This window comes from Coffea arabica, chromosome 3e, assembly GCF_036785885.1.
Source record: "Coffea arabica cultivar ET-39 chromosome 3e, Coffea Arabica ET-39 HiFi, whole genome shotgun sequence".
Taxonomy (NCBI): Eukaryota; Viridiplantae; Streptophyta; class Magnoliopsida; order Gentianales; family Rubiaceae; genus Coffea; species Coffea arabica.
In genome coordinates, this window is record NC_092315.1 from 6538530 (window position 1) to 6682708 (window position 144179).

General features: G+C 33.8%; 6 protein-coding genes, 2 long non-coding RNA genes and 2 pseudogenes across 11 annotated transcripts; 8 read left to right on the forward strand and 2 right to left on the reverse strand.

Annotated features, from left to right (window-relative positions):
- Positions 1-16355: 16355 nt before the first annotated feature.
- On the reverse strand, positions 16356-19962 carry LOC113737103 (uncharacterized). Its single transcript, XR_011842436.1, has 3 exons — positions 19688-19962; positions 18507-18615; positions 16356-16883 (listed from the first exon to the last, which is right to left on the reverse strand). It is a non-coding gene; the product is annotated as an uncharacterized lncRNA (long non-coding RNA).
- Positions 19963-21629: 1667 nt separating this feature from the next.
- LOC113736277 (3-ketoacyl-CoA thiolase 2, peroxisomal-like) lies at positions 21630-26211 on the forward strand. The gene is made up of 14 exons (XM_027263170.2): positions 21630-21902; positions 22971-23047; positions 23139-23223; positions 23323-23449; positions 23538-23636; positions 23734-23801; positions 23898-24005; positions 24094-24171; positions 24286-24418; positions 24499-24595; positions 24990-25113; positions 25219-25327; positions 25656-25739; positions 25846-26211. Exons 1-14 carry the CDS (start codon positions 21807-21809, stop codon positions 25953-25955), a joined length of 1395 nt encoding a protein of 464 aa, XP_027118971.1. The 5' UTR covers positions 21630-21806; the 3' UTR covers positions 25956-26211.
- A 2913-nt stretch (positions 26212-29124) lies between these two features.
- Positions 29125-38717, reverse strand: LOC113736279 (uncharacterized). Of its 4 annotated transcripts, none has more exons than XR_003459672.2 (10): positions 38555-38659; positions 36499-37403; positions 34671-35376; positions 34505-34585; positions 32947-33147; positions 31765-31850; positions 30224-30323; positions 29897-29995; positions 29638-29791; positions 29125-29408 (listed from the first exon to the last, which is right to left on the reverse strand). XR_003459672.2 is itself a non-coding variant. In XM_027263172.2 (10 exons), exons 1-10 carry the CDS (start codon positions 38609-38611, stop codon positions 29729-29731), a joined length of 2202 nt encoding a protein of 733 aa, XP_027118973.1. In that variant the 5' UTR covers positions 38612-38659; the 3' UTR covers positions 29125-29728. The 4 variants fall into 4 exon arrangements, 3 of the variants coding, with proteins under 3 accessions (XP_027118973.1, XP_071940697.1, XP_027118972.1); XM_027263172.2 differs by having other exon boundaries at positions 29125-29791; positions 36499-36790; positions 36887-37403; XM_072084596.1 differs by having other exon boundaries at positions 29125-29791; positions 38592-38717.
- A 3312-nt stretch (positions 38718-42029) lies between these two features.
- LOC113736280 (dihydroxy-acid dehydratase, chloroplastic) lies at positions 42030-50338 on the forward strand. The gene is made up of 14 exons (XM_027263173.2): positions 42030-42704; positions 44235-44306; positions 44894-44941; positions 45628-45782; positions 45896-46090; positions 46160-46271; positions 46357-46426; positions 46632-46690; positions 46851-46974; positions 47081-47151; positions 48353-48454; positions 48684-48764; positions 49845-50003; positions 50101-50338. Exons 1-14 carry the CDS (start codon positions 42159-42161, stop codon positions 50149-50151), a joined length of 1845 nt encoding a protein of 614 aa, XP_027118974.1. The 5' UTR covers positions 42030-42158; the 3' UTR covers positions 50152-50338.
- A 15046-nt stretch (positions 50339-65384) lies between these two features.
- LOC113736283 (chalcone synthase 2) lies at positions 65385-68269 on the forward strand. The gene is made up of 2 exons (XM_027263177.2): positions 65385-65661; positions 67087-68269. The coding sequence occupies exons 1-2, from the start codon at positions 65484-65486 to the stop codon at positions 68082-68084; spliced, it is 1176 nt and encodes a 391-aa protein (XP_027118978.1). The 5' UTR covers positions 65385-65483; the 3' UTR covers positions 68085-68269.
- A 2051-nt stretch (positions 68270-70320) lies between these two features.
- Positions 70321-71307, forward strand: LOC113737236 (chalcone synthase-like; annotated as a pseudogene).
- Positions 71308-93669: 22362 nt separating this feature from the next.
- Positions 93670-96046, forward strand: LOC113736282 (S-adenosyl-L-methionine:benzoic acid/salicylic acid carboxyl methyltransferase 2-like). The gene is made up of 4 exons (XM_027263176.2): positions 93670-93847; positions 94119-94523; positions 94603-94857; positions 95422-96046. Exons 1-4 carry the CDS (start codon positions 93773-93775, stop codon positions 95779-95781), a joined length of 1095 nt encoding a protein of 364 aa, XP_027118977.1. The 5' UTR covers positions 93670-93772; the 3' UTR covers positions 95782-96046.
- Positions 96047-116493: 20447 nt separating this feature from the next.
- LOC113736281 (chalcone synthase 2) lies at positions 116494-119628 on the forward strand. Its single transcript, XM_027263174.2, has 2 exons — positions 116494-116961; positions 118426-119628. Exons 1-2 carry the CDS (start codon positions 116784-116786, stop codon positions 119421-119423), a joined length of 1176 nt encoding a protein of 391 aa, XP_027118975.1. The 5' UTR covers positions 116494-116783; the 3' UTR covers positions 119424-119628.
- A 1489-nt stretch (positions 119629-121117) lies between these two features.
- Positions 121118-122455, forward strand: LOC140038619 (uncharacterized). The gene is made up of 2 exons (XR_011842194.1): positions 121118-121657; positions 122219-122455. It is a non-coding gene; the product is annotated as an uncharacterized lncRNA (long non-coding RNA).
- Positions 122456-122470: 15 nt separating this feature from the next.
- Positions 122471-123617, forward strand: LOC113737237 (chalcone synthase J-like; annotated as a pseudogene).
- Positions 123618-144179: the final 20562 nt, after the last annotated feature.

Sequence of the window (144179 nt, forward strand, 5' to 3'; positions counted from 1 at the left end):
AACGATTGGATGAAGAATTGCCGAGAAGAAATCAAAAAGGGCTAGCTGTATAGACATGATGGTAATGTGCGGTGTTGGAAATTTTTCAAAATTTGTTTGATGTATATACATATATTGTATTGTGAATGAATTGTACATACATTATAATTAATATATATTCATTCATGTTTTTGATGTACATACATGTATAATATTGTGAATGATTCTAAAATGTACATACATTATGTATATTCATTCATGAATATATTCATGTATGTGGGAATCCTTGAATACAAGGATAGATTCATATCTTTGATCTTAGGATCATGAGATGCATGAATTAAAGTGTATAAATTTATACACAATACCTTGAATTTATTCATACAAATATTTAATAAGTTCTTTTGTTTCTTAAACAATCTCTCCTATATAAAGAGATCAAGTAGCGAGTGATTTGTTGCAGAAAATTATTTTCCTACTATTTTGAATTTTTTCAAAAAGCACTCCTTAATTCAAGAGGGTTTATTTTACTTTGTACAAGAGTCTACGACAAACATACTTCATCTTGTCCTAAAGGATATTTCCTAAAGGAAAGTGATAATCTATCACGATTTAAAATCAATTCTTGTCACGATATTTTCCAGTTCATTGTAATATTCCCAACAATCTTTAGCCTTTATCTTGTACTCTACAATGGCAGGTACCTTGAAAGAGTTGGCATTTAACATTGTCAAATTCGAAAGGTTTGATGGAGGAAATTTCATTCATTGGTAAAAAAATGTTCATTTCCTTTTCACTGTACTCCAAGTAGTCTATGTTTTGACCACACCAAAGCCATTGATCATAAATCCCAAGGAAGAAACTCTTGAAGACATTCGAAAACATCAAAAATAGGAGAACGATGATGAAATATGCCGTGAATCGTGATCACATCCTTAATACCATGAGTAATAGCCTGTTTGATGTCTACCATTTAATTACTATTGCCAAGGAACTTTGGGATAAGTAAGAAGTTTCTTGTCTCATATTTTAATAATTATAAAATGGTAGATAATAGGTCTATTATGGAGCAATTTAGTGAAATTGAAAGGTTTCTTAATCACTTCACACAACACAATCTGCACATGGATGAATCCATTATTGTTTGCTCTATAATAGATAAATTACCACTTCTTGGAAAGATTCCAAGAGAGACCTCAAACATAAAAAAAGAGGATATCTCTCTTGAGATTCTTGCTAAATCTCTTCGAGTAGAAGAGAAAATTCGCATGTAAGAAAAGAAGGATACTCAAATCGTTGAAGAGAACAAAGATTCTACTTCAAAAGTACATGTGATTAAAGAGGGATAAACTAAGAAGTCTCAAGGAAGTAAGAAGGACCAACAACCCAAGATCCAATCCAAGAAAAGGAAGAATGGGCAATGCTTCTATTGCAAGAAAGAGGGACATTACAAGTCCGAATGCAAGATTCTTAAAAACAAGAAGGAGAAGCAAGAGTCTTCCAAAAACACAAGCAAAAATTGTGTGGCAATTATCTCCGAGATCAATATGATTGAAAATGATTTTGCTTGGTGGGTTGATTCTGGAGCTACATAACACGTGTGCAATAATAAAATGTTCTTCAAGTCCATGAAACTAGTGGATGAAAGCACCGTTATTTATATAAGAAATTCTGTTACAATTCCAGTTCAAGACATTGGAGAAGTAGAATTAAAATTTACTTCCGGCAACGTTGTAATCTTGACAAATATGTTTTATGTACTAGAAGTTAGGAAGAGCTTGATGTCGACTAGTTTGTTAAATAAATTTGACTTTAGACTTGTGTTTGAGGCTAATAAGTTTATTTTGTCTAAGGGTAGTATGTTTGTAGGCAAGGGTTATTATTGCAATGGGATATTTAAATTGAATGTACTTGCTATTAGAAATAATAAGATTAATATTGTTTCTGTATATTTGGTTGAGTCTTCTTTTGGATTGTGGCATAATATGATTGGCCATGTTAATTACAAAAGAATACATAAAATGATGAGACTTAATTTGCTGCCATATTATGATAAGATTGAAGGAAAATGCAAAACATGCATACTAACGAAAATCACAAGAAATTCATTTCCTAAAATTGAAAGATCATCTAAAATCTTGGATCTTGTTCATAGCGATGTGTGTGATTTAAATGGCACTCTTACTTTAAGTGGTAAAAAATATCTTATGACTTTTATTGATGATTATATTAGATATTGTCATGTTTACTTGTTACACTCAAAAGATAAAGTAATTCAAAAATTCAAGACATCTAAATCAGAAGTTGAACTTCGTTGTAAAACCTTTATCAAATGTCTAAGAACAGATAGAGATAGAGAATATTATGATATTACCTATTTTGAATCTATTGGGATAAAAAATGAGGCGATTGCTCCTTATATACCACAACAAAATGGTGTAATCGAAAGAAAAAATCGTATATTGATAGAAATGGTTAATGCACTTTTGTCAAAGTCTGGACTAAGTCAAGGATTTTGGGGTGAAACCTTGTTAACGGTTTGTCATATTCTAAATAGAGTTTCTAATAAAATGAGTTCTATAACCTTTTATGAATTTTGGAATAAAAAAAAACTCAACCTAAACTATTTGAGAATTTGGGGTTGTAGGGATATTGTAAAATTTCCAGAACCTAAAAAAAGAAAATTGGAAAAAATAGGTGTGAATGTATATTCTTAAGATATGCACAGAATAGCAAAGCATATAGGTTCATGATAATTGAATCTAATGATTCAATTTCGGTTAATATCATAATTGAATCTACGGATGTTATTTTTGAAGAAAATAGGTTCACCTCTATAAAAAATGTTACTCTAAAATCAAGTGAATTGATAAAAGATGATGAACATGAATCCATTGAATTGAAAGGAGCAAAAGAACTAAAAAGTCAAAAAAATTTGGTTCGAACTTCTATAAATATCTAGTTGAAGGAACTAGAGATACAGTGAATAATCAAATTCCATATTGTTTCAATATTGAAACTGATCTCAAGACCTATGAAAAAGCAATGAACTCACAAGATTATCCTTTTTGGAATGAAGCTATAAATGATGAGATGGATTTAATTATGAGTAATAAAACCTGAAAATTAGTAGACTTACTACCTGGTTCAAAACCAATTGGTTGTAAGTGAGTCTTCAAGAAGAAAATGAAGATTGATGGAACTATTGATAAATTCAAGGCCAGATTGATTGTCAAAGGGTTTGTAAAAGTATGGTGTGGATTATTTTGACACATATTCTTTGGTAGCTAGAATTGCTACAATTAGAGTACTACTTGCAATAGCTTCCATCCAAAATCTAGTCATTCATCAAATGGATGTTAAAATAGCATACTTGAATGGTGATTTGGATGAGGAAATATATATGGAACAACCCGAAGGGTTTGTAGTACCTGGTCAAGAACATAATGTGTATAAACTTGTAAAATCTTTATATGGACTAAAACAAGTATCGAAACAATGGTATTAGAAATTTGACCAAGTTATTCTTGCTAGTGGATTCAAGATAAATGAATCCAATAAATGCATTTATAGCAAGTATAATGATGGCAAATGTGTCATAATTTATTTATATGTTGATGACATGTTAATTTTTAGGACTGACTTGGAGTAAGTTGAAGCCAACAAAACTTTGCTTTTAAGCAAATTTGGCATTAAAGACATGGGTGAGGCAAATGTCATTCTTGGTATAAGAATCTTAAAAAAAAATGATAACAATATAATGTTATCTCAATCATATTATATTGAAAAGATTCTTAACAAGTTCAATCAAAGTGATTGTATTCCAGTTTCAACACCATTGGATCCCAAAATCAACTTTGTGAAAAATAAAAGGGATCCAAAATCTCAATTGGAATATGCCAAGATTATAGGGTGATTAATACATGCAATGACTTGTACTAGACCTAATATTGCATATGCAATTGGTATATTGAGTAGATATACAAGGAACCCTAGTAGGTTACATTGGCAGGATGTAACCAAAATTTTAAAGTATTTAAAGGCCACTAAGAACTATAGTATATGTTATACCGGTTATCCTTCAGTTTTAGAAAGATTTTCAGATGCTAGTTGGATCACTAATAAAGATGATCACTCATCGACAAGTGGTTGGATCTTTATGCGTAGTGGAGATGCAGTTTCTTGGGATTCTAAGAAACAGACTTGTATCACCGATTCAACAATGACAGTAGAGTTTGTAGCACTTGTTTCGGCTTGTAAAGAAGCTGAATGGCTACGTAATTTACTTTGTGATATACCGTTGTGGCCAACACCTTTGTCACCTATCTTAATACATTGTGATGGTGTATGTACACTTGCTAAGGCATATAGTCAAGCGTATAATGGTAAGTCAAGACATATCAGTTTAAGATATAGTTATGTCAAAAATTTGATCACAAATGGAGTCATAGCAATTGACTTTATGAGATATAATGAAAATTTGAGTGATCCTTTGACAAAAGGGTTATCAAGAAATTTGGTGTTAAAGACATCAAGGGAGATAGGTTTAAAATCCAAAATCCTTGATCACTAATGGTGGAACCTCAATTCAATGTTAGATACAACGTCTAGTCTTAAATTCAATGAGTGAAAGTACATCAGTTTAGTGGTTGGTGCACTATGTGAAGTTAGACATCCCAATGTAGAACAGTGCATGTTATTCTCGCCAGTGCAAATGTAAGGGTGAGTTATTGGACTCTTAACGAATCTTAAAAGTGCTATCAATGGCGGGGACACTAAGATGTCGCCTATATGATTGTCGATTTTCGGCAAACCACAAAGCTAAGGACTTTACTTTGTAGCATTTATGAAAAAATAGTGATACAAAGCCATAAAATGTATCATTGAAGAACTTATGGTAGTGCATTGCTCAATGTGTGATGTATTTATGGGATTAGTCCACTATACAAGTGGTTCAAAACTTGTCTACTATATTGTAGGAATGATTTCAAAAAACCTTCACAAAATGGTGGTTCAATTGAAAGACACCATTATTTATGCATATGAGTGTGAGATTATTTTGTGACTTTTTGGAAGTTTATTTTCTAAATTTTGAAAATGGGGGAGGGGGGATTGTTGAAAATTTTTCAAAATTTATATGACATACATACATGTATTGTATTGTGAATGATTCTAAATTGTACATACATTATAATTAATGTATATTCATTCATATTTTTGATATACATACATGTATAGTATTGTGAATGATTCTAAAATGTACATACATTATGTATATTCATTCATGAATATATTCATGTATGTGGGAATCCTTGAATGCAATAATAGATTCATATCTTAGATCTTAGGATCATGAGGTGCATGAATTAAAGTGCATGAATTTGTATACAATACCTTAAATCTATTCATGCAACTATTTAATAAGTTCTTTCGTTTCGTAAACAATCTCTCCTATATAAAGAGGTTAAGTAGAGAGTGATTTGCTATAAAAAATCACTTTGCTACTACTTTGAATTTTCTCAAAAAGTATTCCTTAATTCAAGAGGGTTTATCTTACTTTGTGCAAGAGTTTAAGACAAACAAATTTTATCTTATTCTAAAGGATATTTGTCCAAAATTATTATACATTATATCGGACAAATGAAGTCTAAAGGAAAATGATATTCTATCATGATTTGAAGGTAATTCTTGTCACGATATTTGCCAGTTCATTGTAATATTTCCAATAGTTGCATTTGACGGGAAAGATTCTAAGATTCCGTTTGATAAGATTGAATCTGAATTTTGAAATCTGAAATTTGAAATCCGAATATTGAAACAATTAATTTACTGAATTTTAGGCACTAAAAAGAAATATATAAATGTCTGAATTATAATGCTAAACCTATTTCTATTGTTTGATAAACATTTATAACTAAATGTTTAATAAGTTAAATTTGATAATTTTGCCCTTATATCTTTTCATCCTAAAAAGAAATAGAATTCATGATTTAATTAACTTAAAATTGTTAGGTATGAAAATGACAGTATTTATTTTTAAATCAAATTAATAAAAGATGTAATATATTATATATGAGGAGTATGGAGAAGATGTGAAAGTAATTAAAAAGAGAGAAAAGAGAAATCGAAAACCGTTAGATAGAGAATATCAGGTTATTTAATTAAATAAGAATTTTGAATATAATTAACAAACAAGGATGATTTGGTTGATAAGATAAGGTAGTTGAAATAATTCTATTGATTCTTATCAGAATTAAGCATTAAGTTAGAATTCTTGTGTTGAAAAAAATACATACAAGTTCAATACTGCTTAACAAGTTTAGTAAATGGATTTTCATTTATCAAACACTCAAAACATCCGAATGTCTAAAAAAGTTCAGTTTTAACAGTTTTTTATATTATCAAACAAACCCTAAATCCATCTCTAATCACCCTATTGTAACTGTAATTAGGTATGGTTTTACAGATGGGGTTAACTTGATCTGGCACCAACCTAAGCCATTTAATTTGGAGAACAAAACATTTTTTTCCTTAAATTTGAAATAAATTATCTAGATTAGACCAACCTGATATCGTCTATCTATACCTTAGAAGCTTATATCTAGGCCATTAAGTTTGAATTTTTTTTTTTTTTTGAAAATTTGAAATGAACACTTCAGATTGAACTGATTTGATTTGATGTAGTCTGAATTGGGCCGAAAATCTTAGTTTACAGTCGCAAAAGCCCTAGATCTATTGCAATCTTCCACTTTAGCTACTTACCGTCTGGATTGCTAAGTTTTTAATGTTATTTGGTTATTTAATTTACTCAAGAGTTATATTTAAAAAACCTATTTTCTTGTGAAAGTGTAGAAGTTTGAGTAGAATCAGTGATTTAATCTCTTTTGAAAGTCACCTTCACTATAAAATTTAATTATTTGTTATTGCTTCAACCTCTTATGCTATTAGTTCTAATTGTTGAGGCTAATTTTTTCTTTTTACTTTATAAATATAGTTTTCATTAAAGTAAAATTTTTAAATTTTCTTAATCAATAAAATATTGTATTTAATTCATATCATTTTGGAATATGTTTTAAAATTTGGTAGTGCTTTTGGGAACTAAAGGAGAACAACGAAACAAATTCTTGTAAAACATGATTGTAAAGAAAATTTTTTGGAAACACTCGACACAATAAAATTTGGTAGTACTTTTGGGAGGTACTGGCTGGTTTGACTAGTCGGACCACAAATTGATCATGGTTTTGATCCGATTCATACTTTAGATTGATTGGATTTAAGAACTAGTGTGAACTATGTGAACATTTCTAACCGAAATGAATCATTGAACAGGCAATTTTTTTGTTTTTGTCTATTACATAGAAAAAAATAATAAAGGAAAAGAATTGGTTCTCCTTAACCTCAAAGACTAATCACTAAGCGCCACACTCACTCACTTTTTTCTAATTTTTTGCCTTTTATCACGTTTTCGTCTCTGCTTTCTAATTTCCTGACTTCCTTTAGACTCCAAGTTTCTTATTTTTTTTCCTTAACAAAGTTGCAATGTTTAATTCCCAAAGATTGGTTTAAAGTTTAAACTTATAATGTCTTATTTCCAAATACAAGAATTTTGTTTCATTTCAAAATATTGTGGTGTTTTTAGGTAGGATTTAAGATTATTTTTTGGTAAATACAGTTGAGATGAAATTTATTTGTTTCAACTTATAATTTTAAAAATTTATTTGTGAAAGTCCAAATTCTTTGAAAATATTTTTATCAGATAAAATCTTCAATTTGTCCATTGGATATCTTATTTTGTGCACATGTATTTCTACAATTTATTCTTTAAAAAATTCATTGTACCAATCCGACTAGTTGAACTACGACCGAAACACCTTGCTGGTTCAATTAACGGTCTGAATTTCAACACATTGCTTTGGATTTGTTGGATTTGTTAAAATATGAGTAATTTGACTTTGACAACTAAAAGAAAAGTCAATGTGTAAGATATCCTACTGTCTTTAAAAGTGATTTCATTCCTATAGAAATATGTTCAGGGTGCAACATAATTCATTAAGCGGTCACTTTTCAAGATAGAGTAGCTAGCCTTAGTCACTCGCACTCTTAAGTCAAAAGTTTTGATCTTGTAATGGATTACTCAATACCACGGAGTAATAAGAAAGAATGAAAATAAAATTCACCATTTGACTGAAATTCTAAGTCTTCTATTTATAGGAGCATAAGGGTATAAATACACGTACCATCATTATCATAAGTACATGAATTCAGAAAATTTCATAAACAAATTGATAAATTTCAAGAGGTACATGAATCTAGAAGGAAATGAATGTACAAATTAATTTGAAAGGGTGATGAATGTATTAAGGAATCACTAATGAAAATGAATAGACAACTCTTAACTTAGAGGCATAATTTCCAACATGATCTAATCTTATTGATGCGTATACGTATTCAGTTAATGATGAGAGGAACATAGTATGCATTGGGAATTTACATCAGTATAGTTTATTTAGTTAGCACCAAATTAACAATTGGACTAATTCTAAAAGCGCCTATAATACACGGCTGACAATTGTTTCGATATACAATTTCGGTTGTCAATTTAGCAAAGGACGAATCCTTCAGGGGCCAAACGTAGAACAAAACCCTTAGAGAAAAAATAATTAAAGAAACAAAGCAAAAGCTTCATAGGATCTGGGGTAGGATGATGATAAATCGATCACTGTAACCTACAAGCAGTGATTCTGTCGCATGTATTAAGATTCAAAACTTGTAAAGTAAGCTCAATGAGCATTTTAATGTCTACTTGATACGCATTGAGAGGTGATGGAGTAGGAATAGGAGGAAATTGTGTGAAGACATTCATGCAAGTATTAACTCCATCCAAAGCATCTCCAAGCTTGGCCATATAGTCTGGATAATTGCTGTTGGGATCAAACTCAGGCCAATAAAACCAGTGTAGAGCATAAGAAACTCTCATGTATTGATCTGTACAAAGTTCAAGACAATATTTAAGACGAGTGTCATTAGCTTTTCCCTCGATAAATGGCATAAGAAATTGACGAATTTGTTCTTGAGCGATAAAACTAAAATCCCTGGCTTTTTCTGAGAGTATGGTTAAATGACCAATTGGAGTTGTCTTAGAACCACTGCCATCATCTCCTTCAATGACAGAATTGCAAAGATTGGTCATTGTTGTCCTTTGACAAACAACATGATAATCTACTTGAGGGTGGCCAAAGGGGAATAACGCAACCAAAAGGGATAGAGTAAAGCAAATCTTGATGGAGTTAGCCATACTTGTTTGTTGTCCGATTATGACCTTTGGCCGGATAAAATAGGAGGGCAAATTGCCTAAATAGGTATGTGCAGAAGTTCTTTCTTTGTCTGGTTAAGTCATTAACCCCGTATTTAGGCAGAGAATATGGAAAAAGAAAGACAAGCCTGTGGTGACGGGGAGTCACCAATCTTTTTCCAGTGAAACAATTTGCCACTGCGAAAAAAAAAACTAGCATATCCATATTTGTGATAATTGATATCCAACAAATTTTTTTTTTTCAATAAAGTGTGCACGAGGTTACCAAATTTTTTTAAAGTGATTCATCTCGATCATTATATTACGTTTAATTATGCGTCAAAATAGAGAGAAATTGGCCACGTTAGAGGCAAACTCAGTTTTTAATAAGCAATTTCATCATTTTACACTTGAAATCCATCTGCCTCAATCAATTTAAGTCTTCTATTGCTCCAAAAAAAAAAAAAAAAAAGCCCTGAAATCCAGTTTTAGTATAAGGCTAGGAGATTGTATGTTGACATTTGGGACTTATTCTAAAGCGATGCAATACTTTAATTGATTTGGACAGAGCAAGTTTGGCTGCAAAATGATGAAATTGTTCATTCAAGAAGAGATGTGTCTCTTACATGGGGCTAACTTCAAACTATCTGAAGGATAGAATGGATCATAATGGCCAAAATAATTCACTTCAAGAAGTTTGATAAGTTATTTACTACCAAAAATAGTTAAGCATGTGAAATGAATCTTTCGAAACATTTTGGTAACCTCCTGCGGACATCTTATTTGATGACACCTATCATTCAATTGCCAGATTCTCATTTTTCCCCCCAGAGAAAGCAATTTAGAATCCTATCTTAAACAGGTACTAAAACAGAAGCTTTTTTGAGTGACAAATTTTGCTACTTTAGCGTCTTTCTTAACTTGGAATCAAATAATATTTCCAGCAATAAGTTTCTCAGTTAGTATGAGTTAATTTCTGTAGTAGAGGATAAGATTATATCATTTTCACACTTTTGGCTTTGAACTCTAAAAAATAATTTTCTATATATGTAATATTCATTTGCAACTTTACGACTTTAAATACCAACATACGTGAAGCGAAAAATAAAAGAAAACAAAATTTTTTTTTAAAAAAAAGAGAGAGACAAACAACCCATAAAGCATGTCCAAAGAACTACAATGTCCATTGATCGAATAAAAAGATAATCAATTGTTTGATAAAATGATTCACATGTAAAAATGCATCATTCTAATCTTAATTGAATTCGTCTATTTGGTACCCAACTAACTAAGAAGTGAATCCAGTACGAAGGATATAATTCAATGGCCTGAATAAAATTAAAAAAAAAAAAAAAAACAAAGGCTTTGAATGGGCTGATCTAAATAACAAATACGATTTGATATAGAAAATAACAAATCCTTTGAATGGCCTGAAATAAATATATACAATATATTATTTATATGTTGAAGACTTTGAAGGAAAAGCTTCTTAAGATGTGGTGTAGCATGACGTTAATCCAATCATGCATACTCATTGCTATAGATACTTAGAATATACAAGAAGTGATTCTCTTACATACATTAAGATTTAAAAATTGTAAAGTAAGCTCAATGAGCATTTTAATGTCTGCATTAAACACATGGATCGGTGATGGAGTAGGAAGAGGAGGAAATTGTGTGAGGACATTTATGCAAGCATCAACTCCATCCATAGCTTTTCCAAGCTCCGCCATGAAATCTGGATAATTGGTGGTGCCATTAAGCTCAGGCCAATATAAATTTTGCTGCACGTAAACAACTTTATAATATTGATCCAAACATGTTCGAAGACGAGATTCAAGAGGAGGGCTATGATTACTCCGGAGAAGTTCAGTAATTTGTGTATAAGTAGTAATACTATATTCCTTGGCTTTACTTGAGAGTATGGTTAAATGACCACTTGGACTTGTCTTCCAATAATAGGCATCGTCTTCATCAATGATAGCATTGCAAAGACTGCTCATAGTTGTGTTTTGACAAATGGGATGATAATCAGATGATTGAGGGTGGACAAAGGGGAATAATGCAACAGAAAAGGAAAGAGAGAAGCAAAGGAGGATGATGCGATCAGCCATTGTTTATGGCCCCAGAGCCTAATCTGAATCTCATGGAGTAGGTTACCTCTCACTCTGTGTGTGTATATATATATATACACAGAAGTCATTAACTCTATAATATTTAATCAAAGAATACAGAAAAAGAAAGAAAATCCAGTCCCTAATTCTTTCTTAACAATAAATTAAGGTGATTGGATAATTTCAAGTATATTTTTAGGTTCTAAATTTAGCCTCAGCTACCTCATTTTAGTTTGTAACCATCCACTTCATTTATCCACCATTTGAAATAATAAATTCTCTTTTTGGGTCCCTATTCTTTTTTTTCTTTTTTCTTTTTTTTTTGTATGCTTATCTTGTTTGCTTTGAGGGGATAGGACGTAAAAGGAAAGAAAAGGAAAGGAAATAGAGGGATAAGGATTTTGATGTTTAGATTTTTTTTTTTTTTTTTTTTTTTTGAAGAGGGAAAGGAAAGGAAGGGATAAGATTTAGTTATTTTTTTGTTAATTTGCTTGCTGTCTGAAAGTGGATGGAAATCGAGGGAAGGAAACCAAAACAAATGAAAATTTTAAAATTTCTAAAAAATCTATGTGTTTTTAAATTAAGGTTTTAAGTTGTTATAAATAAACATGCAACTAACGCATGATAGTTTTCTTTCATTTTTTTTCCTTCCCTAATGCAAACAATAATTTTTATGTATCCTTTCTTTTCTTTTCGTATTTAATCCAACCAAAATGGATGAAATGGGCATTTTCCTTCAATCGGCATTCCTCTACTTTCCTTTCTTTTTCACTAGAGTTTTTTTCCTTCTTTTCTTTCATTTTCCTTCAATCCAAACTGTGCCTTTAGAGTACAAAGTAGAAATACCAGAAAGGTGCATCTCCTCCTCTTTCTTCTCTCTAACTTCCTCCAAGCCTTTCAAACCAAATATTGCCTTCCTAAGGCCTCATTAGTACGAAAAAAAAGAACAATTCATAAGGTGCCTATTTGTATGAACAACCAATCCACTCTTTTCTTTATTCTCATTTTCTTTCTTGTAGAAAATACTTCACTACTTTACACATCATGCACTTGGAAAATGACATCCGAATTTTCCACCTAAATATAACAGCAAATTAGCAATTAGGCTTAATTTCAAATGCCCCTATAACATTACGCTACAAACTGTTCGAAATAAAATTTGGGCGTTCAATTTATTGGAGGACCAATAATTCGGAGAATAACGAAGAAGGAGATAATCTAATGATAGTCAAAATAACAAATGCTAAGTATGAAAAGCTTCTGAAGACATGGTGCAACGTAATATTCATCTATGTACATGGCTATGATTATAAACTACAAGCAGTAATTTTGAGACATATATTAAGATTTAAATACTGTAAAGTAACTTCAATGAGCTTTCTGGTGTCTTCATTATACACATTGATTGGTGATGGAGTAGGAATAGGAGGATGTGAGAAGACATTTGTGCAAGTATTAACTGCATCAAGAACTTTTTCAAGGGTAGCCATATGATCTGGATAATTATTATTGTCAAGATCATTCCAATTCAACTCTTCTAGCAGACAAATAGCTTGAGAATATTGATACGAACAAGTGTCAAGACAATATTTAGCTTTAGAGGTAATATTGATCTTCCTGAGATTATCACCAATCTGAGTTTGAGTAGTAAGAAGGAACGACTTGACTTTATCTTTGAGAATGGTTAAATGACCAATTGGAGTTGTCTTCAATTTATCCGAGATGGATCTACCAATGACTTCAATGCAAAGATTGCCCATTGTTGTTCTTTCACAAATGGGTACATAATCAAGGGATTGGGGGTAGCCAAGGGGGAATAATGCAACAAAAATGAAAAGAAGGAGGCAAAACTTGATGGGATCAGCCATTGTTTCTTGAGCCCTTTTCTTCTGGTTGTGTCCTAGATAGAGCCTTTGGCCGTGTATTATATGAAAGTACATTGCCTCAATATATATATATATACATATATATATGGAGAAGATCTTAGTATCTTTTTTGTTGGCAAGTTATTAACTCTGCATTGAGGCAAAGAAAACGGAAAAAGAAAGACAAGCCTGTGGTGACGGGGAGTCACTAATATTTTTCGAATGAATTGAATTTGAAGCAATGGGACGAGGCATTGCCAATGCCAAAGAAGAACATACATTTCCATGTTCGTTGTATAGTGACTAGCAGCTAGTCATAAGGGGTTCTAAATCCACCCCACGTTAACTATCTACCATTTGAATTGCTAAAGATAAGAATGCTTTCTGAAAATTTTACAAAAAGATAAGCTTTTACATAAAAATAAAATATGGATGTTACACGCATGAATTATCAACCGAGTTGCAGAAACTTTGAAACACTAGAGATTTTGTCATAGCGTAAATAAATTGTTTAGTTAATTGAAAATCTATTCCTTAAAATCACACCGTAAACAAATTGTTTAGTTTATTAGAAATCTATTCCTTTCTAGGACCTAGGAATATAGACACCCCTATTCTTTTCCCAACACTTTTAACTATGATGTAAAATCCAACATGGTGAAGTAGAATTCAATTGCCCGCGCTGGGTTGGTCTGCTGGTGGAAGTAGCCTCCTTAGGTGAGTTCTACCTGGGTTCGATCCCGGGCAGCAACTCAGTTGTTATCTTCTTCAGCATCGGTCGGGCCCGCTTTGCTGGAGCGCTGTGGGATTAGTCGGGTGTAGACCCGGATACCCACAATGATGAAAAAAAAAAAAAGAAGTAGAATTTAATTTGATGTCATGATAAGGATAATTTTACAAATTAATATTATATACATTGTTAACATAAAGGTTCTTTACACTAATAGGTATAAATATATGATACATGAATAAAAAGTGAATTTTAAAATTTGATCAGTGATAATGTGATATTCATCTAAATCTACTTGCATAAAAAAAAAATTTACACCGACAGTATATAAAAATTAATCCTAGGTGAAGATTGAGATGAACCGTTGAACCTTACTTGTTGGATAATGGCCTCTCTTTTATTCAAGCAATTCATACACCTTACAATATATGCAAACGATAAATTGTAAATTCCTATCTAACAAGGATTTTTCCAGCCTACGCCCTTTTCTATCAATGCCACCATGATTATAAGGGCGCCGCCATGATTATAAGTGAAATCAATTTTTTTTTTTTGGCTACTAAAGTTTGTAAATTCTAGATTAAAGTGTATGCGATTTGGGGGTGGGTGATTGTACAATTTTACAACGAACACCCCCTTTCTTTTTGTGTACTTGTGTGCTATTCTGTGTCCTAAGCACATATATTAGGAAAAACCTAAAAGAAATTGTAGACATAATCAAAGGAAAGGTGTATGCAATTTACATGCACTATGTCAATTCAAAGGGATAATTTCAGAAACCTCCTTTGAGATTTCTAACAATTTCACTAAGCTCTCCTGAAATTTGGAAAATTACACTTATCTCCCTTGATTTGATAGTTTTAGTAACAAAACCTTAAAATAATATTGACTTGGTCAATTTTTTAAATGAATACCCAAAAATGTCCTAGTGTAATGAGTTTTAATTTATTTTTTCATACAATTATAAGATTATCTAGTGTAATTATAAGGAAAAGATGCCAAATTTTTCATGTCCATAACTACAATTTGATAAACAACTATAATAATAATTTTATCACTATGATAGGATACTTTTGATGGTATTTTATTATGGATTTAGATTTATAAGATAGAAAAGAAATGTTGAAATAATTCATTTAGAGTTTATGAATTTTTTAAGTAGTGGGATTGTCATAATTTAGTAGTGATTTTTGGCCATTTCTTTTTTATTTATTATTAATTGTAGTACCAAGAAATAGAAAACAAAGATCAGCAAAAATATTGGATTACATATAAAATTAACTCGTCAAAAAAATCACTCGTTCGACATTTGGTTATAATAAAAATTAGAGACAATAGTGGTAGTTCTACAGTTTTATTGGCGAAAATTTTTTTAAAAAAAAAAGGAATAAGAAGGAAAAAGAATGAAAAAATAATTTTAAAACTCATTTTAAGTATAAGCATACCAAATAAGGGAATTTCTTTAAAATATTTAAGGGCAAAATTGTCATGTTAAATGATAAGTGAGGTATGTGTAAATTTTCAAACCTCAAGGGAGCTCAATGAGATTGTCAGAAGCCTCAGGGGAGGTTTCTGAAATTATCCCCAATTCAAATGGCAAAAGTTGTAATACTATGGAAACATGTTTTCAAATACTTTCCTACAAAAAAACATAGGAAGTGCGTGACTGAGGTATAAATAGCAAAACAAAAATAAACGTTCAAGAGATGAAACATCGGTTCCGATCAGAAACATTGACAAATCTTTCGAGGGAATTAATCAATAAGAACACAGAACTTTGTAGCATCATCAAAAACCAAAAGAAGTTATATTGCCAAAGCATCTTCACAAGTAACCGCTAGTGAGTTGTTAATTTAATTTAATTTCAGATGATCTGCCGGTAGGCGAATAAACTCTCTTCCAATCAATCACCACCACCAGCAGCTTCAAGGTTTTCCATTGATGGCTTTGTCCAAATAATACATACACTAACCCACTGGTGCACGTCCAAATAAAACTTCGCTTTCTGCAGGCTGTTCAAAGCCTCAAATCCTGCTGGGTAGTTTCGTCTCTATCAAATGTGCATGCAAAACCATTTCATGTGGACATTCAAAATTCCTTTGTACCTGATTAAAATTGAGTTATAGATGCTTGTTACAAACATTGAAGAATATGTCGATATTTCCATGATGATCCTACTATACCCCACGGGTTTCATTCTTTGTAGATTCACAATGCCCAATATATGATAAATGTGAATTTGGAAGCTTGATATCAAGAAAGAAGCTCCAAAGTTCAACCCACAACTCAATACTCCTGTTTTTGAAGATTCAAAACCTATGGTATGGTCCCTTGGACATAGAACAACAAAAATGGCAAAAATTAAAAATAGTAAATCAAAAAAGCCGATGGAATGACAATAACTAAGACAATGCCGTGAAGAAGATGAATCAATGTAGCTGGACTACCAGCCCTCTAAAATTACAGTGTATTCCAGTTCTACTGTTGTTACCTGGCGAAATTTGCCAACACTATCTCCAGCACTATAACAGAACCATGACTAGGGAAAATTAATTTGTCGCATGAGCACGCAATTAGTATGTCAATGTACTGGCACATTTTCTCAATTAACAAGTCATTGTGCTGGCACATTTTCTTTTTAATACAATCCAGCAGCTGAGAGACTGCAACCAGATAGAGCTACTCTTGTTTCGTCCGTGTACTTGATGAATCCTCAAGTTCAGTTGATTCAGAGTGCTGAATACTAGCCTTGGCCTCTGCAAGGAATCTAGGATCGGGCTCGTGCTTATATGATGGTTCCTTCATTGCCATATAAATGTAGAATGCGATAACCATGTTCACAGATATGACAGCTAGGAAGCCGCTCAACAATGTAACAGAATAAGGAGACAATTGAGTAGAACCTGTTCCAGAGTGGACATGTCAGTAAAAAATGTCTTATCATCTCAGCAATAATGATACTGAATACTACCACAAGGCCAGAACGGAAAGGGCAATGGAAAATAATCTACACTCTTGAGTTTTCAGGAGGTTAAGCAGCTAAATCACAATCATTTAACAGTGGTCCAAGTGCGACAACGATTTAAACATGACACAAAATGCACACATCTGTAAATAACAACAGCTAAGAGTCTACTTTAAACTATCTAAACTGCCTTCAACAATGAACTCCTAAACTGCAAAAAGAAAAGAGGACAACACTGAAGGATCAGAGCTAAAACTAAGACAAATATTTTTCAAAATATTATACTTCAATGTAGAATCAATGATTTAGATTTTCACATATGTTCCGTCATAATTAACATCTTTCTAAAAATTTCAGATAAGGACAAAGAAATATGATGATATTTAGTAATGAGTTATGAACCATGTTGTGTAATATTCTTTCCCCTAAATGAATCCCCCTCAAGGAAAGGGAAACCAAAAGGTTAAAAAACAAACACAAATCCTTAAGCGAAGGGAAGATTTAGGCTGTAACATCTCAATCAATATATATCTTAGCCCACACCCACAATAAAACTAAACCTGCTTTTCAACAGCAAAAACATACAGTCGGTAATTAAGAAATTTAATGTTGAAATAGTGCCCACTTGTAACAAACATCAAAAGCAAACTACATGTAGCAAGCAAGAACAGATCAACGATGCCCTCAATGACAACTACTAACCTAAAACCATCATTCATGTGACAAGCCACCATTTAGCCTTCCTTAGATAGAATCTGTAAACTGGGCTTAATAAATATTATCACTCTGCAGCATAGCCAAAGGACAACCATTCAATCCTTCCCACTTCTCACGACCTTACATTTTATAGCAATTCCAGTAACATGATAGTCATCAAAAATTGACCAGAAAATATCCTCCACAGGACATTACATTACCGGTCAACTCACAGAAGCACAAATCATTACCTATAATACTTTACAGGATAAATTTAATATTCTACCTCCTTCCTTTGCAAATAGGCACAACCTTTTTATGTCTTTAACCAGTTCATTTTCCTACTTGATTTGATTTCCTAACATGAAAAACTAAAGAAGTTAAAATTCTGTAGGTACCAGAAAAAACAAGTAGTACATCTTAGCAAATTGTGAACAACTCTGCATTTCTCATTTCAATTCAATGGTAACACTTCTGGCTGTTAAATGCTTATTTTTCTAGCAGGAATAAAGTGCCTTGGTCACGAGTGACAGACATATTCCTTCTGCCAAAGATGCACCTCAGAGTTCCATATAGTAATAGAACGTATGCTTAGATGAAAACAAGCAGGTTGTCTTCGATTTTTAAGTCAACTTATCTTTATATAACTGGCAGTTTTCAAGCCCTAAGAACTTCATTACCCTTATAAATCAAGCTTCATGAAATGCCTCTTTCAAGGACAAATTTATGACAAAAATCAAGACTGGCACTTTTCACTGTTTTCACACTACAAAGAGTCAAAAACATCTTTTTTCATGCAAGTCTGTGTATAGAAAATGACTAACTATAAAAGAAGCATGAAGCTGCAAAAGAGAGTTCTACTTACCAGGAAAGAAATTATGGTTGAAACCATATAAAATAGCAACAGGAGCGGCCCACATAAACATAGACGCAATAACAAATTTTTGTATTACTCCCACCATAACACCTTCTACCTGTAAATGCTACGCAGTATCAAATTAAAGTACAAAATGAACCAGCCAAGTCTTTCATTTAAAGTTTTCACAGAAAACATCAAAACGTGCAACAAATCACGTAAGCATCACCAACTATTCACCAAATTTGTAACTCTTATTTAATGTGAAATCCATCCTTGAAAACATTTCAGTTGCAAAATTTATAAATAAATGTGAGAAAATGAATCATATAACCAGGGAATGTCAAAAGGGACTGGAAGGCAATACAACATTTATCAAAGCACTCCATTAACAAGATTGTGCAATTGATTACTAAACATTAATATCAAATATCGCTACAAGAAGGTTTCTCAGCGAAACCTCATTTTCATGCCTTGTTATGGATTGGTTTTTCTTTTTAAAGCAAATTACACGATATCTGTGTGAAATTTCAAAAACATTTTATTCTTTCACATCTTTAAAAAAGCTAAAAGCTGTAACAAACACCATGAGGATCAATTTTTCTTTAGCTTAAAGTAAGCTAAAACTAAACGCTCTAATCAATTGAAAGCACCTCAAAGCAGCTTTTAGCCGGGAAAGCAACAATGAGAGGGCTGCGGAAGTACCAAAATGGTTAGAAGTTTGGCTAGTATTGAGTGAAACTAGGATTGAAAGCCTCCAGGCAAAAATTTAAGTGTAGTAAGGACATGCCAGTGAAGAAAGAAGCACAAATTAATAAATAACATACAATGAAAAGATATGACAGACAGCACGAAAGATTTTGCTATTCCCCTCAAAGTACACCATATGTACATGAATATCTATGCAGATGTGCGTGCCTTGATCATGTGAAAATATAATACCAATCAAATAAATGGATTACTTTTGCATGTCAATACAGCGACTTTCTTAGGAGAAGAAAGCAGTACAAGTAAGTGCATTGCATTTACTGTAAATTGATACTGCTCGCAATTCAACTTATCCAACAATTCAATAAAGCCTACAAAATTAGAAAGGTTGCCATACTCAATCTTCAACCCAATTTGCTTCCGAAAAATAAAACCCTAATATTGACAGTCGTTTACATAATTACATGCATAGATGAACCAACCTGAGGTTGCCAACGGGCTGAATTGAAGGAGGAGTTGCCTCGATGAGAAAAAAGAAGTCCGGACTGTGTAGTAATACTAGTTTGAACGGACAAAGCTGCAGTTCGGATAATTTAAATCAGCTTAATTGCGGCGGTGGCGGGGAGGCGGTGGCAGAGCGATGGGCCTCCGAGTCGCCGACGGAGTCTGACTAAAAGCTTTGACTTTGGATGTTCGAAAGAGAGGAACAAATTTTTAACGTAAATGGGAAGGCAGCTTACAGCATAAGATAGTAGTATTACTAAATCGTACGCCCTACTTGCTAATCTACGTTGCTTTGGTAGACTATGATGGGAAGTTGAATTTTGACCAATGAATTATCGGTCAGATGAATTGCGGCAGACTCGGAAGTTACGTGTTTAATGTATGAAAGGACAGAAATGGGGAGCCCAGTGATGATTTCTTTTCTATTGGTGGCCCGACACGCAATTTGATGTGACGCTGTATCTACAATGAACCACTCACCTATGGGTGCACGTACTAACACGCCAATGCTTTTCAACTTTCCTTTTTGTTTGTTTTATTTTCCAATAAAAGAAAAGGAAAACAAGTTTTATTTGTTTATTAAGGAATTAGATAAGTTGAACCAATCTATGAAATTGTCTAAAATTTAGTTTGCTCAATCAATGGAATTGGAATTGAATTTTTTTTGTAATCTCTATTTCTATTTCGCATAAAAAATTTTAAGTGCAATTTGATTCTAATTTATGTATAGAATGAGAAAACGACTTGAACATCCTTCTATTGACAGGAGAATAACAAAAAATTACTACTAAATAGTAAGAGAAATTCAAGGACACAAAATGACAAGAAAACTTTAATTGTCTCTGCAAATTGTCCGCACATCAATTTTGGAAATAAAAAAAAAAGTTAAGTTTATGAGCAAAACAACTTCCTCCTTAATATCAAATCCAAGAACTTTCAATTCTATTAAAAATGAAATTTTAATAATTTAAAATAGATTTTTAAGAAAATGATTTGATATTTTCATATTATAAAAGCATAATGATGACATCAAGAGTAGGATGAATTATCAGCAAAGATTAATTATTCGCTCCATTGAGAGAATATTGAAGTTCTATTTTTAGGAGGAATAAATGAAGGATCTTTAAAGACTTAAAAGTAATTATCTAAAATCCAATAATGAAATAACATCAAGCCTCAAACATACACATGATGTGCATTGGATATTCTAAAAATCAATATTCTATTACTGATAAATCTACAATACTTCAAACAAAGAAATATCCCACCATTCAATTACTAACAGAGAATAAGAGTAGTACTCCCTCCTTTTCATTTTAATAGATTTGTTTTCTTTTCGTTCCTTCTAAATTATAGTTCACTTTTTCAATTGAAAAATGTAATTATCTTTTAACTTATTTAAAATATCACTATTTAATGTAGATTGTTATTAAATATAATTTAACTTATTTAATGTAGAGTTAATTAGTCACGCTCCATTTAATACAAGGGTCATATAAAAAGATGGTAAGTTAGATTCATTCTTTCAATAAAGTTACTTAATTTTTCTTAAACTATAACTTCGAGGGAGTAATAAACATTCTCAATACAATCTCTCTTTCCCTCCATATTTTTTAGATTCTATTCCTCCCCTACTAGAAATTTTTTTTAAAAAAAATAAAGTATCATAATATTTCAAAAATAAAAAATGTAATCAAACCTTCTAACGAGAAGCTTCTAAAAAAAAAGTAGAAAATTCATCCAAATACACTAGTAGTAATTTCCACTTGCCAAATAAAGCGCGTGGGCCATAACAAAATTTGCGTAATTTCGTCAGTGCCACATAACATATCCTCATCAAATTCTTATGCATATCCGCTCTCTATTATATCTTCTCTTTGCTTCTTCTGAGAAACATGGTGTATATTTAAAAGATAAAGAAAACAAAAAAGGTGTATTTTTCTTTTCAGTTTTTTCTTAATTGTCCTTATCTCTCACAAATCCCAATACAAGCACACATCTATATAAACGCAGTATTCAGTCGTCCAATTCAATCCAATCGTTGAATTTTCAGAAATATTTTGGGAGAAGAAGAAAAGAGAACGAAAGAAATTGAGAATGGAAAGAGCGATTGAGAGGCAGAGAGTTGTGCTGCAGCACCTCAAGCCATCTTTCACTTCTTCTTCCCTTGAAAATCTTGACTCTTCCCTGTCTGTAAGTCCTTGATTGACCCTTTGCTTTTTTTCATCATTTTTTCTTTTTTGCAGAAAAAAATGGTGTCTTTGAGCTGTGGAATGTTCAATGACCCTTTATCTTTAATTCTGAATTCTGGGTTCTATGAGGAATTATGAGATGATTTGAATTTTGAGTAGAAAAATGGTATCTTGAAGCTGTGGAATTGTTAAATTTCCTGTTTTCTTTATTTCCAAAATCTGGTTTATAAGAAATCGTGAGATGATTTGAGTTTTGAGCTTCTAGATAGAATACGTGCTTACGATCTATGCAAGGATGCATGAATTGCATATCTGTCCAAATAGTTGGTATATCTTTTTTTATTGAATTATTATTTGCTACGAGGAGTTGTTCTTGAATCAATAAATTAACATAAGATGGGGTCGCGGTTCATATTGTTTTAATAGGTTCTATGTTTTCCCCCCTGTTTTTGTTGATGTGTGAAGAAAATGTTCATGGATCAAAGATTAGACTAATCAAACATGTGATATTTACAGGCTATCCTATAGATTAGTTCAAGATCATGGGCCTGTTCTTGTTAACTTAAAATAAGCTAATCACAACATCTTTCAGAGCTACAAGTTGTCCATATGTTTAACTTCTGCTTTTAGCTTATTTTAAGCTGAAAAATGCCAATGTCTGGACACAAATCTTTAATATGTTTTGAAATAGTTTTTGAAAACATGCTTTTAGTGTTGTAAACAGTTTTTGAATGATTGCTTTTTAATATTCAGGTTTAAATTGAGAATGTGCCCTTGATGATTTTGAGCAAACTGACTTATAGCAGGTTTAAAAGGTTTCTAAGCTTGGATTTTCTGATTATCATGGAAAATAATATCATATATTTTTTTGGGTAGTGATAGTGAATAAAAATGAGAAATTTACTGGAGTTCAGTAATACGTTGTATAATAGTAAACTGGAAAGAATGACAGAAATATGCATATGTATCCGTTTTTGTTTTGGTTGAGGAAAAAGTTACTTCAGCAGGGATTTTGCATTAGATGACTCTTATAGTGGGGTCTGCTTAACTTTTTGCGTATTCCTGTCAGGCTTCTGTGTGTGCAGCTGGCGACAGTGCTGCATATCACAGGACATCTGCTTTTGGTGATGATGTGGTCATAGTAGCGTAAGTTATTGCCCCAAATTTTTTTTTTCTTTTTAAGAATGAGTTGCTGCCTTTCCTCAAAATGTTATCTTTGTTGCTTTTGTTTGTACAGTGCATATCGAACTGCACTCTGCAAGTCTAAAAGGGGTGGTTTCAAAGATACTTATCCTGATGATTTACTTGCACCAGTTTTAAGGGTATGTATCCTTTGTCTATTTATCCTATATCACTGAATTTTAATGCTGACATTGCCATACATTTGCTAATAGTTGATGGTATCAAAATTATCTTCTCAGGCATTAATAGAAAAGACGAACTTGAACCCAAGTGAAGTAGGTGATATTGTTGTGGGCACAGTTATGGCTCCTGGTTCTCAAAGAGCCAGCGAATGCAGGATGGCTGCATTCTATGCTGGTTTTCCTGGCAAGGATATATGTTATTGAAGTTTATGGGCTAAAATATCTTGTAGACCAATGCATGTATGCTGATATACTTGTATCTTTTGCCACAGAAACTGTGCCAGTAAGAACAGTGAACAGACAATGTTCATCTGGCCTTCAAGCAGTAGCTGATGTAGCTGCAGCAATTAAGGCTGGTTTCTATGACATAGGTTAGAAGATATCTGTTCTCTGGAGATGCTTTTATTATAATTTGGAACATATGGATGCTTTACTTTGTGGTTGTTGGCTAAAATTTGCATGAATTAGGGATTGGTGCCGGATTGGAATCAATGACCACAAATCCAATGGCTTGGGAAGGATCAGTTAATCCACGAGTATGTTTCTTTCTTTATGCTTTATAATCTGCACCTCCATGATCATGGGTGCTCAATGACCTTGATGTTTGCACATACTGTTTGCTCTGTTCTTAGGTGAAGTCAATGGCGGAGGCACAGAATTGCCTTCTTCCAATGGGTGTTACTTCAGAAAATGTTGCACATCGCTTTAATGTGACAAGGCAGGAACAAGACCAGGCTGCGGTAGTTTTCCAAAATTTTGATAGTATATTTGGTCCAATGTTCATTTTCTCCTTAAATAATGATTGACATCCACTTTATCTATCGTAAGGTTGAGTCACATAAGAAGGCTGCAGCTGCCACTGCTTCTGGAAGATTTAAAGATGAGATAATACCTGTAGCTACCAAGGTGATGACTGTTGAACTTTAGACAGCTACTTTCTTCATGTGCTTCAATTCATTTTGCTCATAGAATATAGGAATAGAATTGGCTTTAATATGGATTTATACCGCATTTGACTAGATTGTTGACCCAAAAACTGGAGACGAGAAACCTGTCACGATCTCAGTGGATGATGGAATTCGGCCAAGCACAACAGTAGCTGACCTCGCAAAGCTAAAGCCTGTATTCAAGAAAGATGGATCAACCACTGCAGGTAGTAGTGGACCATGTATTGTTGACAGTATTAGGAAAATACAAACTTTCCTGTGCCGACTTTATCTTGCTGTTTTGTAGGAAATTCTAGCCAAGTTAGCGATGGAGCTGGTGCTGTACTTCTGATGAAGAGAAGTCTTGCAATGCAGAAAGGACTTCCAATTCTTGGTGTTTTTAGGTATGTCAATGGCAAATTGAATCTTCAGTAAGAATTGAACATAATTTTATCAATAGGCCTGACTGAATTTTTACCTTGTGATTTCTGTAATTTTCCTATCATCTGAATGTTTCATCTCTTTCCATGTTTCTTGGTAGAAATACATATTGTTTATGTATGAAAAGTTGGTATATGACCACCCTATCCTTGATGTTTCACCTGATGGTTCTCTTTGTGCGTGAAATGCCTTGTCTTCTTATATTCTGCCTTCTTTGGTCATTGAGCAGCATACTGTTTGGTAGTTTGCAATATATAGCTTATTCTGGGGGTTTCTTATGGGTGTGAACCACTTCTGACTGAGCGGACAAAGTTGCTTTTCAATGTTGAACAATATTTCCTATTGCTGCTCTGGCAGGACTTTTGCTGCAGTTGGTGTAGACCCAGCCATCATGGGTGTCGGTCCTGCTGTTGCTATCCCAGCTGCTGTTAAATCTGCTGGACTTGAACTTGAGGATATTGATCTTTTTGAGATAAATGAGGTGATTCTTATGCAGCAACTTTAGCATTTTGCCCTTGGATACTTCTGATATTTCTGTTCCTTGATTATAATTTGATTGTGAAACCTGTTAATGGATTATGTTCAGGCTTTTGCATCGCAATTTGTGTATTGCCGTGAGAAGCTGGGACTTGATCCAGAAAAGATTAACGTGAATGGAGGTGCAATGGCTATCGGACATCCATTGGGTGCCACAGGTATTCAAGAAGCAATTGATGTTAATAAGATTCAACGTATACATGGCTCATCTTTTGTCAACCACTAAAGAGCTAATGCTATAATTTGTTTCCTGTGCATGATAGAGATATTTCTTGGTTTCTGATTGAGTCTTCTTTTTTGTCCTTCTATCAGTATTCTTAATTTGCTTGACATTCTAGATCAATTAGCAGTCTAACATAGAATGATGCAGTGATTTGTTATTCGAGTAAATCTACTTTTTGATGTAACGACTGACCATAGATGTGTATGTAATACTCCAAAGTCCTAAATTATGTGTTTGCTGAGATATTCTGCATATTATTACAGGTGCCCGTTGTGTTGCCACCCTCTTACATGAAATGAAGCGCCGTGGCAAGGATTGCCGTTTTGGGGTGGTATCGATGTGTATAGGTTTGTTCTTTCTCTGTTCTTAGTCTCATTGTTACCCAATGGTGCATAGTTATACAATTTTGCTTGAAGATCTGACTTCAACATGTGAATTTGAACATGATTGCAGGTACCGGAATGGGGGCTGCTGCTGTTTTTGAACGGGGCGATTCGTGTGATGAATTGTGCAATGCACGGAAAATTGAAGCCAATAATTTATTGTCCAAGGATGCTCGATAGACTCGATCAAGCACTGTGGGATACAGGATTAAATGACATCAATGGGCTAGATCTTTGTAACAATAAAAGCATGTAATAACTTGGGTTTGTATTGCTTGAGAATAACTTATTATAGACTAAGGTCATTTTGCCATTCCCTTAGCAGTGCAGGCGGAATGTTTCACAGCTTCCTCTGAAATGCGGCCTGTGCTGCTTGATACTTGAAATTCATGTTTGTTTGTTATTTATGAAGGGGCAGACTAGCCTGTTTAATTTTCTTGTTTTTGCTACCATCATTATCATTACTATATAAAAAGTATGAATGTTGGTATTGGGTAGTGCAAGTGTAAGCACTTTTTTATCTTAGTTTTTGTTATTCCTAAATTACCCTCATGACTTTTAATTAGAATTATTGCATTTTAATGTGGCACTAATTAAAAGAAATGAAATACTCTAATTGATTACATTTTAATGGTATTGGTAATTATAATTAAAAATTCCTCATTAAAAACTATTTACCTACCCTGGGACTCCATCTTCTATTATTATACGTATCAAAATTTCTTAATTGAAGCATGAAAAATTTCTCATTAGTCATTAGTTGAGATTATTAAAAAAAATCAATTTCAAAAAATAGATACTCTCTAGAAATGGAGAAACATACAATGACAAGAAAATTCTTATTCATCTGTATATCTTCACACAAATATCACAAGTTAATTTTACAATTATGCACTTTTACCAATATGAAGAATTTTTCATGTTGCACCCAATGAAATTTCAATATACAAAAAATAATGACACCTTTATAACTGAAATAGCAGGATTAAACTAGAAAAAAGTAATCTAAAATAGCATTAATAGCAACTGATCAAAACAAGAAAAACTAAAATAAAATTGAAAAATATTTATAAAATGACATAAAGTAAATACCAAATGAATTAAAAAGCTAGAATACAATTCAAATAATGCCAAAGACAATATCCAAATCACTGATATCCACGGGAAGACAAACATTGTTCTTGACAATAATATAGTAATGCTTCATTTGTATTGGTTTGAGCAAACCAAATCCATCCATCAAGTCAGAAACCATCTCCAATGATAAAATAAGGATTATAATAAGAGTAAATATAAAATGAAGAATGATAAAATGAAAATGATATCCAAATTGTTTTTGGTGATATCCAAAATACTCTTATTTTCTAATGATTACATATATTTAATTGTTTTTGCAATATTAGTGAATAAGGGAAGCGATTATGAAATGAAAAGCTTTAAAATTAAGTAAATTTCATTTATGATGACAATTGTAATTAGACAGATTTAATGCATTCCAATAATTAATAATAATGATAGCGGTTATGGATTAAATGTTGGCAATTAAAAACTAAAACACTGCAATATACAAAAAATTAATATTAAATTTATTAATTAGCCACAATTCTCATTCCAATTTCATGATCATCAAAAAAACTATTATTAAAACCAAAAATATTGTCCTCATATGAAAAAAGTAAACTTGTTGCTCTTGCTTCGCATTGGATTGTGCTAAAAACATGAATAAAAGAAAAGGAAAATAGAAAAACTCCAACTATCTCTATCTATAAAATTTCAATTGTTAGAATGTACAAACCAAAAAAACTTTACGTGGTGGATCATTTATACTGCATTTTTGACAAAAATAAAATTAACATAATACAAAGAATTCAAATTACATGTATGTTTATTTTTCTAACTTAATTATATTCTTTGTTTGTACAAAATTGTGATGATTGTGGTTTATATGCAATAGAGTCATGAATATACAATAATTTTGGTAAAACATGATATTATCAATATTTGATATGTTAGAGTTCAAGCTATAAATCAAAAAGTGTTTTGTTCATGATTTCAAATTCAATCATAGGGGATGTGTCAACTACATTGGAATGTTTTCTGTCCCTTTTTCATTTAATAAAATTTTTAAAAGTAACCAGCTTAAAAAAATAAATAACATAAAAATACTATATTATGATGTTGATGATCAAAATTTCATAAAAAATTTTTAGTATCTTTTAAGATATTAACTATTACTAGTTCTTTTAAATAGCTTGTTATGCCTTACCTATTTCTTTCCATCATCCCCTTCCCCTTTATGATTGATGATAAACTTTGGGATGGTCATACCCTCTATGCAGAATTGCAGATTCCATTATGTTGTTGAGATACTTGTCATTGCAAATTCTTGTGTGTAATGGTTGCTACTTCGTACTCATATATCATCGTAAAAGATTAACAAAGGTGAAATTAAGAACGAGTACGAGTCATCAATCACATTTTATGATCCCAAACAGAGACTGAAAAAAGAACCGCTGGCAAGGTAATTGGCAATTAGTCTATTGGACTTTGCGTTGCCTTTGGGAAACGGTGGAAGCCGGGTGCCTTTGAGATGGATTGCTGAAGGTGCATAGGTATGGTTTGATGAGATATTTTGATGTAGCAAGCTTTAGAGGCTCCCGGATTGCTTTAGGAGAAGTCTAGAGCTTGTACATAAGAGTGTAGGCTAGTATAAAAGCTTCTAGAGACCAAGTGTGGGAAGATTTAGTGCAGAGTTTTCTAAACTTTGTATGGCTTTTTTGGCTTACCAATAAAAAGGCCAAGCCCTTCATTTGTGAGACATCTTGTAACATTTGTGCAAGAGCAACACACTGTTTCCGTAACCTCCAATACTTCTTTTTGTTTACTACTTTTATACTTCCGCACATCTTTCACGCACTTAGAGGTTTAGGCTGAACTAGTAAGGCATTCATAGCTAGAGTCTCGGACAATTGCTAGTGCCGCACGGTGCGAGTGCTTATAGGAATTTAGGCAGCCCGTGACAAGTTGTTTACAATTTAGAGATAGTATTATTGGTGTACAAGTGGAGGGAGGATTGTGTGGCATTCTAAACTTCTGCTTTTAAATGACAGCTTTGTGGGGTGTGCTTGTAAAGTAAACTTGGAAGGATTCTTGAACTCGGTCCCTTTCAAAATTGGAATGAGACTTGCCAACACCAAAAGCTTTTTCTGGTTAATCCTATTTGCATTAATTTCCCAAGAAGCACCTTTCTTTACAGAAACGTCTTTGGATTCCCAGTTCATCTCTTAAAATCCAAGTTAAGAAGGCCCTGATTAAAAGATAGATAAAAACGAACAAAAACTCCATAATCTACTGCATCAAAGCATAAAGCAAACATCTTATTACTGCTTTTCTCAACAAGAAGTTTCAGTGCCAGGGGAAGGCCATCGCACCTTCTGGCTCTGACGATTCGAAAAAAAAAAAACAAAAACATAGGTATATGGATGGGCAACATTTTACAAAATCAATACGGTCATCAGAGAGCGCCATCAAATCCATCCAAGATGTGATTGATGCCTAATCAAAAGCTTGTGGCTCCCCTTCTGCACCTACTTTATCATTTCACTATGCAGCTTGCTCTAACCCGTGGAGAAGCTGCATATTTCCATTCATTTCCAAAGCCAAGTAATAATGCTCAACGCAGTTAGCACACATTGTAAGAGTCCATGTGCTTGCTCTCAAGCTTTACCATTAATAACCATAAGTCTATATAGCTAAAAACTCAAAAATCTTTATTGGTAGTAGTTACATGAGGCTTTTCAAAAGAAGCCATCAAACGACAAAGCAAAAGTTTGAGGCGACAAAAAGACTTGCCATATGTTACCTGAATAATCCATGAAAGGCCCACCTGTGGTGCCAGGGCCCTGCTCGCCACAAAAATGAGTAATTTCTTTCTTTAGACTCGCAGAAATTACTCATATTATTGATGACTTGCAGACTGGGCATGATCTTCTTCTCCTCAGCCATGGATCGATGCACTGTATAAGGCCCAGAAAAATTTCAGATTGCTCACTTTCTCGAGAGCATTTAAACAACTAATACATCAATAGAATAAAATATAACAAAAAAGGAAAGGTATTCACATCTTTGTGGAACTTGTGAAGGCAAGGAAGATGGCGTATAGTGTCCCCCAAGGATGGTGTTTCAAGACAAATCGCACAAGCTTCTTCGAGATTGTCACTCTGCATGGAAGGGACAGAAATGCAGTAAATGAGTACCAAGAACACAAGGTCAACAGCTTACTTTTATGGCTCAGGATAACACTGTCAAGTCCACAGCTTTTATACTTTGCAACTAAGCAACCCGCACATTGTACAATATATTGTGTATACAAACAAGCAAGTCATCAGGTGTATCACAAGGACATCAAGTGCATAGCTTATCAGGAATTCTAGATTTATAACGAGTACCTGAACTGTCGATTGTGGCAAACCATTAATCTGAGCAGTAGATGCACCGCCATGTTGGTGATTATTCTCATCAAGGGCTAACAGCATTTCGTAGTCATTCCTTTAACCCAAAAACAAAGCCAAAATAAATAGAGACATGGACAGAGGACCATTAAAATAAAATAAATAAAATTAAAATAACAAGAACTACTACTACAACAACAGCAATAACAACAACAACAATAATAATAATAATATGAAAACCTTTGGCTTTTAGTGAAATCACAAATATTCTTCAGGTCATTTGTAAAGACGAAAACGGTAGAACCCATGCCTTAGGTGATTGAATAAGCATAGAAAACACATTGACACATTCAACAGTCATGAATTAACAACCAAAGAGTAGCTGTTACACTCAAAACCATAGGACAACCCACCCACCCCATTACACCAAAGCAAGGCTAGCTGCCTCTATATTCCCTCCAAATCTCCAATCCACTAGAATTTACCACCACATCAGGTGAAAGGATGCAGTCAGTTCTTCAAACATTAGGGTTTAAAATTAGAAAATGAAGTAATGTATGATATAGAAAAGAGACTTGTTTGCCAGGAATCAATAACAGTGCACCATTATTGTAAAGCAACAGCTTTCTGATTTTAAGCAGAAGCAAAAGGGACACGTTAGTGTTCTTGTGGTCAACTTTATGTGATGAAGTAAAAAACTTCAAAAATTCAACTACTGGTAAGAGTAAAACAATTATCTAATGAATTTGGTTTACATCATGATCAACTTATGATAGTGGATGTCTTCCAAAAGTATCAGGAAACAATATGCAACTTAATACTGAAAGATAACATGTGCTCTTCCCAGCTTTTTTTTTTAGCACATGTAGCTGGTTAAAATCTTGTGCCACAAAAGAATTTCACCTGCTTATCACAATAGTTGTCGAATTTTGTCAAATTAAAATAGGTCATCATGAGATTGATCCATCATATGCGAAGTAAACACACACTATCTACAAGGAGAAGAAAGGAAGAAAACACAAATTGCATGGGCAGAAGAGCACTACAAACTTTTAAATGTCAAAATTCAGTGGGGATCAGGAAAAGAAAATTAAACTACTGCAAGGAAGAAGCCTATTCAATATAGGAGACAAGTTAATTTTCTTGCATATAAAATACTCAAGCAACCTAAACCTGTGCACAGGTAGACCAAACAGGAGAGCTAAGCAAATAGATTGCTAACTATTTGCAAATCCAAGATCCCACAAAAAGGTAGCAATTTAGTTTTGGAAGCATATAAAACTCCAAAAATTGTCCAAAAGAAGTATTTCTATGTGACTATTTTAAATCCGGGGATCGAAATGATTTGCATCATGATTCTAAATTGTCTAAAACTCTAACTAAGTGCATGCTGTTTATTTATGCGACTGTTTTACATGTGAGGATAAAACGATTTAACATATGACTCTTAATGGCTTGATGCTAGCTCACTGGAACTTTTCTAAACAGAGCCAATAAAGACGAAGTATACACAATTATCTACTTCTACAGCATCTTACTCATTAAAGTCACGCTGGGTTTGAAGAAAGCCATTGGCTACGCCCATGTCATTGATCGCCTCTAATGTTTCCAATATATACATCCTCTGCATTGCACAAGAGGGATATCAGAAAGCAACAAGTGAATGTAAGTATAACCAACCACCCAAAAAAAAAAAAACCCCAGTACATTTATATTCATTTCCAACGTCAAATAGATATAGGCATTATGAATACAATGCAGCGTGTTTACTCTATACTCTATACAGATCATGATTATCAATTGTACTTGTATTTTTCGGTAGACACCTATCTAATATATCCTGGTCATCAATGGTCTTTGTTCCTCGTCTTAACATAAAGGCAAAATGCATCCCCTTACGCTTCCAGTTACTTCATTCTCCCTTACCTTTTAAAAAATATTGTAAATGCATGGCATGCAGGAGTGGTAGGACTACAGGTAAGGGGGGTGGTAGGGCAAGGGAAGTGGGAGACACGTCATGCAGGAGGAAGGAAGACATATGGGGTTGGTAAAACACAGTTTCCAATAAGATAAAAAATGAGAAACAGCCCTGAAGAGTTCACTAGGATCAAATTATCCATTCTCTCCCTAGCCATCCCTCCAGAAAAGACATAAAAACAATATAACCGGGTAAGCAACATGGCTAGGATGCCACAAACTACACATTCAATAAAACTGAAAAATATTTTGAGTCTCGGGGTTAAACCTGAAGATAACTTTACTGCCAAATGCTCTTTTCTAATCCTGCCAATGATTTTTTCTTTTTCTTTTTGCAGTGTTTCTGTGCTCAATAAGTAGTTATGACACCAAAGAATTCCTCAAATAGTGACAACCTTCTAATTTGAGCACCTCCTGATTAGTTGGAAGTTACTGTAAGAACTCATAAACGTTCTACAATCTAAACTAGTAATAACTGGGGTAGGAGGATAGAGAAAAAATAAAGTAACAAAAGCAAATCCTATCTGAAAGGAAAAACAAATTCTGCCCAACGGGTAGTATAGGCAACCTTCACTCTTGCATATAAACATTTTTTTTAAATATCCAAAGACATAATTTAAAGACATAGTAAACAGCTTTCACCACAAGACATTTTATCGAACACAAAAAAAAGTAAGGCCTTAACCTAAGATTAGGAAAACAACAATAAAACTGCAAATAAAAAAAGGAAGCAAGAGGCATACAAGGTCAACATCCATGTCTGCAGGAAAGACAGGGTTTCTCTCTCCAGATGATGATATAGTACGAGGCCGTCCAGGAAAACGATTTCTCAACCTAGCCATTCTATTGCCAGAAGCGGCTCGAGCTTGAGAACCTCTACGCAAGAGGCCCAGAGCTGAGCTTGATTGAGACTGTCTAGAAGAGCTAGTTGTAGATGAGTTTCTCTGTGTAACAAAACAAAAGAAATTTTCGTTAAGAGAGAGTCATATGGGAGTAAATATTGAAGACTTAAAAATGTAAATAGTCACATCCCCAGTTATTAACAGTAAAACCAAATCTAATAGCAATTACTAAAGCATGAGAACGAGTTTCCCAGAAAGAAAATTAACTAAGCTTACTGTCATTTTGAGTCAATAGTGAAAATGCATCATTACAGTACTAAAATTGCGTGATAACCTGTATTGCCAGAAAATACTTTGTTGGGGTTTTGGTTTCTTTCAAGAGTCAAACAGGTATTTGCTTCAAAAAATTGCTAATTTTCAACCTTTGAGGGGAAAGAAAAACGAACCTGAAAGCAAACATTAATGATTCTTTTCGATCCAGAATTTTTTTTCCTAAAGTGGTATAGAGGCGCTCAAGCTTGGGCCACAAACTCACTCAGTGTATCTTAATCGATAAGAAAGAAACTAGCAAAGACCAGATATTTTTTCTTTGTGAACTAATTTATTTGTCAGATATACATGATTCAGTAAAAAATTTATTTGAGAGCTATATAACCGAAAAGGAGTGCTGAGCAATTGTAATGCTGAACTGTTTGTTCAGTGGATTATATACTCTAGACTAGGTAGGAACAAAATTCTTAACCATTATACACTAATTAAATTCCTTGGCACACAATATATTAGTCCATCTCCATGGTACCAATATATATTCAGTTGTGACTACAGTGACCGTTACATCTTCTGACCCAGACTCGAGCATGAGAAAGTGAGCATTTGGAGGATGATACTGCAAATCTAAATACCACATCTAGCATTAAACATAAGGGCTCATAAAACCAGCTACTAAATTTCAGGCAATATCCTTTATGCCCATAGCAACCTTTGATACCTTCAAGCAGAAGAGACGTCAAATACCTCTTATCAATGAATCAGAAGGGCATATGAGCACATATTTACCAGTTTCTCCACAAGGTTTTCATCCAGATGAGACCCACACAGTTATAGATACTTCAGTAATCCGAGGTTCTACTGGAGGTAGATAAAAGTAGGATATGTGCATAGCCCAGGGAAAAAATATAAAAGAAATAACACCACTAAGTCATGCATGGAATGCAATCAGCGCATTCTAAGAAATAATCTAGAACCTCCAACTAGTGCTTAAATCACATAGTTCAAGAACTCCACGTATTGTTGTTTATTATTGTCCATAAAACTTCAGCTACAAGTGTTGATATAATCCTCTAAAATCTAGTAACTACTAGTGTCAAAATGCAGCAAACATGCATGCATGCATGCATGGATGCATGTATGTAGTTCATACAGTTAGTTCAAGAGAATCATTAAACATAAGTTGACTCACAGCATGAAATGCACGACTTCTAGGAAAAATGGGTGATAAATCCTCTCCATGCTGCAAGGCCAATGCCACATGCGCATCGATCTGTCATTAAATGGAGAAACAGTTGGAAGCACCAATATGGAAGACACGTTAAATGAGGGCCATGATCATGAAACTTGGGTATTACCTCACCAACACCAACACCAGGTGCCTCATTATAAAGCTGTTCTTGCAGTTCCCGAGCTAACATTTCATCAGCTTCGATTTGTCTGGCCATATCACCAGCATCATTACTATTGCTACCAACATTGCTAGATCCATCACCTCTAACTTCAGGATTAGTTTCATCAATTTCAATAACTGGCTCTAATGAGTGGAAGCTGTTTTGACTAACTGTCCCACTTGTTCTTGGTTGTCCTGCATTATTCTCAGGTGAGCCAAGAAGTATAACATCTGAATTATCCATGGCTGCTCTAGAGCATTCACCATGGCTACTTGAGGCAAACCCCTGCCTTTGTCTCTTGGACAGTGATTTTGCAAAAGAGCTGTGCCTGTTGAATTGGCCTACTTGAGACCCAACATGGGATGTCCTTTGCTCTCCAAAAGGCAAAGAGGCATCTCGACTAGAGGTTGCATCAAGAGCCAAAGGATTGCTGTGACTGGTCCCAGTTGCACTTCCAGTTTCTCCCCTCTCCACCATATGCCAAGGCAAACCCTTGTTTAAGCCAGGACTATCCCTAGGAATACTACTATTCTCACGAGAGCAAGGCAAATTGCTTTTCTTACTTCGGTTACGTGTATTTCTCCATCCACTAAGTTCCTCAAAGCTTATACCTGCATCTCCATTGGTGTCACTAACTTCATTAACTACCTCATTGATCACAACAGGATTCCTGCTAGTGTATTAACAGAACAATACACTTTGATTAGCACATAAAGGATTGATAAACTGAAGCGTCCATCAACAGCAAAGCCGCCAATAACTCCAATAAAATTAATAAATTTAGCTAAGAATAGAAGACAATAATTAGTCCTTAGTGTGATTGAGAATTAACCGTATCTTATGGATGCTTACTTCAAAATTTCTCAACTTTTTCAGGAGAAAAATATTAAAATAGAGAATTGAAAAATCCATAATTCAAACCACGTGTATAAATGCTTCAGATACAAAACCACTATGGTACTTTTGTCAATAGGATAAGCAGGATGAAGGCCAAAATGCAAGTGCATGAATATATGTCAGAACAATTTGCTGATTATTAGATATTAACACAACTCGTCTAAAATGAGACATACAAATTTTCACATCAGAGCAGACAAATGCAAACCTCTTTATTGATTACAAAAACAGGACATAATTATTTCCTGTGAACATTTAAATTTGTAACACAATTTTTAAATTGACCATACCACCTTATCATTATGCAATAAAAATGAAAACTTTAAGGAAAAAATAAAAATGGGATCCAAAGCTATTTGGCCTTCAGTTCTCTTTGATCCTTAATATCAACTCATCATTTTCAGTAAGTGCTAAAATTCTTTCATAATATTCCCTTACCTAAAAATATTGGTTCACTATCTACATATGTGCCAATTTTGGTTTCAATATTCATCTAAAAACTCTGATAACTTTACGATAACGAAGATCTGACATTCTTTTCTCATCAGTTCAGTCTAGAAGGTTAAAAGGGAGGTGCTAGAAACAAGATGGCGATGTCCGAATTATCTATTTAGGAATAATGAAAAGATGATAATCAAATTCCTCACATTGCATAAATTATTTATATCTCAAGCTGCTGACCCGTACTAGACGTTTAATCCCATCTACTGTATAGAAAGCATAGAAATTTTATATATAGATGAAGAATACATTAACATTTCCTAGCAGTTTGACAATTACACAGGGTTAACAATTTTTTTTAGAAAGCTAAGACTTTCCATTGTCCTCACCCGTCTCCCAATTTTAGAGAGACAGGTTTATATAGACATGAATGGAACCACAATGGATTAATTACCTGCTAGGCGGATGAGCACTTTGAGCATCAGGCTTTTTGACTGATGAAGGAATCTTCATAACACCTTTGCCCTTTGTTCTATCATAGCTAAGGTCTTCACCAATCCATTCCTTTTTACCAATTGGAATCTGTGGAGAACTGGATACAGCCCGTACAGTATGATTAGCTCCACCATCCAAGCCATCATTGTCCATCACAACAGACTGTTTAGCCTTTGCTATGTTGTGTGGAGAAATGCATCCATTTCGAACCAATCTCTTTTGACCAGTAGCTCTAGGTAACCTAGTTGAACCTAAAGATGTGGAAGCAACCTTGCCAGCTTTAAGTTGGGTGCAATTAACTACATTACCACGATCAAAGCCTGAAATAGTGTCTTTAGGCTCTTTACCTTTATTAACAAAGCATGATGTTATAGAAGAACTCCCCATGTTACTTGCCGGTGCTCCACGGGGGAAAACATTTTTATGCAGTCCATTATGTCCATGCCGTTCAGTCAGATCTACCAGACAGCCATCTTGGTCAGCAGATGATGGTACATAAACCGATCTATCAGTCTTTCGAGGTTGAAAATTTATGCGCTCATGATTATGAATTTCATCAGTTTTCATTCTTCGAAAAAATGAAGGGTTGTTGGAGTATGATGGATTCCCTGAGACAAAGTCTGAACTGTGGTGATCAGACGAAATAATGGCACTTTTTGGAGTACCCATAGAACACTTCCCACTCCCATTATCATTAACCTTAAACTGAGTTCTAGTTAGTCCATCAAAACTATTGCGGTTACCAGAGATGGACAAATTACTGCATCTTCTTCCACTGCTCTTCCCCTTAATCTCCTGTGCAGTCAGTCTATCAGGGGTGTCAGGAACATCTGGCACACGATCAATATCCATCTGATCCATAATCTGCATAAAAACCCAAGGCAGGTGTATTTAAGGCCTAGAGAGAAAGCAAAATACACATATACATACTTGGTCACATCATAACATGGACAAATAAATGAAACAAGATGAAAGATTGACTAATTGTTGAAGCACACAGAGTTTTCATATCAACTCCGACAGCATGAAATGAGAATATTCCACTACACTCATGCAGAAGCATTTACAAGTAAAAACCAGCACAGAGGAGGAAGGGGAATGTATCAGAGGGCAAAGCAATTTCAAGAAATGTAGCTCTGTTTCTTCCCTTTACTGTGTTTCTACATCATAGAGATCACCTAATGCTCCTAGTGATCACTACACAATGCCGAAGCATGATACTAAATTAAACAATCAACTGGCAATCTCAACTCCAACCGAAAAATGAGTCAATAGAACATCTGGTGATCAACAATTCGTCCACAAAACATGATCAGATCATAAATTAAACACCAAACTAACTCAGAAATTCCAACAATTTTCCCATTTGCTGGCAATATTGCGAGCAAAACTATTAAGAACTCAGACTATAGACTAAATTTTTAAAAAAATATCAATTCTTTTTTCACCGTTTATTTTTTTTACTAAGCCCAGTTTGGTTTCCATGAAACTGCCATCCGTCTCTGTCCTTTTTGTCTTCCTGGGTGAAAATAAACCACTGAAAGAGGCAAATGCACTTAGACTAATAATCATTAAGAGAATCAACAAAAAAAAGGAAAAAAAATAGAACCCTAACCTATTACCCAAAAATTAGAAAAAAAAAAGGAAAAAGAGAAATAACAATATGAAATGCTGGAGATACCCCTTTCCATTTCAATTATTCATGAAAAGCAATAAACTTATAAATAATAATAATACCTTTATCAAAAAAACAACAAAAGAAAAAAAAAATCTCCCAAAGAAACTGCTCTCAAAAAATGGGAAGAAAAGGCCAGAAACCCAATTCAAGATTTAAACTTTCAATCTCAAACAAAGAAGAAAAACTGAGAAAGATCAAAATTTCGTAGTATTTACCATACAAAACCGATTTTTAAGAATTAGAATTTTAGCTCCTAATAGCAGCAAAAAATTTAAATAACAACAATTAAGCAAAAATAAGCAATTCCTTAGTATAAATTGAAGAATAAAGATCTAACCCTTGATGGGTTTCCTTGATTTTCCGAAAATCCAAACCTGTAAGGTGAAATGTTCATTGATGGGTGTAGACTTGTTATATCCCAAAACGAAGATGCGTCTTGAATCACGCGCTGACCGCGAGCGTGGATAAGATTTGGAATTTTAGGTTTTTTTGTTTTTCTTTTTTCCGAATTAGAGATTTTTTGGCTCAGTTTAATAACTTAATTTAACACTTAAACTTAATAAATTCACATCTTAATATGTAAAATTGAACATTTGAATTAATTAAATGACACTGAATTTTTTAAGTAAAATTTTGTTTCAAATATAATGGTAAGGTTAATAAAATTGAAGTTTAAAACCTGAAATTCAAAATCTGAATTCATTAACTTATTGAATTGTTAAGTATTAAATTTTATTTATTTAAATGCATATCACATTTGGAAGTAAGTTTTGCTTAGGAAATTCAATATCATTTAATTAATTCAGATATTTAATTTTTGATTATCAAATGTTCTAAATATATTAAGATCTGAATCCATTATATTTAACTGATGGATTGAATTATCAAATAGAATTTAAGCGATAAATTAGATATGATATATACTTAAATATATTTGATTTAATATTTATAATTTAACAACTTAATGAATAGATTCTAATTTCATATTTCAGTTTCCAAACGCATCTTAGACTTTGACTAGATGTTTTTGAACTTTGACTGGACGTGTAATTAATGGGATTTGGTGCCCAATCGCTGCCGGTTTCATTTTGGGCGTGGAAAAAGTAGCACGCCTTTTATGCCTTACGGTGGACTAACTGCACGCCTTTTCATCTGATTGGATTGGTCATGTGTCTCCCCACAGAGTCATCATTGACAGCAATAAGTGGTAGAGACAAATTGCAAATTAGCCCCTATCTATATGGGACTAGCTATGTTGGGCCCCAAAACAAAATGTATGCCTAGCTATAAGAGTACATCCAAAAGAGGGTATCTAAACACTAACAACAAATGTGACACTATTTTTTTTTAAGTACATTATTTTAAAAAATAAAAATTTAAAGGCAAATAAACCCAATCAATACCTTCCTAAGAGCATATTAAGCAAGATTTTTTAAAATTTTTATTTTTTTGGTAATTAGAGAAATTAAATTAATGACAAACTAAGTCTAGCTCTAACAGCAAACAGCTATTATATAGAGTCATCTGAATTAAAGTTAATCCCCTCTAGAAAAATGAGAGAGAAACAAAGGGTATACAAAGTAAATGAACAATTTACTAAGAATTGTATTGAAGGGTAAAAATAGAAGGAATTATAAATAATAAATCTTAAATTCAATGCCTCTTACCTAAAAAAAGAAATTCTGGCCTTTTGCCCTCCTTCTCAGCCAATGGCCAAGTAAAGGTAAATATAGTTCTTGATATACTTACTAGATTTGGGCTGTCTGCAGTGCAGAACAATCGTAGATTGCTGCCAATGACTCAAATTGGTTGAATAAATTCAGTTCAATTTGGACTGCCCATTTAAATTAGTAAATGGGGCCAAAATTGAACTGAGCTCATTTGACCAATAGGTCTGTTGAAAGTATGGTGCGATTTATAGATCCTGTAATTGCACCAATCCTCAATCCATCATTTTCAGTCCACCCCTTTCAGTTAGTGTGTCTGGATAGTATATTATTTGTGATAATTTTTTTGAAAAATATTGTAATAATTTTTTTAATATAATAAATGAGAGATAAAAAAATTATTGAAAAATGTGTTGATGATACAAATAAATAAATTTTTAGAAATAATCCACAAATAAATTTTTTTCTCTGTGTTATCTTTATATAGGAATTGGGCTTTTGGAAAAAGAAAGGATCGATTTTCACAAAAGAATTATTAGTGATCGATCCTTCTCATCAAAATATGGACCACCCTCCAACATTTATGGCTTCATTAGAATAGGGTTTTTCGAGTTTGGAGCAAATACTCCTGCAATTGTTTCGTCATTGTTGTATATTTTATATGATTTAGTTTATATTAACATTACATTGTTGTAAGTGTGAATTTTGTTCATGTAAATCAACCTAATATATGAATACAACCACATTTATAAATGTGTTCCAACTTTTAAAAGAAATATAAAAATTATACCAATTGTATCAAACCTTAACTGTGCTCGCTCTTGTCCCAAACTTTTCTCATCTGTCATTCTCCTCCTATGAAACATACCAACTTCAAGCAACTCACACATGGCGGAGCTAGACATTTTTCATAGGGGCACAATTATGTTACATTAGCGTTAAGAATATATTTTTATCTTTTTTACATCCCCTGCTCACACTTGGTGTTGTTCTTTTATATGTCTCCAAAATTTCAAGCTTTTATTAAATTTAAAAATTGTTGTATGCTACGAGTAGATTGCGCATATAAATGAAAACTAAAAGTCAGTCAGTCTCTCCACACATCCAAATTAATAAGACATGTAGTTATTATAGTGGGTTCTTTTGGATATGGTAATTTGGAAAATTTTTTAATTATTTTCAAGATACATTTTTAACTATCCTTTTATTTCATATGCATCACATAAAAAAGTTCTATAATAAATAATATAAAAAAAATTTATCCAAATAATCTTCAATCGGTACAAAACCATAATTTTTACTCCAATCAAACCTTTTTGTACTCGCTGAACAAATTTAATTACAACAGTGCAATCAATGATTTAAATTGATTAGTACTTTGAACATGCTAGCTATCTCTTTAAATCCATACCATAAGATTACATTAATCTATAGTATACGTCAACCACAAATATTGTTGCTAAAAAATTGCATCATGAATATAATTTTTAACCTTTTTTTTAAATTTTTAATTATATTTTTCCTCACATATATCACATTATAATACTTTTAAACAATTTCCTATTCAAACCCACCTAGTGTAAATTAGTCAAATTAGTCTTTATCTCATTAAGAAATAATAGACATTTTTTTTGTTCTCTTCTCAATTCAATTTGGTCACATTTCCACTTCCACGTTTTCCTCTAAAAGGCAAAAGCAAATGGTACGGATCTTCTGTCCCATACCCTGTATCACTCTCTGTCACACTTTTTATTATATTACTATCTCTCCTATATAAACATCATGTTTTAGTTCTTTTTATTTCTTTAAAATCCAATAACTATTAACTGAGTAATACAAAAAATTTAACAAACTAAAAAAATCAAAATGCATAAAAAATGAGATTTTTATGAATTTTTTGCTGTATTTTCTTATTTTCTATTATATGTTACATTTTTTAAACTATTGTATTTATGTTTTATTCAATTAATAGTTATTAGATTTTAAGAAAATAAAAAAAACTAAAACATAATGTTTATGTAGAAGAAATAACGATATAATAAAAAGTGGGACAGAGGTGGTACAGGGTGTGGGTTAGAAAACTCCTCCATCGTGGCTTCCAACAGTGACTCCTCCATCGTGGCTTCCAACACATTAAAAACCCCTCCATCGTGGCTTCCTCCATCGTGTCCAACAGTGAATGCTCCCTTTCAAATCCTAGTACCCTGACTAAACCCCTACTTTATCTTTCTCTCTCTCACCAACTCCGGCGCACACACGACCACCGCCGCCACCATGCAAGCTGCTCTATTAACTCCGCCACCCACCCCAACACCTGTCCCCTTCAAAAGTCACATCCCAAAATTCAATCTTTTACCTAAAAGGGTTCCCAACTTCACCATCCAAGCATCCACGACTCAGACTGCACGACCACCTCCGCCACCACAAACTACCGCTTTATCGGAGAAGCTGAACAAATACAGCTCAAGAATCACTGAACCCAAGTCCCAAGGGGGCTCACAGGCAGTTCTTTATGGAGTAGGATTGACAGATGATGACTTGCATAAGCCTCAAATTGGAATATCATCAGTTTGGTATGAAGGGAATACGTGCAACATGCATCTGTTGAAACTTGCTGAAGCTGTTAAAGAAGGAGTTAAAGAGGCTGGAATGGTGGGATTTAGGTTCAATACTATTGGAGTTAGTGATGCCATTTCTATGGGGACTAGAGGAATGTGCTATAGTTTGCAGTCAAGGGATTTGATTGCTGATAGTATTGAGACTGTTATGGCTGCGCAGTGGTATGATGGAAACATTTCCATTCCGGGTTGTGATAAAAATGTAAGGCCTTACATCTTTTTCTGCTGTAACGCCTTTTTTCTATGAAATGTGGTCAGCATTTTTAGGTAAAGATTTGAGCGTTTCAATGCTATTTCATTGTTGGATTAACCTTTGTATAGAGGGATTAATCGTTTGTATAGAAGTTGTGATTTTTGGCATTTTTGGGTCTTCTATATGGAGGATCATTTTCTCATTTTGGAACTATTACCTTGAATTTTCAGATGGAGAACTTATCCTAGTTGCTATATTGTTAGCATGCGAGGGCTGACATTCGCTTTTGATGTTGATTAACTTTTTAAAGGGACAGATTAGTATAATATTGCAACTTGCTCGAACTTTTGATGAGTGTTGCATTGGAAGCTTGAGCTTTGATGAAAGACTTTAACAATTAATGTAAAAGTCTCGATTATTGAATTATTCATGGTTTTTCTGTACAGAGGGGTAAGTAGTTCTCCTTTTGGAACTAACGTGTTGATTTTCCAGCAATGGGTAGTCATTTTAGTTAGCAACACTAGTCTGCGAGATCTTATCTTAAATTGTTTGAATTTAACCCTTCAGTGGGACAGGTTAGCTTAATTTCAAATGCTCAATAACCTTCTCTTTTAAATTGTCAATGTTCTTCAACCTGCCTTCTGTTCTGAGCTAATCCTTTCACTAGTGTAGTGGTACCAGAATATGATTTAGGAATACAATCATTTCTAGTTGTCTTGTTTTTCATTTGTTTTTGATTTTATTATAAGAGGCGCTTGAATTTATGAGTGTCAACGCAGATGCTATCTCTTTGTGGATACTTTTGTTGGTGAATGAAGAATCAGATTTTCTGAGCCTGGAGGCCATTAAGAATTATTTCTGAAAGTGGAAGGAAAAATCTTTATGTTTTCTACCATGATGGGATATGACATTTTTGGAGATTGAATACTTTGTCTGATAAACTTAGTACTTAAGCAGACAGATAAAGGATAGGCTTCTTTGCACCTTTTCAACTTAATAGAAGAAAATATGTAGGCGTTGCATTTTTTTCTGTATTGGTTGTCCCTTCCCCAATATATTTTACAACTTCTGCTGGCTACCTCCAGAAAGCATGGTTTGAGAATTTTAAGCATTTACTTGTTGGAGGAAATGATTCATTGCAAAAAGTCCTCTAGTTATAGCACATTTTGAAATGCTGAATCAATTTGAGCTCATGATGGTCAAGTAATATAAAAATCATGGCCTCAGACTCAAAATACAGAAAGTTTTGAACTTTGATTGTTTAATTTTCTAGAGACTTTTTGCATGTTAAGCATGATACTTTTGTAATTTTGAGCATTAGAACTTGCCATTTCCCTGATTTTTGTGGGATATACTTTGTCTGCCAAACAAATTTGCCGTAGTTGTCTCCTGTCTTTTGCCTTCTATGTATCTATGGTAATTAGTACATTGGAAATTCATTCTAGGAGAGTCAAATTTTTAAAGTTATTTATAGATGAAGTACTACTGAAACAAATCTCAAAGTGAAATGAATTCAGTTTAGTGTTATTAATGCTGCAGATGCCCGGTACAATTATGGCAATGGGACGGCTAAATCGGCCAAGCATTATGGTTTATGGGGGAACCATAAAGGTTAGTTTTATTATAGCTCTGTTTAATACTGTTAACTATTCTTTCCATTCTTAGTTAAAAACAGAAGCTTGTTAAGGATCCTGTGGTGCTTTTCCAAATCATCTAGTAAAACTTCAAGCAAGAAGCTCCTGGGCCTTTCTCTTTTTTCTTTTGCAAATTTTTATGTCGTGGACCATCATTGAGATTAATAGCTAGATTATGTCTTCTGGGAATCACATGGATGGTTATTTAAGAGTTTACCTGGTGAAGTTGGCACCAAGGGACATGGAGTCTAAAAGTCTAGAAGATGATGCAAAAAACAATACTACCAAGTAGGATATTTGGTCAGTACTCTATATTGTGTGTGTATCCAATGTTGGCATTATATCTTGAGATATCCACTCTTTAATTGTAAAAGCTGAAAAAGTCTGCAGATAGTGTCAGGATCAAAGTCATTGCTCTGTTTTTTAACATATAAATGAATATGCTGTTGAACTGGTTGTTGTATCTGTTATTCAGGCTATGATTCTTAAATAAAATGCCTGTGAATCATTCTTTTGCATCAGGATGTACTGCTTAAAGTTTCTTTTTCTGTTTTTCTTCTGTAGCCTGGACATTTTCAAGGCCATACATACGACATAGTATCTGCCTTCCAGGTATGTATGCTGCATTGCAGTGTTGCTGAATTTTTGCTTATCTTTTGATTTGGGTAGGTGGTTTTTCTTGCTCTCTTATGTTCTGTCCTCCCCCACTCCACCTTCCTGGTTTCCTGTGTCCTTTCTGCTTGTTAGAGTGCTTTTTGCTTTTTCATACAGGCTTACTGATGGACAATGCCAACTATAATTTTCCTTGGATAATTTGCGTTAGTTCATAGCTGAAACTAAATTTAGTTTTCCTCGGATAATTTGAGTTAGTTTTCATACAACTGAAAGTTGAGGTTTAGAAAACAAAATAACTTCGTAAATATTTTTCTATTTTTCTTGTTTTAGAAGATTTCAAAAAATGCAAGGAGATGAAGAATAGTGAAGTTGCTCTCATTCTTCCTTTAATTTCCATCTAGTGCAGATAAATAGGGTCTACCCGCCAGAACACAATCTTATGCAATCTGATTTGGAGGATTTGTTTGTAGTTGAACTAATTTGCTACTCCTGCAAAAGCTTATGCTTCTCCTTCTTTTAATTTAAATTACTGGGAACAACTTCAGCTAATCCTTGTCTGGGGAGCATGTAGTTTAGTTGTCATCCTGTTTCTCTAGTTTCTGTCTTCTCTTACTAATGATTGATCAATTTCTATATCCGTAAATACTTGGATTCCATGAATCTTGTCATAATTCTTACTGTAGGCTTATGGGGAGTATGTCAGTGGTTCTGTCAGTGATGAACAGAGGATGAATGTAGTTCGCAATTCATGTCCTGGAGCTGGTGCCTGTGGTGGAATGTATACTGCCAACACCATGGCGTCTGCCATTGAGACTATGGGAATATCCCTTCCTTACAGGTAGAGAATTTAATAAATTCTTCTCCCATTTTTGATTCAGGTTACCTGGGTTGTTGTATTGCTCTTAGCCTAGATGCTATTATGTGACGCTGTTATGTTCTTTATTCAACAAGCTCTTCAACACCTGCTGAAGACCCACTCAAGTTGGATGAGTGCCGCCTTGCTGGAAAATATCTTTTAGACTTGATAAAGATGGACCTGAAACCACGAGATATTATCACTCCAAAATCACTACATAATGCAATGGTGATCGTCATGGCATTGGGGGGATCCACAAATGCTGTTTTGCATTTGATTGCTATTGCAAGGTGAGATGCCGGATGCTAGCCTTTCTTCTTACCAGTTAATGGAAAGTAACACATGCTAGATGCTGGCAGGTCTGTTGGTTTGCAGTTGACTCTTGATGACTTCCAAAGAGTCAGTGACAAGGTTCCATTCCTCGCAGATCTAAAGCCAAGTGGCAAATATGTCATGGAGGATGTGCACAGGGTTTGTATACTTTTGTGGGTGACTATTTTGCTCCAGTTTTCGTCTTTATGATGTACGAATTACTTTCTCATTGAACATTTTGTAGATTGGAGGTACACCTGCAATCATCAGATACCTATTAGAGCTTGGATTTCTGGATGGGGATTGTATCACTGGTATGCTTATTGTCATTTTTTTAGGTGTCGGGAAATGGTAGCGGGGGAAAATTTCTAATTCTGCTTCAAAGCTCTCTTTCATTTCCAGTTCTTTCTTTAATTCTGCTTTATAGGTTGAAATGTGCATTCCACCCTTATTGTGGCTTTAAATTTCTTAAAAGTTGATTTGGTGTTCTTCAATCTTTTATGCCTGTTTTTTGTGTAGTGACTGGAAAGACTTTGGCTGAAAATGCAAAACTGTTCCCATCTTTGTCTGAGGGTCAGGTAAATTCCTGTCAGCAGAAGATAATGTCAATCTGTGGCAAAGATGTATTGTTATTTTCTGTTGGTTAATTGGTTAGCAAAATTAAGGCCATCTTAGATGTATTGTTATTTTCTGTTGGTATTGGTAAAAGCAAAATTAAGGCCATCTTTCTTTTCACAGCAAATTATAAGACCATTGGCAAACCCCATAAAACAAACTGGTCACATCCAAATATTATATGGGAATATTGCACCTGAGGGTTCTGTGGCAAAAATTACAGGAAAAGAAGGGCTATATTTTTCAGGTGAGGTGTGTTGCAACCATAATATTCCTTTTGATGAAATCTATACCTTTTCTTCTGAACATATCTGCCATGCTAAAGAGAAAATTGTTATGCATTTATCTATCAGGTCCGGCTCTTGTCTTTGAAGGAGAGGAATCTATGCTCCAGGCTATCTCAGAAAATCCTGCAAGTTTTAAGGTGAGGTCTCTACTTGTGTGACTTCTGTTTTTTACCGTGTACTTGCTTTTTAGGAGTAGGAGAGAGGACAAAAGATCTGTCTACGGAAGGTGTAATGCTTAGCTCCTGCATTAATTGCTGATGGCCTATTTATTCCTACCTGTTACTGCCTGATTATGTTATTAAACTTCAAAGACTGGGGTTTTCTAGACTTTGGTCTAGTTTTGTAGTCAATTTTTTTGGCACTTAAAACGGCTCTGCAAGTTCTGTATTGGAAGTTAGCCAATTCAAAAAGTAAAATTCTTTAAAAACCCTTTAATATCTTTTTTTCTTTCTTTCTTCAGGTAGGGACCTAGTAACTTATTGTTATTCAAGGTTACATGGCATTATTGTGTTTTGCCACAAACATGATTTTTAGTTCATTTTAAGATCTCATGCCTGTCGCTATTTTTGAGAAAAACAAACTGAATATTTTTCATGGCATTTCAGTCTCTGTTTCTGGTGTAGTTGTTAAACTGTACACTTTCTCAGCCCATTTGTGTACAATTATATGCTATTTATCTTGAATGTGCACCTCTTTGCCTCTCATATACAATTTCAAGCAGGGATGGAACCATATTTGAATCTTTTTCTCATATATTTGACAGAAAAATCTTGAGTTCTTGATAAATGATCCCCTTTTCCACTTTGGATTCTTTCTCCTTTGATGCTTTCCCAATATTTGTCTTTGTTTAAGCTGATACCGGTAGGCAGTATCCTCTGATATGAATGATTGCTTACCTTTATGTTTTCATCACATCTAAGAGAACAATAAGCAGACCTGTATTTTTTTTCAAGCTTGATTGGTTTTATATTCAAGCCACACTGAACAACATTTAACCTTGCAACTTTAAGTAAAGCCTGATTGGCTTTTTCTCTTACCTTCTCCTGTTACTTCCTTTGGCATATTGTGCCATGGTCCAGGTTCATAAGTTAATTAGTGCTAAATAAGTTGAAGAAAGATTGATCTCTTTGTAGTTTAGTGGAAAAATGAACCTTATTGAGCCAAGTTGTACTTGAAATGTGAGCAGCTTGCTCAATATTCTTAGCTGCTCCTACTTTCTCTCCTCTTTATACGTCAGGAAGTAAACTGTTATAATTAAACGCATCTTTTTGGTATGATATTGACTAGCTTTAATTGTAATATTCTTTTATGTTTTTTTATATGTTTCTCATCTTCCAGGGGAAAGTAGTTGTTATTAGAGGAGAGGGGCCTAAGGGTGGACCAGGCATGCCTGAAATGCTTACACCAACTAGTGCAATAATGGGTGCAGGTCTTGGAAAGGTGTGCTACCCTCTGATTACAGTTACAATTGGCTACGTGGGTTCATGTATTCCTTGTATGATGTCAGCATATACTGGGGATGGAACGGGAAGTTCTGCAAAACGTTTATTTGTTGTCTTGAAACTTTTGTTAAAATGTTTTTCTGGTTTAGCTGTGTCTAGACCTGAAATGATAGTGGTGGCAACTTTTTACGCTAAACAAAATTTGTGGCTCAATTTAAATACTGCAGGATGTTGCACTGCTGACTGATGGAAGATTTTCTGGAGGCTCGCATGGATATGTCGTTGGACACATTTGTCCAGAAGCACAGGTATGCTGGTTTTGTGTCTAAAATGTGTTGAAGGAATAATGGAGGTCATGAATAGTTAAAGAAAGAAAGGAACGAGTCAGAAAATACTAATATATAACATTGATGTAGTGTTGCTCTCGGCTCAAATTGTCAACATGCATACCTTGTATCTGGTTACATTTATGCAAATGATCAAGTTGTGTCAGCCCTTTTATTCTGCAGTTCAAACTTGTCTTCTCTTCTGTTGAGCATCTTCTTCATCACATTGCTCCAAGGAGATCATAAATACAACTTGAAGTTGTAAAAGAGATGGGTTTCCTTGATGCGCACTTGGTTAAGCAGTGCTGTTCTTATTTATAAAAAAAAAAATAACAATTTGACATTTCTGTATTACAATTTTTGCTTGGCATTCCTTGCACTTTAATGGACTCGCGTATGCAAGAGTCAAGATAAATCAGAGCCCTAGTTTGGCAGGCATTGAAGATAACATGTATATTCTTGTTTAACAATTTGAACTGAGAGGACCTAAGTTAGGAACTCATCAATAGTTAATGTTGCATCAGTACCTGACCATGTTGCTACTGCATACTGATCAAAAGATAGTTGTGGCTACTTGACGTTGGTTTAGACAAGCCTTGACCTACAGGAGGGATAAGATGCTTGTTGTTTTCTTGCGTGCTATGTGTGGATTTTAATCAAATTTTGCATCCACAGATGATGTTGTTGAAGAAGAGGAACGCGACCTTTGTTCCTCTGCAGATACCTTTAAAAACTCTCCCGGTCACCAGCCTTAAAAGATAAATAAATGAATAACGTGTGATTAAGAAGAACTAACTTTTTAGTGTTTTGAAGAGAACACATTCTAAACAAACCTAACCCATTCCCCCTTCCCTTCCATTCCTCCTCAAGTGAACTTCAATGTTTGGTAGGTTCGTGATGCAAGAATGGTACTCCAAATATGATAGGTTGGTTAGTGCGGCAACTAAGCTTTTGATAGAGTTTCTTTCTGCTGAAATGTCAGGCAAATCTACATGTATCTTATGAAGTCTAATTTAGCAAAAGCTTTGTTCTTTAACTGAGTGGAATGCACTTCACTTGCAGGAAGGTGGTCCAATTGGTCTTGTAGAAAATGGGGATATCATTACCATAGACATCCAAAAACGGAGGATGGATGTTGATTTAACAGATACCGAGTTAGATGAGAGAAGAGAGAAATGGAAACCCCCAACGTATAAGGCCGACCGAGGGGTACTTTACAAGGTATGCAGTTTTCCTTGTATTCTTTGATTGAGTTGGTCTCTTTCCACCAGACAAAGTTTTGAGACTCGAATCTTATGCCATTTTGTCCTGGTGCCAGTACATCAAGAATGTGCAATCAGCTTCAAGGGGATGTGTCACTGATGAATAATACTAGATACTACGCGCGTTAAGAAGGCATAGAGGCAAATATGCAATGGCCAATATCCTGCATGCATCAATTGGGTAAACATTGCTCGGCTCTTTAGGGAAAGCTACAAAGGGACCGCTCAAAATTCTCTCCTAGTTTTAGTTCCTGTAATATGTTGTGTGGGAATGATATGATATGATTTTGTGTCTTTCTTTTTCCTCCTTTTACCTTGTAAGTTTGTAACTACTCTGTTGGTAGTTGTATACTACATAACACGTATAACGGTGTTCTCAAAGACATAATCATGCTTTCTATGAAAAAGATGCAACCCAAACAGGGTAGTGTAATATTTTCTATACTGTAGTTGGTGTATTTTCTATTGTAAGTGTGTAATTCTATGGTAATTCTAGTCAAGTAAAGAAATACAAAGTGCTTAGCAAACAGAAAAGAAAATTAAAATGGAGATTGAGAAGAAGCCATTTTCTTGGTTGGCTTACTACTTGGAGATGGATATTGTTGCTCTTGTCAAGCAGATTTCTAAGATAAGCAGAGTAAGTATGCTCTGTGAAAAGCGACTCAAGCATTATTGAAGTGGTAATTATGCAATCCAATAGGGGACCTAATTAACAAACAACCGATAAAAATCATAATAAGGTAGCAATATAACACAGGAAAGGAAGTGAAAAAGATGAATGGTACATGCATGTGTTGGTTAAAATAAGGGTTAACCAAATAAATTTTTGTAGGCCTCTGATCGATACTCGTATGCTATCTCGCTGTGTATCTTTGGAGCAAGGTTTTACACAGTTTTAGGGGATTAATCTGGTCGAAAGGTTGAGATACCCCCAAGTAAAAAAACAAATAAATAAATTTCTGAAGAAGAATAGACAAATCAATAGGGGATTTTCTCTGTTGCTTTAGACAAATCAATAGGCAAAATGTAGTTTAATCAGAATGAGCAAAAGCTATTACTTCATAGATTTTAAACTTTAATTTTTTGGGTCTTTTAAAAGCATTCTAAAATCTAGGTTTAAAAGCAAATGATAGCATCAAACAAACTGATTTTCGAGTACTAGAAGTTAAAATCAAAGTGAAATAATAGAATAAGAACACCTGTGAAAAAGCCCTTCGAATAGAAACTTGTCTTTTGAATCACACAATAAAATCGGTTGCATGCTAGTTAATAACAGAAATACGTTATTGGTAGTTTGTCACTTCACATTTTTAAATGACACTTTATTTTATTCATGTGCTTTTACAGCCAAAAAAATGAAAAGAAAAGAAAAGGATGTAGTATCATTAGTAATAATTGGAGTGCCATGAATAATGGCCAAACAAATATATAAGGGAACAATTGTGGCAAAGGATTGGATTCATTGTTGGTGTTTTTGTAAAAGCTCGCTAATGACAATGTAAATTTGAATAATTAAGTTGGGCTATAAGAAAGTGTTTCCAGATTATCGTACAGAACTGGACATTGAATGGCACAAAAGCTATTTGGAAGTCAAATGGTTGGCTTGTTTAGGCCAAAAACAACCTAATTCTGCTATTGAGATCCAACTATTTGTGGCCCTAATAGTACTTAGTAGTTAATAACTTCTAGTTATTTGTGTTGTGATCATTAATTCACAATAGTTTAAGATTGGAGGCTCCTAAAAAAAAGAAAAAAGTCGTAGGTTAGTTATTACCTAGATAGGCAGCCAAATAGCCTACTATTGAAGCCCAAGTGGTGGTGTATCTTTTAGCATGAAATTGAACTGAAAAATCTGGTTAAGATTGATTAGCGTCTTATGTGAGGAAATGATATTCAACACACCCTATTTCATATCTCAGATCTTAACTATTTTAATTTGGCTAAGAATGCAATGAAAATTAAGATAGTATTAGGGTTACCTAGATATCATCTCCCCCTTTATTTTTTGAAAAAAAAAATCAATTAATGATACTTCTTTAAGCCCTGTTTGGGATTGCGGTGCGTTTATAAAAAAAAAAAAAGCGCTTTTAAACAATAAAAGTACTTTTGGGGTGTTTGATAATCAATTTTTTCGTAATTTAACGAGTCCAATTTTTGATAATTTAAGAGCACTTTTAATAAAAGCAATTGTGTCAGTAGTGCTTCCCTGTAAGTTAACGTAGCTCCAAATGAGGCCTTAGTTTGCTTTTGATGAAGGATAATTATTAGTCCAGATGGGATATGAGGATTCAAAGATAATAAGTAAAAGCAACATGTTTTGCATGCAATTTGAGAAACAGTAGAACATTAGCCAGGTAGCATCATATCTCAACCATGGTAAGTGCATTCACCAAGAATTTACTTTTGGTAAGTTAGACATCCTTCTCTATTGGATTTATTTATTTATTTTGGGAGGAGGAGAAGGAGGGATTTGTTTCTCCTTCTTCAAAGTATATTACTTATGTTTCAACCAAATGAGTCTATTTGCAAGTTAAATTTGAGCAGGAGATGTATCATAGGAAATCTGCATATAATTTTCAGAAATTAAAACATCAAATATGGACAGCAATAGTTTGCTGTGGAAGAAGGGCATTATTAGTCTAGATAGCAAATTGAGACTTTAAAACTCTATTGGGATAAAGATGTTTTGTATTGGATATGAGAAAGAGCAACAGGTGGAGTCATATTGTGTTGCAGCCAGGGTTTTTGCTTGCATTCAATGAGCAACAAGAAGACAAATATTACCATCGAAAACACCAATAAATATTCTGCAACTTTTATCTAATCCTTATTCTTTAATTATATAGAGTAAAGCTTCTCATTGTAGGTCAATTAAAAGCACAAGTTTGGGAGAAAAAAGGTTTCCGCAATTTGCTATTGTGCATTTTTCAGGTTCAAAAGCCTAATTGTTTGGATTGTCATTTTTTACCAAAATTTTTTTTATGTTTCTCGTGAATATATTTTTAATTTTTTTTTATTTTATATATGTCAAATCGCTACAATGCCTTTTTCTAGAAAAACTTCAGAAAGTAGCATCATACCCAAGTCAATATTAAGCACAAGCCTGCGAAATTTGCCTTTTGAATTTGTTAGATCAAATGTAATTAAATTGCAAATGAACGTTGTACTAAATCAATTCAAAAGACTGTTGCATGAAAATTTTCTGTGCTTAACATTTATTAAGTTAAAATGCTTATGCGTGCAAACTGATCAACATAGGCTGTCCAACTTATTTGTATTATCCTAATTGATTCAAAATACAAGTTAAATATCCGAAACTCCTGCGTAATTGCTTCAGCCAAGTGTAAGACTAGAATATATATCAAAGCCCTGCCGTCTATCCTAGCTTTTGAATTGGCTAAATCGCTAAATCATGGCATTTGTGCGTTCGAGTTGAGATTGGAAAGCAAAGTTGCTTGAAATCTCATCGATACTTAAGACATCCATTAAGGACAATTATTAGCCTGTGTTATGGAGAAGTCTGAATATTATCCGAAATGATATACTATTACAGTGCGCTTGAAATCGTCTGTCCCGAATTTTGTCTCTGTCCTGTCTATCTCGTCCCTATTTAATTACCATGTGTATTGATTAATAACTCTTAAAATTTTATTGTGAATAAGTTCAATAATCAATAACTCTTAGGATTTTATTGGAATATAAGTCCAACAGTACAATACACGTGATAGTTAAACAAAGATGAACAAATTTAGGATTCTATTAAAAACACAATACACGTGGCAGTTAAACAAGGACGAGACAAATAGGATAGAGACAAAATTGGTGACAAAGGATTTGAAGTGACTATCGTGTGATTTTTTTTAGAAATAATTTAATACGTTAAAGGTTTTTAGCATTGAATACGAACAAAGTGAAGAAAAATATGCAGTACACATTTCAATCAATGAATAAGTGACAGCTAATATAATTATTAATTACGATTGAATTTCTTGTAGCGTACTTATTTTGGCTGAGTCGAAGCACGAGTCTCACGAAAAGTCACAATAATTTTCAGTAAATGTTTAAAAAATGCTTATGCATGCGAAGAACTTGTAAATTTCATTGGGAACAAAGATAACATATAGTTATGTTTATTGTTTCATTTCCTCTGAAAATGACAGGTAACAACAATGTTCACCTTCCAAGTAAATATAATACAATTGATTCAAGAAAAAAGTACAACTATAGCATGAATATCATAGCATGAAATGACATTCTGGAATTTACTACGAAACAGCCACCTTCTTTCAAAAATTACGTAGAATCTTTTACAATTGTTCAAGACTGAGTTTTCAAAAGTTTTGTGTTTTATGCCCGACTTGTCTGCAACTCCATGCGAAGATGACACAGTCAAGAAAGAGATTAGACAATACGAAGAGTTGGTGAGCAGACGGTGGCACATGCTTTTTTGGTGTGGTAAAAGAAGATCGGGTGGCGATAGGCCTTGTTTGGCATGCAAGTTTTTAACCAAGTTTGTTTATTGCAAATTTTTTAACAACGTTAGCTACAATAACCTCAAAAAACTTCTCAAAGTTTTTAAACTATATACTTCAAAATATTAAAAAATTTACACACTTTAAAAATTTTTTCTATAAATTCTACAGTAAGTTACAGTAAAGTTTTAGACAAACATCTAAAAAACTCACTTGCCAAACGGGCCCTATGTAACAAAATTATTTCTACACTTTTATTCCATGGAAAGTCCGTACAACTTTTTAACTTATACTAGTTAATAATAAGCTACTTACGAGCTACATTTGGATTAATTATTTTTGAAGGTGTTTTTGAAATATTTTACTGTAATAATATAGGTGAAAATTTTTTACTATAGATGAGGCTATTTTTGATGTTTTTGAGATTTTTTTTGGCATTTTTGAGATTTTTTTGTGTGTTTTTGGTATTTTTGAGGTTGTTTTTTATGTTTTTGAGATTGTTTTTGTTTGTGTATTACTGTAATATTATATATGAAAAATTTGTTTTTCAAAAAATGACCAATCCAAACGGAACTTTAAGTAAGAAGTTTTTGAAAATTTAAGCTCCATTTCCATTAAATTACGTCGATTAGTTGATGTAAATTTTTAAAGAGCAATGGTAGATAAACATGATAATTGAGGATATTCACTTGGTTTTATTATATCAGTATATTCTCAATGCACTTTGAGGTTCAAGAAAGACTAATAAACTTGGGCATCGTTTAGCTCATTATGTAAAAATTGCCTCCCTTTCTGAGACTTGTGAAATTTCCCTCCAAATTTTGTTAAGCAAATTTTACTGGACAATATCTAGCAATCTCATTAATAAGATTTTTATTTCATAAAAAATGAAAAAAGTGACATACAAGCAGATCCCGAACTCTAGCACGTCCGAATCCTTTTTTTTTTTTTTCTAACAAACGTTAACAGTTTTATATAAACACTTGATAGTCCAAGGATTAATTACAAAAATGGATCATTGCCCTCATTTCCTTCTGTGTTAAATCTATCAGACATCTTGAAAAATCTTGTTCCCATTCAACGTCTCATGCACTAACTTAACAACAAATTGAGCTGGTGAATGGCTGATTTCATTTCCTGATCTAGGTATAAATGCAAAGTTTTTGAAAAATAATCTCAAAAACAACTAATCCAAACGGACTTGTATTTCAAAAACGAAATGCTACAGTGCTGTTTTTGAAAAACAATCCCAACAACAGCTAATCCAAACGGAGCCTTACAACTTTCGAAGCTTGTTCTGAGCTCCTGCACGTCTTCCAAGATAGTTGCAATGTTGTAATCAGTCAGTGCACCTGTTTATCTGATCCACCACTGATTTGCAGGCAAAACTACAACTTTCGAAGCTTGTTCTGAGTTCCTGCACGTCTTCCAAGATAGTTGCAATGTTGTAATCAGTCAGTGCACCTGTTTATCTGATCCACCACTGATTTGCAGTCTGTACGGACGACCTTTTTGGCCCATCCTGCATGTTTAGCCATCAGCACTGCGTCCGAATTCATCGCGAAAATTCTAAGGATACAATTGTGTGTCAGTCTAATACAACCGAACGAATATGTTACTGATTCGTCATCTGGGAAAATCGTACGCGTGGAAGTAACCCTTTAATTCCAAACAAAGCTCCAAATTTTCTCCCTCACCCCATCACTGGCTCCCTTTTTTGTCTTTTTTAAGTAGAAGTGAGAGTTTGAATTCGAAATTATCCGTCTTTCCTCCAACCAATCACTGGCTTCTATTCTACCAACTTTCAACATTTGCCCCAACCCTTTCCTATATGGCGATCAATTACACTGGCAATTCAAATATCTCGCTAGTTTGGTAGGCAAGATGGCTTTTAGACTTAATCGCAAGCAGGGCTGCAAACGAGCCGAGCCGAGTCGAGCTTTGAGCTAATCGAGTCGAGTCTCGACTAAATTTTACCAAGTTCGAGCTCGAGCTCGAGCTCGACGAGCCGGCAAATTTCGAGCTCGAGCTCGAAAAAAAATAAAAAATAATTATTTTATTTTTAAAAAAATAAATAAAATAATATTTTTTTCTTAATAAATAATAAAATATTAAGGATATATACGTAATTTTACTATAAAAATAAAAAATAAAAAAAAATATATATAATATACGTATTTTTATTATAAAATAAAAATAAAAAATATATATATATACCCAAGCTCGCGAGCCGACTCGCGAGCTAACGAGCTTAATATTCTGAGCTCGAGCTCGAGCTCGAGTTTGACTCGAGCCGGCTCGAGCTCGACTCGAGCGGCTCGCGAGCGGCTCGCGAGCAGCTCGATTCGTTTGCAGCCCTAATCGCAAGTCCATCCCCGCAATGTAGGTTGAATGCTAAATTGTTCCGTGTAATATAAATTGCCCACTACAGACAAATGGGTAAACATTTCGGGTGATTTTCTGTATATGAAAGGTGTGACAAGACATTCATACCCTCGTGTACATAATACTTTGATAGTTTTATCTTAGAAAATGATCTTATTATATTTTTGTTAGTTAAAAAACATTGTAGAGTCCAAAGAATAGTGATACAATTGCATATGTAATTATAAAAATGAAATAAGTTTTTTTTTACTAAATAAATTCTATAGGTTCTTGTGATAATTTATGATATTTGAATATTTGTGTAAAGAAATATCGATATATTTAAACATCAAAAGGAATTATTAATAAGGACAGTCAAGGTAAAAGAAGTGAAATTCTTTTTTATGAATACAAGACTATTTTACAAAAAAAAGACAACAGTATATATTTAACTATGGACAAATACCAACATTTTACTACCTATATAGTTCACTTTCAAAGAAAGAAAATGAAAAGCGGATATATGCATGTGGAAAAGATTAGTATTATTCAATGATTAAATATATACTTTTATTTTATGGCCAAAAAGTATACTATGTGATTCCTATGATTATTTATACAATATGATTATTTTTAGGGAAAATGAACTATTTCATCCCTTACATTTCGCAAAAATATTCTTTTCGTCCCTCACTTTTAAAATGAAGCAAATTCGTCATTGACATTTAAAAATTAAAACGATTACATCCCTGAACCTAATTTTCAATCAAACCATCTAATAACCCAGCAATAAATTTTGAAAATAGAATTGATAGATCATTCGGTCAACTTCATCATATTCACATGACACTTATTAAACCAAAAAAATAAATATGATAACATAAAAGCCCATTCTTTGTCTTGGAATAGTAGAATTTTTTTTTTGATAAATCTTTTCATGCACCATTAGTATATCGCCTTGCGAATCTAAATGTGTATCATAAATATAAAATTTGGTGTTTAAATTTAAATTAAAATGATATGGCGGTACATAAAACCGTCAGTGTATACAATGATAATGTAGAAAAGATTAATGTTTCTTTTTTATGTTATAATTTTTTCTTTTTTCTTTTTAAGTTCATTAAATTTCACATGAATATCAAGTTGAGTTAACCAAATGATCTTCCAATTACACCTCCAAAATTTGTAATCAGGTTGATTGGTGGTTTGATTCATATTGAAATTCAGGTTTAGGGATGTAATAATTTCAGTTTTTAAATGTCAAGGATGAAATTGCTTCATTTCAAAAGTGAGGGACGAAAAGAATATTTTTGTGAAATGTGAAGGATGAAACCGATTATTTTCCCTTATTTTTAGTAATAACTCCTTTTAAAAACAACTTACGTGAAAAGTGACTAAAAATTTTATTTAGTAAAAATAGCTTATGTGATTTCTATGATTATTTACATCTGCAGTTGTATCACCATTTTTTCGGTCACGACAATAATATGTTCTTTCACTAAAAAAGATATAATAACACCATTCTCCAAAAATAAAACTATCAAAGTAATATATGTACGAGGGCAGAATACTTTTGCTCATCTTGATATTCTTTATAATTAGATTCTGCAAAGCTTCTAACAACTAAGTACAAGCCCTATACATATAATATATGATCCCAATGGTCCAAGTACAAGATGACGGAGGAATGCTGGAATGGCTTAACCCTCCACCACTATTCTTGATGTCCTGGAACTAATTAATTGGTTCGTCATAAGTTTTTGCCGTTGGTTTTTTTTTGTATTCAATAGGCGGTGAATATCAAAGCAATTTGGGTTGATTATTTCTTTGGTTCAAATGCTTATTACTTGCAAATGAATATCATACCAAGTCAATGTGAAGCATGAGAGTGAAGGGTCGGCAAATATCGGCTTCTGTATTTGTTTGCTTCCACGCTTATGCATGTAAAACCAAGTCATCAAATTAAAACACCAGCCTAGAAAGATTCAGAGAACTTCAAAATTTTCTTTTATATCTTTACAGATTCTTATGATTCAAACTAATATTTATGTCCTCCTACTTATAATTAGCAGTATCCTAATTATTTTATAGCTAATTGGTTAAAAATCGTGTGCTCCTATTTACCTTGCCCCAGCCAAGTGTCAGCCAGAAATCAAAGCCCTGCTGCAGATGTCAATTAGGGGCAATTGCTAGTAAATCTGACAAGGATGCTTAGCATGATGGATACGACAAAGTGAAGATATTTTGGTTGGTTTACGCTGCAGCCATGGCTGGCATCTGTATTGAAAGATCCACAAGTATCCAGATTTCTATAATAATTGCTATTAAAAGCTTGAGTGGTCTTATTGGTTACAAGTTATAGAGTAGGATTCTTTTTCTGGGGAAAGTTTTAAATTGAGAACTAAAACAATCTGTTCTGGACTATTTCGCCATTGGGCAGCATGATAACAGGTGCAGATTCGTCCAAGATGCGCAGGTCGACTTCACTAGATACTAGAAGTGCTTCAAAACCATTCACATCAGTTAGTTGGTGAACTATTTTATTACCAAATGTAAGGAGTTTGGCAAGTAAAATAAATTCTACTAGATCAGGTTTGAATCCATTATAAAAATTTGACGATATTATAGATTGAAATAATCTACCTATAGCTGGACTGGATTACGTGCTTGATTAAATTGAAATTGTTTTGCAGACGTGAAAGTCTAAGCAGCTGGAGCATGAGAAGTTAGTCCATAATAATCGAAACTAGCTAACTGATTCCATGTGTTCTTAAGCTTTCCTAGTAGCAAGACTTAAAGCCTCTTTATTTTCTGCCAAACAGTGTAGCAAAGAAAGCCCTTTTGTTTCTTTTTCCTTTTTGGTCAATCAGAGAAACACTTTTGAAGACGGTTTTGAAAGCTGGTGATATGGTGAACAATTTTACAAGTTGATGTCGAAATTCTGGAAGCGTTTAATCCTCCACAACCGTTCATTGATGTCCTGGTATGGCACTGAGTTGGAGATTGCATTGATGACGAAATGGTGGTTGGTAAGTTTAGAGATTTTCATTCCGCCAAGTCTCTCGTATCACAACCTTAATAACATCAAAGCTATTTCACTTTCAATTACAGCACAAGATTCATGCTGATGCCTTGTTCAGTAATTGGACCTTGCACTGAGATTGGTCCCCAAAACAAGAATCTTGGTCACATGCTTACAGTTAGACGCGGACGAGAATTAAATTGTACATTTTTTTTTTGTCGACACAAAAAATTCTATACTATAATTACTCCTACTCTACACTAGGGGAAGAGAGAACTAAAGAGGTGAAGGGGAACCGGATGAACTATTACTGGTCCAGACGAGTGCATAAGCACCCGTTGGCGAAATATTTTCAAGAAAGTTTGGATATTGATCTCTCGGTCTACACCAAATCTCTTGATCTACACCTAAGTAGAGGTTTTAAAACTCTCTTGGTGGCTTACAAGAATCTTGTACGTGGAATGTAGCAAATGAAACCTTTGCTGAAAGTCTTAGGTATTTGTCTAAAAGCATCAAATGAACATTCAATGTACGTGTTGTGCAATTGTTTGCCAAATATCATGAACAAATCCTAACCATTTGTACCAGGAAATGGAAAGTAGATGTGCATGTAAATTGATTTGATGTGATGAGTTTGGTTCCCAAGTACTTGAGTATAAAGGAAAGTTGAAAATCATATATTAAGGGTTTTTTAAACTGGTGTCATAGTCATTCGTTAAGATGTTAACATACTAACAATTATTACTCTCTTTTATATTTATACACTTTCTCTAATTAATATTATCTTTCTAAAAATCTAATACCAGAAATATATTTTAATGAGTATTCAATGGGCACCTTTAGACATATTCAATCGTTAATTTGAAGACGAATTTTCTGGCCTATACCAATCATGACAGGATTTTAACTTAATTTGGTTGTTTGATCATATGCCAGAAAAAAGCCTTCAAATTTCATGGAAATGAACAAAGTTGATTGTTAGGAGCAACAACGTGCTGGTTCCCGTTGGAATAATCTCATCTTTGATGCAGGATCAGTAGATAAGCTTGATAAATTGGTAGATATTTTGTTTGTTAGTTCGAGTTGATATCTTAAATACTATGTAGTCCACGTAACAAAGACGGTTGAACAGAGAAATCACAACTACCAAAAGAAGAAAAGACAAATCAAATGGAAATATTCGTGATTCAAAAGTATACAAGTCATTTTTGCATTTTATCCAAATAATTAAGCTTTGGTTAAAACTTATACAGATCACAATATTAATTTTGGAATAGCTATAATAAAACAAGGATTTAGGTACATTCTAGAGAAGATCAAATGTTTTGCTGATGCAAGAAATAGCGACAATCCCTCTAAACCAATTTCATAGTAATCATCGTGGTTTAGTAGAATATTGGCGATAATTCTGTAATGAACTATACAAGGAATAAAGTCTCCTGCAATGCAAATGATTCTGTTAACCTTAATCAGAGGAACTAAATTCAGGAAACACTTTAAATTTTGTTCATTATTTTCCAAGTATTTAGATCTTACTAAGTTCAGAAACCAAAGATTTTGATCATTAACTTTGATCCTCAAGTTTTTGCATCATTTGGCAAAAAATTCGTTTCTATATCTATTTGTCTAAGCTGAAACGTGTTTAAATTCTTTCTTGATCCCTCAAGAAAAAGAAGCAAAGATTTCTTCTTTTGCCTTCTATGAATTGCTCTTTTGTCAACCTTGTTTGGAAAGCCATTTTCTCTAAAAAAAAATTTTACGTTTTTCGTGAATACATTTTTCATTCACCTTATTTCAAATCGTCATAGTACATTTTTTTTGTTACAAAAACTTAAGAAAATATCAATCGAAACTCTTTTTCTGTACGCTAATGTTTTTTAAATGCAATGAATTTCAGACAATGCGATGTAGAATACCTTGAAACAACACTGTCCTAGATCAGCTTCTTCGTGTTTGACTTGAAGATTATGCCTTTGCATGCGTCATGCATACTTCTTTTGCCCAAGTAGTTGGGGTAGATACTCCTTTTTTTTTAGTATGTTACATAATTACTAGATACTTTTGTTTTTCCTTCTTAGATCCTCTTTTGCCAAAGCGTTTCTAGATACTTTTTTTTTTTTAATTTAAGTAGATAATTGCTAGGGAAGAAAAGGATTTTGACCTTAAATTAATCATGCCAATTTTACCAACTACTAAGTTTTTTTTTTTTTTTTTTTGACACAGGAAGAATTCTAACTTTGCTGGACTAATATCTTTGCGCCTGTACACCCCACCCTCCAAGGATACACAGCACGGTAGGAGGGACGACTCGAATACACGACCTCAGGACTCAAAGGAGCTACCCTGATGCCATCCAAGCCAACCCCGAGAGGCTTTACCAACTACTAAGAACTAACTGTTTTTGAGGTTAATTACTCAAGCCAATATACTCCAACATGTTGTATGTCGTGTCAAGTTCATACAAAAATCTGGACCACAGGTCCAGACACATGGTAAACATAAATTAAGTGGCTAGAAAAGGTGAAGCAGAGAATAAATTACACTTTTGTGAGCATTGAAAACCTTCTCCTGAGTAGCCACAATCTCAATTGTCCGTCCGGATTGTTTGAATGATTGGTTTTGCTGCAGAAAGTATATGTGCAAAAACTTTTTATCTCTACTTGTTTTGGCTAATTTGATCTGCTAAGGCTGTGTTTCATTGGAAAATTAAGTACATGAATAATTCGTGGCAGTTCAAAAGTTTGCATTTTAGGGCCAACAAGTAATTGGCCAATAACTGGATAACAAATGGGCAATCTTTGAATATCTAGACATACAATTTCGATGAGGACCTCAATTTAGTTTAATGAAGCCGTCAAGCTCGAAACCACTGGATGACAATGATATAGAGAGGGATAGGAAATTATGGAAAAAGTACTTCAATTGTTGCATAGGTTGCCCAATCAAATTATAGCATTACACGAATAATAATTTTCTTCTTGTTGCTAGAAGCTTTTTCAGCAGATATGACCTTTTACCACACAAACCAGCAATAGAGACTCCAGCCAAAATTTGCTAATTTCCAATCTATCTCTCCCAACTCGATTTAAAAACAAGGGATAGTTTTAGAAACCTCTTCCAAGGTTTCTAACAGTTTCATTTAGGACTCTTAAATTTTGAAAAATGTCACTTGTTTTCTTTACTTTAAGTCTTTTGCATCATTTACAACCCGTTTTAATATATAATATTAAAAATTCATTTTGGAAGAGTAAATATAACAAAATGTGAGTATGTTAAGAACAAAACGTGAGCAAATCCAACCCATTCCAAATTTGCCCTTTTATTGTCTTACTTTTTATTACCAAAATGTGAATATATTAATAACAAATGAAAAACAAAAACAAAAAGTATAAAGGTTTATTCTGATGGGACAAAATGTAGTGTATTTTTTAAATAGCAAGAGTATATATCTGAAAGTCTATTTGAAGTTTTTACAAGTGACAAAGATAATATTTTCTTTACTGTATGGTGTTTTGAGTTAATTTATAAATCATTTACATAATTTGGAATTTTCTAATTTTTGTGTCCAAATCAATGGCTTGACAACTAAAAAGATACAACATGCTAAAATTTATATATAAACTTATTTGTATTATGTTTAAATTAGTGTAAAAAGGTATTCTCACGGTTGTAAATTATTGCAAGTTATTTTTAAATCATTCGTAATTTTATAATTTAACCTTTCTTGTCCAAACCAATGACACAAAAAATTGTTAAAGAGTTTTTTTTTATCTTATTATCAACTCTTAAATTTTCATTAAAGAACAACATCGATTAATTTACAAGAGTTAAGCAATAAATTTGGTGTGTTATGACAATTAAGAAATCACAAGAAAATGGCAAAGTTGGAATGAAATTGCATATATATCCTCTTCCAAAATGAGTTTTTTAATATTATATTTCAAAATAGGTTTCAAAGGTCACAAAATGTTTGAAGTAGGAGCGTCAAATGAGATTTTTTAAAGTCTCAGAGCACTAAATAAATAAAACTATTAGAAATCTGAGGAGAAATCTCTGAAATTATCCCTAAGAGCAAACTCCTTTAGTTTCTTGAGTCCATAATCCTTCTACTGATTTCGTCCTAAAATTTTCATCATAATGATTGCCGGAAAATTATTCTTAGGCAGAACTCTTGATTGGAATCTTACGTTAACATGAACACATATGCCTGAAGAAGTACACAGGAAGCTATTTTCAACTCTAAAAATGCCTCTGGTTTTTTTTTTTTTTTCTTTTTTGAAGTGTTTGTGGAGTTTCAATCACTACCTAGTCAACGCACTTAAATATCCATCTATTAAAATAAAGAGTCTTTATTCTAACTCATGAAAATTGCTGGTTCTATGGCAGAACAACTTGCATTTAACAACAGAATGCAGCTTTTCGGAGATAACTCCAAAAATATAACTACAGAGTAATTTCCTTTTTTTTTTAAAAAAAAAAATGAGTAATACATTTTTATTTTTTTATATATATGTTGTCAATACAAATTAGCCGGATTTTTAAGAAATTAAGATTATTTTATTTACTTATATCATCATTACATTTTTCAATAATCTTTTGATCTCACATACATCATATCAAAAAAGTGCTACAGTATTATTTTTTTTTATACAAAATTATCTTCAAATAAACTACTATCCAAACACACACTAACCAGAACATATCTTATAACTGTAATGAAAAAGGTTATTCTTGTTAGGAACAATTACTCAATGCTGATACTTGAACAACATTTCTGAAATAAGATTACAAGAAAGTCACCATCGTTTCTTGGACCAGCACAAACAAATTATGACATAACAAGGGATGTATACTAACATATGCTTAGATTAGAAGAAACTTACATAGAGCAAAATTTGAACTTAAAAAACCTCTAACTCATAGATTTTCAACCTTGAATTCTTATTAGACCAAGACTTACTTAAACAATATTAAGCAATTAAACCATTAATGAAATACTAGTAAAAAAAATAGTAGTAATACTAGTGAACCAAAATTTTTTTTCTTTTTTGTCCTTCCTCTTCTCTTCACACCCTTTTTATCCTCAAAATTGTTAGACCCAAAATTCGGACCGTAAACCTGACAGATAACATGAAAAAATAGTAAATCAATTTTTTTTCAAAAAACCACCATATCGAAATAGGTTTTTTATAGCTTATTACTAGCTTGAGTGTTGATTGATGACACTAAGGTGCAAACATGACAACAAAATTGCGAGTGTATGCAGGGAAATTGGAACTCGGGGTTAGGTACCAAATTTCGGAGTCATGTAGATGGTTTGAGGGGCAAGTGCAAACCACACGAAACTATCACGTGCGGCCGGCAACCTTACGTTCGCTAGGCATGTGATTCTAAGCTACCATTATAGTAATTACCCCATCTAACAAAAAAAAAAAAAAAAAAAAATTACCCCATCTTCGAGTACTATATGTACCAAACCATTTTGCAGACTTGCACAGCCACAACTTCTTTCGGAGCTACAAAGCTAGCAGCTACCTGCAAAAGTCTACGTACCTTAATTTTTCTCTTTTTCCGAGCAAAAATGGTTACCGTCGAGGAAGTTAGGAGGGCTCAAAGGGCCGAAGGACCGGCGACGATCATGGCCATCGGAACAGCTACGCCACCAAATTGTGTCGAGCAAAGCACTTATCCGGATTATTATTTTCGCATTACTGATAGTGAGCATAAGACTGAGCTCAAAGAAAAGTTTAAGCGCATGTGTAAGTATATATAACGCTTTTGCTTTTGTGATTAATCTGTTTGATTGATCATAATCTTTTTTTTTTTTGTTTTTTCTTTAAGAAAGTCAGCCATAATACCGTAAAACTTGATGATCACCTAGGGTGTCTTGGTTAGATATTTAGACATGCATTAGAGTTTGGAGGCTTAGAAATGCATGGTCTTGAATATTTTGCTTAAATCATTGATTGATTGGTTTTTTGTTGAAGGTCTTGAAAGAGAGAGAGAGAGAGATATATATATATATATATATGTATAGATATATAGAAGATTGGAAAAACAAAAAGAAAAAGAATAGTGTGAATGATTTTCTTTTTTTTTTTTGGGTAAGTAATTGGTGGGAATGATATTAATTGCACCTTTTTCCCGGAATTAGGTGAAAGATGGAGGGGAGGATTGAATAACAGGGATTAATTGTTTCCTCCAATAAAAGAAGTTAGTTTGCTGAAATGATATGAACCAGCTGTATTCTAGGTTCCATAACACAGTTTGAAGCTTCTGACTTCTGAGATCATTTTCCTTTCATTCCTTCATTTCGTTTTGCTACTTAATAGAAAAATTCTATGCATAAATCCATTCTAACCTGACCTCATTAGGTTTTCATTTTTTTTTTGTAATAACTCACCTGCATTCTTGTAACTCTCATAATTATAGTGCCTTGAAGATCAGAAAAAACATTCGTACGTTGAAGTAAAACCTTAGAATTGTTATGGACCATGCATGATAGTTAGTAACTTACCTTTTCCTACTAATTAAAATAAACTGTGTTTAGTTTCTTCTTTGCTGAAAGACACAGAAATTTTTGAATGATTGAGAAATATCCATATTGAGAGCTCAATTTACTTAGCCTGCAATTTTTTTTTTAATGTCTAGTCTGCATACTTTAATACAGAATTTACAGCCTCTACCGCCCTTATAAGAACATTTCAACACTATCAGCATCTGAGTCCGTTGATGCAGTAAAAGAGACAAAATGTATGCTTTCAAGAGTGAAAATACCAAAGGATAAATGGAAGTTTTGTTTTTGGCCTTACAAAGGTAGGAACATGACTCAAAGGAAAAAGACAAAAAGAGAAAACTATCACATGATTTATGAAATATGTTTATGGAAACTCCAGATTGAAGAATTGAAAAGTCAGATTCTTTCTTGGTTAAAGGTTCATGCTAAGATGTGTGTTAATTTCTTAAGTCTTTTCTTTGCAGAAAGATAGGGTAGACTTTTCTGAATGGAAATTAGATATTGCCCCAAGTGGATAAAACTCAACTTTCTTGCATTAGGAAACGTATTCAAACTGTTCAACCATGATGACTTGATAATTCCCAATTCATCATCTAAGTAAGCAGCTGGATGATCCAAATTGGTTCTAATGAACATTTTTTTTTTTTTTTTTTGAATTTCATTTCAGGTGACAAATCGATGATTAAGAAGCGTTACATGTACTTGACAGAGGAAATCTTGAAGGAAAATCCCAATATTTGTGCTTACATGGCACCCTCACTAGATGCTAGGCAAGACATGGTGGTTGTTGAAGTACCAAAACTGGGCAAAGAAGCAGCCCAAAAGGCCATTAAGGAATGGGGTCAGCCCAAGTCCAAGATCACCCATCTAGTCTTCTGTACCACTAGTGGTGTGGACATGCCTGGAGCAGACTATCAGCTCACCAAACTCTTGGGCCTTCGCCCGTCCGTCAAGCGCCTCATGATGTACCAACAGGGTTGTTTTGCTGGTGGGACGGTCCTCCGGGTAGCCAAGGACTTGGCTGAGAACAACAAAGGTGCCCGTGTCCTTGTCGTCTGCTCAGAAATCACTGCAGTTACATTCCGTGGCCCAAGTGACGCGCATTTGGATAGTCTTGTAGGCCAAGCCCTGTTTGGAGATGGGGCAGCTGCCATCATTATCGGCGCCGATCCGGTTCCCGAAGTTGAGAGGCCCTTGTTTGAGATCGTTACAGCAGCCCAAACCATTCTTCCAGACAGTCACGGGGCTATCGACGGCCATCTTCGTGAGGTTGGGCTTACGTTCCATCTTCTCAAGGATGTTCCCGGGTTAATCTCAAAGAACATTGAAAAGAGCCTGAAAGAAGCATTTGAGCCTCTTGGTATTTCTGACTGGAACTCACTCTTTTGGATTGCACATCCTGGTGGACCTGCAATTTTGGACCAAGTGGAGGAAAAACTGGCTCTAAAGCCCAAAAAATTACGGGCTACTAGGCATGTGATGAGCGAGTATGGAAATATGTCAAGTGCCTGTGTCCTGTTCATTCTTGATGAGATGAGAAAGGCCTCAGCCAAGGATGGATTCAACACCACAGGGGAAGGCTTAGAATGGGGTGTGCTCTTTGGTTTTGGGCCTGGACTCACAGTTGAGACAGTGGTTCTTCACAGCGCCACGATTCAAAAGTAATAATGTTTGAATCTTTCAATGAATATTCCAAATCTGTATTACTATGGAGTACTAAGTAATTTTTTTTATGTGTGCCTTGAGTTTATGTAACAATCATGACAATAAGGTGTTACACCTTGTTCTGGTATATTTTGTCATATATGATATGAAGAACTTGATTTCAGTGCATCAAGAAGTTTGACGTATTCCCTAGTAATTCTTCATTGTTGTGAATCTTGTGATACATGAATTGGATTCAGAGCATAAACCATAGTGGATCAATTGTCTTGAAGGGTGTGAAATTATTTGTAACTTCATCTTTCTGTTGTCCACATGAAAGAGGATAAGACAGATAAATGTCATAATCATGAGCATGATCATCACAGGAAAATCCCAAAAGAAAGGCATGGTCACAGACTCAGTCTTAGATGATGCTATTGACAAAAAATGGGACTTGGAGATGAGGAGTTGAAAGGCTCAAATGCAGAAGATTCAATATACATATGATGATGCTGTATGCAATTATAGTCCACACAAAGAAAAACAAAATCCAGATCAATAAATATGCAAAATCAAAACATAAACACTTTTTGTCTGTGACAAATACAAAAAAAAAAAAAAAAAAAAAAAAAAAAACCAGCCCGGACGGTTTGACTATGTCCTCTTCCACTAAGATGACAGTGATTGATTGCAGCAGCTTTCTTTGTGTCCTATATATGTGTTTGCAAGGCACAGGATCTATTAAACTAAAGGAAGGAAAACAATGCTTTGTCCACAAATTTACGAATCAACTTTGATCGGTTTGAGCGGCCCTGTCAACGTTCAGCCGGCATGTAAACTTGTTAAATAGAAGCCCCTAAACTGGTACTATATGAACCAAAGCATTTCCCTAAACATCAATATTAGCAGCTACCACCTAAACCTCAGCTTACCTTTCTTTCTCCACCAATTAATCAACCTTAAAAGTCTTTTTTAAGGCAAATATGGTTTCTTTTTATATTGCCATTGATTTCTTTTTCTTTTTGTTGTTTTTAAACTGGCCTGCATCTCTCGCTACACGAAGTGATCAGGAATGTATTCATAATCACAAAAACATTGGTTCAAGTGTGTAGAATTTATTCTGCTTGCTGCATTGAGTCTTATGCTATAGTTGCTGAACTATTTATTCAACATAATGTAGGGTTACTCAATTACCCAAAACACTTTTTAACTTCAGTAACTTAACTAATGCATAGATGACACTAAAGAACAAGACAGAGACAATGTAAATAATCATGCAACAACGTTGAAGAAGAGATAAATATGTATTTCGTACCAAAAAATCCAATATATGATTTAAACAAAGGTTTCTTTCTCATGCTCGTTGCTTATGCATGGCCAACAAGTAATATTATGTATGAAACATGTATTTGACGAGTGTGTGATTGAGATTGTACCAAATTCATGCAAAAATGGGTTAAAGATCATCAGGATGAAGGTACAATTGAAATTAAGATATATTCAGGGTTTTATAGGCTTTTGTAGTTTTACAAAATTGGAGTTTGCAAATTTCGCGCACTTTCTGCTGCATACTTGGGCGGTTGACTGAGATGAATTATTCGTCTAAATCCAATTCAAAAAACAATAAAAACCCTAAGAATTTGCTTACTGCTTGGCTAAACTTTCATGTCAAGAAATAATAATTTCACGTCAATGTATTCTATATTCATGGTGTTAGTTCCACTCAAAATTTTCTTCATAATCAGGTGATGACGGAAATTAAAATTTGTGCCAAGTAGGTAAAATTTTGTTCATGCCACTAATAGACTTCTTCAAACTGCTCAAATATGACATTATAATTGCTTAATTGGTTCGCGGAAACAGAAGTTTAGACTATCCAAATTAATACTAATGGATTTTTATTTTACTATACTTTCAGGTGAGAGATCCATGATCAAAAAGTATTACCACAACAATAACATTAGGTATACAGATTTGACTTGACCAAATGATGGATTTTTTTTTTACTACAAGTGAACAACGATAATATTAGGTATACAGATTCGACTTAGATCAAATGATAGATTTTTTTTTTTTTTTTACTACAAGTGATGTGCGAACTTTTAACCTACAGCTCAAAGAGAAATTTAATCTTTTTTTAGTGATCACTGACACAAAACTCGTTGGTTGTTACATGTACTTTTTTTTTTTTTGGTCAAAACGTCATCAATTGCTACATGTACTTTTTTTTTTTCCCAAATGATAGAAGAATTATTATATGTACTTGACGGAGGAAATCTTGTGGGAAAACCCCAATATTTGTGCTTACATGGCACCCTCACTGGATGCCATGGTGAGACATGGTGGTTGTTGAAGTACCAGAACTGGGAAAAGAAGCAGCCCAAAAAGCAATCACAAAATGGGGTCAGCCCAAGTCCAAGATCACCCATTTAGTCTTCTGTACCACTAGTGGGGAAGACATGCCTGGAGCAGACTGTTAGCTCACTAAGCTTTTGGGCCTCTGCCCATCGGTCAAGCGCTTCATGATGTACCAACAGAGCTGTTTTGTGGGTGGAACGGTTCTCCGGCTAGCCTAGGACTTGGCCGACAACAACAAAGATGCTCGTGTCCTAGTTGTTCACTCAGAAATCACTACAGATACCTTCCGTGGTCCAAGTGACACGCATTTGGATTATCTTGTTGGTCAGACCTTGTTCGGAGGTGGAACAGGAGCACTCATAATTGGTGCTGACCCTGTTGTTGGAGTAGAGCGGCCCTTGTTTGAGATTGTGTTGGCAGCCCAAACTATTCTCCCGCTAGTCATGGTGCTGTCGATGGCCATCTACATGGGGTTGGGCTTCCATTTAATCTTCTCAAGGATGATCCCGGGTTAATCTCAAGGAACATTGAAAAGTGCTGGAGAGAAGCATTTGAGCCTCTTGGTATTTCTGATTGGAACTCACAGTTTTGGATTGCACATCCTGGTGGGCCTGCAATTTTGGATCAAGTGGAAGAACAACTGGATCTAAAACCTGGAAAGCCACCTGCCACAAGACATGCTAAGTGAGCATGGGTATGTGTCAAATGCTTGTGTCTTGTTCATCTTGATGAGATGAGAAAGGCCTCAGACAATGAAGGCTTAGAATGGGGTGTGTTCATTGGTTTTGGGCCTGGAGTCACTGTTGAGACGTTGGTTCTTCACAGCGTGACAATTTGGAAAACAGTTATGCTTGATTTGATGACTAGGTTTCAAGATTCAAAATGAATGATCAAAATTAGGGATGGTAATTTTTGACACGAGTTGAACCTAATACAAAATTAATAGGTTTGGATTGAGACTTCGCTAGTAAGGGTCAGAATTGGATCGAATTCGATGAATTCAAAAAGAAAACAAGTGGAATTCATGTTACCCACGTGTTGATTCGATAATCCATTTATGAATTAAAAATAATTTAATAAATATAAAAAATAATTTATCTAACTAAACTTAGTTATTCTTTTTTTTCCCCAAAGGCATTAACCACTTAATCCTAAATGAATTTGTTTAACTTGTGTGAAGTTGGAATTGTTATGTTTGGACAAATGATGTATTACATTATTTTCTACTTTTAAAGTGTTTTAATTTATTCAGATCTGACTTGCGATAAAACACTTTTACAGTGTTTTAATTTATTTCAGATCTGGTTTGGGATTGTTTTATTGAGATTTTTATTACTGATTATGTAATTGGTCTTGTGCGGAATTGGTTCTGTTAGAAATTATAGTGGTAAATTACTAAATTAAAATTATGTTTCGGATCATTTCGGTGTCCCGCCAACCTAAAAATTTCGTGTTCGGGTAAGGCATATTGACTCGTTGCTTGTTAGCGGGTCGTGTTTGGTTCAACGGGTCTCCTGTTATACCTGAATCTTGACCTGACCCGCTAACCCCTTTTTGATCCGATTGCCACCCCTAACCAAAATAAAGAAGTTTGTAATTTTGTATTATGCATCTACTTATTGTATGTATTTTTCATTATTAATGATCTATTGCCTTATTCCCGGACCTTCCAATGTTTCAAGAAGCCAATATAACAGTCACGATATTGCTTTATAAAGCACTAGACTTAGCTTAAAGAAAATTTTCAGCACTTGTGTAATACCTCACTTTCTTTAATTTGTTTTCATTGATCATTGATTTGTGATAGCTTGCGTGTAGAAAAAAAATACGATTTTGACTGAAATAATTTCAGATTTTGACTGATACAATTTCAGAATCTAAATGAGATTGAGTTTGAAATTTGGGGCTTTATATAGATTTTTTTTTTACTAAAAAAAAGCACCAAGTTTTCAGTGTCAATTTAATCCAATTTCTTTGTAATTTCGCCATTTTTTAAATTTTAAGAAGGGCTGTTGGTGGTTTTTCTAGTTTGCCCTCACTTTGACGGTCATTAATCATTAGCAAAGAGATATTACTAATTAGATGGTTTAGCCAAATAAGGATCCAATTCATTACAACAAAATAGTTGAACGATGAAACTGGCTAAGAACAAAGTTAGGGGAATATCTTGACTTTACTAAAATAGTTGAGGGACTATTTGTGTCATTTGCTCTTATTCGGGATTTCATTTACAAAAAATGAAAATTCATCTATTAGCCCGGTTCAGAATCTCACATTAGAGGGTTTGTTTGGATTAGCTGTTTTTGGAGATGTTTTTAAAAAACTTTATTGTAGTTGTGTATATGAAAAACTTTTACTATAAATGTTTTTTGGATTGTTTTTAGAGGTATTTTTAAAATATATTTTTGAGTATTTTTATAATTTCTAATTTTTTGAAATTTTTTTTTAAAAATCTTACACGACCCAACACCACCCCCTCCCTTTTCCTCCCCTCCTCCTCCCTCTTTCCTCTCCCTTCTCCCTTCTCTCTCCTCCCTTCTTTCCTCCCAACCCCAAACCCCTCTCCTGCTCACAGGTGGTGGCTGCGACTTTAGCCACTACTTTAATCACGACCGTCTTGGTCGCGGCTTCTGGTCACAAGTAGATTTAAGAACGAAATTGCAGGGGGGCGAGGAAAAAGGAGAGAGAGGAGGAAAGAGGGAGGAAAGATGAGCAGAGAGAGAGAGAGAGAGAGAGAGGAGAGGAGAGGGTCATGGATGTGGGGATAGTGGCGATAAGGTGGTGGTCGTGGTGGTGGAGAGTGATGGGTAGTGATATATTTTTTGGAAAAATCGTTCAAAACGTCCCTCACATTTTACAAGATGACTTTTTTCGTCCCTCACTTTTAAAAGTGTAATTTTACGTCCCTTACAAATTCACATTGACCAAATTTGGTTCCTACCTAGGTTTCTGACTAGTTTTTGGCCGGAATCCACCACGTGACTTGCATATGATCATTTTTTTAGGGCAAAATTGTCAAATCAAATTTTTACATAATCTGATTCATAGTCCCTCACATTTCACAAAATGAATTTTTTCGTTCCTAACATTTTACAAAATTAATTGTTTCGTTACTCACATTTCAAAAAATGAATTTTCCATCCCTCACATTTTTTAAAATAAATTTTTTCATCCCTCATTGATCATGTGTATGAATAGTTTTTTTTCTATAAACCCACGTATATGTCTATTTGATTTTACCTAAACAGTATGAATAACATGTAATTTATTTCTATTGGATTTCATCTAAACATGCTAATCATAGTTATATACATGCTATTCAATATATATATATAGGGGTTTAAAACTAATAATTTTGTTTGAAACCGATGTAAATATTTATATGATTTCACCATTTAAAGCTATTCAATATTTGTGACATTTCTCTTTTGGTAATAATTTATTTATTGAATTGTATAATAAGGTCATCTAATTAATGGGTCCTAACTCGAATTCTATAATTATACTAACAAATTTCAGTTTAAATATGAAATTTCTACTCGACACTTTTAAGACCAACAGTTGAATTACTTACCTTGTGATTGTCTTAAAATTTGAAAATGCCAATCACTTATTTCTTTTTGTCATACTTTTCTTTTGTTTATTTTTTCTGTCCAAATTTAATTCGATATAAACACTCGATAATATTTAGGATTAAACGTTTTCTTTATTTTCAAATTTCGAGTCAAAGAAAATGAATATAAGTGAAAAACTAACAAATTTTTTAAATATATGTATATATCTATTTGATTTCACTTGAGCAGTACGAATAGTATGTAATATATCTCTATTTGATTTCACATGCTATTCATACTGTTCAGGTGAAATCAAATAAATATATACATGGATTTAAAAAAATTATTCACACACATGATCAATAAAAGATGAAAAAATTCATTTTGAAAAATGTGAAAGATGAAAAAATTCATTTTGTGAAATGTAAGAGACGAAAAAATTTATTTTATCAAATGTGAGGGATTATGAATCGAATCATATAAAATTTGATTTGACAATTTTGCCCTTAAAATATGATCACGTGCAAGGCACGTGGTGAATTCCGACCAAAAACTAGTCGGAAACCTAAGTAGGGACCAAATTTGATAAATGTGAATTTGTAAGGGACGTAAAATTACATTTTTAAAAGTAAGGAACGAAAAAAGTTATTTTGCAAAATGTGAGGGACGTTTTGAATGATTTTTTCATATTTTTTTTGTATATTTGAAGCTATTTTTGATATATTATATGAATATAATATTTTTTGAGTTATTTGTATTTATATATTACTGTAATATTGTATATGAAAAACTTATTTTAAAAAAATTGAGGAATCCAAATAGAGCTAGAGTTTTGGTGGGGGTTTTGACTTTTCACTCTTGACGAGGCTTTGAAGAAATTGAAAACAAACGGGAGCGCGCTTTAGCTTGGAGTTAAATGGCAGAAGGCAACTCTTTATTATCCGTTCAACAAATTCAACTTCGTCATCGTGCAAGAGGGCGCGCTCAATCATTGCTTCCTCATCAAGACCTGGTAAAGATCTTGTCACCCTTCTCATCACAAACAAGACAAAGGGGAGATAAGTGAGATATTCCATCCCAAGCAATTAAAGAACAAGATTATGAAACATTATTGCATTTCATAAATGTTTTGACCAACATATAAACTAAAAGAAAGGTATAGGAAATCCCAATTGGAGGATCGTAAAAGAGTAGATAACAATGAAATTAAAAACTTAAAATTCTTTGTGCATAGAAAATCTCACGCGATGTAGAAAAAGGTTGATTTTCAATAAGATTAAGAGGAGTTAGGAGCACCGGCTCCATTTGTAACCAGTGAAAGTTCCCTGCTACATCAAAAAAGAATATCAATAACGACAACGACAACAAGAAACAGAAGTTAATGATAACAGTAGTGATGGTAACCGATGCCAAGTCAAGTCAAACAAACAGTTGATTACTTATTCAACCGTCGAAACCCTCCTGTTTCTTCGTCTTGGGTCCACTATTAAAAACCTTGGGAATGTTGCATGGGTAAAGGAGGAAGGGGAATGCTGCATAGTTAATTAACTAACTTAAAAAATCTGATAAAAAAAAAAAAAAAAGAGGAAGGAGGAGAGACTCCTGAGATAAACCACAGTCGAAGTCACCTGCCTACCGGCTGCAAATTAGGACTATCAGATAGGCCCGGACTGTGCCGACTCTGGGCTGGCTGGCCTGAAAATTTTGGAGCCGAACCTACTTTTTTTTTTTAGCCAGACAGAGACATAGAGTTTGGAATTAAATACGAGTCCAATTTAATTGTAATTGGTCCAGTTTGAGCTTCATTGGGCTGATTCAATAAAAGCCAAGCAAAAATAATTATTTAGATAAATATATTTTATGCGTTTAATACATTATCTAATTTTTAATTTGTATAGTCGATCCGAAAATCCGATGAATCCGATCTGATCCGATTTGAAAAATAAGAAATCTGATATGATTTTTCTTAGCGGGGCAAATGAGGGTCGGGTAACCACAAAAAATGGATATAGATACGGATTAGAAAAATAAAAACCCACGGATTATATAAATATTAAAAAATTAGGGGGCATTTTATAATTTTATAATTTTTAATCCTAAGTGTAAGTGAAGTGGCTCATAGCCTCACATTCTAATCCCATATGATCTGTCTCTCCTCATCTTGTCTGAAAAAAGCAAAGATTCTCGGTGACGCTTGAACCAAACGAAGAAAAATTTGTGAAGCTCTTTCGTAAAAATTTTTCATCCCTTTCATCCTTGTCATTTTTATTCAACCTCCATCAATCTTTCCTGCAAATTTTCTATCAATTCAATCAAAGATTTGTGTTTGGAGCTACAATTTTCTGTTAGCTAGGTAATTAAAAATGAGTACATTTTATTTACACTGACAGTGCATACACTATCACAGTTGAATCCATGACACATGTGCAAAAATTAAATTTCAAATTCAAATTTTGCATAGTTATCATTCATCCAACGCTGACAGTGTATATACTGTCAGTGTAAGAAAAATTAATCCATTCAAAATTTGTGTCTTTCATTTATTTATTTATTTGATTTATTTTACTGCAATTATGTCTCTTAAATTTGTCTCTTTTTTTTAGTGCAAGAAATTTATTTTTCTTTTTCATCAACTTTAATGCCATAAGGTCTATTCCAAAGATGTAAGGAAGTTGGGGAAGATTTTTCAAGCTTATTTTGGTTATATTTTCTCCAAAAATAATTAGTTTTGTTCAAATCTTTTTCGGACTTGATGCCACAATCTACTTATTTGAGATGTAGCTTTGTATCATAACATCCTTAAGGAAGTTAGGGAAGTTGCTGGATACTTATTATCCTTGTGTTTGTTGTGTTATAGAAGGATGAAATATGTGGGATTGGTGTATTCAAAATTATTATGAAACTTCATTTTGTCTATTAGATATTATAATTCTAATATATACTAAATTTATGAGATTGGTTTGATTGTTGGATGAAACGTGTGAAAATGGTGATGTATGGATTTTGATTACATTGTCTTTACCAATATTAATTGGAAAGCAATTTTTTTTTATCGCAAAACAAGTTTTTTTTTTTAGGGACGGGTACCCTATAACCTGCTCCTTTTTTCAGGTACCTAGAGATATTAGGAGCGAGATGTGATCGTAAAATGGCTAATCCGATATATTAGGGTCGGATCAACCAAATTATGTTAGGAGCGGGTATCTGAACCGTGCCCACCTTTAGTTTGGGGTTAACACTTTATAAACTTCCTTTTTTGTCCTTATAAAAACTATTTTTACTTTATTTACCTATAACTACTTATGACTATTTTACTTTTAACTATTTAAGTGTACATTTTCAACAAAACTTACCCCTAAATATTATAACAATAAATATAAAATTATTTTAAGAAAAATATTTGAAAGATTAAAGTTTGCTTTAGTAAAAGAAATTTTATTTAAAATATATGACCGTAAATGTTATGTATTTTTTTATTACACACATTGGATGTGCATTGAGCACTAATATACATAATTGTCCATTAATTATATCGAGAGAGCCCGAAACCTCCAATCAATCAGTGAGTGTGGGTCTCATAGTCTGAACTCGAACCCCAATATTTTAAAAACTCAAACACTCTACTTTTTTTTTTGTTCCGAGCTTGGGTTTGCTCATAAAATCCAATTAATACTCCTATTACTGGGCGCTTGAGGACATAAGCCCTATTTATATTGGTAGGGACTGGCGTTAAAATACGTTTTCTACTCCCTATTAGTTTGTTTTGTCATATAATAAAAGTACAACATTTACACAACTACACAAAGGGGAAGAAAATATCCATAAGTAAATTTTTAATTTAGTTTTTTCCCCCTTCTGCTATTGGCCTCATTTGAAACAATCGTTTAATGTTATGTTACTATATGCAACGGCTGGAGACCCGTATGGTGTTATTAACTTTGTCATCCTTTGAATTATCTTTTTACTATCACATTACATGGTAGTTTAACCATATTAAAAAAAATAAAATAAAAAAATATATATATACTTTATTTTGTGTAATTATGAATTTTAAATTATACTGATAGCTACCATAATTGTAGTAATGTATTTTTTCTTTTTAATTTCGATCACTTTTCCAACAAACTAATCTTAAAAGTGTAAAACTATTCTTCGAAATTAATTGTTACAAACAAATATAATAAAATTTTCGTTATTCACACACATATAGACTGTACCTTGATCAGTAGTTGTACATAATGAGTGAGCAGGCTTTCGTCTATTATGTTAGTACTTGATTTTTTTTGGTCATTTTTAAAAACCACAAGAAATTGTCAGTAGTAACTATCCATCATTATGCCCATATCTACCTATTATATAAGAAAAAACCCAAGTTACTATAGCACCCAATCTTTTTGACACATGTTTTGCACATATTTTTGACAAGTGGATTCTTAGTCATTTTAGCTAAACTTTTCCTTCCCTTTTTTGATTCAATTGGGCCAAAATAATTAAAATATTTTTCTTCCTTCAGAAAATCAACTGTGTCGCTTCTTCTTCTTCTTGCGGCAAGTGTTGTTATTTTTTATTTTTTAAAACTAATCTAACTAAAATTGTTGCCATGTTCTTTTTTTTTCATCGAGATGATTAGCTACTTAACAAAGAGAAGTTTTTATTATTTTTTTATCCCATTTTACATTTTCTTTTCTTCCTTTTTTTTCTTCATGTCTAATCTCTCATATTTGCTCTATTCTTCGATCATAATGTTATAGTCAACTGGCATTTGTTTGTTAAATTTATAGGATGATGCTATTATTTGGTATTTTTCATGGATAAAAGGTGAAATATTAAAATATGCCTATTATATAAGAAAAAACCCAAGTTACTATAGCACCCCATCTTTTTGACACATGTATTGCACATATATTTTGACAAGTGGATTCTTGGTCATTTTAGCTAAACTTTTCCTTCCCTTTTTTGATTCAATTGGGCCAAAATAATTAAAATATTTTTCCTCCTTCAGAAAATCAACTGTGTCGCTTCTTCTTCTTCTTGCGGCAAGTGTTGTTATTTTTTATTTTTTAAAACTAATCTAAATAAAATTGTTGCCATGTTCTTTTTTTTTTCGTGGAGATGATTAGCTACTTAACAAAGAGAAGTTTTTATTATTTTTTAATCCCATTTTACATTTTCTTTTCTTCCTTTTTTTTCTTCATGTCTAATCTCTCATATTTGCTCTATTCTTCGATCATAATGTTATAGTCAACTGGCATTTGTTTGTTAAATTTATAGGATGATGCTATTATTTGGTATTTTTCATGGATAAAAGGTGAAATATTAAAATATGTAAAAAGATCTTAGAATTCATTTTATACCAATGATCATTTTCTATGAAGAATAGAACAATAATTCTTTCTTTTCATTTCTCCTCCCACGATTTGATTTCTTACTTCACATTTTTTTTTCTTTTTCTTTGTTTTTTGGTTACATTTTGTAATTATCTACAATTTTGTGTATTTTTTAAAGAGAAAAGATATATCATGTGATGCTTCCACCAAGATAAATCTAGCTAGGCATTCTTCTACCTCTGTGTTCTATAAGATTTTGTATATATTTAAACTAACGTTAATTTTTGTTTGTTTTTTAATTATTCAGGTTCTGTAGTATCAATTGGGTTGGCATATAAAAATTGTAGTTGGTGGTAGAAGTCACAATTAAAAATTGTTAGAAAATTCAATTTTGATTAGGAAGATGTTTTTGCAATAAAAAAAATGGTTCAATTCTAATTTGTATATGTAGATCTAGAAACGTAGCAATTTATATTTTTTATCTAACCTTACTATTTATATTCTGGAGCTGCAGGATAATGTTGTCACCTTTAAACGGGATTTAAATAAATAAAGAAAGAAAAATGTGAAACTTTAGAGTAAGTTATATTGATGTTGAAGATTGTGACATGTTTTAGTGGCTTTCTAAACTTTTTCTCATTATTAAAATACTGGAAGCATTATGACTGCTTTTGATTTAGTTACAACTAAGACTATGCTGCTAATTAATACAGTAATGCACTTGTAGTGTATTGATTTTCTCTCTTTTTTGGGTATTATCATAATAATAGTTCAAAAATCTTTATTCAAATAACAATAAATAGGGGTATTAACTTCATAGATGGAATTTCTCTTCACAACAAATTTTGAGGGAAATTTTATTTATACTCCATATTTTATTAATTGTATTCCTACAATAAATAAAAACTATATGATAAAAATAATAGTGAAAATGTGATTAACAAAAATGAGAGTTCAAATAACATTTGTTAATTTTAATTGTTTTGAGACCCAATTTTCTCCTATATTTCTATTGATTTATCATGTGTCAAAATAATTTGATGTTATGTGTTTGACTAAATTTCTTGGGGGCCCAAGCTGTGCTTTCCACAGCTTAAGTACCTCTAGTATATATATATATATATATATATGTATCCATCATTTCGCCTACGGTGCCATTGACCAGCCTACGGTACTTGATGAGAAGTTTGTGCCATGGTTTCTGGTCCATAGAAGGCGCGGATGGATTTGGACAAGGGGCACGGACGGTTGCACTCCAACGGTTTTGGTCATTTTTAATAACGTGTAACTTTGGTTGCACATGGCGTAACTTAATTTACACAACGTGTAACTTTAGTACAAAATTTTGTGAATTCCACACATAGTGTGAAAATCAATGCACAACTTGTGATCTGGACCGCACAATTTGTTGAGACCAAATCATGGCCATTAAGATGACCGCTCCTACCCTGTTTCCGGATGGATTTGGCTTTGCTGAACTGCACCAGCAATGTCAGGGTTGGTGCTTTGACATTTGATTCGTATGAGTTATCTTGCATGCTCTTGTGGTGAAAAGATATCCTTCGATGCAACAAAGTTATGGGCTGTAGTTGCTGGATATTGCACGGGGCGGAATTTACCCGGTGTGCACTCTCGAATAGTGATTGCGGTTCTTTCGTAAAAAAAAAAAAAAAAAAGAAAAAAAGTTATGGGCTGTTGTCTTACATGTAACCTGCATCGATGGAATTTTACTGTGATGCTGCACGTTTAGACTTGAAAGGTTGGCATAGTAGTGTAAAGCCTCAAATGCTTGATCTTAGCATTTTGGTCTGCAACCTGTTTATAATCGTGAGATGTTCTACCATTTCAGTTCAGCTGGACTTAAATTTCTTTCGCAGTTCAGCTTGACTTGGTTAGGTTGTTTGTTGGATTTTTTGGTGACTTTAATACCAAATTATTGGATTAAATCCACTAATAATGGCGGTAAATGAATAATTTTATTACTATATACAATAACAACACTTGTAAAGTAAATTTATACTGGACACTGCTAAATTGAATTTCACTTTAAAAAATATCTGCTCTAATTATATCTGACTCTCACTCTTCAAATATCTACTTAATCACTAACTCAACGCCTAAGCTCGTTTACTTACTATCTTCTCTCGAGCTTTGATGCTTTTATAATGAAAAAGTGACCCATATTTAATCCAACCAAGATTCCAAACCCGCCATCGGAACAACCCTCTCTTTTAGGTTAGGGGTAGTTAGTTCGGCACCACCATCTATACAATTCATAATGCCAAAGGAGTGGCAGTTGAGATAAATAATTCAATGTCACTTTATATTATTTCATATTTAACTTTATGATCAGCTGTTCAGTAATCACGTCTATCATACAAACTCCACTCCTAATGACATGTAGTCACGTATCTCATACAAATTCCATTGTTAGCATCACATAATGACTAGTACATCACGTTTATTTCTTTAACTTAACTGTTGCTTCTACACAACTACAAACTACTAATCCTTTCTCCTCCATCTCCTTCATTTCAATAAAGACTTCTCTTACTATAAGATTTTTATGCTTTTATCATTGAATAAAATAAGTCTATGGTTGATCGTAAATTTTCATCAATAATCGTAAGGTACATCTTTCTTCTTTTTTATTTTCATTTTTTTATTTTTCTTTTTCAGATATTACATCAAATTGAGTGGTTAATTTGCTATATTTTTTGAACTCAAGATTCTAAATTCCTTAGTTTATTCATCGCCACACATTGAGTCTACATTCAATCACTAGTTTTATGTAAGTCGGAACCACCGGCTTTTTGTCGTGAGCATCTCTATCTCCCTCCAATCTTCCTGCTAGTGCCCCACTCCCCCCGGCGCCATCACCGCCGCCGCTTACACCTAAACCCTCCTTCCACACCTCTTTCCCAACCCCCACTCCTGGATCCCCCGTCCCTTTTCCCTTACCCTTCCCCTCGTGCTGCCAAATTTTGGTCACATTTAGATATGTAAATGAAGCTTTGTAATTGACTTATTGGTTGGATTACATCGAGTATTGGATAATATGCATATAAAGGATTATACGGGCAATATCGTATTTCTCTTATTCTTCTCCCGCGATGGGTGGGGTAAGGGTTGCAGACACTAGCGGATGCAATGGAAAGTAGGGAGCGACCCGCTTCCTCCCCAAAATTTTAGAAATTCTTCTATAACTCTTTAAAAATTTGTAAATGTTTCATATATATCCTTGTAGAAATTAGGTTTTGCTCCCTTCTCCAAAATTTTAAAAGTCCTTTTTATCTCTCTTTAAAATATTAAAAGTTTCACTTATATCTCAATGAATATTGTGTTTTTGTCCCTCAAATTTTAACAAGAAAAGAAAAAAAGAATGACATCTTCACAAATTCGCCCCCCAATGTCCCAAGCTCTGGTTCTGCCAGTGGTTGCAGAGGTAGGAAGTGGTAGATATTGTGGATTTTCAAAATCGCCCCAAAACTCTAATAGTAACACCTAAAAGAAAAACTCCGTTAGAAAATATTTTTTTTAAAAAATAAAAAATACAGCAAAGTTTTATAAAGCATTCCAAAAAATCTAATCCAAATGGACATGTTTTTTATTTCGCCCATTTTATGGTGATCGAAAACAGAATAATTCAAAACGCAAATTACTTGAACCAATATTACTATATAACTAGTGTGAATACCCGTGCTATGCACGGTGCTGATATTATTAAAAAAATAAAAATAAAAGGGTGAATTAAAAAAGATTAAAAAATTGTACCAACACAATTAAAATATAATATCTGTCTAACAATAGTTTGAAATATGATAGAATGTGTATATTATTCAAAAATTACCTTTTTTCAGAAGATAGATCCTGAAAAATAATAGAAATTTATATTAGAAAATGAATGATATATGAATAAAAATGAATGTAATTAAATGTTGTTAAAATAAAATGCTTACAAATATTATGCATTCGATTTGATAATCTTGCAGGAATGTGCGAACACTCTTCACACCAATCAACTTTTAGTACGAAAGCCAAAATTGGTAATTTAATTAATTCTGTTGAATTTTGTGGAATGCGTACTACAAATAAAAATGCACGATCTTTGCATGAATTGATTCGTTGGTTGAATAACCTATCACCATTGTCCTGAGAATTAAGTACGTGCGAAATTCAAAATTAGTGTATTTTTTTTTACATAGTTTATAAATAACATTATAAAAAAATAAACATATATCAAGAAATTCTACCTTCCTTTATAATTCTCTAAAATAAGAAACATTACAATCAAATACGAATCGTGCATATCTGTCCCGTAGATTAAGATGCATGTTACCACTGGAATATTTGATTTGTATGTTAACATTGTACCTGTTTGACAAATAAAATGTTATATACAATACAGAAAAATTTGTTGAAATTAAAGGTACATGAAATTAATTACCTAACAACAGTGTCGACCACGTCATTACAATGCATATACACTGTTTTTGAAAAACGATCTTCACATAGTTATCCACATTTTTTGCATAGCTCATAGAACATGTTTTCTATGTTAATGCTCTGAATGTAAGCAAGTATTTGAAAATAATTAATCTAGTAAGAATGAAAGAAGGTATAGGTTATGATTATAAATTTAAAAAATTTGTGCAGTAATTAAATTAAATAGAATAAGTTTACCGTACGCATGATTGTATATTCGGATATCCATATTTTTTTTTGAATTTGCTATCAACAATGCTTGTGATGTTGTAAAATTGCTTGACCTCAACCACGTAACTAACTTTCGAGCATATGTATCATTTTCAAACCTACAATTTTTTGAAATACATGTTGATAAGAGTATGAAATAACATTAAAAATTTGATATAGTGTTACTGATGGAACTCACCAACTGCGCAGGTATCGAGCAAAATCTAAATTGTGATTGATATACAATTTGCTAGCTCCAATTGTACAAAGTAATGGTCCTGCATAGGATGGTTATATTCACTAAAAAACTATTCAAATTTAATAGAGTATAAGTAAAAACATTTGATTTATCTCTGAAATTTCGTACGCAAATGCCACATGCTAGTAAAATATTATTTTTTGTAGCAGACTAATATTATAGGATTTGTAGTATATTCAATAACTTGATACTCAAATCACCGATGAGGCAAAGTTTGTCTAAATAAACTTTACAGTGTCCTAAATCCTTGCAAAAAAAAAGCATTAAATAGTCCTAATTGGCATCGCAAGTTACGACAACGTGCCAGTGCCATCTAGGCCTAATTTATTTTTTTGGGTCAAAATCTAGTCCTAATTGGTTATGTTGTTTCTTGATCATGTTGTATGCTTGCGAATTAAAATTGTATTAAAATAGCATGTGAATGAGCATTTGTCTTTAATTAAGGAGTAAAAAGGATTTAAAGTATAAATAACAAACTATAAACGGTTTATGAAGTAGATTATGAGAAGTTTTAAATTTTAAATTTGACTAGTGATAGGGTTGGTTATAACCCACTACTTTTTATGTATTAAAATAAATGCAAAAATCTATAACCTACTAAATGTTACGTTCTTGGGATTTTTTTTAGAGTTAAATATAGTAAACCCTTAACTTTACATTTAGCTGCACTTTACCCCCTCAACTTTACATTTAGTTGCACATTTGTGATTTTTTTTTTAAACGTGATTGTAATTTGCAAAGCTCATTTGTAGGGGTGATTATAGGGTTAGTGTGGTGACAAATATTTCTTAATTATAAAAATGTAACATTGTATTAAAATAGCATACGAATGAGCATTTGTCTTTAATTAAGGAGGAAAAAGGATTTAAAGTATAAATTATAAACTATAAACAGTTTATGAAGTAGATAGTGTGAATGTTTTAAATTTTAAATTTAATTGGTGATAGGGTTGGTTATAACCCACTACTTTTTATGTAATAAAATAAATGCAAAAATCTAGAAAAAAGAATGAGAAGTTTGGAAGCCATTGAGAGGGTCTCTGCTAAAAATCCCTTCTGCAATACATATAGATATAGATATAGATTCCCTATATGTTAGGCCAAGTGTAGTTTTTTCACACCATGAACATATTACTTCTAGAAAGACCAACACGAGACACCACCCTCCATATAGACGAATCAGGCTGGTGATAGAGGTTAGTTTCCTAAACTTTGTGCCAATCGTCCAATTTGGGGTCTACAATAAACTTTTAATCGCATTGTGTGCTCTAGAAGCAGAGGAGCGCCAGACTGGAACAATGTGGTTTTGGTCTATAAGCATTTTGTCTACCTATACACTCAAACTTATTAACCCTAAACAAGGGGGAAAAGAGGTAACTTAGGGTCCGTTTGATTCAATGTAAAATATTTTCAATGGAAAATGTCTTCCATGGAAAATTTTATTGAGGAAAATAGTTTCCTTCTCCATGTATTTTTCCTGTGTTTGGGAGGAGATGGAGACTACAAATCTCTAGTGGGTAATTGTACAAGTGATGGGTTTTGTTCTGAATCTTAAAGCTGGTGGGGGAGCTTGAATGGATAGTCCTACGACTTATGAGGCAGACATGGAAAATAACTTCAGCTCATTTATATGGGAAGTCATTTTACACCATCTGATGTAAAATATTTTTGGTAGGAAAAAATTTTCCCAAAGCAATAACCCAACCAAACAATAGAAAATCAGGAAAACATTTTTCGGAAAATATTTTCCTTCCAAACAAACAGACCCTTAATGCTCATTAGATTTCTTCTTTTTCCTTCTTTCTTCCATTCCTAAAATGTATACCAAATATCAGCCACTCCAAAGAGTTGAAGATATCTGTATGCTCCTGCTGCTTCGCTTCACTTTGAGATATTCATTTGAGTACCCAAAATTTGGCACCATAGGCGACATTTGTCCACTTAGCCAAATTTGAACATTTCTATTCAATAAAAGCGTCTATTAGTGCTTATAATCCTAAATCCTAGGATTTTTGTTTCAAATATGGGTTATATAGAAAATTTTCTCTACTATAATCTTTATTAGGGTCAATCAGATTACAATATTTTGCTTTGAGATCATTTAGCTAATTAGTGTTGAATCTTAGGATATTAGTACGAAAGTCGTTTATAAACATGTGAAAATCAATTAAGAAGATTCATAACAATTGTTATGAACTAGATATGGACAGTTCAAATTAGATTTTATTCTTGAACAAGAATCCATTTTTTGATTTATTTCATTTGTTTCATGTCCAGAACAGGGGAGGATACATCTTATACCATGATTTTGAATTAGAAGAGAAATTTCAAAAAATGACAAATCTATTCACTCTACTAATAATTGAGTTGAATCTAGTGCATCATAAGGAATTTGCCTTTTCTATTGATTCCTATGTATTGGATCAAAAATAATTCTTGAATGAGGTATTTAACTCCAGGGATGAATCGAAAAAGAAATCTTTATTGGTTCTACCTCTTATTTTTTTACGAAGAGAATGAATCTTTTTCTCAAATCCTCTATAACTCAGAATTCTCTATTTCTCTAGCCAGTTCCGCCCCACCTTTTTCTTTTCCTGATGTAAAATCAGACATGTATCCGACACAGTCTTGGTGGTTGTGGTACGTGATACTGGTGCTTGTCCTTTTCAATGCCAGATTTCTTTAGGTAGACAAAGTTGACACGTACTTCTTACGCTGATGCACATTATGGTTCATAACATGACCTAACTTTGATGATGTTAGCATTATTGTTGGATTCAAATAGAACAAAACTTGAGGTTGTTAAGCTGTAGTTCTTTGCTGGGCCATTTGTCTTTAATGCCCTTCTGCATAGAATTGCAAATATCAATGGCCTATATCACTGGCATCTAATTAGTGACAGGATTTTGATGAATATGCATTGTTCTCCTTTCTGAATCTTGACGTCCAATTCTGAAATGTCTTCTCTTTCTCTCTTTCATATTCTCAGGCGGGTTCTTCAAGCATTAACTCCAGACCGGAGTGAATCATTGAACACTTATTTCTCCTACCAAAAGGGAAAGGAAAACAACAACTAGGAAATCATATTCCATGGAAAACCATGATAAATTATTGAACCACATTTGCAGGCAAAATGCCAAATATTGCTGCTCCCAAATATAGAAGTATGTGCATTGATCACGTGACTTGTCCCTCAATTTCTTACATTGTTTTCAACATTAGATTGGGAATATTACGTACACGCTATGGTTTGCAACCTTTTTCAACATAATGATGTGAATATTGAGAAGACAGAATAACTATTCTTTTTTACTCCGATTGGTAGTGGAGAAGTTTTTTGCACTTTTATGAAATTGGTGTGTGTTTGGATCGCACCTTATTTTTTTCAAATTTTTTTGCTTGTATCATACACACATTTTTCATTTTTTTTCATCTCACACAAACATCACATCAAATGAGTGTTATAGTATTTTTTTTTCAAAAAATTATCCTAAATAATCTTCTATCCAAACACACTGGTGTCACTTATCATAGTTGCTAGTTATAGTCGACTCTTTTTTCTTTTGGGGTTTTTGGATGTAGTCATTACTCTAGTACTCCAGTTTTTATTTTTAAATCATAGTACAATTGTGTGACAACTATATGCTTTAAAGGTACGTAGATTATTGGTTGACGTAACTGATCTAGTCATTGTATAATTGATTTGAATGATTTGATCGGGTATGATATGGGTGGAATGCAAAAGCAAAAAAATTGTTCAATTACATTCCACTGGTCTATGAATCATCCAAAATTGATTCTGATCTGATTGTACAAATTTTAACTCCATAATTATTTCAAAGATTGATTTAATTGGATTCTCCATTGTTTAGGAAAAAAAAATTCGAATCATATATCCAATTCCCATGATGTTCGTTTGTTTTAACCAATCTTAACTGTTTCACAGCAAATGAAGCATCATTTCAAGTCACTCCTAAGACTCCTAAACCAGACTGGAAATGCCCAGTTAAAAGGAACCAAATATAATCAACAACAAAGATTTACCACTAAATTTTACTTATCAGTTGGGTAGCTCCAGATGAATAGCAATTTGGCTCTTCATTTTATTTAATTTCATGCATTTGTATGATGCACATGTCTAAGGGAAAGTATTGCCAATTTAAATAACTTCCAGATTTCCCTACATTCTATTTCGTAATTCAAGCATTATGGTACATGGTGCTTGTGGTTTATAAAAAAAAAAAAAAAAAAAAAAATTAAAAAACGAGCAACCTATGGGTATGGACACGATTGCTCAGTCTTTAAGTAAACTACTTTCTTCAAATCGCAGTACACTTGCAATGTTGATGTTAAAATATGCGAATGATTTCTCAATAATTGCATATCAAACGTACTTTAAAGTTCAGGGAATCCTATGACGAGTTTTAACTTATAGACGGTCTGTCTATCAAAGGGAATTGAATATTTTCATCGATTTGAAAAGCTGCCTACTCCTATATAACGGTTTAAAATAAGTTCAAAGAATACAGCGAAACATTATGACATGTCATTTGAAATACTCATTATTTACACATATTAACTTATTTACTTTTCAATCACTTTTTTTTTAATCTCATATACATCGTATTAAAAAAGTGTTACGATATTTTTAAAAAAATTTATTCCAATTCTCAAGTAGTTCAAATCCATTCTATCTCTTTCTGTGACCAATTTTCCATGCCTGGTGACGAGGACATGCAAGCTGTCTGTCAAGTTCTAGATGATTTAATGTTTGTTTTATTATCTAGAACAAACATATTAAATCATCCTCATCAGCTTTGGTGATGTAACCGATATGACCTCATTGTTACGATGTCAGCTTGTATGTCAATAAGATGACCTCTTGTCGTTTTTGCTGTGAGCTATGTTGGCTGGTTCAGAAATAATTACAAGCTCATGGTTGTTGACTCTGCAACTTTTTATCCCATCATCCTCAATCATTATCTATTGAAGACGGTGACTGGTACATTCCAAAAGGAAACAAAAAATAAAATAAGAAAAAGAATGATCTACAGGCACAAACCTAACTTTGAAGATAGATATTTTAAATTTTCAAAAATTTTATTCGAATGAAAAATCAAAAAGTTTGAAGCCATCTCTCACACCATTTAGGTGCATCTATTTTGACTATTTTCCATAGCTGGGAATGTGTCGAGGGACCAGGAAAATACGTTTTGAATTTGTAAGCGGCTAAAATCTTTATTTTGTATGTAAGGAGCTAAGATTTAACACCTGTAAAATGTGAAGAACAATTGTTATCATTTACTCCAAATTTTTTTCTTACTTAGATAATGCTTCAAACTTTTTCGTTTGAGAGCATTTTGTTCTTATGACTTATATTATTCTGGTTACATCAAAACACTTGGATATGCTATATTACATTTCAAAAACTTGCTTCTGAGCACTAAAGTAGATTATGTTTCAGTCATAATTAGTTTGCAATTTTAATGATACCATCTTACGATTATGCTGTCTTAGACAGTTGGTAGGTTCATGTTCAAGAACACATTAACCTACCGACTGGTTCATGTGTATGCATTAAACATAATTAAGCATATATACTATAAAAAACATGTAGTATCACATGTATAGTATTATGCTTGCCTTTCTTAAGTTCCCCACCTTAATTGATGTATTTGTTTGATGATGTGTATGCGTGGGACTTTTGTATCGATAAAATTATCAAAACCCCATGAACGAAACTAACCAATGTTTGTCCATATCTACAGGCAATTATTAATCTCCACAAATTAATTAATACTCCATTTTGTAAGACAATGAATTACTTATTTTACTGGGAGGGCATAGTTGTCAAACTTAATTATTTATTAGAGTGAAAACACACATTCAAGAAGGAAAGTGATGCGAATTAGAAAGTTTAAAGTCTAATTATGCAATTAAAGTTACACAAGTTATGTTTTAACTAGGCTTGGTGCCCCGCGGGTTCCGCGGGGTGTCCATTATTGAATATATTAGGGTAATGAAAGATTTATTTAATAGCATAGATTTATTGTATTTTGTATGATAATGGAGCTGGAATAGTGGATAGAGCATTGATATATTGGATTGATTTATTTATAAATAAATATAGTAAAATTTATTTGATTTGTATTGTGTTTTTTAAAATTAATATGATCTAGGGATTTGATGGATAATATTGAAAAAATTTTGTTTTTGTATTTTAATTGTGGGGTGAGTAAGTATTATTTAAATTAATGGAATATATATTAATTTTTTAAAGTTTATAGCATGGAAAATTAGGTGAAGAATTACATTGACAGTGTTATAATTTATTTTGTTTTGGGCATTGGCAGTTTATGTATTTTAGATGATGATTTTTTTATAATTTGGATAGCTAGGATGAGAAAGTGTGTATTGTTGTAGTGGAAAAGTCTGTGGAAAGTATATAAAAGAATTGGAAATTTGCTGAGAAATAAATACATAATAGATATTTTTTGGCAAATTTTGATATAGTTTGGGTGTTGTATGATGACATAAATTAATAATTTGGAAATAATTTGATATTGCACGTTGGTAAAATATGTGTTTATTAATTAAGTAGGTTTTTTTGGATAAGTAAAGATAATGTTTATTTAGTTATGAATGAATGTGATCGAAATAGATAGAAGTTGTATTTTTTTAATTAATAGAATCTGAATAAATAAAGGATAATATTAATTTTGAGAGCTGAGAGATTTGATATATTAATAGTTTATTGATAAATGGATATTATTGAAAGTAAGTTGATGTGTATAAATTTTTGTACAAGAAATAAAAATTATTGGACATGAAAATTATAGAGTTTAATCAGTGCAATTTGTGGTAGAATTTTTTAATATTTATTGTTTGATGTTTATATGAGTTATTTTATGTTACTTAAAGTTAGAGTGAATTTTGTATTAATATATAGTTATAGGTATATGATATATTTTGTAATATGTATGTATGTATGTATGTATGTATGTATGTATATATGTGTGTGTGTGTGTGTGTTTAGTATTTTATTTTAGGTGATAGAATAGTTTAAATTTTTGTAGTGTTTATATTTTTTGTGGTTTTGTGTGTTTATTATATATTTATTTATTTGTTTATGTATGTGTACATATATATGTAATGTAAGATTTATTTAATAATTGATATTTAGAGTGTTTTGTATGATAATAGGCTCGGAATCATAGACAGGGATGTGGCAGATTAGATTAATATATTTATAAATAGATATACTAATAGTGATGTGATTTGTATTTTAGTTTTTAAAATGAATAGGATGGAAACATTAGTTAAAATAATGAAATGTAAATTATTTTTTAAAAATTTAAGATAAATTAATAATTTGGTATATTTTGGATGTGTTTATTTTTATATTGTTAGATATAACTGGGTGGAAAATATAGAGAATTTAAGGGACATATAGTTGGTATGCGTAATAAGGTACATGGGAGATGCTTAATTATGATTGTTGGAAAAAGTCTCTTCAGAAGAGCTGGAAATCATAGTTGTTTTTGTTGAGTAGGGTGAAGAGGATGACACTTCCTTCATACAAGAAGTGTTTTTGTGGGAACTCTAGCCAACCTTCTGTTTTTTCTATTCCTTCAACCTGAAAGATCCATCGAGTTTTAGCACGATAGCAGTTGATGATTCCTATGTCATTTACTTCCATAATATTTTGATAGCAGAAAAAATATTTACTTCTATAATAATTTATTGATCAATAAATATTACAGAAGTAACATTTATGAAATAGGGGGAAACGATCCTATAATTTTTGAAGCAATTATCTAATTAATCATCATTTTGTAGAGAATAAAAGTGATGTCCTAAACAAATTTGATAAAAGTAATATTTTTGGAGCACATGGAAATTATCTTACATTTTTCAGAATAAATGTGCCATTAATCAGCAAAAAGCAAAAAGGGAAAATCTGTATTCACTAATAAATGAACGTGTAATTAATTATTGTTTTGTATTTTTTATATTTATTTTATGTCACTTGGTCTTAAAATGCGAAAGCTTTAGACTAATAATTCTATAACTTGCAGTTTTGTGTAATTTAAAATTAACAAATATTGTACACAGGGAAATTATCTTACATTTTTCAGAATAAATGTGTGATTAATCAACAAAAAGCAAAAAGGGAAAATTTGTATTCGCCAATAAATGAACATGTAATTAATTATTATTTTGTATTTGTTATATTTATTTTATGTCACTTAGTCTTAAAATGTGAAAGCTTTAGACTAATAATTCTATAACTTATAATTTTATGCAATTTAAATTTAACAAATATTGTAAAAATAGTATTTTTTATATCAAAAGCAGTACAATTGATTTATATTCAGCAGATCGACAAGGAATTGATTTTGTTATAGAAGCAAGGTTTTTAAAAAGTAGAGGGAAATTATGCTAGCGCAGAGTAACACAATTGATTTGCATTCATCAGATGGGCGTAGAATTTCCTTGAACGTACGCATGCTGCAGCAAGTTTGTTTGGACAACAAGAATTTGGAATAAAAATTTCAGATTTTGTTTTGCTTGCATCATACACACAATTCCCAATCACCTTTTTATCTCACATACATTACATCACAAAAAGTGCTACAGTAACTGGATCAAATAAATCATCCAAATAAATTTTCATCCAAACAGTTTGATTATTTTTTGTTATTTTCATCCAAACAGTTTGAATATTTTTTGTTGGGATATTGGCGGCTGAAGACAGGAGATGCAGGAGCAGTGCAAGGTACAAATAACAAAAGGACAAAATTGAAGCCTAAATTACAAATAAACCAAGACAAAAGGGTAGAATCGGAATAGGCGACAAAAGCTAGAAGGAGGAAAGAAGCAACAGCAGGCAAAGCTGCTCTGTGCAACGTTTAGATGCAATGATGAAAAGACAAAAAAGGACGAAATCAGCAACAGAATTGCATTGAAACCAAGACAATTGACTGTAGCAGCACCTTCGGCGCTTTATGTAGTTTAGGATATCGAGAGATTAGGGTTAATTTTGAACCCTCCCACTTACATTATATATAAAAAAAAGTTACGTTTTTTAATAAATTTTGACAAACTCTCTATTGGTGTGCTAATCGTTAACAGCAGTGCGAATTGAATAAAAGAAAACGTTGCTGAATTGAACACGTAGAGCACTCGGAGTCGTTACTGCTACAACTGGTACTCGTTTCAGTCCCATCCATGCATAAGGATATTTTTTTACCTTGGACAAAACTGCACATATCACGTGTATCGGTAATCTGAAATAATTTATAGCCACTACTTTCTAGACGAACAAATTAATAAAACTGTCCCTATTTCAAATCCTAGAGGACAATTCTGTTTCACCTTCCATGTTGTCACAAGACCATTATAAATGGGACTTGAACACATTGAGCACAACACACAAAATCAAGGCAAAGCAGATCAGCTTATTCGGCTTTGCTTCATCAAAAGAAAGTAAGAGACGAAAGGGAAATTGAGAGTGATGGAGGTGATTGATGTTCTTCGCATGAATGGAGGGATTGGAGATACAAGTTATGCAAACAACTCATTGGTTCAGGTAACACTAAACTATATTGTACTTGATCTTAATTCTGCCCCATATTTTTGACAATTTAGTGAATCATTTTCTTCGCTGCACTTTTTCATATAATTTTTGAGCGTCTATTTGGTTCTCTCGGATCAATTTTAATCTTCAAATTTGGCACCCAAGTTTCTATCTTGGTCTTCATTGTTTAAGTGCATAGTCTTTTAATTAATTCACTACCAATTTGGAGAAAGAAGGAAACCAATTTGATTAGTAATTTTTTACCTTCAATTTGGACATGCAGCAAAAGGTGATACTAATGACCAGGCCAATAACAGAAGCAGCCATTACTGATCTCTACTGCAGCCTCTTCCCCAAAAGCATCAGCATTGCAGACTTGGGATGTTCATCTGGACCTAACACTTTTCTGGCAGTTTCTGAGCTTATCAAAACTGTCGAGAAGAAACGCAAAATTTTAGGACAAAAATCTCCGGAATATCATGTATATCTGAATGATCTTCCTAGCAATGATTTCAACACCATTTTCAAGTCTGTGCCACGGTTTCAAGAAAATCTGAAGCTGCAGATGGAATCAGAGTTTGGACCATGTGTTTTCGCTGGAGTTCCTGGTTCATTCTACCAAAGGCTCTTCCCCGCCAAAAGTCTTCATTTTGTTCACTCATCGTATAGTCTTCAATGGCTATCCCAAGTATGTCTTCCCCATTTTCTTTTATATAACATTCATAATGTTTTCATTGATTATAAGTAACGTTGATTTTTCTTCTTAGGTCCCTGAATTGGAAGAGGTTAACAAAGGAAACATTTACATGGCATGTTCAAGCCCTCCAAGTGTGATAAAGGCATACATCGATCAGTTTGAGAAGGATTTCTCGACTTTCCTGAGCTGCCGAGCAGAAGAATTGGTAACTGGTGGCCGCATGGTTTTGACAATTTTGGGGAGAAAAAGTGAAGATCCTTGTAGCAAGGATGGTTGCTACATTTGGGACCTTTTAGCTCTGGCCCTCAAGCAGATGATTTCTGAGGTACATATCTGAATATATGTTGAATAACCTTAGGAAAATTGTCTAAATTGCTTGCAATGCACACTGGGTTTCAGCATAGAACAATTTTTGTTTACTTTCAAACCACTAAACAAATTAGAAATTAGGTTTAATCGAGTTTTATACAAAGAAGTTAATACGCTTGCAATCTTTAAACCAGACATCCGAGTTGTCAATCGTAGAAGTAAAAGAGTTGTACTTTTAAATTCTCAAATTACAAAATGTAACTAGCAGAAGTAGAATAATACTCATGAATTCTTAATTGTGCATAGTACTTTAAAGAGAGGACATATGTTCAGAAACAAGTTATGCGTGGTCGGAATTGATTGATTTTGAGGGGTCAGAAATTGGAAGAACCAAATCTTACAATTTTGATAACATTACTACATATTTAGTTAGGATTTCTCCACATGTTTGTATGATCCTCGAGTGATTAAAGATATTAATTAGACAACTTCATGTCGACATAACAACTTTGACCGCATAAACAAAGTATTTAGCAAGGATTCTATGGATTGGTGCTAACAGATCAACATCACGATGCAGGGCCTAATTGAAGAAAAGAAACTAGATTCATTCAATATCCCACAATACACACCATCACCTGCAGAAGTAAGATCACTTGTTGAGATGGAAGGGTCTTTTACGGTTGATCGTCTCGAGGCAACTGAGATACATTGGAATGCACATGATAGTGAATATTTTGAATTTGATGAATTCAAGGATGGTGGCTATAATGTTGCCAAATGCATGAGAGCTGTGGCTGAACCCTTGCTTGTTAGTCACTTTGGTGAGGGAATAATAGAAGAAGTGTTCTCCAGGTACAAGAAAATACTTTCTGATCGCATGTCCAAAGAGAAGACTCAGTTCATCAATGTGATTGTCTCTTTGGCTAAAAGGGCATGATAATATGCAATGTGTTCCCCTAAGAACCACACCTTGACAATGGTTTGTTATGAAATTTCTTTGCCTATACTTGCAAAGAAGCAGTCAAAAGGGACCCGAAAAGGGGGTCCATTGTTATGCTGTACTCTAGTCGTTCATTTTTCGTGCAATAAAAGATTATTGTCGATTGCTGTTGTTGTATTGGTAAAACAATGTCTTTTACCAATTTGCTTCGTAGATGTATTAAACATAATGAAAAAAATCTTACCATTGATCTTTGAGATTATCTTTTTATTGCCAAGGTTTAATGGTAAAGTTTGAAACAAATATCCACTGCCAGATACATTAAGATACATTAAGCTTTTCTGGGATTCAGAGTTTCAAAATGTGTTTATTACGTGATAATGAAAATACCTCGAGAGTGTCTACCAAAAAGTCCAATATGTAAGTCAGAAACTCAATTCTGACCCAAAAACTGAAACTGTTTGGTCTCGGGTCCTTAGTTTCGGGTCCTTAGTTACATCTAAACCCTTCTTTAACCTGTAGACTTTATTTTTTTGGCCTTTTTTCACATAACTTGTAGGTTGCTCGACATATACTTTCTCTTCAATAATTCCATTCAAAAAGCAGATTTCACAACCATTTGATAAATATTTCAAGAATTATTGGCAGCAATAGATATAATCATGCGAGCAGTATCAAGTCTGGCAACTGGAACAAAAATTTCAAATTAATCAATACTTGCCTTTTGCTTGTATCCTTTAACCACCAATTTTACTTTGTAACGGTCTATCTCACTAATTGGCTTGTACTTGGTCTTGTAGATCCACTTGACACCAATGAACTTCTTCCTATATGGAAGTGTGATCAACTCCCATGTCTTATTTTTCTCAATTGCATGTATCTCCTCATCCATTATTTGACTCCAATGATCACCCATGACAGCCTCCTCAAAGGTAACTCGGTCTCAATTTACAAATAAAGCAAATTTTACAATATCTTCATCAAACAATTCATTATCATTACCAACAACATAATCTTTCAAGCGAGCTGGCATGCAATGTTCTCGTTGTGGACGATTAGATGACTGCACAAGATTTGATTGCACCCCAGAAAATGAAGAATCACCAGTGTGTTGTCTAGACTGCTCTACTGGTTGATTAGAAGAATTCCCTTCATCCAAATAAAATGGCATTGGTGGATACTTTGGTGTAGAATCTGTAACTTTTTTAGTCAAATCCCAAACTCCTTGCTCATCAAATGTGACATCTCTGCTAATAATCATCTTTCCTGTATCTGGATTGAGCAGCATGTGACCTTTGGTTTCATGACTATAACCAAGGAAAATGCATTTTTCTGTTTTGTCATTAATTTCTTCCCAATAGCATTTGGAACATGGGAATAGGCAAGACAACCAAATACTTTTAAATGAGAAATATTTGATTTCTTACCAGTCCATAACCCCTGTGGTGTCTTTCCGAAATTGCATTTGTGTAGGAGACTTGTTAGATACATATACAGTATAAGCAACTGCATCGGCTCAAAAATCTTTAGGCATGTTCTTGGCATGCATCATTGATCTCACTATATCCATTATAGTCTGATTTTTCCTCTCTGCTATTCTATGCTATTGAGTAGTGTATCCGGTTGTCAACTATTGTTTAATCCCATGTTTCTCCAAAAAATCATCATAGACAGTAAATTCAGTGCCTCTGTCAGCTCTCAAAATTTTAATAAATTGGCCACTTTACTTCTCAATATATACTTTAAAACTCTTAAAAATATCACAAGTTTCAGATTTATTCTTCAAAAAATATACCCAAAATTTTTTGTTAAAATCATCAATGAAAGTAATAAAATATTTACTACCTCTATTGGAAGGTACCTTAATTGAGCACAGGTTTGAATGTAACAATTCCAACGAACGATCAGCCCTCCAAGTCTTGTTTTTAGAAAAAGAATCTCTGTGTTTCTTTTTCAAAATACAAGACTCGCAAAAAAGTGCTTTGTAGAAAAATCAATAGAAGACAGTCCATACACCATATTCTTTCTAACAAGAAAACTCAAACTCTCAAAATTCAAGTAACCAAAAGGCATGTGCCACAAGCAAATATCATAAAAAACAACATAACTAAAGTAACGCAAATCATCACAATTAAACGTGATAGGCCATAAGCGCTAGTGTTCATGTGTACCTTTGCTATTAGTTTCAAACAATCATCAATAATAGTACCAATGCCATATTTGAATCATAAATCAAATCCTTTTTTAGTAAATTATCCAAGACTCAGTAAATTATGATGAAGGTTTGGCACATAGAAGACATCAGAGATAAAATAAGATTTTTCATTCTTCAAAGTAATCTTGATTTTTCCTTTCCCAAGTACAGGCACTCTTTCATTGTTGCCAAACTTAACAAAAGATCTAAAAGATTTATCCAAATCATCAAACATATTTTTGTCACCATAGCATCCGGAATCCAAAAACTAATTATTCTTTTTATTTTCTTCCACTTCTGAGTTAGAGAATAAAATAGTTTCATCATTTTCACCATTATTCTCTGCTATATTGGCATGACCGCCTTTATTGTTAGAATTATACAAGCATTCACTTTTCTAATGACCAATTTTTTTTTTTTTTTTGTAATTATGGCACTGAATATTATGTCTGCGAGAATCATTATTTTCTAACTCGTTATTGGGATAATTATTGTTACATCTCTGTTGGTAAAAATTACCTCTGCCACGACCTCTAAAATTGCCTCTACCACGGTCTCATCCTCTTCCTCTGAAATTTTAATTTTTTTGACCGGAGCCATCACCATTCTCTTTGGGTTTATCTATCTGCACCTGCAACGCTTTCGCCACCGTTTCTTTTTCTGCACCATCTTCCAATTTTTCATTAATTTTTTGTTTATGAAGAGTTAACTAACCCTGCAATTCTTCAATGGTCATAGTTGAGAGATCTTTTGCCTCTTGAATCCCGGCAACCACATGATCAAATTTCATGGGTAAAGTATTGAGGGCTTTTTCTGCTAGCACCTCATTACTAAGATCATAAGCATTGTGCTCCATCTCATTTTTTATGTCAATCAGTATGAAAAAATATGATTCAATTGTCTCTAAATTTTTCATAGTGATCAACTCAAATTTCCTTTTCAACATCAGCAGATTATTTTTCTGAACTCTGTCAACTCCTTTGTATGTTTTCGCCAAATTATCCCATGCTTGTTTTGCAGTTTTGGCATTAGCAATTTTTTCAAAAATCGAAGCATCAATTGCCTGGTGGATTTGAGACAGCACCATACTTCCTTGCATCTTGACACTTCTTCTTCATGTGCAACAATTTCTTACTGAACAAATTGAAACAAATTATACGCGTCAAGATGAGTTTCCATCTGCATTCTCCAAAAACTGTAATCTTTTTTTCCTGTGAGTTTTGGTACTACACAGGTAATATTACTTGGTACAATTGATGTAGTTGATGCAGACATGGCTTATAATAAAGCTAACTCTGATATCACTATGCAGGCCCAAAAAAATAATCAATATAAGTCACAAGGCTTTCACGATTGAATGAAACCACGAGAAGACAAAATAAATCCTAAAAGACTAGAAGACAAAATAGAGGAAAGGGGACCAGAGGCTTTTATTATCTCTCTGAATCTTTTCTTTCTTTCTTACATCGATAGACCAAGACCTATGGTCTATATAAAGACTACCAAATACCAAAATTCAATTGGGATTTAAACTACCAACCCTCCATATACACGAATTAGGCTGGCGATAGAGGGTAGTTTCCTAAACTTTGGGCCAATCGTCCAATTTAGGGCCTACAATAAACTTTTAATCGCATTGTGTGCTCCAAAAGCAGAGAAGGGCCTCAATGGAAGAATGTGGTTTTGGTTTATAAGCATTTTGTCGACCTACACACTCAACCCTCAAAATTTATTAACCCTAAACAAGGGGGAAAAGAGGTAATTTAATGCTCATTAAATTTCTTCTCTTTCCTTCTTTCTTCCATTCCTAAAGTGTATACCAAATATTAGCCACTCCAAAGAGTTGAAGATACCTGTATGCTCCTGCGCTTCACTTCCTTTGAGATATTCTTTTGAGTACCCAAAATTTGGGCACCATAGGTGACATTTGTCCATTTGGCCAAATTTCAACATTTCTATTCAATAAAAGTGTCTATTAGTGCTTATAACCCTAAGTCCTAGGATATTTGTTTCAATTGTGGGTTAGATATAGCAAATTTCTCTACCATAATCTTTATTAGGGTCAGTCAGATTACAATATTTTGCTTTGAGATGATTTAGCTAATTAGTGTTGAATCTTAGGATATTAGTACGAAAGTCGCTTATAAACATGTGAAAATCAATTAAGAAGATTCATAACAATTGTTATGAACTGGATATGGACAATTCAAATAAGATTTTATTCTCGAACAAGAATCCATTTTTTTATTTATTTCATCCAATTCATGTCCGGAATAGTTGATGATACACCTTACACCATGATTTTGAATTAGAAGAAAAATTTCAAAAAATGACAAATCTATTCACTCTACCAAGAATCGAGCCGAATCTAGTGCATCATAACGGATTTGCCTTTTCTATTAACTCCTATGTGTTGGATAAAAAACAATTCTTGAATGAGGTATTCAACTCCAAGGATGAATCGAAAAAGAAATCTTTATTGGTTCTACCTCTTATTTTTTACAAAGAGAATGAATCTTTTTCTCAAATCCTCTATAACTCAAAATTCTCTATTTCTCTAGCCAGTTCCGCTCTACCTTTTTTTTCTTGATGTAAAATCAGACATGTATCCGACACAGTCTAGTTGGTTTGTGGTAATTATGATGCTGGTGCTTGTCCTTTTCAATGCCAGATTTCTTTAGTTCATCAGATGACCAAACTTTGACGATGCTAGCATTATGGAAAAATTGTTCAAAACGTTCCTTATATTTTGTAAAATAATCGGTCATAAGTCAAATTCTATAGTCATGCTAATAAGTTGCAATTTAAATATGAAATTTTTACTCGCCACCTTTAAGACCATCAGTTAAATTTCTTATCTTGTGAATATTTTAAAATTTGAAAGTGTCAATCACTTATTTCTTTTTTCATACTTTTCCTTTGTTTATTTTTCTGTCCAAATTTAATATGATAAAAACACTTGATAATGTTTAGGATTAATTATCTTTTTTGTTTTCAATTTTCGAGTAAAAGGGAATGAACATGAGTGAAAAACTAACATTTTTTTAAAATTCATGTATGTATCTATTTTAATTTCACCTGAACAATACATTCAAGCGAAATCAAATAGAGATATATTACGTGCTATTCATATTGTTCAGGTGAAATCAAATAGATATTTACATGACTTTAAAAAAAGTTATTCGTACACATCATCAATAAGGGATGAAAAAATTTATTTTGCAAAATACGAAGAATGAAAAATTCATTTTGTGAAATGTCAGGGACGAAATAATTCATTTTGTAAAATGTGAGGGACAAAACAATTCATTTTGTGAAATGTGAGGGACAAAACAATTTATTTTGTAAAATATAACGGACTATAGATTGGATTATGTAAATTTTGATTTGCTAATTTGCACTTCAAAGATGATCATGTGCAAAGTACGTGGTGGATTTCAACAAAAAACTAGTTAGAAATCTAAATAGGGGCTAAATTTGATCAATGTAAATTTGTAAGGGACGTAAAAGTACACTTTTAAAAGTAAAGGACGAAAAAAGTAATTTTACAAAATATGAAGGACATTTTCAATGATTTTCCCTTTTGAAAGATTCAAATAGAACAAACTTGAGGTTGTTAAGCTGTAGTTCTTTGCTAGACCATTTGTCTTTAAGGCCCTTCTGCATAGAACTGCAAATACCAATGGCCTATATCACGGCTAATTGCTTAGAATATATGTAAAAAAAAAAACATCGCACAAATGTATCTCTGGCACACTCTATTTCTCATTCTATGACTCAGCACGGCTGCAGAATGCATTGTCAGAAACTCTGCAAAAATGTCAGTGGGTCAGCGGCTCACAATTTTTTTTTAAATTTGCCTGTCCCCAGCCGTGCTAACTGGGCACGGCTGCGGATAGGCGGTCAAAAAAAAAAAGGGCCAGGGGCCTTTGTTTGTCAGCCTTTCTCAGGCTGATTTCTCAGCCTTTCTGTACCCTAAATAAATTTCATTACTTTAATTTTCAAAATAACTTGATTAAACTAAATTTTAACCATAATCTTAAATATACTTCATTTCATTAATTTTTAAAATAAATACATTAACCTAACCTCACTATTCATGTCCCCAGATGCCTTTTGTATTGTAAGTATCCCATTTGTTTTTTACTTCAATTTTGTATTATTATTAAACCATTATTAAATGCATAATAGTTGTTAATTAAAGAAGGATTCATGTATTCCAATAAACAGGAATTAATTATTATAATTACTTTGGCTTGGTGTACGTAATAATACAACCAATTCGGATCAATATTTTTTCCGAAACAACATTTTTGCATCTTCCAAGAATTTTCCATTCTATATATTTTTTTAACTACATTTTTACATTGCACGCAGCATATATGATATTTTACAAAAGTCCACGACTACAGGAATTCTTCATCTATATCAATCTCTTCCCCAAAATTTTTTATTGATATTTGTAGATTAAAACTTTTTTCTTTTTTATTGTTCTCATCACTTGTCATGACAATTGATCGTGAGTTAAAATATTTACAATCGGATAAACCTCTCGGAATTTTGATAACAATTTCTATTGATTAAATTCTATTTTTGATTAAATAGTCCAACTTCTATTTTTTATAACAATTAAATTATTGAATAAATAGTGTATCTTGAAAGGCAAAGCTTTTGTCCCGTAGCACGACAAGGTCGTACTTCGATTGACGGGCAGGTTTCTTATATTTACCTAATTAAAGAACTTTATGCATGTAAAAACCAATAATTTTAATTAATTGTTCCCTCCATTCTATATGAATTATATTAGGGTTAAAAACATAAAAGCCCCCTGTAGTATATCTATTACACATAAAAATCTCTTGTGGTTTTAAATCATACCTATCGGTACCCTATGGTTTGAAAGAAAGTGCATTTTCGACCGAAATCGTTAAAGGAAACGGAGGTCAGTGAAAAGACATAAATGCCCTAACAATATAAGCGAAAAATTGGTGAAGGAATTAGTGCCCTCGCGAAAAATTGATAATTGCCCTCGCGGTTCTTATCAAAGTAGGAAGAAATCCGTGTTAGTATGAGTGCCAGCTCCACTCTTCCTCATGGGGGTAAAAGGAAAGTCATGAGGAATAAATCAAAACACATTGGCAGAATTCCTTTTTTCATACCGAAGTTAAGCTGGCTGGCTCGACCATAGGGAGAAGAAGGGAAGTAATGAATTTCCTTCCCTGCTTGTCTGGTAGTTGAATGGAGAGCGAGAGAGAGATAAGGCATGCAGCCAGGGAAGCGGATGATAGACCTGCAGAGGCGATCACTTTGATTCGGTATCTCAGATGTTGAGGGCGGCTTAATGAAAGGCTGCGGGCTCCGCCGGGGCCTACTCTCTCGAATCGCCCGGGATTCCATTTTTTTTTTATGGATCGAGGAGAGGTATTCACTTCGAGGGTTCAATGCAGCTAGAGAGCTGTTGCACCGGAGCTTCTATGGCTACATGCCCATTTATGGCTATCTAGTCCTAGGGAATGAAAAGTGAGAAGCATCATTTTAATCCCGATTGCCAGGTACAGTTTCATCTCTATAATCCGAATCCCCAGCTCCATCTCTAGTAACCGAGAGAGAGAGAGAAAGGCAATTATCAGCCAAATTCCCGATTGTTATAGCAATCAAACTCCGACAGCGACAGGAAATACAAGGAAGTGAAGATTTGCTGAAAAAATCGAAGGAAATACAAGGAAGTGATGAGCCTGCAGATTTTCCTCCTCGATCTTAAGGAGGCACGAGAGCTTGAGCAATTCTTCGGTCAAAGAAGCTGGGTTGCTGCAAAATGCCGAAGAAGTTGATTGGCTTGAAGTTTTAATAAGTTGTCAAGGGCACAAGAGGTATATCAGCTCAAACTTTGAGTTAAAAAACCATTTTCCGAAGCAACCACGCTCCTTTTCAGTGCGTGGTTGATAATCGCGTTTACTTTAACGATTTCCGTCGAAAATGCACTTTCTTTCAAACCATGGGGTATCGATAGGTATGATTTGAAACCACAAGGAGTTTTTATGTGTAATAGCTATACCACAGGGGGCTTTTATGTTTTTAACCCATTATATTATATAGTAATTCTACGTGAATTATATAATTTTATATATTTAAGATTATGGTTAAAATTTAGTTTAATCAGGTTATTTTGAAACTTAAGGTAATGAAATTTATTTAGGATACAGAAAGGCTGAGAAAGGCTAAGAAATCAGCCTGAGAAAGGCTGACAAACAAAGGCCCCTGGCCCTTTTTTTTTTTTGGACCGTCTGTCCCTAGCCGTGCCCAGTCAGCACGGCTGGGGACAGGCTAATTTAAAAAAAAAATTGTGGGCCACTGTCCCACTGGCATTTCTGCAGAGTTTCTGACAATTCATTCTATAGCACGGTAGCTATAGAATGAGCAATAGAGTATGTCAGAGATACATTTATGCGATGTTTTTTTTTTTTTACATATATTCTAAGCAATTAGCCCTATATCACTTGCATCCAATTAGTGACAGGATTTTGATGAAGATGCATTGTTCTCCTGTCAGAATCTTGACATCCAATTCTGAAATGTCTTCTCTTTCTTTCTTTCATATTCTCAGGAGTTCTTCAAGCATTAACTCCATACCGGAATGAATCATTGAACACTTATTTATCCTACCAAAAGGGAAAGGAAAAAAAACAACTGGAAATCATATTCCATGGAAACTATGATAAATTATCGAATCGCATTTGCAGATAAATTAATGCCAAATATTGCTGCTCGCAAATATATAGAAGTATATGCATTGATCACGTGACCTGTCCCTCAATTTCTTACAGTGTTTTCAAAATTAGATATTACGTACACGCAATGGTTTGCAACCTTTTTCAACATAATGATGTGAGTATTGAGAAGACAGAATAACAATTCTTATTTACACCGATCGGTAGTGGAGAAGTTTTTTGCACTTTTTAAGAAATCGGTGTGTGTTTGGATTGCACATTATTTTTTTAAATTTTTTTACTTGTATTATAAACACATTATTTATTTATTTTTTATCTTACAAACAACACATCAAATGAGTGTTATAGTATTTTTTTTTCCCAAAAATTATCCTAAATAATCTTCTATCCAAACACACTGGTTTCACCTATCATAGTTGCTAGTTATAGTCTTTTTTTTTTTTCGGAGACGATAAACCTAATTTATCCTACACTAAGGGGAACAGGGCGGACCTAAGGAGGTCCAGGAATAACCTGGAGGGGACTAAACCACCATCGGACCAGACGGGTACACAGCACGCCCACCTGAAATTTTTTTTGGAAACAAGCCATTTAATTGTGGCATTTTGGTGTCCCACTCCACCAACTAGGTGGTGGCCACTTGGCCAATGGCCCAGTGGTTAGTTGCTAGTTATAGTCGACTCTTTGTTTTTTTGGGGCTTTTGGATGTAGTCATTACTCCAGTACTCCAGTTTTTATTTTTAAATCATCGTGCAATTGGGTGACAACTATATCTTTTAAAGGTAGATTATTGGTTGACGTTACTGATCTAGTCATTGTATAATTGACTTGAATGATTTGATCGACAGTGACTGGTATATTCAAAAAGGAAAAGAGAAAGAGAAAGAATGATCTATAGGCACAAACCTAACTTTGAAGATAAATATTTTAACTTTTCAAAAATTTTATTCGAATGAAAAATCAGAAAGTTTGAAGCCATCTCTCACACCATTTAGCTGCATCTATTTTGACTATTTTCCACGAAAATATGGCTGGGAATGTATTGAGGGACCAGAAAAATACGTTTTGAATTTGTGAGGGACTAAAATCTTTATTTTGTATGTAAGGAGCTAAAATTTAACACCAGTAAAATGTGAAGAAGAATTGTTATCATTTACTCCAAATTTTTTTCTTACTTAGATAATGCTTCAAACTTTTTCGTTTGAAAGCATTTTGTTAAGATTTGTATTTCAAAACATGATGGTAAATGAAATATCACTAAAAACATATGACTACATTATCCTGGTTATATCAAAACACGTGGATATTCTATATTACATTTCAAAAACTTGCTTCTGAGCACTAAAGTAGATTATTTAAAGTAGCATATTTAGCACCAATAAGAAAACATGCCTTTAGAGAATTGGCAATATATACCAACCTAAATAGAAATTATTACTTCTTTATCCTTTATTGAGATAATTTATTATACTTAAAAGAGTGTGTTTTTTCTATATTCAACATTGACTACTGTTAAAGCATATTAGAGTTTTAGGTAATTAATTTCTATTATAATGTGAAATAAGTCTTGTACATAAGTTTGTATTTTGAAAAATAATAAAGGGTAAAAATGCCATTATAATCAATTTTGGGTGAAGTTGACTTTTCTAAAGTTTGACCAGTTTTCGTGACAGGTAAAGTATGTAGCTTTAAAATTGAGGATGATGAAGTGTGACTACCCCAAATCATCGAGGGAGCTAAGTGTGATTAACCCTTTTAGATTATGTGGTTGAATCCATCATTGAACTGTAAATTTATATATATGGTGCTGTATTATGGCATACATTTGGTGTTTTAATGTATGCATTTATTGTTTAAGCACTTACATTAAATTACAATTAGATCTTGCAATTGTATTGGCTCTTGGTCTAGTTTCGTATTAATATGTTTCAGTCATAAATAGATTGCAATTGCCAATATTGTGGTCCAAATTTTAATGATACCATCTTTTGATTATGTTGTCTTAGTCCTTTTTTTTTTTTTTTCACAGTAACGATAACAATTCTAGAGGGAGGGGAGCCAAAAGAGGGAATGATATGATTATGTTGTCTTAGTCGGTAGGTTCATGTTTAAGAACACATTAACCAAACAACTGGTTCATGTGTATGCATTAAAGATAAGCGTATATAATATAAACACGTATTATCACATGTTTAGTATTATGCTTATCTTTCTTAATTTCTCCACCTTAGTTGATGTATTTGTTTGACGTATATGTGCGGGACTTTTATATCCATAAAATTATCAAAACCCCATATTATGTTGTCTAGAAACTAATTAATAAAACTGTCCCTATTTCAAATACTAAAAGGACATTTCTGTTTCACCTTCCATGTTGTCACAAGACCATTATAAATAGGACTTGAACACATTGAGCAAAATACACAAAATCAAAGCAAAGCAGATCAGCTTATTGGGCTTTGCTTCATCAAAAGAAAGTAAGAGACGAAAGGGAAATTGAGAGTGATGGAGGTGATTGATGTTCTTCGCATGAATGGAGGGATTGGAGATACAAGTTATGCAAACAACTCATTGGTTCAGGTAACACTAAACCATATCGTGTACTTAATCTTAATTCTCCTCCATATTTTTGACAATTTAGTGAATCTTTTTCTTCTCTGTACTTTTTCATATAATTTTTGAGCGTGTATTTGGTTCTCTCGGATCAATTTTAAGCTTCAAATTTGGCACCAAAGTTTCTATCTTGGTCTTCATATTTTACGTGCATAGTTTTTTAATTCACTACAAGGAAAAAGAGGGAAACCAATTTGATTAGTAATTGGACCTTGCACTGAGATTCGTCCCCAAAACAAGAAGGTCACATGCTTACAGTTAGACGCGGATGAGAATTAAATTGTACATGTTTTTTTTGTCGACACAAAAAATTTTATACTATAATTACTCCTACTCTACACTAGGAGAAGGGAGAACTAAAGAGGTGAAAGGAAACCGGATGGGCCACCCCCGGTTCAGACGAGTGCATAAGCACCGGTTGGCGAAATATTTTCCAAAAAGTCTGGATATTGATCTCTTGATCTACACCAAATCCCTTGACCTAAACTCAAGTAGAGATTTTAAATCTCTCTCAGTAGCCTACAAGAATCTTGTACGTTGAATGCAGCAAATGAAACCTTTGCTGAGAGTCTTAGGTATTTGTGTAAAAGCATCAAATGAACATTCAATGTACGTGTTGTGCAATTGTTTGCCAAATATCATGAACAAATCCTAACCATTTGTACCAGGAAATGGAAAGTAGATGTACTTCTAAATTGATTTGATGTGATGAGTTTGGTTCACAAGTACTTGAGTATAAAGGAAATTTGAAAATCATTAAGGGTTTTTTAAACTGGTGTCATAGTTACTCGTTAAGACGTTAATATACTAACAATTATTGTTCTCCCTTGTATCTATACACTTTCTCTAATTAATTTTATTTTTCTAAAAATCTAATATCTGAAATACATTTTAATGGGTGCTCAATGGGTACATTTAGACATATTCAATCATAATCGTTAATTTGAAGACGAATTTTCTGGCCTATCCTAATCATGACAGGATTTTAACTTAATTTGGTTGTTTGATCATATGCCAGAAAAAAGCCTTCAAATTTCATGGAAATGAACAAAGTTGACTGTGAGGAGCAACAACGTGCTGGTTCCCGTTGGAATAATCTCATCTTTGATGCAGGATCAGTAGATAGGCTTGATAAATTGGTAGATATTTTGTTTGTTAGTTCGAGTTGATATCTTAAATACTATGTAGTCCACGTAACAAAGACGGTTGAACAGAGGGTAGATGTTGAATCACAACTACCAAAAGAAGAAAAGACAAATCAAATGGAAATATTCGTGATTCAAAAGTATACAAGGAATATTGGCGATAATTCTGTAATGAACTATACAAGGAATAAAGCTCCTGCAATGCAAATCAGAGGAACTAAATTCAGGAAACACTTTAAATTTTGTTCATTATTTTCCAAGTATTTAGATCTTACTAAGTTCAGAAACCAAAGATTTAGATCGTTAACTTTGATCCTCAAGTTTTTGCATCATTTGGCAGAAAATTCGTTTCTATATCTATTTATCTAAGCTGAAACGTGTTTAAATTCTTTCTTGATCCCTCAAGAAAAAGAAGCAAAAATTTCTTCTTTTGCCTTCTATGAATTGGTCTTTTTGTCAACCTTGTTCGGAAAGTCATTTTCTTCCAAAAAAATTTCTACGTTTTTTGTAAATATATTTTTGAATCACCTTTTTATTTTACATATGTTAAATCGTTATAATATATATATATATATATATATATATATATTTATATATATTTACAAAAACTTCAAAACTCTTTTTCTGTATGCTAACGTTTTTTAAATGCAATGAATTTGAATTTGAAACAACACTGTCCTAGATCAGTTTCTTCGTGTTTGACTTGAAGATTATGCCTTTGCATGCGTCATGCATACTTCTTTTGCCCAAGTAGTTGGGGTAGATACTCTTTTAGATACTCCTTTTTTTTTTAGTGTGTTACATAATTACTAGATACTTTTGTTTTTCCTTCTTAGATCCTCTTTTGCCAAAGCGTTTCTAGATACTTTTTTTTATTTTATTTAAGTAGATAATTGCTAGGGAAGAAAAGGATTTTGACCTTAAATTAATCATGCCAATTTTACCAACTACTAAGTTTTTGTTTTTTTTTTACACAGGAAGAATCCCAACTTTGCCGGACTAATCTCTCTGCGCCTGTACACCCCACCCTCCAAGGATACACAGCACGGTAGGAGGGACGACTCGAACACACGACCTCAGGACTCAAAGGAGCTACCCTGATGCCATCCAAGCCAACCCCGAGAGGCTTTACCAACTACTAAGAACTAACTGTTTTTGAGGTTAATTACTCAAGCCAATATACTCCAACATGTTGTATGTGTGTCAAGTTCATACAAAAATCTGGACCACAGGTCCAGACACATGGTAAACATAAATTAAGTGGCTAGAAAAGGTGAAGCAGAGAATAAATTACACTTTTGTGAGCATTGAAAACCTTCTCCTGAGTAGCCACAATCTCAATTGTCCGTCCGGATTGTTTGAATGATTGGTTTTGCTGCAGAAAGTATGTTTAGTGCAAAAACTTTTTATCTCTACTTGTTTTGGCTAATTTGATCTGCTAAGGCTATGTTTCATTGGAAAATTAAGTACTCGAATAATTCTTGGCATTTCCAAAGTTTCCATTTTAGGGCCATTGGGCAATTTTTGAATATCTAGATATACAATTTCGATGAGGACCGCAATAGAGACTCCAGCCAAAATTTGCTAATTTCCAATCTATCTCCCACAACTCGATTTAAAAACAAGGGATAGTTTTAGAAATCTCCTCCAAGGTTTCTAACAGTTTCATTTAGGACTCTTAAATTTTGAAAAATGTCACTTGTTTTTCTTTACTTTTAAGTTTTTTGCATCATTTATAGCCCGTTTTAATATATAATATTAAAAATTCATTTTGGAAGAGTACATATGAAAAAATGTGAGTATATTAAGAACAAAACGTGAGCAAATCCAACCCATTCCAAATTTGCTCTTTTATTGTCTTACTTTTTATTGCCAAAACGTGAATATATTAATAACAAATGAAAAACAAAAACAAAAAGTATAAAGGTTTATTATGATGGGACAAAATATAGTGTATTTTTTAAATAGCAAGAGTATATATACCTAAAGTTTATTTGAAGTTTTTACAAGTGACAAAGATAATATTTTCTTTACTATACAGTGTTTTGAGTTAATTTATAAATCATTTACATATTTTTGGATTTTCTAATTTTTGTTTCCAAATTGATGGCTTGACGACTAAAAAGATACAACATGCTAAAATTTATATATAAAATTATTTGTATTTTTTTTAAAATTTGTGCAAAAAGGTATTCTCATGGTTGTAAATTATTGCAAGTTATTTTTAAGGGTATTATAAATCATTTGTAATTTTAAGTAATTTAACCTTTCTTGTCCAAACCAATGACACAAAAATTGTTGAAGTGTTTTTTTGATCTTATTATCAACTCTTAAATTTTCATTAAAGAACAACATCGACTAATTTACAATAGTTAAGCAATAAATTTAGTGTGTTATGACAATTAAGAAATCACAAGAAAATGGCAAAGTTGTGAGAACCCGTAAAACCCTAATATATTTTTCCTAGGGTTTATTTCCCCTTAATTGCATGTTTTCTGCCTTTTCTGGCTTGGAAATATTTTCTTAGTGGATTTTATGAGCAATTATAGTTTTAAGATGATTTTTCTAGCATTGGAGAAATTTTAGGAAATTAAGAGTAAATAGTGGGCGTGGGACCCATTAGTGCGAAAAGTTCGGAAAAATTCGGCCAATAAGGTTAAGTTTCGGATACTGTGAGAAATTTATCGGGTGTTAAGTGATAAGTAGAGTGTGTGAAGTGATTGATGTGAGAGAGAAAAAGAAAGAGAAGAATGCATTAATGAGTGTGACAAGTGTCACAATATGGTTGGTTGGACTTTAAGAAATACTATTCACTTTCTTGACTTTTTTGACCAAAGGATTAAATATCAAAAAATGCACAAAAATCACCATTTTTCTTCTCTTGTTGGCCGGCCACCTTGAGCAAGAAAGGAAGGAGATTTCTTCAATTTTCAAGCTTCTACTTGGTGCAAATCAACCAAAAACATTTGCTTCCATCCATTTCACTCCATAAAATTCTTCCTTCTAGAGCTAGTAAGTTGTTTGGTGAACTTTGTTTGAAGGATTAAGGTGCCCAACATCTTCCTCTCTCTTGGTTCTTGGTAAGTGAAGCTTGAAACACCCTACTACACCTAATGATGCTTATGTTGTGCTTATTAGTGATAAGAGTGCTGAAATTTCTGGTTTTAATCTTGGTTTGAAGTGATTTGGTGAAGTTTTCCATTTTATGATGATTTTTCTGGTTTAATTGGATTATGATGGTGTGGTTGTTTGTGATGATTGGCAATGGACTATAATGACTCTTGTAGGTGTGAATTGTTGCTAAATGCAACTAATTTTGGATTTGGATGGAAAATGGAAAGTTAGGGTTCTTAAATCCCCAATTCTGTCCGGTTTTGGATCATAGGGTTAGAGGCCGAATTTGACTTTACTCAAAACATGAAAGTTGTAGGTATTGATGTTTTTGAGGTGCCTGTAAAATTTCAGGTCATTTGGATTAATGTAGAATGAGTTATGACGAAATTACTGTAGCTGTTCTGCTTTGGACAGAATGCGAAAACTGTACTGGTTATTGGCCATTTTGACTGGAATTGGTTTGGATTTAGTTGTTGGTGTCTTCTGATGAAATGTAGCTGGATGTCTTAGCTAACATATGCCTTTGGAATTTCGGAATTTGGACTTGTATAGACTAAGTTATAGTAATTACAGTTTTGTGTGATTTGCAAACCTGTTTTGGTAATTCTGGTATAGTATTTGGCATTTTCGACCTCGTTAAGCTAGGAACTGGATTGAGTGACCTTCTACATTGTTGTAGCCCTGTTTCATAGCTTCGAAACGGTGGGTCTTACACCCCCATCCGATAACCGTAGTGAAATTGACGCCATTACCGCATAATAAGTGTAAAACAGTTTTCTATTTGGGGCCCCAAGACTAAGGCCATTTTCTAAATTTCTGATTTGCTATCATGTTCATTTATGCATATGAAACCCTATTGGGGTTGTGTTTAGCATTGCTATATGACTCGTTATCGAGTCTCATTGCATTTGTTGCGTGATTCTAGGACGTGACGGTAGTTCACGGCGGATTGGTGACCACGGTGTATGAAACACCACTTTCTTGCGTGGTGAGTTTACTACTCACTTGTGTGCTATTATATGGCTTTGCTACTTGAACTTGGTGCTTGGAATGTTAATTGCTTGAAGTGAAAGTGTACTTTATCACTCTCACTTATTGTTTCGCATGTTATTGAAAAGTTATTGGAATGTTATATGAAATGTTATATGAAATGAAATACAAATGTTATCAATGTTATCAATGACTTCAAATATTATCCATGAGCTCAATCCCATTGGAAATTGATTGAATCGAGCCGGCGAGGGTTTGGTCGTGCCAATTAATGTACCTTGGGCAACGTTATATGGAATCTTGTAGTATGAGAGACTCTTGATTCCGGTTTACTCGAGTAATACCACAATGCATGCGTTTGGATTTCGGGCCCGGTTGAGGAATGTTAGGAGGAAGGGAATGGAAGTTAAGTGAAGTCTACGGTTGGTTACTTTCAAACATTGACGGAGAGTCAATGAGATCCGATCAAGAATGCAAACGAGGAAAAGGGCTCTTGAGAGCCACCCGTATCCTTTATCCTCATTCTTAATGTGTGGCTTTACTTATTTTTGGTCAATTGGACTGTTCAACTTGATGCATCTATGAACTTGGTGGCTTGAGTTGTATTCTCACTGGGCAATTAGCTCACCCCGTTCCTTTTGTTTTCCTTACAGGATTATGACTCTTTTGGAAAGAATTTTGATAAATGGTTGCCGAATGAACTAGATAAATGACTCTTTGGTATTGTATATAAAATGGGACCCTAAATGTATCATTAGGGCCGTTTTCACTTTTGTTTTGGCAAACCACATATGTAGTGACTTTTGTATCACTTTTAAATGCCATTGTGGCTTGTAAATGTTTAATGTTATGTTGTATATGTATTTCGATGTTTGGTTGGGTTTCGGACGGGTCGGTTACTATTCATGACCGACTCCGGATTTCGTTTCTTTTATTTTGGGTTATTTTGCCCTTTTGCCTTGTTTTCGCGCGTTATAAGTTCCGGAACGTGATAGATCGCTCTATACTGCACCGTTAGTCCTGGCGAGAGCTAGGCAGGCAGTCCGCTAACCTCTTTGGTTCGCCTTAGGGGAAGGTGGGGCTGTCACAAAAGTTGGAATGAAATTGTATATCCTCTCCCAAAATGAGTTTTTTAATATTATATTTCGAAATAGGTTTTAAAGGTCACAAAAGGTTTAAAGTAGGAGAGCCAAATGAGATTTTTTAAAAGTCTGAGTGCGCTAAATTAATAAAACTGTTAGAAATCTGGGGAGAAGTCTTTGAAATTATCCCTAAGAACAAACTCCTTCAGTTTCTTAAGTCCATAATCCTTCTACTGATTTCGTCCTAAAATTTTCATCATAATGATTGCCGGAACATTATTCTTAGGCAGAACTCTTGATTGGAATCTTACGTTAACATGAACACATATACCTGAAGAAGTACATAGGCAGCCTCTGGTTTTTTTTTTTTTCTTTTTTGAAGTGTTTGTGGAGTTTCAATCAACGCACTTAAATATCCATCTATTAAAATAGAGAGTCTTTATTCTAATTCATGAAAATTGCTGGTTCTAAGGCAGAACAACTTGCATTTAACAATAGGATGCCGCTTTTCGGAGATAACTACAAAAACATAACTACAGAGTAATTTCTTTTTTTTTTTAACTAAAAAAAATAAGTAGTACCTTCTATTTTTATATATATATATATATGTTGTCAATACAAATTATATGGATTTTCAAGAAATTAAGACTATTTTATTTACTCGCATCATCATTATATTTTTTAATAATATTTTTATTTCACATACATCACATCAAAAAAGTGTCACAGTATTTTTTTTTTTCAAAATTATCCCAAATAATCTACTATTCAAACATACACTAACCAAAACATATCTTATAACTGTGATGAAAAAGGTTATTCTTATTAGGAACAATTACTCAATGCTGACACTTGGACAACATTTCTGAAATAAGATTACAAGAAAGTCACCATCGTTCCTTGGACCAGCACAAACAAATTATGACATAACCAGGGATGTATACTAACATATACTTAGATTAGAAGAAACTTACAGAGCAAAATTTGAACTTAAAAAACCTCTAACTCATAGATTTTCAACCTCGAATTCTTATTAGAGCAAGACTTACTTAAACAATATTAAGCAATTAAACCATTAATGAAATACTAGTAAAAAAAAAATAGTAGTAATACAAGAGCTACTAAAAAGAGACAAAACATCAAGCAAAAAAAATGAAAGAAGAGACAACCAACTGCCTATTCAATGCTTAACAACTCGATCTTCAATGGAAATTCTTTCTTGGGATGACCAAAATAGTATGCAGAATCCCCATTATATCATCAGATTTGCAACTCTGTATCAGCAATATGAGGTTGACAATTCCACCTCTAGCACTTTTGTAAGACAAACGTGCTAGATATGCAGCAGCCCCTTTCGAGATTCTATAATGCCCTTGACACATGCAGCGGTAATTTGGTTGGTATAGAAGTGTCAAGTGTACCTCAATAGCTAACAAGATGACAGTGGTATAGTGCCTGGCTTTGCATTTGATTACTGAACAATGATGCCACGTATCGCTAGACGAGCAAGATGGAACTAACAAGAGCAGGTTCGGTACTTTTACTTGGGCCAACCGGAGAAGAGAACGCCAATTCGTTATAGATGAACTTAAGTCCAGACCCCTATAAACTGGAATATTCATGATATTCATTGCGTTGTTATTCAGTCAATTGAGTCATAGCTAAACTAAATCCTCTCCTGCGAGACTTGAGTCCAACTTCAGCGTTCTATGATGTAGCTCCTAATTTCCAGCAATTATAGGATATGATCACTTGTTAAATATCCGAGAGGAAGAAAAGGAAAAGGAAAAAGAAAAAGGGTCTGCTCACATCCAGACTTGTAACGGTCAAAAGAGAGAATCCATCGGACGGCCCAACACAACACAATGTGGGGTATCCGTACTGCTGCGGTTCGCACTGTACCCTAAAAGGAGTGCCCTGCATGCTGCAGCCTTCTTCTTGCAATTATTTTTTACTATATATCCTATTCAATGGACTCTTCTGATTAGCTCACTAACATTTCTTTTTTGTGCTGAAGCTGTTTTCCTAGCAAACTCAGTATATATGTAAATTAGGTTTAGCTTTGAAATGGAGAAAGGCGAAAGAATAATGGCCCAGAAGCATATACTGACGATTAGCATGAGAGACAACAACGAACATGGTACTGTAATTAGTAGTGTAAGTACACAGCCAAATATTGAGCAGCCAAACTCCTATATACAGTTCAACTCAAATAGTACGTTTGTAAAAAAATTTAATTAACATTCTCAACAAATAAAATAAATGCAGTTTACTATTCGAATTCTGAATCTAACAATCGATGGTGAAAAAGGGTGTGGAGAAAGGTGGAAGGCCCAAAAAAAAAAATCCAACGTGCCTGAGTTATACTGGACACTATTTTTTTCTTGCGGACTGCAAGCAGTAATTCAAACAAATAAGGATCCAATGGCCAGTAAAGGAGCCACTGACTGCAGGAAAAAGACGAAGCACTGCCAAAGCTTATTTTATAACCCTTTTAATACGTGTTGGTACTATATGCAGACCTACTGCTGCTATTTCTGCAGTCCAGCAGTGCACTACACCTCCTCTTCATGTAGGGGCAGTGCAGACCACATCCACTCATTCAAAGTTCAAAGCTGAACCACATTTTTTTTCTTTTTTGTCCTTCCTTTTCTCTCCGCACCCTTCTTATCCTCAAAACTGTTAGACCCAAAATTTGGACCGTAAACCTGATAGCTAGCATGAAAAACTAGTAAATCAAGTTTTTTTTTTTCAAAAAACCACCATATCGAAATAGGTTTATTATAGCTTATTACTAGCTTGAGTGTTGATTGATGACACTAAGGTGCAAACATGACAACAAAATTGCGAGTGTATGCAGGGAAATTGGAACTCGGGGTTAGGTTCCAAATTTCGGAGTCATGTAGATGGTTTGAGGGGCAAGTGCAAACCACACGAAACTATCACGTGCGGCCGGCAACCTTACGTTCGCTAGGCATGTGATTCTAAGCTACCATTATAGTAATTACCCCATCTTCGAGTACTATATATACCAAACCATTTTGCAGACTTGCACAGCCACAACTTCTCCAGGAGATACAAAGCCACCTGCAAGAGTTTACGTACCTTAATATTTCTCTTTTTCCGAGCAAAAATGGTTACCGTCGAGGAACTTAGGAGGGCTCAAAGGGCCGGAGGACCGGCGACGATCATGGCCATCGGAACAGCTACGCCACCAAATTGTGTCGAGCAAAGCACTTATGCGGATTATTATTTTCGCATTACTAATAGTGAGCATAAGACTGAGCTCAAAGCAAGGTTTAAGCGCATGTGTAAGTATATATATATATATATCTCACTTTTGCTTTTGTGACATTGATCATAATCTTTTTTGTTTTTTCTTTAAGAAAGTCAGCCAAAATACTTGGGCTTTTTTTACGGTTGAAATTTGTACACGTAAAACTTGATGATAGATATTTAGACGTGCATTAGAGTTTAGGAGACTTAGAAATGCATGGTCTTGAATATTTTGCTTAATTCATTGAATGATTGGTTTTATGTTGAAGGTCTTGAAAGCGAAATTTTATTTTATTATTATTATTTTTTGGCTTCTATGGCTTTTCTCAGAAGAAGATTAACTTAGTGCGCTAAGGCCAAAAGTTTAGAAGATTGGAAAAACAAAAAGAAAAAGAATAGTGTGAATGGTTTTCTTTTTTTTTTTTTTTTGGTAAGTAATTGGTGGGAATGATATTAATTGCACCTTTTCCCCGGAATTAGGTGAGAGATAGAGGGGAGGATTGAATAACAGGGATTAATTGTTTCCTCCAATAAAAGAAGTTAGTTTGCTGAAATGATATGAACCAGCTGTATTCTAGGTTCCATAACACAGTTTGAAGCTTCTGACTTCTGAGATCATTTTCCTTTCAGTCCTTCATTTCGTTTTGCTACTTAATAGAAAAATTCTATGCATAAATCCATTCTAACCTGACCTCATTAGGTTTTCATTTTTTTTTTTTGTAATAACTCACCTGCATTCTTGTAACTCTCATAATTATAGTGCCTTGAAGATCAGAAAAAACATTCGTACGTTGAAGGAAAACCTTAGAATTGTTATGGACCAAGCATGATAGTTAGTAACTTTCCTTTTCCTACTAATTAAAATAAACTGTGTTTAGTTTCTTCTTTGCTGAAAGACAAAGAAATTTCTGAATGATTGAGAAATATCCATATTGAGAGCTCAATATACTTAGCAATTTTTTTTTTTAATGTCTAGTCTGCATACTTTAATACAGAATTTACAGCCTCTGAGTCCGTTGATGCAGTAAAAGAGACAAATGTATACTTTCAAGAGTGAAAACACCAAAGGATAAATGGAAGTTTTGTTTTTGGCCTTCCCTGGATTACAAAAGTAGGAACATGACTCAAAGGAAAAAGACAACAAAAGAAAACTATGATATGATTTATGAAATATGTTCTGGAAACTCCAGATTGAAGAATTAAAAAGTCAGATTCTTTCTTGGTTAAAGGTTCATGCTAAGATGTGTGTTAATTTCTTCATTCTTTTCTTTGCAGAAAGATAGGGTAGACAAATATGTAAGCATACTTTTCTGATGGAAACTAGACATTGCCCCAAGTGGATAAAACTCAACTTTCTTGCATTATGAAACCTATTCAAACTGTTCAACCATGATGACTTGATGATTCCTAAAATTCATCATCTAAATAAGCAGCTGGATGATCCAAATTGGTTCTAATGAACTTTTCTTTTTCTTTTTCTTTTTTGAATTTCATTTCAGGTGACAAATCCATGATTAAGAAGCGTTACATGTACTTGACAGAGGAAATCTTGAAGGAAAATCCCAATCTTCGTGCTTACATGGCACCTTCCCTAGATACTAGGCAAGACATAGTGGTTGTTGAAGTACCAAAACTGGGCAAAGAAGCAGCCCAAAAGGCCATTAAGGAATGGGGTCAGCCCAAGTCCAAGATCACCCATGTAGTCTTCTGTACCACTAGTGGTGTGGACATGCCTGGAGCAGACTATCAGCTCACCAAACTCTTGGGCCTGCGCCCTTCCGTCAAGCGCGTCATGTTGTACCAACAGGGTTGTTTTGCCGGTGGGACGGTCCTCCGGCTAGCCAAGGACTTCGCTGAGAACAACAAAGGTGCCCGTGTCCTTGTTGTCTGCGCGGAAATCACTGCAGTTACATTCCGTGGCCCAAGTGATGCGCACTTGGATAGTCTTGTAGGCCAAGCCCTGTTTGGGGATGGCGCAGCTGCCCTCATTATCGGCGCCGATCCCGTTCCTGAAGTTGAGAGGCCCTTGTTTGAGCTCGTTACAGCAGCCCAAACCATTGTTCCAGACAGTCACGGGGCTATCGACGGCCATCTTCGGGAGTTTGGGCTTATGTTACATCTTCTCAAGGATATTCCCACGTTAATCTCGAAGAACATTGAAAAGAGCCTGAAAGAAGCATTTGAACCTCTCGGTATTTCTGATTGGAACTCACTCTTTTGGATTGTACATCCTGGTGGACCTGCAATTTTGGACCAAGTGGTCGAAATATTGGCTCTTCAACCCGAAAAATTACGGGCTACTAGGCATGTGCTGAGCGAGTATGGAAATATGTCAAGTGCCTGTGTCCTGTTCATTCTTGATGAGATGAGAAAGGCCTCAATCAAGGATGGATTCAACACCACTGGGGAAGGCTCCGAATGGGGTGTGCTCTTTGGTTTTGGGCCTGGACTCACAGTTGAGACAGTGGTTCTTCGCAGCGTCACCATTCCAAAGTAAATCATGTTTGAATCTTTCAATAAATATTCCACATCTGTATTACTGTGGAGTTCTAAGTAATTTTCTTTTTTATGTGTGTCTTGCTTGGTTGAATGACCATTTAAGGTGTCGGTTTAAGCTTATGTAACAATCATGACAATAAGGTGTTACACCTTGTTTTGGCATATTTTGTTATATGAAGAATTTGATTTCATTGCATCAAGAAGTTTGACATATTCCCATTGTTGTGGTACATGATGACATGAATTGGATTCAGAGCATAAACCATAGTGGATCAATTGTCTTGAAGGGTGTGAAATAATTTGTAACTTTATCTTTCTGTTGCCCATACAAAAATGTCTCTTAATCTCCTTTAAAATTTAAATTTTATAATTCCCATCCAAATATATTCTTGGAAGATTTTCTTTGCCCAAATTAGTAGTTACTACACTTTCACAATTGCTGACTGCTGATTAATTTACTAGCCTAGATTGAAGAAGGCTAACAAAAAATTCGTCCACATGAAAGAGGATAAGGCAGATAAATGTCATAATCATGTGCATGATCATCACAGGAAAATCCCAAAAGAAAGGCATGGTCACAGACTCAGTCTTAGATGATGCTATTGACAAAAAATGGGACTTGGAGATGAGGAATTGAAAGGCTCAAATGCAGATTCAATATACATATGATGATGCTGTATGCAATTATAGTCCACACAAAGAAAAACAAAATCCAGATCAATAAATGTGCAAAATCAAAACATAAACACTTTTTGTCTGAGACAAATACAAAAAAAAAAACCAGCCCGGACAGTTTGACTATGTCCTCTTCCACTAAGATGACAGTGATTGATTGCAGCAGCTTTCTTTGTGTCCTATATATGTGTTTGCAAGGCACAGGATCTATTAAACTAAAGGAAGGAAAACAATGCTTTGTCCACAAATTTACGAATCAACTTTGATCGGTTTGTGTTGGAGGAGAGTACACGAACAATCTCTGATCTTCAAAAATAATCACCTTGAAATTGACAGTTACTAAAAAGTTCGGTAGGTTGAGGCGCGTAGAACGCTCTCTTTAAGACGATACGCGCCCCTACGGTACTTTTCAAACCGATGCAGAAGGTCTAGCGCGCCGCCTCCAGGATACAACAGCCCAACTTTATAGTTGTTACTTCCCTTTGATCTGCACAACCAAGAGAAGCAGAAGCTTCCCAATATCTTTCTTTGCCCAAATAAAACAGAATGAAGGAGCAAGAAATGAGTGTGAGGAGGAGAGTATTTTAGAATGGTCTTTTGTTGAGAGAAGTGTGTATAAAATCCTTTATAAAATCCAGATCAATAAATATGCAAAATCAAAACATAAACACTTTTTGTCTGTGACAAATACAAAAAAAAAAAAAAAAAAAAAAAAAAACCAGCCCGGACGGTTTGACTATGTGCTCTTCCACTAAGATGACAGTGATTGATTGCAGCAGCTTTCTTTGTGTCCTATATATGTGTTTGCAAGGCACAGGATCTATTAAACTAAAGGAAGGAAAACAATATGCTTTGTCCACAAATTTACGAATCAACTTTGATCGGTTTGAGTGGCCCTGTCAACGTTCAGCCGGCATGTAAACTTGTTATATAGAAGCACCTAAACTGGTACTATATGAACCAAAGCATTTCCCTAAACATCAATATTAGCAGCTATCACCTAAACCTTATCTTACCTCTGTTTCTCCACAAATTAATCAACCTTAAAAGTCTTTTTTAAGGCAAATATGGTTTCTTTTTATATTGCCATTGATTTCTTTTTCTTTTTGTTGTTTTTAAACTGGCCTGCATCTCTCGCTACACGAAGTGATCAGGAATGTATTCATAATCACAAAAACATTGGTTCAAGTGTGTAGAATTTATTCTGCTTGCTGCATTGAGTCTTATGCTATAGTTGCTGAACTATTTATTCAACATAATGTAGGGTTACTCATTTACCCAAAATACTTTTTAACTTCAGTAACTTAACTAATCCTATATTTATGACTATCTTCGCCAGTTTCTTGCGTGGTAAAAGACTCAGAAATTTTTCAAAGATAGAGAAACATGCATATGGGGAGCTTACAAATGAAGTATGCATACTTTGGTCCCAGTTATCCATGCATAGATGACTCTAAAGAACAAGACAGAGACAGTGTAAATAATCAAGCAACAATGTTGAAGAAGAGATGAGTACGTATTTCGTACCAAAAAATCCAATATATGATTTGGACAAAGGTATTTTTCTCTGTTTCTCGTGCTCGTTGCTTATTCATGGCCAGCAAGTAATAGTATACATGAAACATGTATTTGACCAAATTCATGCAAAAATGGGTTAAAGATCATCAGGATGAAGGTACAATTGAAATTAAGATATATTCAGGGTTTTATAGGCTTTTGTAGTTTTACAAAATTGGAGTTCGCAAATTCGTGCACTTTCTGCTGCATACTTGTGCGGTTGAATGAGATGAACAATTCGTCCAAATCCAATTTAAAAGACAATAAAAACCCTAAGAATTTGCTTACTTCTTGGCTAAACTTTCATGTCAAGAAATAATATAATTTTCACGTCAATGTATCCTATATTCATGGTGTGAGTTCCACTCAAAATTTTCTTCATAATCAGGTGATGACGGAAATTAAAATTTGTGCCAAGTAGGTAAAATTTTGTTCATGCCACTAATAGACTTCTTCAAACTGCTCAAATATGACATTATAATTGCTTAATTGGTTCGCGGAAACAGAAGTTTAGACTATCCAAATTAATACTAATGGATTTTTATTTTACTATACTTTCAGGTGAGAGATCCATGATCAAAAAGTGTTACCACAACGATAACATTAGGTATACAGATCTGACTTGACCAAATGATGAATTTTTTTTTTACTACAAGTGAACAACGATAATATTAGGTATACAGATTTGACTAGATCAAATGATAGATTTTTTTCTTTTTTTTTTACTACAAGTGATGTTCGAACTTTCAACCTACAGCTCAAAGAGAAATTTAATCCTTTTTTGGCAGTGAGACAAAACTCGGCGGTTGTTACATGTACTTTTTTTTTTGTCAAAACGTCATCAGTTGCTACATTTACTTCTCTTGACCTTTTCTAAACAGAAGTTTAGAAATTCGGCTTTTATACATCAGTTGCTACATTTACTTGACAAAGGAAATCTAGAGGGAAAACCCCAATATTTGTGCTTACATGGCACCCTCATTGGATGCCAGGTGAGACATGGTGGTTGTTGAAGTACCAAAACTGGGCAAAGAAGCAGCCCAAAAAGCAAATCACGATATGGGGTGAGCCCAAGTCCAAGATCACCCATTTAGTCTTTTGTACCACTAGTGGGGAAGACATGCCTGGAGCGGACGGTTAGCTCACTAAGCTTTTGGGCATCGGTCAAGCGCTCGATGATGTACCAATAGAGCTGTCTTGTGGGTGGAACGGTTCTCCAGCTAGCCAAGGACTTGGCCGCCAACAACAAAGATGCTCGTGTCCTAGTTATTCACTCAGAAATCACTACAGTAACCTTCCGTGGTCCAAGTGACACGCATTTGGATTGTCTTGTTGGTCAGGCCTTGCTCGGAGATGGCACAGGAGCACTTATAATTGGTGCTGACCCTATTGTTGGAGTTGAGGCCCTTGTTTGAGATTGTGTTGGCAGCCCAAACTATTCTCCTGATAGTCACGGTGCTATTGATGGCCATCTACATGAGGTTGGGCTTCCATTTAATCTTGTCAAAGATGTTCCCGGATTAATGTCGAAGAACAATGCATGACAGAAGCATTTGAGCCTCTTGGTATTTCTGATTGGAACTCAGTGTTTTGGATTGCACATCCTGGTGGGCTTGCAATTTTGGATCAAGTGGAAGAACAACTGGCTATAAAACCTAGAAAGCCACGTGCCACAAGCCGTGCTGAGTGAGCATGGACATGTGTCAAATGCTTGTGTCTTGTTCATTGTTGATGACATGAGAAAGGCCTCAGTCAATGAAGGCTTAGAATGGGGTGTGTTCATTGGTTTTGGGCCTGGATCACTGTTGAGACATTGGTTCTCCACAGCGTGACAATTTGAAAAACAGTTTTGCTTGATTTGAGACCAGGTTTCAAGATTCAAAATGAATGATCAAAATTAGGGTTGGTAATTTTTTACACGAGTTGAACCTAACACAAAATTAATAGGTTTGGGTTGAGACTTTGCTAGTTAGGGTTAGAATTGCGTCGAACTCGATGAATTCAAATAGAAAACAAGTGGAATTCATGTCACCCACATGTTGATTCGATAACCCGTTTATGAATTAAAAATAATTTAATAAATATAAAAAATATTTTATCTAACTAAACTAAGTTATTCTTTTTTTTTCCCCCAAAGGCATTAACCACTTAAACCTAAATGAATTTGTTTAACTTGTGTGAAGTTGGAATTGTTATGTTTGGACAAATGATGCATTCCATTATTTTCTACTTTTAAAGTGTTTTAATTTATTTCAAATCTGACTTGGGATAAAACACTTTTATAGTGTTTTAATTTATTTCAGATTTGGTTTGGGATTGTTTTATTGAGATTTTTATTACTGATTATGTAATTAGTCTTGTGCGAAATTGATTCTGTTATAAATTATAGCGGTAAATTAGTAAATTAAAATGATATTTCGGATCATTCGGGTGACCCGCCAACCTAAAAATTTCGTGTTCGGGTCAAGCATATTGACTTGTCGCGGGTTAGCGAGTTGTGTTCGGTTCAACGGGTCTCCTGTTATACCCAGATCTTGACCTGATCAACTAACCCATTTTTTATCCGATTGCCACCCCTAACCAATATAAAGAAGTTTGTAACTTGGTGTTATGCATCTACTTATTGTATGTATTTTTCATTATTAATGATCTATTGCCTTATTCCCGGACCTTCCAATGTTTCAAGAAGCCAATATAACAGTCACGATATTGCTTTATAAAGCACAAGACTTAGGTTAAAGAAAATTTTCAGCACTTGTGTAATACCTTACTTTCTTTAATTTGTTTTCATTGATCATTGATTTGTGATAGCTTACAGTCAAAATACGATTTTGACTGAAATAATTTCAGATTTTGACTGATATAATTTCAGAATCTAAATGAGATTGAGTTTGAAATTTGTGGCTTTATATAATTTTTTTTTTACTAAAAAAAGCACCAAGATTTCAGTGTCAATTTAATCCAATTTCTTTGTAATTTCGCCATTTTTTAAATTTTAAGAAGGGCTGTTGGTGGTTTTTCTAGTTTGCCCTCACTTTGACAGTCATTAATCATTAGCAAAGAGATATTACTAATTAGGAGGTTTAGCCAAATAAGGATCCAATTCAGTTCAACAAAATAGTTGAACGATGAAACTGGCTAAGAACAAAGTTAGGGGAATATCTTGACTTTACTAAAATAGTTTAGGCCCTTTAGGGACTATTTGTGTCATTTGCTCTTATTGGGGATTTCATTTACAAAAAATAAAAAATGTCCATGTAAGTAGAAGAAAGGCCCATGCTCGTGTGATTCATCGATTATTATTATTATTATTATCTTTTATCTGAAACGATAGATCCTATATTTATTCTATTCTATACTATCATGTGATTTATCGATTAGCCAGGTTCGGAATTTCGCATTAGAGTTATGGTGGGGTTTAGATTTTTGAAGGGGTTTTGACTTTTCACTCTTGATGAGGTTTTGAAGAAACTGAAAACAAACGGGAGCGCGTTTTAGATTGGAGTTAAATGGCAGAACGCAACTCTTTATTATCGCTTCAACAAATTCAACTTCGTCGTCGTCCAAGAGGGCGTGCTCATTTGCTTCCTCATCCAGACCCGGTAAAGATCTTGTCACCCTTCTCTTCACAAACAAGACAAAGGGGAGATAAGTGAGATATTACATCCCAAGCAATTAAAGAACAAGATTATGAAACATTATTGCATTTCGTAAATGTTCTGGCCAACATACAAACAAAAAGAAAAATATAGGAAATGCCAAGTGGAGGATCGTAAAAGAGTAGATAACAATGAAATTAAAAACTTAAAGTTCTTTGTGCATAGAAAATCTTCAAGTAAATATTTCCACGCGATGTAGAAAAAGGTTGATTTTCAATAAGATTAAGAGGAGTTAGGAGTACCGGCTCCATTTGTAACCAGTGAAAGTTCCCTGCTACATCAAAAAAGAATATCAATAACAACAACGACAACGACAACAAGAAACAGAAGTTAATGATAACAGTAGTGATGGTAACCGATGCCAAGTCAAGTAAAACAAACACCATGGTTACTTATTCGACCGTCGAAGCCCTGTTTCTTCTTCTTGGGTCCACTATTAAAAATCTTGGGAATGTTGCATAGGTGAAGGTAGGGGTGAGCAAATTCGGTTCTTACCGAATTCATAACCGATTTCAAATTCAATTCGGTAATTTGAAATCGGGTATTTGGTAATTTGGTACAAATTCGGTACGTACCAAATTCACCGAATTCTAATATGGTATGAAATAGGTAATGAGATTATGAATTAGGTAATAACCGATTTCGCATTCAAATTCGGTAATTGAAATCGGGTACCGCATTACCGCATTCGAATTACCAAATTGGTATATAAAATTATATAATATATAGATAAATGCTATTTAGTATTAGTATATACTACTAATACTTTATTATATTATATAGGTAAATGCTATTAATAATAATTAGTATATGGTATTATCAATTTATCATCATATCATGTACTTATAATAATAATAATTTATAATAATGTACAATATATTATTTTAGTATTTGTTAATTGTTATATGACTATAATAATACCAATATATAGTAATACATAACAATATAAGATAACTATAATACTTATTATTTTATACATGAGTAACATGACTAGAATTAGATAATAATTAACACATATATGTATAATACTAAATATTAAACAATAAACATAATTAGTAATTAAATTTAGATATTGGTAATTTGATACATCATTCATGTTTGAATTATTGAATATTTGAATGCGTAATCTCTAACTTGCAAGTATTAGTGTACTCTACATATTTAACATAAAAATTCATATTATCTATTCACTAATCTTAATTCTTAAGACTTTAAGTATAGATAAGATAACTAAGTAGTTAGCAGTGTAAGTGAATGCATATGAATTGCAAATCAATGTACTAGTGTATTGACTTTCACAATAATATATGTAAGTAAATAAGTTTTATTTTGATTTGAAATAAATTATAAGTTTGTAAGTAATATAACTTATCACTACTCATTGTAATTTGTAAGTTTGTAACTAATATTACTTATTATTAATCATTGTAAATTATAAATTCATAAATTATCACTAATCGTTGTACAGTCTAAGGTTTATTCTAGTTTAAATTAATCACTTTTTATGTGTTCCTTAAATCATAGACTAATGATTTTACGCATAAGTTATCAAATAAGTTAAAATTCATATTATCTATTTACTAATCTTAAGGCTTTAAGTATAGACAAGACAACTAAGCAGTGTAAGACTGTAAGTGAATGTATGTGAATTACAAATCAATGTATTAGTGTATTGACTTTCACAATAACATGTGTAAGTAAATAAGTTTTTATTTTGATTTGAAATAAATTATAAGTTTGTAACTAATATAACTTATCACTAATCATTGTAATTTGTAAGTTTGTAACTAATATTACTTATTATTAATCAGTGTAAATTATAAATTCATTGTAACTACTAACTAATATTGCTTATAATTAATCATTGTAAATTATAAATTCATAAATTATCACCAATCATTGTATAGTCTAAGGTTTATTCTAGTTTAAATTAATCACTTTTTATATGTTTCTTAAATCATAGACTAAGGATTCTAGGTATAAGTGATCAAATAAATACCAATTAAACCACAAAATGATTAGAACATAAGTAATGTGTTCAATTATGAATAAATTTAGGGATCAAATCAGTAATAATTTATAAATCATAGATGAATTCGGTTAAAATCGAATTCATTACCGTTTTCGAATTTGAAATCGGTTGCGGAATGAATTCGATTATGCCCAATTCGGAATTGAAAACGGTTTAAATTTTTACAGGTAGAATAACCGAATTCACCGAATTCAGTGCACCGAATTACCGAATTTGCACCGAATGCACACCCCTAGGTGAAGGAGGAAGGGGGAGAGACTCCGGAGATAAACCACAGTCGAAGTCACCTGCTTACCGGCTGCTAATTAGGATTATCAGATAGGCCCGGACTGCGCTGACTCTGGGCTGGCTGGCCTGAAAATTTTGGAGCCGAACCTACATTTTTCTTTTTAGCCAAACAGAGACATAGGGTTTGGAACTAAATACGAGTCCAATTTAATTGTAATTGGTCCAGTTTGAGCTTCATTGGGCTGATTCAATAAAAGCCAAGCAAAAATAATTATTTAGGTAAATATATTTTATGTGTTTAATACATTATCTAATTTTTAATTTGTATAATTTGATAATGATATATAATATTATCTCTCCTATATATAAGCCTGAGGAAGGGGCTTAGGGTAGGGGTGGGCAAAAAATCCATCGATCCATCGATCCGATCTGATCCAATTTGAAAAATAAGATATCTAATCCGATTTTTTTTAGCGGGGCAAATAAGGATCGAGTACCTGCAAAAAAGATATAGATACGGATTAGAAAAATAAAAACCCACGGATTATATAAATATTAAAAAATTAGGGGGCATTTTATAATTTTTAATCCTGAGTGTAAGTGAAGTGGCTTATAACCTCACATTTTAATCCCATATGATCTGTCTCTCCTCATCTTGTCTGAAGAAAGTGAAGATTTTCGGTAAAGCTTGAACCAAACGAAGAAAAATTTGTGAAGCTCTTTCGTAAAAATTTTTCATCCCTTTCATCCTTTTCATTTTTATCCAACCTTCATCAATCTTTCCTGCAAATTTTCCATCAATTCAATCAAAGATTTGTGTTTGGAGCTCCAATTTTCTGTTAGCCAGGTAATTAAAAATGAATAAATTTTATTTACACTGACAGTGCATACACTATCACCGTTGGATCCATAACACATGTGCAAAAATTAAATTTCAAATTCAAATTTTGCATAGTTATCATTCATCCAACCCTGACAGTGCACTGTCAGTGTAACAAAAATTAATCCATTCAAAATTTGTGTCTTTCAATTATTTAATTATTTGATTTATTTTACTGCAATTATGTCTCTTAAATTTGTCACTTTTTTTTAGTGCAAGAAATTTATTTTTCTTTTTCATCAACTTTAATGCCATAAGGTCTATTCCAAAGATGTAAGGAAGTTGGGTAAGATTTTTCAAGCTTATTTTGGTTATATTTTCTCCAAAAATAATTAGTTTTGTTCAATTCTTTTTCGGACTTGATGCCACAATCTACTTATTTGAGATGTAGCCTTGTACCATAACATCCTTAAGGAAGTTAGGGAAGTTGCTGAATACTTATTATCTTTTTGTTTGCTGTGTTATAGAAGGATGAAATATGTGGGATTGGTGATGTATTCAAAATTATCATGAAACTTCATTTTGTCTATTAGATATTATAATTCTAATATGTACTAATAACATCCTTAAGGAAGTTAGGGAAGTTGCTGAATACTTATTATCCTTGTGTTTGTTGTGGTATAGAAGGATGAAATATGTGGGATTGGTGATATATTCAAAATTATCATGAAATTTCATTTTGTCTATTAGATAATATAATTCTAATATGTACTAAATTTATGAGATTGGTTTGATTGTTGGATGAAATGTGTGAGAATGGTGATGTATGGATTTTGATTACATTGTCTTTACCAATATTAATTGGAAAGTAAGTTTTTTCTTATACTGGAAAATAGGTTGATATTAATTGGAAAGCAATTTTTTTATTGGAAAATAAGTTTTTTTTTTAAGGACGGGTACCCTGTGACTTGCCCCTTTTTTCAGGTACCTAGAGGTATTAGGAGGAGATGAGATCGCAAAATGGCTAATTCGATATATTAGGGTTGGATCAACCAAATTATGTTAGGAGCGGATATCTGAACCATGTCCACTCTTAGTTTGGGGTTAACACTTTATAAACTTCCTTTTTTGTCCTTATAAAATCTATTTTTACTTTAATTACCTATAACTACTCATGACTATTTTGCTTTTAACTATTTAAGTGTACGTTTTCAACATAACTACCTCTAAATATTATAACAATAAATATAAAATTATTTTAAGAAAAATATTTGAAAGATTAAAGTTTGCTTTAGTAAAAGAAATTTTATTTAAAATATATGACCGTAAATGTTATGTATTTTTTGATTACACACATTGGGCGTGCATTGAGCACTAATTTACATAATTGTCCATTAATTATATCGAGAGAGCCCGAAGTAAGCCCGAAACCTCCAATCAATCAGTGAGTGTGGGTCTCATAGTCTGAACTCGAACCCCAATATTTTAAAAACTCAAACACTCTATCTTTTTTTTTTGTTCTGAACTTGGGTTTGCTCTTTTTCAAAAAAAAAAAAAAACTTGGGTTTGCTCATAAAATCCAATTAATACTCCTATTATTGGGCACTTGAGGACATAAGCCCTATTGATGTTGGTAGGGATTGGCGTTAAAATACATTTTTTACTCCCTATTAGTTTGTTTTGTCATATAATAAAAGTACAACTGTAGACAATGGAATTTTAATCAATTCTTAAAATTCCCATTGGTTTATAATTTATTTTTGTGACTTATTTCTATCCAATCGGATATTGCCACATGTCATGTATGCTTAGAAAGATGGGTCACTAAATATCCAATTATATTTTGCCACATGTCAAGTTGAGGTTTTCCAATCAATTGAAATCACTGGAATGTCTCCACCAACCAGATCGTATCATATCACATGTCTATTGGATAGATATCTAAATATTTATTTCTTATTAAAGAGGTAATATTTGGACTCGTTTAATCCATATATACTTCTCATATATTGCAATAGCTCGTCCAATCAAATGGCGCCACGTCACGTGTTCCTACAAGTTCAACCAATCAAGGAATTACTTATTGGTATTATTTCTTTATTAGTAAATATAAAATAAAGAGATAATATTTAACTGATACAATCCTAATATGACTGCACGTCTTGCAAGACAAGTAGAGTGGTATACATGGTTTCAACCTTTATCTCATACCACAACTATAAATAGGGGTCTCTCTACCAAATCGACACACACACAGAGACACATTCAAAGACATCTCATACGCTCAAGTATTGAAATTCCAAACAACGACGGTCTGGGTTTTCAAACTCTTCAAACTTTTCATATATCAAGACTTGAGTTTTCAAATATTTTCAAATTCTTCAAATCTTCCATATCAAGATTTGAAGGAGTCGGTGGTTGATCCAAGAGCGAGCTGTGAAGCTCTTGGATTGGCGTTTGAGGAGAAGAATCGAAGGAAACTCTCTAGAAGTTCGAGAAACTCCCAAAGATTGTACTCACAATTATCCTAAATTTATATATTACATATTTGTCATGTATATTTCTCATTTTTGCATACTTGAAATTTTATCACGTACAAATTTTTGGCACGCCCGTGGGACCATCTCTTCTCTTCGAATATTCTACTACATACATCACCAATGGCACCAAAGAGCAACAAAATTATGATTGCACGTTCCAAAACTACTGATGCTAAGTCTGTTCAGGAAGCTGCACATGTTGCCACCAATACTTGCACTATGGGTCCTGTGACAAAGAGTATGACGAGAGCCTCTACCCAAAGTAGCATGAAAATTTCATCGGCGTCAACTCCCGTCTTTGGTTCAACATCACCAATGAGCTATTCTTCCACGGTGGGGATCGAAGACGTTCCTGCCTCAATTGAGAAGGCTCTTGCCATGCTCGAACTTGTATCCGAATCCAAATTTTCTAAGCATGATGATGATTCATCAAGCACCGGATCAGTCTCTTCCCATGAAACTCTTCAATCAAAATTTTTTTATTAAAGATCCCGCTGTCTCTTCTGCTACAATGCCTGCTATGATGACAAATATTTTAAGTCTCAAAAAATAAGTTTCGAACATGTCCAAGATGATGGAAACTATGATGAAACACATCAAGGACCAAGATGCACTTATCGCTCAACTGCTCACTCAGAAAGATCACGCTCTTGAAGGAAACCATGCAAACCCTAAGGAGCACCAAGAGCGTGAAATTTCCTCATCTAAAGGCAAGGATAAGGTGAAGAAAGTATATGTGATCGGTGATGGGACTATCCCCGTGGAACAACAGAAGGAACTTGTTGAAGGCGTGATCAAAGATAAAAAGGAGGGTGGTTCAAAGTCAAGCTTTACCTACTGTAAGCCTTACTGACGGGTATTTTACATACGTGCAAGCTAAAAAATACCGAATTACACCCGTTCACTGCAAGTATACAGATCAACTAGTAGTTTAGGGTATATATCGGGTCGATCCCACAAGGAAGATTGCAATTACCGGTACTACTAAAGTTTCTCTATTATTTAGACTATCAATGAATTATAACAAATTAAAACCTACTCAAATTATGCAAGAAAATAGCAAATGAAAGCTCCTTAGGTTGTGGTATCCCTAACTAATCATGCAAGTGCTATATTTGGATCATTGAGTACTACATCTAGGCTAGTTATGGTGTAATTTCCTTAAACATGTGAAACCTACTTTCATAGTGAATCAATTATACTCATAACTAATCCATACTTATTCTCATGGTTATAAAATTAGCTACAAGTTCATTTCTTCAGTGAAATTACATGAAATGAATCACTAAAACCACATAAGTGCACCTCTACTTTCGTGAGTGTACTCCCTATGTTTAGCATTTCTTGAACTAGTGTTAAATCTCAATTTTCATTACAGAAACAACACCTTAGATAATCACAATCAATGGTACCAAATTAATCATGATTTAAAGAGCCAAAGTACTAAATAATTTGCTCAAATCATAGCAATCAAATAACCAAATAATAAACACTAACAATTATAGAAAGTTCAACCAAACCCAAGGTATAAACTTTAGAAACACATAATGAACACAAAATCCAGAACTTGTATATTAATTAAACTTGGAATCAAATACAAAAGATAAAGAATTTGGAAGGAATACAACCCTTGTCACATGAGCTTTCTTCCTTGCCTTCTTCATCCTCCATTTTCATCCTAATCTAGATAATAAACAAGAATGGAAAAGCTACACTACTCTATACTAAGCTAAACTAACACTAGGAAGATGAAAGAGCTACATTTCTGTAACTTCAAGCTTCTCCCGTATGTCTCTCTATTTTTTTGCTATGAACTCCCAATCTCCCCAATCTCCTTTTTGCAATGAATTTGGCTCTTTTATGATGAAAGGTGGTCAAAAAATGAGGATTACATCTCCCTTTTACAGCTGGGAATGTTTCTCACATGTCTAGCATCCAATGTGAGTTGGTGGAGGTGAAATTGAGTTTTACGCGTACAGAGCAGCCTTTTCTGACCACAATCCGGCCAATGATCCGAGCTGCTACAGTACCTCGGATCCGTATGGATCCGAGCTCGGTTCCACTAACCCAGAAACAACCGAGGGTTCGGATGAATAGTGGATCCGAGTATGGATCACTTGCTCTGTTTTTTGCCCAACTTCAACCAATCTTTTCTTGATGTTAGAGGCTGAACCAGCTCATGTCTAAAACACGAAAGTTGTAGCCTTTTGAGTTATCTTTCTAATGCATCAAGAATCACCTCATTTGGATCTGTGTAGGCTGAGATATGACTGAAATACCCTTACCTGCTCATTGCCCTGTTCCAGCTTCGACCAGTAGAAATTTGCTATTGTAATTCAGAATTTTGACCTGGAAAACCTTCAAACTGGATTTAGATGTCTTCATCAAAGTTGTAGATCTATCTCTTATCTTCAAATGGGTTCAAGAATCATCCCAATCCGATCATTGTAACTCAAGTTATAGCCGAAATACGAAAATGTGTCAAAACTGTCAAAATACACAAAATCCAAGTAAAAAGTGATAAAAACCTCATTTAATCACTTAAAAACATTTATTCACCAATTATAGCCAAAATGATTCATATTATTCCAATAATATAACCAAAGTGACTAAAAATAATATAAAATGTCATACAATTATTACGTAAATTAGTCACTTATCACTTACACTGCTAGAACTGACAACCTAGCAATGCCTGCTGGATATCAACTGCGTAAGTTTCAATAGTTCGATGGAAAAGGCAGTCCAAAATAACATGTGGCCTATTTTATCGAGACCTACAATAATGCTGGAACCTATGGTGACCTGCTAGTTAAACAGTTTGTTCGGTCCTTGAAGGGCAACGCATTTGATTGGTACACTGATCTCACGTCGAGGTCCATCGACAGTTAGGAACAGTTGGAGCAAGAGTTCTTGAATCCCTTCTACAGCACTAGAAGAACCATCAGTATGCTGGAGTTGACTAACACTCGTCAATGGATGGATAAACCTGTGGTCAACTATATTGATAGGTGGAGAAGTCTGAGTCTCAACTGTAAGGATAGACTGTCTGAACCCTCTGCCATAGAAATATGCATCCGAGAAATGCATTGGATCTTAAGTTATATTCTACAGGGTATACGCCCAAACACATTTGAAAAATTAGCTACTCGTGCTCATGATATGGGGTTAAGCATCATAGCCAATGCAATTGATGGGTTTCCTACTCAAGCTCCGCGAGTGCAGTCGTCTCGTCAAAGCATTGAAAGACAAGAAAACAAAAAGGGGGCAAACTTCCTTCAAAACTCAGTAATAAGGAGTCCATGGCAATAAACACAGCCCCCATGAAAATTGCTATCAAAGTGAGTCGAAAGATCACTGAGAAGTTGAATTCCTCCCAAAATAAGTCAGTAAGAAGACCTACTTTAAAAGAGATGTAAGAAAAGAACTACCCTTTCCTTGAGTCTGACTTATAAGAGATGTTTGATGATCTTTTCAAGGAGAAGCTTCTTGAACTTCCAGACATGAAGCGCCTAGAGGAAGCCGGTCAAGTCAATGATCCAAATTATTGCTGTTATCACCACTTGATTGGCCACTCTCTTACTAAATGCTTTATCTTTAAAGACAAAATTATGAAATTCGCCCGTCAAGGAAAAATTCTTCTCAAGGAGGATAAAGTTTCGGCAAATCAAACAACAATAATGTTTGGATCTGTGTGCTGTCCGATAGAAGTTCTACCCACATCAAACAGTGCTCTGTCTGTACAAAGGGAGTTTGAAAGATCGTCAAGTGAAAATGTTATCAAATGTGATAATGAATGATGGACTTAAGTCACTCGAAAAAGGACCTGCAAGTCAAAGATAAAGAAGTATATCTTTCCAAAAAACAATCGTTCGACAAAGGTTAAAGTGACAATGAAACAACGAACTGCAACAAAGAAACAAAAGGAGTGGCCACAACACCAATTCCTTCAGATTTTCAACTCCTTCAAGAGGTTCAACAGCCCGTGACACTAAGAGAATTTATACCCATGGGGTATTTAAGTGACGATGCTGGTAATTCCACTTCTTGTAATGTCGTCAAAACTGAAAATCCTCAAGTCACACAAATTGATACTGAATTTGAAAAAAAAACTCAAAATCGATGATAAATCACCAGTGGATTGTGCAACGATTATCATTTTTTATGATGACGATTTAACTGTTGAGTTCAAAACGCACAATCGACCTTTGTTTGTTAGTGCATATGTTCGAGAACAAAAGATGAATCGAATACTCATTGATGGGGGATCTGCTGTTGATATCATGTCTGTACGTGTTATGAAAGAACTAGGAATTTCAAGCAATGAACTCTCCCAGATCCGTCTCATGATCCAAGGATTTAACCAAGGGGGACAAAGATCAATTGGCTTCATAGGGTTTGAACTGGTCATTGGTGAGTTATTTTCAAGTGCGTTATTTCACATCATTGAAACCAAAACCTCCTATAACATGCTCTTGGGAAGACCCTGGATTCATGAGAATGAAATTATACTGTCTACTTTGCATCATTGTTTCAAATATTGTTGAGAAGGTATAGTGAAGAAAGTTACTGTCGATGATAAATCTTTCACGGAGGCCGAGACTCACTTTGCCGACACCAAATTTTATCTTAAAAAAGAAGCAAAAAGAAAAGAGTCAGCAAGGGAAGAATGTCAAGATCCCAAAGTATCCATTTTGTGTTATATTTCAAGATCAAAGAGAGAAGAAGGTCGATCTTTTTTATCAGAAATGACACATTGAATGTTTCGCTCACCAAAATAGAGTCTGTTAAAAGTGAAAAAGCGAGCTTGCAAGGGTTTGTCCGTCCCAAAGAAGAACCGGTAGTGAAACATTACTCACTACCAACTAATCGGACTCAAGAAGGTTTTGATCTAAATGCATATAGACTTCTTGCTAAGACAGGTTATAACTCAAATGAGAAAAATACATTGGGCAAACTCCGTCCTGTAGTGATTGGCGAGAAGACTCATGAACTGACACTTACGCAGAAAATGTTAAAAGAAAGAGGTTATAATGTCGAAAATTCATCGATAGGTTTTGGTTATCAACCACTTTCTCCTGTTCGTATAATGATCAAAATGGCAAGTTGTAACTATGTGAACGAAGAAATGGAGGTCACAAACCGAAAGAGATCCGTTTTCGATAAATTGGAAAATAAGTCAAAGCACACTTTTGTATTTGATAAACTGGGCCAGCAATTGAAAAATCTGAAACGGCGGGTCCATGAGAGATTAGGCAGCAAAAAATAAAAGTACCAAATTGTCAAAAAAGAAAATCTTACTCCAATGAAGAAGAATGGTCGGAGAAAATGAGTTTCTAATTTTTTTATGCATTATGGAAACTTTTTTAACGTAAAGATCGAAACCATCTTTGAAGAATAGGGTCAAGAAAGTATTATTTCTTGTCATCATATTACGATCAGTGATCTTGAAGAAGAAGAAGAAGATGCGGATGACATTCCCGCTGAATTTGAACAAGGATTAAAAAATACAGTCGATATGTTAAAAGAAATTAATCTTGGCACAAGTGACGACCCTCGCCCAATTTACATAAGTTCTTGTATGACTCCTGAAGAAGAGAAAGAGTATGTTGATTTGCTACTTGAATTCAATGATGTCTTTGCCTGGAATTACTCAGAAATGTCTGGTTTAGATCCAAGGGTCACTGTTCATAATTTGTCTGTCAAGCGAGGAACAAAACCTGTCAAGCAAATTCAGAAACGCTTTCAAGTCGAATTGATCCCTTTGATAGAAAATGAGGTAAATAGATTGATTAAAACTGGATTCATACGAGAAGTGAAATATCCAACATGAATTTCAAATATCGTCCCTGTAAGAAAGAAAAATGGACAAATCCAAATTTGTGTTGATTTTCGAGATATAAATGAGACTTGCCCTAAAGATGATTTTTCGCTCCCCATCACTGAATTAACAGTAGATGTTACAACAGGACATGAAGCATTATCCTTTCTCAACGGATCGTCTGGCTACAATCAAATATGCATGGTAGCTGAAAACGAGAAGCTCACTGCCTTCCACACTCCCAAGAGAATTTACTGCTATAAAGTGATGCCGTTTGACTTGAAAAATGCAGGAGCGATATATCAAAGAACAATGCAAAGAATTTTTGATGATATGCTTCATAGAAATGTGGAGTACTACGTTGACGATCTTGTGGTAAAATAAAAAAAGAGAGAAGATCATATTCAAGACCTTCGAAGAGTTTTTCAACGCCTTCGAAGAGTTTTTCAACGCCTTCGAAGATACCAACTGAAAATGAATCCTTTGAAGTACGTATTTGGGGTCACTTTTGACAAGTTTCTTGGTTTCATCGTTCATTAACGGGGAATAGAGGTCGATCGATCTAAAATTGATGCCATTGTAAACATGCATGAACCACGAAACATCCATGAATTGAAGAGCCTTCAAGAAAAATTAGCTTACATCTGGAGGTTTATCTCTAATTTGGCTGGACAATGCTAACCTTTCAGCCGACTAATGAAAAAGGGGGTACCCCTCGAGTGGGATGAAACCTGTAGAAATGCTTTTACAAGCATTAAAACATACCTTATGAATCTCCCTGTGTTAGCTGCACCAATTCCAGAAAAATTATTGATTCTCTATATTTTCGCCTAAGAGCGGTCGGTTGGAGTCGTACTTGATCAAGAAAATGATGAAAGTAAGGAGAATGCATTGTATTACTTGAGTCGGATGATGACATCTAATGAATTGAATTACACATCCATCGAGAAATTGTATTTAGTACTTATATTTGTCATTTAGAAGTTGAAACACTATTTTCAAGCACATACTGTCCGACTCATATCCAAGTCCAATCCCATTAAATATGTCATGGTAAAACCTGTACTGTCCGATCGACTTGCGAGATGGTACCTTCAGTTTCAATAATACGAAATTATTTATGTACCTGCGAAGGCTATCAAAGGACAAGTATTGGCAGACTTTCTAACTTTCTAGCCCATCATCCATGCCTACCGAGTGGGAGTTGATTGATGATCTCCCCGACGAAAAAGTATTTGTGATCGAATCTCCGTGGTCGATGTATTTCGATGAATCTGCTCACTGTGATAGAGCTGGTGCGAGAGTTATTTTTTATACTCCTGAAACAGATTTATTGCCGTACTCTTTCACTTTAACACGCCGATGTTCAAACAATGTGACCGAATATCAGGCGTTAATTCTGGATTTTGAAACTGCTGTAGACATGAAACAATTACATCTTAGAATCTATGATGATTCAAAATTAGTGATAAATCAACTTTTTGATATTTATGATGTCAAGAAACCTGAATTGATCCCGTATTATAAGTATACAAGACAACTCATGAGATATTTAGACAATGTCACTATAGAACATATCTCTAGAAATTTCAACCAACAAGCTGGCTCTTTGGCAAGGGTGGCATACATGATCACTCTTCCTTCTCATTGAAATCAACTTTCAATATGCCAAAATTAGGTCATATCTCCGATGTTCGACGAAGAAGATGATGGTAAAGAAGAAAACGCTTATCATATTTTTGTCCATGAGATTAAAAAGGATGATTGACGTCATCTCATTATGGATTACCTTAATCATGGAAAATTACCTGAACATCCCAAAAAAAGGGTTGATATACGTCGTCGAGCGCCACGCTTCATTTACTACAAAGGGACGCTTTACCGAAGGTCATTTGATGGAGTGTTTCTACGATATCTTGGAGAAAATGAGACCATGCAAGTAATGAAAGAGACTCACTCTGGGATATGTGGCGCTTATCAATCTAGTTCGATTACACTTTCGCATTAAAAGAATGGGATACTACTGGCCAACGATGGTGAAAGACTGCATCGACTTTGCTAGAAGATGTCAAACTTGTCAATTTCATGGCAATTTCATCCATCAATCTCGTGAACCATTGCACCCAACTGTGATTTCTTGCCGTTCGATGCATGGGATTTCGATATAGTTGGACCACTTTCAAAATCTTCTGGTGGACAAATCTTCATTTTGGCAGCTACAGATTGTTTCTCAAAATGGGTTGAAGTAGTTCCGCTAAGAGAGGTCAAAAAAGAGAATGTAGTGGATTTCATTCGTTTGCACATCATTTATCTGTATGGAGTCCGACGTTATATCATCCCTGATAATGGTAAAACTTTTTGCACTGTAACAATGAATAAGTTTTGCGAAAAGTTTCATTTCAAATAATACAATTCTTCCATATACTATGCTACTGCAAATGGACTCGCTGAAGTATTCAATAAGGCCTTATGTAATCTGTTGAAGAAAATCGTGGATAAATCGAAAAAGAATTGACATTTTCGAATTGGAGAAGCACTTTGGACATACAGAACTACTTTTCGAACTCCCACACAAGCAACCCTATATGCGCTCGTTTACGGTGTTGAAACTGTTTTTTCATTTGAGTGCCAAATACCTTCGCTAAGAATTGCAATTTAAGAAGGGTTCAGTGAAGAAGATAATGTTCGTCTTCACCTTGAGGAGTTAGAAGCACTTGATGAAAAGAAGTTGAAAACTCAACAACAGATTGAGTGCTATCAAACTCGCCTTTCAAAAGCATTTAATAAGCATGTTCGACCTCGCTCCTTCCAAATCGAAGAGTTAGTGCTCGCCGTTCGGAAACCAATCATTCTCACTCATGGCCGACAAATAAAGTTTACTCCTAAATGGGATGGTCCATATATTGTTCGAGAAGTATATACGAATGGTTCATATAAATTGATTGCTGAGAATGGATTGAGGGTTGGCCCCATCAAAGGCAAATACTTAAAAAGGTACTATGCATAATCGGAACAGTATGTTGCTCTTGACCCGCATGAGATAAAACTGTGGATGGCAACCACCAATGTTGTAGTATGTGATTAAACTGCTGAAACACTCCACCAATTCTAAGGTGGTAAACAAATAGACACTCCTGACCCACATGAAGTTAAAATGTGAACGGCAGGAATTACGTGTGACTTGATTCCCTTTTGTGATACGTAGACAGTTTAAAGGGTGACTTCGAAGTTCAGTTACACCTCCTAAACCAAACTTTTTTTTTTTGCAAAAGAAATCTTTTCTTTTTCTTTGAAATAAAATACTAAATTTAAAAAGTTCTTTTCTCTTACAAAAAAAAACAAGAGATAAGAAATGAAAAGCATTTTATTATTCATAAAAAAATTCATTATAGGAAAAAAAGGAAAAATTCAGGAAAAAAACATGGTGAAAAGTCTAAATGTCAAATTTATAGTCCACTACAGCTATTTTACATGATTCCAGTGCAGATTTCATGTTTTCAAGTTCCTTCACTGCATCATCAGTCAAGATGCTAGTATTTTCAAAAGAAGAGAGCTCATCATGCGCTTGGCTTATCTCAGTCTGGATTTTCTTGAAAGTTTCATGGTTTTGATCGTTAGTTGAACTGATTTTCATGCCTTGTCTCTCCAACTCAATAAGTTCTTGTTGAAGAACTTTCTTCCTATCTTCAATAGATTGTAATTTTTCTTCCAGATTTTGCAGATGACAAGTTAGTTCTTTTTCTTTTGCCTTGGCTCTTCCAAGTTGGGCGGTCATTTTGGAACGGAGTTTTGCATGTGTTTCTCTACTCATCTTTTCTCATGATGAAGATGTCAAAATATCATACGTCTCTGTTTTGACAAACAAATCTTTCAAATAGTCTTTTAAAGGAAGACCATTGGCGGGATTTGTCCTTGTGATTTTTGCAATAATTTTCTCTGCACACTCTTTTAAAGAAGAGATTTGCTCAACAGGAGTGTCAAGAATCTGTCCGCGAAAATCCATCCACAAATTCTGCAAGTACTTTTTTCGATGCGTCTGGATCAATTTTTGGCCATGAAATTCTGAGACCAATACTACCTTAGGTCTTTTTCAGATTTCGTGCGAACTAGTCAGCTCCTTCTTATGTATTGATGAGGTACCTCCACTGGGGGTAAGTTGTTTTGGAATGCTGATAACGATTTCGTCACTTTTCTTGTTTGAAATTGTTGCATCAGTTTCAAGTTCTATTGGTGAATTGGTTCCAACATTTTCTTGGTGAAATTCAAGAAATGGAGGCTGAAAAAAAAGAGGAGAATATTACGAGAGTTAAAAAAGGGTTACAAAAAAAAAAATATGGAGAGATGATTATTTTAAGTGGCGACACTCTAACCAACGGTGGTGTAAAGGAAACCTTCTCCAAATCAGAAGATATTCTCTTCTTTGATCGGTTCCAGTGACGGTTTTGACTACTACTATCGCTCGCCAACCAATGGATTCTTCCTTGGGTAGATTCGATGCCCTGGACTTGAGTCCCTTCCTTTTCTACAACTTCGATAGAATCATGATCGTCTACCATTTCAATTTTGACATCTTCTTCTATGAGAGTCTCGGATATAGATTTTGAAATTTTGGACGGCGTTTTCTTTGTTGGAATCACTGGTTGTGCCTCTCTGATGGCCTGTCGAGAGTCCTTGGAAGACTTATTTTTTGTGACAATATTTTTTGAGGGACTGCTAGTAATTTTGTTCTTCCGCAAGGTGAATGAGGTAAGATCCGTTACAATCTCGAAAGCTCCATTATGATGCACTGACTCATTGGCGGAAGTAACCTTACCCTTTTTCGATGATTGCTGAGGGATTTTAATGGTGAATTTAAAGGAAGTTGAAGAGACACTATTTGACCGAGTTGACCACCAGGCGTCATAGTTTTTTGTGATCAATGGATGCTTCATGTACGTGGGTATAGTCATCCGAGATCGCATCTGCGTGCGAACTGAGGAATCCCATAGTTGAATAGCCTCACCTAAAGTATACGTGTAAGTGATCTCTTTCAAGTTGTTGGAAATGTCCTGACAGAAGTCGAATTGTCTACTAAACCTACAAGGATTATATTTTTCGATAATAAAGGTATTATCCTTACGTAGAGTTAAGTAGCAAGAGCGTTGATTGATAAAGTAGCTCGTGAGCCTTGATGATAAAGATTCATCGTCGATCAACACCTTTTCTTCATTCTCATTCCAACACAATTTGGAAAGTATCAAAAGATTCACTTCTTTGAAGATTTCCTCAACTTCTGATTTGCCATAAAATATTACCATTTTCTCACCATTAAATCTTGTCATGCGTGTTTGGTGGCTATTCACTTGATTATTTTCATAATATACATCGAAATATTGGCTAATCCAAGTATAGACGTAATGGATTGGAAAAGTTACCCCACATTCTCCAAGGTTAGGGGCGTGGACAATCTCCCTCAACCCATGATATATGCTCAAAAGAACGGGAATTGCAAGGCAAAATCTTTTCCCTGTGGCCATTAAGTATGCAACCTTGAAAACACTTGGACGGATACGATTGAACTTTTTGCTTGGCAAAAGGAACTTGCAAATCCAATACGCTATAAATGCCGCAATATAGGTTTCTTTCCTTAAAGACCCTGGGATATCCAGTGTGTCGAAAGGGACGTTGAAATCTTTCGTATCAGCAAGGTCGTGAGGTTCTACGCTTCCAGAAGGGTTGTAAGTCATTTTCGATTTAGATGTGGTGTTTCTTCTATTCGCCCTGTTCGGAGGAGCCCTATACCTGACCTCTCCTTTAAACCAGAAGTGAATCCAGTCTTTCATCCATACCCCTTGGTCATTCGTCCAAAGGTGATAGTAAGCAGAAAAGAGATGCCTGTAACTCTCAGGGAGAAGTAGTTTCCCTTCTTTGTCACGAGTGAGAAACTCCTGTGCCAAAGGAACAACTTCATCAAAGAACGAGCCATCGATCGAAAGGCCACCAAATCGATAAAGGTCCCAAAGTGTGATGGATAACTCCCCAACGGGCGTATGAAATGTATTTGTCAAGGGACACCAATATTTGAAAAAAGCCCGCAAGATATTTTCACAGCGGTCATAAGAGAATCGCGAAGCGTAGACGGCTTCAAATATGCCGGCACGTGTGAGCACTTCCTTATGTTTTCCAAGGATGTCTTCAACCCACTCCCAATAATGAGAAGTGAAGTATGCCTCGCCAAAGAAGGAAGAGGGAATCTTCCATGTAACTTTGTCAATATTAAATCTCACGAATGGAAGCGTGAATTTAGCTATTTAGTTAAATACGATCACTTCTTCTTCCCTCGACGTAGTGGAGAAAGTTGACGGTGCTACGACTTCTTTGGTCCACTTGCTAGTCCAATCCTCAAGATGAAAGCATTCTTCAAGAGGTATAAATGATTCAACAAACGTGCTGATTGTTGGTTTATGAACATGTAGTGACAAACTCTTTGATTGAGGTCTACTCCGCTCGTCCGTTAATGAAATATGGGGCAACGGCGTGGTGTAGTCCTTAATTTGTATAATTGCTGAAATTTGGTAAAAGAAAAAATATTAGATGATGAAGAGAAATTCTTACAAAATTTTGGTAGTCAAAATTCTTAATCGGTTGTCCTTTTCTCAAGTCCCCGAAATTGCTTAAACCTGTTCTTCAAGCGCGATTTTGGTAATCTACAAAGGAGCAAGGTTATAAAGTTGAAACATTAATATCGGAGTTTTAGCCACAAGGAATTTCTCAAATATCATGCCGCCTAGTATTTTAATAGATCAAGAGGCCAAGGTATCTTATGATATGCCAATGACGCAACTCTACAAGTCCAACGCACATGTTGAGTAGACAAGTAAATTCCAAGTACTAATCACATTCAAAGCACCTAGTGAGGAAATATGCAAAGGCCTTGACTGGAGCTTCTCGTAACGTTTAAATGTTGCGAGTAAAAAAAAAAGGGCTTCAAGTACCTGGTGAGCGAAAAGAAAATTATTGGAGTGCAACCGATGGATGATGATTGATGCTTACGGCTCCGCAAAGGCGATAACCAGCTTCAAATTGTCTCTATTGATCAAAGGACAGCAAAGCCGACAATAAAGGCAAGTAAAAGCGATACGGTATGGCGATGACTGATTGATAACAAGGTTAAAATTTTGGCAAGGCAGTCATACGTCAAGGTGTGGTTGAATGGTAGATTTCGGATGCCAAGAAGAGCAGTAACATGAATCAGTGGAGTCACAATTGTAAGGAGTCGTGTATGCGATTATGGTGGCTAATGTGTTATTCAATTTTGTGGTGAGACTCTTAAAAAAAAATCGCTTTGATCTATTAGACAATTATAGAGTGCTAGGATTCCAATGCAAGGTGGTAAAGATACTCGTGGTTTATCAACAGTGCATTGACCACAAACTTCAGGAA

Bases quoted from the DNA above. Each gene is read 5' to 3' on its own strand.
- LOC113736279 (XM_027263171.2), bottom strand. From the start codon at position 38,611: ATGAACATTTCACCTTACAGGTTTGGATTTTCGGAAAATCAAGGAAAC. The intron at 34,586-34,670 runs GTAATACCCAAG...ATTTAATGACAG, and splicing joins CTGGTGTTGGTGTTGGTGAG to ATCGATGCGCATGTGGCATT. The intron at 31,851-32,946 runs GTATGCCTCTTG...TGTGCAATGCAG, and splicing joins CAGACATGGATGTTGACCTT to AGGATGTATATATTGGAAAC.
- LOC113736280 (XM_027263173.2), top strand. From the start codon at position 42,159: ATGCAAGCTGCTCTATTAACTCCGCCACCCACCCCAACACCTGTCCCC. The intron at 46,091-46,159 runs GTGAGATGCCGG...AGATGCTGGCAG, and splicing joins CATTTGATTGCTATTGCAAG to GTCTGTTGGTTTGCAGTTGA. The intron at 46,427-46,631 runs GTATGCTTATTG...TTTTTTGTGTAG, and splicing joins GGATGGGGATTGTATCACTG to TGACTGGAAAGACTTTGGCT.
- LOC113736283 (XM_027263177.2), top strand. From the start codon at position 65,484: ATGGTTACCGTCGAGGAAGTTAGGAGGGCTCAAAGGGCCGAAGGACCG. The intron at 65,662-67,086 runs GTAAGTATATAT...ATTTCATTTCAG, and splicing joins AGAAAAGTTTAAGCGCATGT to GTGACAAATCGATGATTAAG.
- LOC113736281 (XM_027263174.2), top strand. From the start codon at position 116,784: ATGGTTACCGTCGAGGAACTTAGGAGGGCTCAAAGGGCCGGAGGACCG. The intron at 116,962-118,425 runs GTAAGTATATAT...ATTTCATTTCAG, and splicing joins AGCAAGGTTTAAGCGCATGT to GTGACAAATCCATGATTAAG.
- LOC113736277 (XM_027263170.2), top strand. From the start codon at position 21,807: ATGGAAAGAGCGATTGAGAGGCAGAGAGTTGTGCTGCAGCACCTCAAG. The intron at 23,450-23,537 runs GCAAGGATATAT...CTTTTGCCACAG, and splicing joins ATTCTATGCTGGTTTTCCTG to AAACTGTGCCAGTAAGAACA. The intron at 25,114-25,218 runs GTGATTCTTATG...GATTATGTTCAG, and splicing joins ATCTTTTTGAGATAAATGAG to GCTTTTGCATCGCAATTTGT.
- LOC113736282 (XM_027263176.2), top strand. From the start codon at position 93,773: ATGGAGGTGATTGATGTTCTTCGCATGAATGGAGGGATTGGAGATACA. The intron at 93,848-94,118 runs GTAACACTAAAC...TTGGACATGCAG, and splicing joins CAAACAACTCATTGGTTCAG to CAAAAGGTGATACTAATGAC. The intron at 94,524-94,602 runs GTATGTCTTCCC...TTTTCTTCTTAG, and splicing joins GTCTTCAATGGCTATCCCAA to GTCCCTGAATTGGAAGAGGT.